The 139,959-nt window shown below is 40.3% G+C and overlaps 3 protein-coding genes across 6 annotated transcripts; 1 reads left to right on the top strand and 2 right to left on the bottom strand.

Annotated features, from left to right (window-relative positions):
* Nucleotides 1-54,072: 54,072 nt before the first annotated feature.
* Nucleotides 54,073-64,369, top strand: tecrl2a (trans-2,3-enoyl-CoA reductase-like 2a). The gene is made up of 13 exons (XM_056364964.1): nucleotides 54,073-54,262; nucleotides 57,410-57,460; nucleotides 57,738-57,789; nucleotides 58,390-58,434; nucleotides 60,617-60,720; nucleotides 60,951-61,066; nucleotides 61,902-62,007; nucleotides 62,202-62,274; nucleotides 62,405-62,448; nucleotides 62,538-62,595; nucleotides 62,776-62,864; nucleotides 62,965-63,010; nucleotides 63,142-64,369. The coding sequence occupies exons 1-13, from the start codon at nucleotides 54,239-54,241 to the stop codon at nucleotides 63,267-63,269; spliced, it is 936 nt and encodes a 311-aa protein (XP_056220939.1). The 5' UTR covers nucleotides 54,073-54,238; the 3' UTR covers nucleotides 63,270-64,369.
* A 141-nt stretch (nucleotides 64,370-64,510) lies between these two features.
* On the bottom strand, nucleotides 64,511-99,979 carry abca4a (ATP-binding cassette, sub-family A (ABC1), member 4a). Its single transcript, XM_056364963.1, has 49 exons — nucleotides 99,914-99,979; nucleotides 98,974-99,067; nucleotides 98,727-98,868; nucleotides 98,359-98,498; nucleotides 96,582-96,709; nucleotides 94,693-94,890; nucleotides 92,077-92,166; nucleotides 89,867-90,101; nucleotides 89,297-89,436; nucleotides 86,890-87,006; nucleotides 85,876-86,073; nucleotides 82,784-82,989; nucleotides 82,525-82,701; nucleotides 82,093-82,315; nucleotides 81,060-81,281; nucleotides 80,686-80,890; nucleotides 80,492-80,566; nucleotides 80,144-80,365; nucleotides 79,502-79,679; nucleotides 79,261-79,392; nucleotides 78,921-79,060; nucleotides 78,624-78,761; nucleotides 77,035-77,213; nucleotides 76,588-76,690; nucleotides 75,408-75,613; nucleotides 75,052-75,106; nucleotides 74,109-74,284; nucleotides 73,661-73,785; nucleotides 73,374-73,472; nucleotides 73,096-73,285; nucleotides 72,849-72,943; nucleotides 72,506-72,538; nucleotides 71,742-71,847; nucleotides 71,547-71,621; nucleotides 71,198-71,367; nucleotides 70,765-70,942; nucleotides 70,456-70,571; nucleotides 69,509-69,656; nucleotides 69,292-69,415; nucleotides 68,414-68,543; nucleotides 68,152-68,272; nucleotides 67,982-68,044; nucleotides 67,776-67,882; nucleotides 67,303-67,444; nucleotides 66,653-66,787; nucleotides 66,414-66,517; nucleotides 65,699-65,791; nucleotides 65,331-65,580; nucleotides 64,511-65,128 (listed from the first exon to the last, which is right to left on the bottom strand). The coding sequence occupies exons 1-49, from the start codon at nucleotides 99,977-99,979 to the stop codon at nucleotides 65,009-65,011; spliced, it is 6,909 nt and encodes a 2,302-aa protein (XP_056220938.1). The 3' UTR covers nucleotides 64,511-65,008.
* Nucleotides 99,980-100,951: 972 nt separating this feature from the next.
* On the bottom strand, nucleotides 100,952-135,514 carry arhgap29a (Rho GTPase activating protein 29a). Of its 4 annotated transcripts, none has more exons than XM_056364551.1 (23): nucleotides 135,329-135,514; nucleotides 133,881-134,244; nucleotides 119,855-119,998; nucleotides 116,671-116,767; nucleotides 115,772-115,844; nucleotides 115,190-115,250; nucleotides 114,518-114,664; nucleotides 113,029-113,093; nucleotides 112,838-112,948; nucleotides 112,624-112,704; nucleotides 111,706-111,888; nucleotides 111,291-111,428; nucleotides 110,916-111,106; nucleotides 108,977-109,146; nucleotides 108,162-108,290; nucleotides 106,555-106,653; nucleotides 106,104-106,267; nucleotides 104,945-105,133; nucleotides 104,294-104,431; nucleotides 103,790-104,025; nucleotides 103,334-103,649; nucleotides 103,118-103,226; nucleotides 100,952-102,933 (listed from the first exon to the last, which is right to left on the bottom strand). In XM_056364551.1, exons 2-23 carry the CDS (start codon nucleotides 134,140-134,142, stop codon nucleotides 101,978-101,980), a joined length of 4,059 nt encoding a protein of 1,352 aa, XP_056220526.1. In that variant the 5' UTR covers nucleotides 134,143-134,244; nucleotides 135,329-135,514; the 3' UTR covers nucleotides 100,952-101,977. The 4 variants fall into 4 exon arrangements, with proteins under 4 accessions (XP_056220526.1, XP_056220527.1, XP_056220528.1 ...); XM_056364552.1 differs by having other exon boundaries at nucleotides 133,881-134,241; XM_056364553.1 differs by lacking the exons at nucleotides 133,881-134,244; nucleotides 135,329-135,514 and adding an exon at nucleotides 130,937-131,159.
* Nucleotides 135,515-139,959: the final 4,445 nt, after the last annotated feature.

The raw sequence follows: 139,959 nt of genomic DNA, 5'->3' as shown, positions 1-139,959 counted from the left end.
ACAGTTAATGCAGGAGAGTTTGTGGTTTTGGCGTGGTTACGGCCGACAGTAACCCATCCTGTTCAGTAATAAACCGTTAAACTGGTTAACGCTTCACTCGTCCTTCCGACACGTCCTGGCGGACGCTGCATTATTTTCATCTTTATGATTATTACACGTTGCATTTACTCTGTAGATAGTAGTTTAGTTAATGAACTTCTTTATTTACACCCAGCTGTTGTCCTGTTGTGTTATTTTGAAGTAGAGACTGGAGATCCATTGAATCAAGAAGTCATGGCTTCTGATATGAGATTGATAACTTTAATCAATGAAATAATTAATTGTTGTCTTCCCAGAAGACTGATGCCGCATTTCACCTAGAGCCAATTCTAAATTGTGGTGATAAGCTACACCATTAATCTTTTCTTTTGTCTTGATGAATGGAAGCAGCAGCATCTAGTTGAAAGGTAACGTGTGGCTCCATTGGGGTTCTTTGCAATACACAGCTGAAGAAATAAAGCAACAAGGTGGGACATGTTTTTACATTTCATCACTTTCTTCCCTTTTCTCAGAGAAGAGAGGAGGTATCCAAGTGTGATTCAACCGCACCTAAACAAAACAAAAGTAAATGAAACCTCATATCAGCACCAAGGTTCCACTTTCATTTCATGTTGCAAAGTCTAGGCCTTCTGCTGATTTCCATATAAATCATAACAATCTTTGTTATTTTGCTTTTATGGTTTTCCTCTACATCAGTTGGCACTGTTATTTGTATTTTCCTTGGTACATCCAATGTATCTTAAGGGCAGAACTTGTTCTTGTGGTGTGATGTTTTCGTCTCGCACTCATGGGGAGAGGAAAACATTTGTAAAGAACTTCCTAAGACTTGAAATGACCTGTACCCTGGGAACGAGTTTGAGGCAATGATTTTGGAAAATGTTCTGAAAAATAAAGCTGTGCATTATTTTGTTGAAGTGTCACAAGTGGTTCACAAATTGTAGTAGTTGCCAGCTGAAAGACAAGTAAGACAGATAAAACAGAAATACATAAAAGCATGTCAGATATTGCAGCAGCAGGTCCAAGCTGAAAACAGGTAACTTTGTCACTTTCCTATGTGTTGACTTGTAGGGTGAGAATGCTGCCCTCTGTGCTTGGGTTAGGGAGATTTTCCTGCCTTTTAAGGACAGGTGTGGGCAGTCGGTGCCTCTTTGTCTGAATCTTGGTAGATGTGTAGTTTTATGAGGTTTTATGAGAGGTGAGATTAATTGTTGAGCAAGAACAAGCTAAACCCTGATGTGGCAGAGAAAGTGGCACCTAAATACTGTTAGCTGCAAAGATATTTAAAAATCACATGCTTTAATACATATGAAAATAGTCTTCTTGCAACAATATTTTGTGTCAGCTCCTCCTGTGAAGGGTCACCACTGTGGACCATCATCCGCCTATTTGGAATAGGTTTGGTCCCCCACCAGTTCTATAAACTGCATATTGTACCTGATCAACAGACTAGTCCAAATTAGTTACACTTGTACACACTCGTCTTGCACACAGATTAAAGGTGTGCACAGAGAAATTGTGTTCAACCAAGAAACTATGGTGAGTTCCACTACAATCAAAGGTATTTTTAATCACCACTTACTTAAGTTTAGCATATAAAGTTATTAAGTTGTTCATACTTACTTGCCATGTTATTTAAAGGCAATTTATAAGTGTTATGTATTTCATTAGCATAATGTGAATATACATTTTTTAAGATGACAACCGTTTAAAAAGCTTTTCCAGTTTTTGTTCTTGTAGTAATTAATTAAGAAATCAATTCATTCAACAACAAGAACGTTATATTGAACTGCAATTGCGTGTCACATAATCTTGAAAAAAACAACACAAACAAATTTAAATTTTAAAATCATTTTGTTAAACTACAGTAACAAAGTTCTAAGCAAGTGATCATTAAATATTAACTTTCAAGGACCACCAGTCTTCTTCTTCTTCTTCTTCTTTTCACACAATATAATAACCTTTTTTGTCAATTTGACAAAGGTCAGATCATCAGAGCACTTCTTTAAGGATTACAAGACAGTACAACAGATTTTTGATACACATCTAAATACATCTTATGTGACCCCCTCAAAACCACCAGAGTGTCCACAGAGATAACAGCCAATGCCAATGAGCAATACTTTTCTGAAGTTCCAGTAAGCTGCATTATGTAATTACATGAATAAATCCACAGCATTCCTTTCCAAAACTGCATTCTTTGTATCTCACACTGTAGCACCCCCTCTGTATTTCTTTAAACATCATCTTTGTTTTGTTAACTGTCGAGACTAGATTTGTTTGACAATTATTGTTATTATTTGACAAGCAACTTGACACAGAATCAATCGCAAATTTTAGTAGTGTCTTCAATGGACTTCAAAAATCTGATTGCGATATGAAACAAGTGGAATCTTCAGAAGACACTGTTTTTGAAACTCATTACTTTTGCACTGGATTTCAGTCCATCAAGTTCAACGAACAACTAAAACACTTCAAAAGTATATTTAAGTTCCTTGCAATAGCTTACATCCAGCTCATATATTATGCCCACCAGCAACACACACCTACTTTGGATATCCTTTACCTCCAGGATTTTGGTTCCATCTACCATGATGGTTGCTGGCTTGTGGTCAGATCCTGGCAGGCAGTTTTCATCAAGGCCTGCCTCAAATTCTTCTGTGACCATGTAAGGCAAACAAAAACATATTTTAGCACATTAGATACAATGAATTGGATGATTACTGACTTTTTAGACAGGCCACTCCTGCTGAATTCAACTGGTCAATGGAGCCATTATTTTATTGTAACCCTTATTAAACCCATTTTTGCAGTTTTGTCCATTATTCCTAATGGTTATAATTACATTCTATTTTTGAAAGCCGTATAACATTAATAAACTAAGTAAGGCTATGAAACTACTTTGGAACAGAAAAAGTTATGAATCAGCTCTAACGTATGTACTAACTACTGCTACTTTTGTTCTAAATTCAGTCTGTCCATAGAGGTCCAAAGAAAGTATCATTTTTAAAGCATCAAGTCAGTTTTATCTATTTTAATGAATATAAGAATTTTCCTGCATATAAGTATTTTACTTCTTGCCTTAATGAGGATTGTTATTAGAAAATCAAATACAAAAAACAACAAGAGGAGTCATACAAGAATGGTGAGAAAAGGATACAGTCAAATTGATAATTTCTTGCTTTGAATGCACCAACAGTTAAAATTAACTATCTGATTAACTATCTGCAGCATGTTAAATAACTGATTTTTTAATAAAGTTCTGAAAGTGTGACCAGTGGGAGCCTGAAGATGGGAAATCAATAAATCAAAAAATGTTGTCACTTGGCTACCAAACAATCAATATCATGACTTTACATTCAAAATATGAGAGAAAAGCTTATCTGTGTCGCATCAAATAAAGCAGAGCAGTGCAGGCCCTTCACATATGATTTCTTGCCTATGAAGAGAGAGCATCTTGGCCATTTTCTCAACAACCACCTTGCAATGATCCCTTTTCCTCACTTCATGTAGGAGGCCCGCTCTCTCTTTCACCATGAGGATGAGGAGGTGGGCAAATTACTTCAGCCTTTTCAGGCTTTAACATTTTTATCAGGAGGCTGTTGATGTGCTAGTTTCATCATTAGGGAGTTCACTACAATTTCTGGACAGAGAACACCTTGAAGTTTGGATGTGAAGTTGTTCACTTTATATTTACGTCGCTGGGCTACGCTGTGTGTCATCAGTCCTGGAGAAACAGGCAATGTGTCATGGGTGAACACAGATAAGCTGGCATCATCAGAAGGCTAAAGAGAACCGTTAGTAATGCTTGACAGGGAAATGTCTACATCTGTTAAGGTCAAAGTTATTGTAGGTTCATGGATATACACAAACTTGGTAGGTTCCTTAGTCGTGGTGTCAGAAATCCCAAATGTATCTGAAACAACTGAATGAAAACATGAAGGCCACATAACCAAAACATGTAAGGTGTTAAACATGTAAGGGAACATGCTCTGCAGGCTCTAGCACTTTCACAGTGTGTGTTTTCTCATGGACATAACCTGAGATGGTCATCTGACCAGGCTTTATGAACAATGAATACTAGGCCCAATCTCAATGTTCACCCTCAAAGACTCACAGACTTGGAGACGTGTTCCCGTTGAGTCCATGAGGGTTTAGGGCTGTCCCACTGCTGAAGTCCACATTTCTGCAGACTTTCCTGAGGGAATTAAGGCTGCTTTCACCAGATCTGATTATCATTTTGTTTACAAACAGGGAGTGAAGGAAGGGAATAAAGAATGGAAAATCAGAAGTCCCAAACCCACAATTGTACACCACATGTTTTATGTGATATCATAGTGTCACAAAGTGCTGCATTCCTCTTTATACCATTTGAGCCCTTGCAGCCTCCCGCACTCAATCACTCACCAGGTGACGTCAATGAAATCTGTAAGGGTTCAGGGCTTTGGCCGTAGGGGGGACGTTGGGATTGGGCCCTAGTGTGCTCTTCACAACCACTGTTTCCATCCATCCATCCATCCATCCATCCATTATCCATGTCACTAATCCTTATAGGGTCGGGGGGGGGGGGGGGGGGTGGAGTCAATCCCAGCTGACACTAGGTGAAGGCAGGGTACATCCTGTGCAGGTCAAGTCTATCACAGTGCTGACATATAGAGACAAGCAACCATTCACGCTCACAATCACACCACCATCCAATTTAGAGTCTGAGTGAATTTACTGCGATGCCCTCAGGTCATCTATTCCAAGTCCTTTATTCCTTCTGCTATCAGGCTACTAAACACAGACATATTTAAATTTTAATTTAAAAATTCAATCATTTATGTATTTATATAATTTATTTACTATAGAAAATGTAACATAATGTGTTATTTTTACATATTTTACTTGTTTTATTGTTATTTATTTTAAATTTTAATTGCCCTTGTTGTTTCTTGTATTGACCCAAGTATGCTGATCTGTTGCCTCTGCCATATAGTAACTACTTTGCCTTTGAGTTTTTAGTTGTGTGTATGGACAGGGTAAGCTGCAAAGGAACTGCCCTTCTTGTGATAAATAAAGTTGTCTGAATCTGAATCTGAATCAGTTTTCAGGGGTGACACTTTTCTTTGCTGCAAAATTCAGAGGGACCTGCTGTGGAGCATCAGTCAGTCTTGTCTGACCATTTGTAGCGGAACTTTTTCATGCATTTGTTGAGTTCATCAAGAGTGAAGTATTTACTTCTCTGTGAAGATGTAGAGCCAGTTCTCAGAGGACTACACCCTCAAACAGATCATGTTATATCCAAAGTTTTTTTTTTTTTTTTCAGTATTATAACCAAATTTTTTCACATCATCAGCCCTGCAGGGAATTGCTAAAAAGATGGAGGACAGTGAAGATATGAGCGGTGCAGAACATCAGCTAACACCCAGTACACAGCTATGACTTTATGCTTTTTCCTTGATGTGCCTAAAGGATTGCATATCTCAAATTCATCAACACATACAATGATAGCAATGGAAAATGGAAAATGCTCTGTACTGAGTTTCACCATTCCTTTGAGCTTCTTCGTCATGCATAATCAAATCGCTGGCTCAAAACCTGAAGCAATGACTTCAGAATAGGAGCATACTCGAATCTTCTATTTTCTTCCCTACTGAGTAAATACTCCACTGGTTCCACCACAGCAAACTGTTCTCTCTCATGTCTGCAGAAGAAAGTGGACCGCCATTACTAAGGGCGGAGGTGAAGGGGTCGGCATCACAAAGCTCTGTCACCGTGTCTGACAACAGATGTATAAATCTCACAATTGTGCTTCCTCAAACAGAACTGTAAAATGTCATTGATGATGGGAGCTTATTCTGAACGAGATATAAGATGTCACTCTTCAAAAACCTTCTCATTTCACCTGTTAGATACATACAAACAACAAAGCCAGATTTTTTTCAGTGACGTTTGGTAGATCTCGCATCATTATCATTATTGTCTCGACCATTATCAATAGACAGTTCCCCATCCTGAACATCCACATTACTGTTATCATCTGTATTTGAAGAACTCACGTACCTCTTTAGCTTTCAGCTTCTGTGGGAGTCAAATCTTTCTTAAATATTAGTGCTGAAATTACATTTCTTAAAAACACAGTTGACAGTCTTATGTTTTTTTTTGTGTGTGTGTTCAGAAAACTCTCTTTCTGTGGAGCTCATACTGGCACTGCACCACTGGCAAGTGAAAGAGAGACTTGCTGCAGATCTGACTCTTTGCTGAGTTTCTTTTGAGAGACTTCTTGATAGATGTGATCTCAGGCTACCCCATGTTTTGAAGGGGGAAAAACAGTCTTAAAGGTGGTAAAGACGTGGCAGAGATTGCCCACCATGACCATGGCATAACCTACCATTTTAGCACCCCTCTTTTTGTGGTTAGTAGAGTAGATACATGTAGGTCAGGTTGATACTGACAGAATACCATTAATGATATTTTACACATCTTGACATCTTAAGAAAAAATTAAATGCAGCATTTAAGACCAGTAAAAATACAATCTTTATGTTTCATCACAATAGTAACTAAAATCCAAAATTATTTACAATACAAATATCACCTAACATCTCTTTCTGCTGGTTTTATAAAATCACTAGATGAACTGAGCAAAACAGACAAAAAAGGAACACTCTGCCTCTGCTGCTTTAATCCCTCTCACAGAACTATCCCCAGTCAAAGGCTGCTGTTTTGGTCAAATGAGAATTTGAAAAACAGTGGAACTACAAGGTTATCTATGTGAACGACAAAAGATTTTTTTTTAAAAATGTGTCTGTATGTATGAGTGAAATTAGATTAAACAATGCACAGTAGTTGAGGGTTACACAAATAAGAAAAAGTGAATGTTATTATATTTTATCATTACATTTTTCCTCCTCGTGGCACAAATGAAAAGCTGAGCAGATTTGTCAAATGAAACTTTATCATTTTCATCCACTGCTATGCTTAACGAAAGGGTCGGATGGCCAAATGAAGAGTACAGATAATTTCTCAACAAAAGGCAGCAAATCAAAATGTGTGTGAGTGAAATTCTTACAAGCCTTGACAGCTCATTTCTGATGCTTACACATGCTGGTTCTATCAAACTAAAATAATGAGGCTTTTTGGGGGGGGGGGGTTGTTCTCATTTATGAAGTTCGGTTTTTCTTTATACTCAGAAAATAACTGCACGGGGTGGGTGGGTGGGGTGTTCTCATTTATGAAGTTCAGTTTGTCTTTATACTCAGAAAATAACTGCATGCACTCTCCTAATTTATTCCTCTGGGCAACTCCAGATATTTCACCTTCATTGCATCACTCATTTGATTTGGGGTTTTGCCACTGGAACACAGATTGACAAATATTAATCTGACCATCCAAACTAATAACACAAATTCATAATTCCTCTGTTGTCATGAAGCATTGCCTGTCCAATCCACAAGCCATAATGCCAATGTGCTGTTTTACTAGTTGTGGCGACCTCACCTGTTGTTGTCTGAGCAGGTGATGAATGGCTTTCAAATCAGGTTAGTGGCAGAGCAAGATATACTGCAGGTGATAGGGTGTACATCATAGCAGAGCCAAAGCAGGGAAGTTAATTAACAAAAACAGGCATGGACACAAATCACAGGACGCACATGGCATATCAATCAGAGAGATTTATCAAAGCTTCTTCGGTTGCTTTCATAGAAGAATGAGTTTCATTTATGTGAAACGTGTCTCACTTGAAGCTAACAGCTTTACAGTTGTCACTGATGGCCCGCTTTAAGCTTAAGTTTAAAGTCAAAGCAATTGGTACGGATTGAAAAGTGAATTACTTAGTACACAAAAGCCATCTGAGTGGCTCTGTGTAAAAACAGAAGAACTAGGAGATTGGCTGAACCATTTAGAGCTCAAAGAAATGTGAAAGATGACGCTTAATGAGATGCACCTAGGGATTCAACGGTCATCATATTATTTTCCAACAATTCATTCTTATATGAAAAATGTTCAGCCATCATCGCCAACATTGATTTATTCCCACAGGTGTGCATTAGTTTCAGAACCGATGCTTCTTCACAGCACGCTGCCAAAGATTAACTACAGCACATCAATATGCTTCGAATGGAGACATCCTCATCGGATGGCTCTTACTTTGCTGTCTCAGCTCTGCTTTTGTTACATTCCTCTCTATCAGATTAATGGAAGGCTAAGCCTGAAGTCAATGTCACTGTCACTTATGTAGCTTAACTTTGTCTGTCACAGAGTTGAAACTTCATCTGTAGACAGAATTACAGTGGAACACGGGTGATAAAGCACTGGAAGATTTCTTCTCTTTTCTATTATTCATTGGCATGGATTTTCTTTGGGCGTGTGAGTGTGTTCTGTGAGTACAGGGTTTTATGGGTTAGTTATAGTTTAGTAATTGAGACATTCACTGATTAATTTAGGTAAAATGTCAAGCTCATTGCCCCAACTTTAACCCACAGATCAAGTCTATGAGTTGTGTGTCTGGGGCCTTTTAAAATGGCTTTGCATAGTAAAGCTAGAAAAATGAAATTAGAGCATGTAATTTAAAAGTTAAAAGGACTTGAAATGAATTAATGCACAACAGTAATAGCTGAGGTTTGGTTATTTATTAAATTACAAAAGCCAGAACAGAGACACTGGTTATAGTGAGTGTCTGATAATATGAAGAAGTTTTCCCAATTTGTCAACACTGCTTACTCTGCATGTAGAGTAGGTTTCATTATGATGACCCATCAAAGCACCTAGGGATCTAACTCTGCTGGAGGACTTTAACGTCACCTTCACTTTAATGGTTCCCATGGCGTAGTACCGCATAGCCAGAGATGGCATCCGAGTAGTTAAATTAGAAAGCGACTGCCCAAACAGCTTTAATGTTAGCCTGTCTTCATTCCCACAGGCAAGATGTTCTTGGGCCGTTAGGAAATGCTGCAGTGTGATTGACACCTAAATCATGTGCAAATGAAATGTAACACAGAGGAGTCTCTGTGGACGGGACTCCGGTTATTGGACCACCTTCAAGAGCACAGAAAAACAACAGGGAATTGGGGCTGAAATCAATGCCAGTGTTGAGATGGAAAAACTACCCAACACAGTTGCTCAGGAGGGGATTAAAAATAACAAATAGTTCTATAATTATTACAGTTACGCTAATTAAAATTTCTCCACATACTCTGGAGAAATTAATCCTGTCTTACTGGGCCCCAGTCTTATGGCTTGAAGTCTGGTTTGAATTGATTTTTAGGACTTGTGTAAAGTTGTGATAGACTGAACTATATAATTATACCCGAATAATGTAAGAGTTGCATGACTTGACAAAAGCGTGACCAAGAGACTGCTTTATTTACAGAAAACATACTGTAAAAATGTTCACCTCTGCTGGAATTCTTCAAGCACACATTTCATAACATTTGGTAAGCATATCGAGAAAATTGGACCATCCCTTATGAGGTGCCATGTTATTCTTTAAATTGTAAATAATCAAATAAAGTTCAAGGGCCGTAGAAGGGCCATTGACTGGCCCTCATGTTCCCCTGACTAATTTCCCCATGCTAATTTAGCATCTATGGGCGTTATGTATTGGTGCATCCGACGCAGCCAACTACCGCCACAGACTGTCCAGGAGCTCACTGATGCCCTGATCCAGGTCTGGGAGGAGATCCCCCAGGTCAACATGAGCTGGATCAGCCTGTAATTTCAATTTTTCACTTTTTTAAATCCAGCCCTTAATGGGTTGATAATTTTGGTTTCCATTGACCGTAATGTCATTTTGTTTTCAACAAATTATACAATGTACATCAGTAAAGATTTTCAACTTGAATAATTCGTTCATCAAGGTCTGATGTGTGATTCAACTGTTCCCTTAATTTTTTGGAGCAGTGTTTAATGTAAGTAAGTAAGCATGCCCCAATTTTAAAGGTCCCATGTTAAAAAGACATTGAAATTGAGATTTCAATGTCTAGGCTCTAATATTAATACTGTGAAAGTATCAAAGTGCTCAGTCCAAGGTCAAATGCACACAGCCTGTATTGAGAAACTGAGTCTTAAAACGAGCCATCAGGACTTCTGTAACTTTGTGTTGTCACAACCAAGCAGTGACCTCTTTTAGCCATGCCCCAGCCCCGCCCACCTGCACTCACCATCCAACCTTGCAGAATTTGGTTTCTCTGAGTGTTTACCTGAAATTTGCTATATTTTTACTTGATCAATCAGAAAACAGTCAGCCAATCATAACCTCTTCTCTGATTGGTTCACCGACCTGTTGTTACTAGAGCTCCAGGGAGAAGCCTGAGAGAGGAGATGTAAAACTACACTGAGATGGTTTTTGCTACTTATACCACAAATATATCTTCTTAAGGATATCAAAACTTCAAATAATCATTTCAGAAGTGTAAAGTATTGGATCTTTACATATATGATACCATAACTATTTTTAATGCAATATTAGTATTGTTACAGCACTTATGACACACAAACTTATTTCCCCAGTAGTTCCTAACCTCTTGTCCTCTTCCCACTAAATATTTTAAAGTATACACTAAATAATTGTTATCATTTGTGGGCTATCTAAAGCTGCACCATTTGTTCTTGTTGTTTTCCTTAATTCCTTAAATTTGATCTGTAGTTTAGTCATGTAATATCCATTATTTAAAAAACTGGAAAAACAGTTTTTGAAAGGATGACAAGATGAAAGCGATGCAACCTGTAATATAATACCTGGTGGCATATGACAACAAAACGAAATAGTAGTAAAATAGAAGGGAAAAAGAACAGAATGTTGGGTTACTAAAAGAAAATAAAAAATTCTTGAGTTTAGTTCATCAGAAAAGTCCTTCGACTATTTGAAACAGTTGAGACACGAATTCTCCTACAGTGTGGCACTGACATGCCTCTACATCTTTGAAAAGATGGTGAGCTATAGGGAGAAGTCTGGAAACTGGGAAAATGAGCATCTGGAGCTGCAAGTCTGAAATTATGATTTAAGACAGACTATTCACTGAGGTGATAGAAAAAGTTTTATTATTTTACACCGAACAGAATAGACAGCTAAAATAAACAAGAAATTAGACTTACATCCAAAATGTCTGAAAATGTTATTTTGGAATTAAATTTAAAGTTATGACTAATTTCCAATTTTCTTATCTAATTATTAACTGTGTTGATGTTTTTGGTCCTTACACAAATACACTGCGACATGTACGCAGAGCTGCAGTGTGGGAGGAGTGGAGTTGTTTCTTGAACTGGATGCCATTAATTAACCACTCCCTACTGTATGAAAGGATTAATTAATTTAAAACTAGAATAGCACTCAGTAGAGCACATAACTCCACCAAGGCCAAACAATTCCACACGTGTGTTTAGCTCTTATACATAAAAGGAAAAATTAAGCAGTTTGATAACTAAATTATTTATTTGTCATAAAACTTAGAAAGTCAAACATTCTTTCCTGAGAAATTGACAGAAATGGAAAGTGTAAGTGGATTGGCACCAGAATTTAATTGGTTCTTCCTTAGCCCACGCCCTATCCTTCCACCAGACACAGAAGAAGGGGAAAACAAGTCCTTTTTATGATACTATTACAGCATCCAATTATTGCAGGATGAATGTAAAAGCACAGTAATAAAGGGGTTTACCAAAGAAACCTCTGATAAAATTTCAAAAGATTTGGAATTCAGTTAAAGGATAAACAACTTCAAACGATGCAAACTGACATTTCAAGAAATTAAAAAACAAAAAAACAACATCTTCATTGTGAATGCTTCTTATCCATCTACACTATACACAGAAGTTTCACAGCAACTAATGTAATTTAGCCATATAATTACAAAGTATGGCTGAGCAAGAGAGTAGTGGATAAATTCAGCAACGGTGTGGCTGGTCCTGGTCACACTCATAATAACAGAGGATAGAGTAATTCCATTGATAATGAAACCTGACTCAACATATTCACTACCCTGCTTGTCATTCTGCACCACTCACGCTCAGTGTGTCATGTTTTGGAGTAAATTAATCATTCCAGCTGTTATTTACATCCAGTGTGTCCACAGTCATATCAGCCAAATTATTGTCATAAATCTCACTAATTCTGGAGACTCTCCAGTTTGGATATGTGATGGATCTGCATGAACTTAACATCATCCAAACTTGAGTCTTGACATATTTTTTTCCTTTTCCTCTTATTTTCAGTGATAAAAGCCAAGTGTATTGAGACTTTACAAGAGCTTAATGAACCCCATCTTCTTACAAAATATCCCTGATGATTAAACACACAGCTAAACAAGCTTACTGAAACACTATAAATGTAAATTTGGGGTGGTTGAAATGCAAGTACTGCTCTATTCGCACAGGAAAAAGTCACATCCTGACTCTTTCTCAACTGAAAGATCTCGATTTGTTTCTCTTCTAATTGACAGAACCAAAAGGTAGAAGTGGTGAACATAACAGAGCATCCCTGACACCTCTACTCCTCTCATGTGCGTCTCATGATAGTTGTTGTTGTTTCCACATGATCATAGACTGTGTTTTTTTTTTTTTTACTAGTTGCTACAGATACTGGACCGGATCACGGATTGTAGTCCAGGCTTCATCTCTGTATGCTTCTGAACAGATCTTACATACACGCATTTGATAAATATTCAGCAACAGATTTACATACATTCAATTTACGCAATTTATGTAATTAGTGGTAGATTTAATATGGCAGCAGCCAGTTTCACAGTCAGTGTCTGGGTCTGTCCTCCAGTCACATTCAAAGAATGAAGGAGAGAGTTCAATGTAGTGATGCTGCATAGAGATACGATAATGAAGTAGGCAAATAACTATAAGCAAAGAAATTAAATATAGAGTGAATTACATAATAAAGGTGCACAAATAAAAATGTAGACAGAAAAAATGTTCTAGCTTATGCAGCTGCAGTGTAAATGAGGCTGATGGGGATGTTAGCTTTTTTGATAGTGGTCACCAAAGTTATTACAGTTTGTCCTCAAATCAAACCAACAGTCATTAGACAAGACATTTCAGCCTTCACTACAAATATCAGTACAACTTCCTGGTGGCGCACGGAGAAAAGCCAGGAGTCTTTGCGCTTCATCAGAACATCTGGACAAAATTTCATAGCAAACCATTCATTAGATTTCGAGTTATTTCACTATAAAACGGATGTATCCTTTTAAGAACAAGAATGTCTTTACTTTACTATAACATATAGTCATTGAGATATTTCATTGAGGACCAAATGTGATGACCCAGAGAACCAAACTGACGGTGTCGCTTCAGAGCTGCCATGGATAGCAGCTATTCCTGTAAGTGTCTATACTTGCCCAGTAGATGGAAACCTTTCAACTTTTCAACTTTCCTATATGCATCATTTGAGAACATTGCACTGTGAACTCAGCACCAGATGCATTGCCTAATATCTTGATTAATTACATTTCCCCAGCAACTGCCAGGAAGGTTTGAATACTGCTGGTGGTGTGTGAACCACTGCAGATCAGGCCAGAACTCACATCTATTAGTTTGGATGTACAGGTGTAACTTCTCACTTTCAGAACTGGATATGGACTGAGTGGCTTGATAGTATCCTGTGCTAATTCCATAAATATCTATATCCCCTTGAATGTCAAGCTGCTTTGACTTCCAGGAAAAACGTGTCAATCACCTGAGAAGCCTGTTGAGACCCCTTTTCTCCAGCAGCCCCATAAGCTGTCATGAGTTTGTAAGGAGATGCTCTATCTTCTTGTGTCTTCTGTCTCCCACAGAAAGCACTTGTCCACAGTTTTAATTTCCATTTGAACAAGCTGAACAGAGTGCATATCAAAGCTATTTGAGTTGTTTGTGTATGTCTCACCCACTATCCGTGATGAATATCACCGTTTAGCATTCAGTACATGACTGAATTGCATTCTAGTGAATCCTCTTGATCAAGAACTCTATCAATTCACGCTGCCAACACTAAGCATCACCCAGAGCTAGGTGATAACAATTTGAGTTGGCAGCACCTGTTATTACGATTCCCGCAGGCATTCCAGTGACACAGAAGTAAGCTCAAAAGGCAACATATTGTACTGGACAACACACAGAATAAACAGTTGCCGCAAAGCATCTGTTGATGCCACCATCAAAAGCTGAACGCTGCCAGTGGAAGAAGTTAAAAGACGCTTCTCTTTATAGTTGCATGTCTGAGCCCAACATCAAAAATCCTACTGGCCTGATTTTACATCTATCTCACAGTGCGTTTAACCTCATTCAAACAGAGGACGATATAAATATATATATCAAATGCACTGATGGCAAATATTCATATATCGTCCAAGGTAAAAGATCAACTCATGAGTATCACAGAAAATCCATGAGCAAAATATGGCAGGATCCACAGAGCTCTAAATTGCTGTGGGTTGGCGACACAATTAAAAACTACCTGTGCCTCAAAGCTAGAATAATTTGGATAAATGAAGTGGTATGTTATATCACAGTCACTGTCGTTACCAAGCTTGGTGACAAACATATTACATTTCTGATTCACAATAAACACCATGCTGTGTTTTTGAATGGAATGCCTTTAATGTGAAGCAGCAGCAGTAACTTAAATACAGCTGCAGAGGTGTGAATGGTAAATGGTGAGGCTGATATCAATGAGATGAAATGCCAATAACAATGGAGCAAATCATTTTCTGTGAATTCCCTACTGTGTGAAGGCAATTTTGAATGGCAGTCTCACGAACAATCAAAATCATATAGGAAGGCAATTACAGGATGTAACTATTTTGAGTGGCTAGTGCTGAAAAAAAACCAACCATGACGAACAGAATCTGACAAAAGTGACAATAACTTTAAAGTTTGCACATCATATGTTTTGATTGAGAATATCAAATAAGACACTGTAATAACACTGATTTGATCCGCTCATCATAGGTGTATGTTTTGCTCTTGTGATGTTTCTCTCAGCTACATGCTGCGTCTCAAAACACAAGCCCCTTCAACAATGTCCTTCTGGTGCTGCATTCGTTCCCCAGCCTGCAGTCCTCAGCCTGCTCCTCCCACATGCAGAGATAGGGAAACTGCAGAAATTCACTTGTTATCTGTAAAATTTGTTCAAAGCCAGAATTTTTCCAAAAACCACTGATACATAGATTCCATTGACCTCTGGTGTAATAGCTTTGGCCTCATTAAATGTTGTGACAACCAGGGTCAGTGCACACCAGCAGAGCTGCTGATAAGTCTGTTCTACAGTATGTAAATACAAGGCCAAACCTTTGTGATGAGGATATAATAAAACAAATATCTGACTATTTGTGCACGATCTGTTTTGTAAAAAAACATTTCCATACAGTGTTAATAAATGAAATGGATAGTTCCAAAGGGCATTTTGTATATTACTGTTTTACACATGTACTATATAGTAATAAAAGATTCTCACATACACAGTGATACTTGCATGCCCAGCTAATCTGCAAGTACATGAAAACATGGATTTAAGGGTCGGTTTGTAACACATGCATGCTTGTATATTTGTACAGAAATATACAATAATCTGCTTTAAGGTGTGTAATTCACATTGTAGCATCAGAAAAGGAGTAAGATGGGAAAATTGTGGTTTCAGAGAGCTGATTTGCATTCATGTGTGCTACAGCAACAAGCAATGGTTTACCAAAGAGCTCAGGCAAGGGAGACACATTGAGGGAGCTCACGAGGCAGAAAATAGAGGGGAATACAGAACAGCAAAGAACCAGTTCAAGAAGGAAATAAGAATATGAGGACATGTTGGAGACACTTCTGTACCTGATTCAGGCCATGGGCTTTACCTGCAGACCTCGCTTTGTGGAGCCAATTAGTCCAGATTTGTCGCCCTAATACTGTCATGTACAGCTGTCCGCATTTTTTAAATACAAATAATGCAGTCATCCTATGAATTCAAACAGTGACATGTATGCATATACACTAATTGTGGCTGCGGGTCAGGGGAGAGCAATGATGTAAGAGAGGTTCTAAACTGGTTCTGAACATCACAGTCACACGGGTCTGTGCTCTGTGGGCTCAGATGCACTGACAGATTGGAAGGCATATTGCATCACACATGAAAACAATGTCACAGATTGTCATTCTTTGTTTTTGTCTCTTAGTAGCACTCATGCACCCCCTTGATTACTAGGCAAGGACGGGGTATCAGTCATTATCACTCATCACACGTCGGTCTACCTCCTGTCACATCACTGATGCTTGAACCTCTACCTCTCAGGAACTTGCAACATCCAAAGTGAAGTCATCTTTATTGATGAGGCACATGTAGGAGGTTCCATTTCACTTGGCTTTTTTTGCTCTGTCTTACACTTGTAGCTTGTGGTGCAAAAATATTTTCACTCATATCTTCAATTTAGATTTTGTGTTCATTTGTTTTCATCAATCAATAGCTCACGGTGGAAAGATCAGTCAAGTGCACAGCGCAGACTCACAGGATGTAGCAACTCACTTTCGGTAATTTTGTAACCACAGGACAGCAGTGCAGCTACAGCTGAAAACACATTCTGGAAATACAATGTATTATCAGCAGATGTAGCGATGGCAACAAACATGACCAGTCAATAGCTATAAAAGTAGTGCACACCGTGCCAGAGCATTGATCTGACTGTCCTGCGATGGAGACAAACAGTTGGGAGGAGCCAGGAGGAAACTGATGTCCTTGTGTGAATAGTGAGAGAATGTTAAGACACTGAGTAGAGAGGACATTTGGTTACTGAGTGACTTGTGCTCTGGAAGAAAGATTACCTATCACAGGAAACAAACTTTTACTGATATTTGGCAGAGACAGTGTGGCAATATGGGAGATCCTGACATCTGCATCCATAGTCCCTCTGTGAGCATCATAGCACATCCTGACTGTTGTATGTTGAATGACAGATCAAAAGGAAGACAGATGCTGCATGAAGCTGGTTTGAATTACCCCTCATTACAATGGATTTTAAGGACTGTGAGTGTGTTAAAAGGAATGCTGATGAATGCTGATAATGTTAAATTTTCATGATCAGTACTGTGAGCAAGCGATATATTCTTAAACAGACTAAATGACTATGGGCTACCAGCAGTGGCGATTCTAGAGTCTGCTGGGGCTCCAGGCAAAAACTTGCCAGAGGGCCCCTCCAATTAGCATTCATCAACATTATTACAAATTTTCACATTAGTAAAATTTTTAAAATATAAACATAAAGAGCATGAAAAACGAAGATATAGATAAAGGGCAGAGAACCTTGTAATTTTCAAAATATAGATTGTAAAGACCAATAAAAACATAACTGAATAGCATCAACGTTGGCACAGTGTAAACAGCCCACATCGTAAGGCCAGTGCTCATCAACACATTAAGCCCCTTTAGGGAGGTTTACTGCTGAGGGCTTTTGGTAAATTAATGATTTTCTCTCTCAATTTGGTAACGCTTAAATCCTTTAGCTACTTTTTTTCCATAAAAGCAGCTAGAAACATATCTAGCAGCTTTTTGGACAGACCTCATCTCCTTTTTTTCTTAGTGAATGAGCTCTGATGTGGTCTCTCTGGACTAACAGTGTTAGGTTGGATAGAGCATCAGCATGTTCAGAGACATTAATGGGCTATGATTGGGGGTACCCAACAACCAATCCCAATTGTTTTTATTCTAAGTGACTTAACTGAGTTTCATTTTGTTTCATAAAAATACTTCCTGTTACACAGCCTGCATAAAACAGTTTTCTTAATATCAGTGTTAAATTTAGATGAACATTGAGCTTTGGGCCTCAATCTGTCACCTGCCTTGCTTTACCTACTAGTTGCATCCACATGGTAGCACATTGCACCTATGGTCTGTATGGCATTGCATATGTGGATACGTACTTACAAAGATACCCTCTCCATGTCTGTTCAAAAGCTGTCTCACATCTGTATAAACACAACAGATTTGTACTGCTGTGGCCCACATCTCTTTGCCACAAAACAACCTAATTGTGATGATAGTAGATCAGAGGACAGGAAGAGACAGAGCTGAATGGGTGGATTCAGTTGACACCACACAGATACCATAACACACAGCTCTTGCTTTCATATTCAAAACAACCAACAACCTTCCAACAACATGAAAAATATATGCTTTGAGACATCCACTGCCCCAGTATCAGTAAATCAGGGACATTCTGACCGGCTAGAGATATTGTGTGAGGATGGACATTGGTGGAGCCATCTACCAGAGAAATGGGACTAGAGGTATCATGACAGACTTTGGCTTACAGGAAAAATTCCCCCTCTAAGTCTCTCTCACTGTTGCACTGTATATCACCAATCTGGGATCTCCAATGCAATCCAGGACTTTTGTGATAAAGTGCTGTAATTTACTTTCTAGGTGTAGCCACATTTTAAATCTACCATCTTCTTCTATTTCAGCTTCAGATATTCTCTCAAATTACTTCTTGGGTCTCTGTGATGGCGAGTGATGGCAAGTTTTTGTCTGTGTTGGGAAAAAAGTGAGTGAAGAAAAAAAATGCAAAGTTGTACCAATTTGTTCAAATCACACAAAGGCTGTCAAGAACTATTTTGTTTCTCACATCATACTGATAACCACAAAGATCCACAAAGCTGCAGTTCTGGCTCCACAGTTTATTCATAGATATTAAACAATCAAGTTTTCTTCCATGTTGAAAAACAAATATTTATTCTGGTGCACAACAGCTACAACAGTGGTGGGAAATGCCATTTTTCTAATCAGACACTAGTTCCAGTAGACGTACCTGCAGTGGTCCGCACTTTAGATTACTGTCGGTGGAGAAAATGGCTTGTCTTGAGAAACTACCTCTTGTATAGATAGATAGATTCATGTGTCCATTAGCTGATTGTTTTTTTGTTTTTTTTTAAGTATATTTTTTTGGGCTTTTTTATGCCTTTATTTGATAGTGCAGTAGAGAGAGACAGGAAATGGGGTGGCAGAGAGAGGGGGAATGACATGCAGCAAAGGCCGTCCGATGCAGGACTTGAACCGGGGCCAACTGCAGCGAGGACTGTAGGCTCTACACATGGGGCGCCTGCTTACACCCCACCATTAGCTCATTGTTGATGATAATAATAATAATAACAGTTGATAATAATTAAACAATAATAATTAGATTAATCCACTTCCTTTGCCTGAGTTGTTGTATAGCCTGATGGCAGTGGGAAAAAAGGATCTCCTGAACCTTTCTGTTCTGCAGCGCAGTGAGATGAGATGTTTGCTGCACCTGTCGCTGCTTCTCTGTCCTGCCAGAATGTTGTGGAGAGGGTGGTTGGTATTGTCCAAGATGGCCTCCATCTTACATTGCATGCATCTCTCCACAGCAGTCCTGAGTGCGTCCAGACTCCTGCCAAGCACAGACCCAGCCTTTTTTACCAGCTTGTCCAGTCTCTTTGTGTTCATGTCGGACATGCTGCCGCCCCAGCAGACTGCAGCATTAAAAAGTACACTGGCCACCACTGACTGATAAAATGTGCAGTGTTTCACTGCAGACATCAAAGGACCTGAGGAAAAAGAGCCGGCTCTGCCCCTCCCGGTAGATGGCATCCGTGTTCAGGGACCAGTCCAGTTTACTGTCCAGGTGCACACCTAGGTATTTATAAGTGTGCACCACCTCAATGTCCTTCCCTCAGATGTTGACTGGCTGAAGGGTGGGCCTAGATCTCCAAAAGTCCATGACCATCTCCTTTGGTCTTGGAGGTCTTCAGAAGGAGGCAGTTCTTGTCACTCCATTTACTGAAGGCCATCGTCAGATCCCTGTACTCCTCTTCCTGCATGTTCCTGATACGCACCACAATAGCTGTGTCATCTGAATACTTCTGGGTGTGGCAGGACTCAGAGTTGTATTTAAAGTCCGCTGTATACAGGGTGAACAGGAACGGTGCCAGAACAGTCCCCTGTGGAGCCCCAGTGCTGCTCATCGCTGTCCCTGAGACACAGTTACCCAGCCTGACGTACTGTGGTCATCTTGTCAGGTAATCCACAATCCAGGACGTGAAGCAGGGATCCACCCCCATCCCTTCCAGCTTGTCTTTAAGGACGGGGGTTGGATGGTATTAAATGCACTTGAGAAATCCAAGAACATAATCCTCATGTAACCACCTGGCTCATCCAAGTAAGAATGGGCATGTAAAAGACAGCATCATCCACTCCAGTATGTTCATTGTAGGCGAACTGTCGGGGGTCTAGTGCATGTTCGACTTGTGTCCTCAGAAGGTGGAGAAGCAGCTGCTCCAGGGTCTTCATGATGTGGGATGTGAGGGCCACCGGTCTGTAGTCATTTATCTCAGCCGGTCGTCCTACTTTAGGTACCGGAACAAGACATGATGTTTTCCACAGGACTGGGACCCTCCCTGTTTGAAGGCTTAAGTTAACGATCCTCTGGAGAGGCTAAGCCAGCTGGGCTGCACAGGCCTTTAACAACCTCGGGCACACACCTTCCGGGCCTATTGCCTTTCCAGGACGTAGCCTCTTGAGCTCCGCCCTCACCTCCTCCACTGTAAAGGACAGAAGACTTGACCCCAGTGTGGAGGGAGTTGCAGCTGCAGTTTCAGGTTGTGGAGGAGATGCTGTAGGATAAGCTGCAGCTGAAGCAGTGGGAGAGAGAACAGGTGAGCCTGTGTCAAACCTGTTGTACAGCAGGTTGAACTCATTGGCCTTGTTCACATCACCTGATGTTCGTCTTTGTCTTCGTCGTCTCCCGCTTATTCGGATCCGGGTCATGGGGGCAGCAGCCTCAGCAAAGAGGTCCAGATGGCCCTCTCCCCAGCCACTTTCACCAGCTCCTCCGGGAGTATCCCGAGGAGTTCCAAGGCCAGCCGAGAGATATAATCCCTCCAGCATGTCCTTGGTCGGCCCCGAGGCCTCCTCCCAGTGGGACATGCCCGAAACACCTCCCCAGGGAGGCATCCAGGAGGCATCCTCACCAGATGCCCGAACCACCTCAACTGGCTCCTCTCGACATGGAGGAGCAGCAGCTCTACTCCGAGTCCCTCCCGGATGACCGAGCTCCTCACCCTATCTCTAAAGCTGAGCCCGGCCACCCTGCGGAGGAAACTCAGTTCGGCCGCTTGTATTTGCAATCTCGTTCTTTCGGTCATTAACAAAGTTCATTACCATAGGTGAGGATTGGAATGTAGATCGACCGGTAAATCGAGAGCTTCGCCTTCCGGCTTAGCTCTCTCTTCCCCACAACGGACCGATTCAGCGCCCGCATCACTGCTGACGCCGCCCCAATCCGCCTGTCGATCTCCTGTTCCATCCTACCCTCACTCATGAACAAGATCCCAAGATACTTAAACTCCTCCACCTGAGGCAGAGCCTCCCCCCCCGACCCGGAGCGGGCAATCCACCCGTTTCTGGCTGAGAACCATGGCCTCAGACTTGGAGGTGCTGATCTTCATCCCAGCCGCTTCACACTCGGCTGCGAACCGCCCAAGCGAGAGCTGAACGTCGGTGACCGATGACACTAAGAGGACCACATTATTCGTAAAAAGCAGAGACGAGATCCTCCCGCCACCAAACCCAAATCCCTCCACCACCCGGCTGCGCCTAAAAATTCTATCCATAAAAGTTATGAACAGAACCGGTGACAAAGGGCAGCCCTGGCGGAGTCCAACGCTCACCGGGAACAGGTCCGACTTACTGCCGGCTATGTGAACTAGACTCACACTCCTTTGGTACAGGGACTTAATGGCCGCTAACAAAGGGCCATCCACCCCATACTCCCGGCGCGCCCCCCACAGGGAGCCCCTGGGAACATGGTCGTAAGCTTTCTCCAAATCCACAAAACACATGTGGACTGGATTGAACTCCCATGCTCCCTCCAGCACCCTAAAGAGGGTGAAGAGCTGGTCCACAGTTCCACGCCCAGGATGAAAACCACATTGCTCCTCCTCGATCTGATGTTCAACTATCGACCGGACCCTCTTTTCCAGTACCCTGGCATAGACCTTACCAGGGAGGCTGAGAAATGTAATTCCCCAGTAGTTGGAACACACCCTCTGGTCACCCTTCTTAAAGATGGGGACCACCACCCCGGTTTGCCACTCCAGAGGCACTGCCCCCAATGTCCACGCAATGTTGCAGAGGCGTGTCAACCAAGACAGTCTTACAACATCCAGAACCTTGAGATATCCAGGGCGGATCTCATCAACCCCCGGGGCTCCGCCACCGCGCAGTTGTTTCACTACCTCGGCGACTTCTGCCCCGGAGATTAGACCATCCATCCCCCGGTCTCTTGACTCAGTTTCCTCCACGGAATACGTCTTGGTGGGATTGAGGAGCTCCTCAAAGTATTCCTTCCACAGTCTGACTATAACCTCAGTTGACGTCAGCAGCTCCCCGCCCCCACTGTAAACAGTTGCCGCCTTCCTACCCTGAGGCGCTGGACGGTTTGCCAGAACCTTTTTGGAGCTGATCGATAGTCTTCCTCCATTGTCTCACCGAATTCCTAACACGCCCGAGTTTTTGCCTCAGCAACTGCCGCGGCTGCGCTCCGCTTGGCCCGCCAGTACCAGTCAGCTGATTCCAGAGACCCACAGGCCAACCATGCCCTGCTATTCGGTGCATAGGCACCGACAACAGTCAGAACCCGATCCCCGACCCGAAGGCGCAGGGACGCAGCTCTTTCGTCCACTGGGGTAAACTCCAACATACAGGCAGAGAGCCTGGGGAACACAAAAAAGCCCACCCCGGCCCTCCGCCTCTCACCCGGAGAAGCTCCAGCAAAGAGGAGAGACCAGCCCCTCTCAAGGACTTGGGTTCCGGAGCCGACGCTATGTGTTCAGGTGAGACTGACTATATCTAGCCGGTATTGCTCAACCTCCTTCACAAGCTCCCGCTCCTTACCCGCCAGAGAGGTGACGTTCCATGTTCCAAAAACCAGTGTCCGTAACCGAGGATCGGACCGCCAAGGCCCCCATCTTGGTCTGCTGCCCAATCCACACTGCACCAGATCCCGCTGACTCTTGCTGCAGGTGGTGAGCTCACTGGGAGACGAACCCATGTAGCCGGTTCGGGCTGGGCCCGGCCAAGGCCTGGCCACCAGGCGCTCGCCCACAGGCCCCAACCCCAGGCCTGGCTCCAGGGCATGGCCCCGGTGTCCCTCCAGGCCAGGTACTCGGGTTCTTGTTATTTCTTTTCATTGGGATCTTTTGAACCGTTCTTCTTCTGGCCCTTCACCTGGGACCAATCTGCCTTAGGAGACCCTACCAGGGGCAAAATGCCCCCGACAACATAGCTCCTAGGGTCATTAGGGCTCTCAAACTCCTCCACCACGGTAAGGTGATGGTTCAAGGAGGAGATGTTGCCTGGCTTTATAGCCAGTGATGGTCCTCATCCCCTTCCACACCTCTTTGGTGTTGTTGTGCTGCAGCTTCCTCTCTACTTTCTTTTTGTAGTCCTCCTTCGCCTGCATTAATCTCCTCTTCACCTCATGTGACACACACCTAAGCTTCTCCCTGTGTCCATCCCTGAAGACCTCCTTTTTCTGGTTGAGGAGGGTCTTGATGTCACTGGTGATCCAGGGTTTGTTGTTTGGAAAGCAGTGTACAGTCCTTGCTGGTATTACAGTGTCCATACAGAGGTTAATGTAGTCTGTGATACATTCAACCATTCTATCAAGGTCAGGGTCCTTGCTGTTTTCCTGTGGCTCCAACAGGATATTCTAATCTGTGCACTCAAAACAATCTTTTAGACACTCACTGGCCTCCGGGGTCCAGTTCCTGAATGAGTGGGTGGTTGCAGCCTATGATCTGATCTGCCAAATGATGGGAGACCTGAAGCAGTGTAGGCCTCCTTCACATTTGCATACAACAGATCAAGTGTCTTATTTTCCATTGTGGGACAGTCAACATACTGAGTGAAGCCAGTCAGGTGAGAGTGACATGGTCAAAATCCCTTGATATTGCAATGAATGCATTAGGGTGCTGGGTCTGTAGTCTCGCAACAGTCTCATGATCCTGTGGTTAGATGCAAAGTTGATCACGTTATTACCATTCACCCTGAAGGGGGCATGAATGTGTGCACCAAATTTCATGCCAAACCATCTAATAGTTGTTGAGAAAACCACAAATGTTAACCTCATGTCACACAAAAGTAAATCAGGGGATCGCCAGTAAGGTTCAACCTCTGGGTACCATGGATATCTGTGGTAAGCTGTTGGGATATTTCAGCCTGGGAAAAAATGACTGACTGACCGACCAACTGTGGCTAACGAGAGCCATTTGCAATTAGCATCAGCTACAGCAGGTCATTATGTCATCCATCAGTAAACATGTTGTCATATCATAGGTGGATATGGCTCAGTATCCTCCTCTATCATTATGATAAGTTTATTCTTAACAGTCCCATGTGCTCATGATGAATGGCAGCCTCTCTGAACTGACCTTTATGGCTTTAATTACGCAGCACTCCCTAGCCCTTGGTTGCCTGCAGCTGACAATAATAAGGCAGAAAGAATTTATGGAATTTAGTCACTTTGTGTGTGTGTGTGTGTGTGTGTTTGTGTGTGTGTGTGTGTTTAAAATTTTCTTTGATCTTCACATGTATTCTGACAACATCTATTAATTTTATACTTTTTTATTCATGACGGTACCACAAAGATCCTTGATGTTCTTTGGTTCCACAGTTCATTCTCTCTCTACTTTTAAATGGTATATCTTTTTCGCACCTGTGCTGTGTAAGTGTCCTTCAGTGTGTCAGCATTCAGTACCAATTAAACAGGTTTATTTGCCAGTGTGCCCATTGTGCTTGGTGAGTAAAAAGTGTTTCTGACTCTGATGCGGACAAGTGGGTTTATCAGCCCTTTGAACATTGTGATGCTACTTTTATCGTTTAAGATCAATGCATGAAATGACTACTTTGACCTCTGTGATAACCACAGGCTTGTGAAGCTTCACACCTCATCTTACCACCCTGTGATTTAGCTGTTGGAGAGTAAGGAAGGTAAGATGCACATTAGTTGTTGGTTAGCTGTCCTTGTTGCTACAGGTTGTAGTATTGGAATATATTCCAATTAATTTACATTTGTATAGTATATAGTATACTGTGTTATACTGGAGTTTTCAAAACCTTTGTAGTTGTCCTCTGCTCAGCAGGGAGGGCATGCTGCTGTGGAGATGCACAGTCACTTTTCAAACTGGGCCTTGGCCCAAGACCAAAGCTAATGAGGTCTTGTAGGTTCTAGTGCTCTGAAACAGCCTGTCTTATCATTTTAGGTAACGTAATGAAAATCATTTCTACAATAAATCATTTAAAGCACATTTTTACAGGCAGGTTTTGATAAAATGCTTCTATAATCTATTTTTTTCTCCACTTACTTTTACTCCTGCTATCCTTTTCTCTGCCTCTAACCCCACACCATTTATTCCGCAGCCTTGTGGGTAGACACACTCTCTTGTAGCCTGAAGGCTCCAGGTCTAATCTCACAACAATCAATGTCCATCGACAGACATGTGTCCTGAGCAATTATCCCTGAGCAAGCAAGTGACCCCATACCTGATCTCTCATTGTAAATCACTGTAGGTAATAGTGTCAGCTAAAGTTTAAGTGCACAGAAGTTCTTAAAGATAACTCTCAGCAGCAGTCAGTGACATTTTAAAGTATGAAACAGCAGCACAGACACGATTTTAAATAATGCATTTCTCTTAAATAATCAACTAGAGGGAATTTATGCCTTTGACAGTCATCAACACGAGAAAAAGTCTTGTATTGCCTTCCATCCAGCCTACACTGAACAAACTTTCTATTGTATGCTCCTTGCAGGACATCATCTCTTATTGATATTCAAAAGTGCAGTGAAGGAGTTGTGCCTGCAGGCAGAGAGAGCAGAGGTCTTAATTAACACAAGTAAAGGGCAGTGACAATAAACAAGTGAGCCCACACACACCAATCTAGGCCATTTATCAAGGCAATACAAATGTAGACATCACATTTTTTCTCTCCTTTTCATTTCTCAGCCTCTTTTCCACACATTCAGACTGTCCTCTCTCTGTTCATTAGTCTCTCTTTGTAAGCATGCATTGGGCATTAGGAGGAGAATGGGGAGAGAAAACAGTGCAGGGGAAATTTGTATTGTACACATTGAACATTTGTGAGAATGATCACACTACTGTACTGTTGACTGAGCACAACGAGCAGGGATGGGTGTGGTCAGAAGCAGGGGACAGGGTTAAATCAAACAGTCAATCGAGTCAGCATGTGCGTTATCTGAAAGCACCACCCGCTTCCTTCAATGGGAATCCACTTCTCCCAGATCATTATGGAGGGCGATGAGGAAGCAGGACTTTTCTCCATAAAATAATCTATATTCAGTGGACTGAAATGACTGAAAGATTCTTGGGCTGCTGCGACATTTTTAAGGGTCAACCATAAAAGACAAGAAACATCTGAGATGGAGAAAAATCATTACTCTCCCGGTTTACTCTTTCTTATCGTGCTGCAGCAGCCCAGGCTTGGAGAGAGGAAGAAACATATGCAGCGGGGGGTGGGGGGTTGGGTGGGTGTTTTTATGCATATCATGTGTTGAGGCTGCAGCTCAAATTTCATCTCATCATTCCCCCAGCTAACATAAATTACACACTCAAACCAAAAACTTAGATGCTGCCAGTAAAGGAAAATAAATCTGATATGTCTGGCTGGAAGGAAGTGAATCACACCATGAGAAATTTAAGTGTTATTAATAAATCAACTCAATGTAGAGCTGAAGAGATTATTTGAATGTTGAGGAATGTGTACCATGAACATTGAGGCTTAGCAATATTGACCATAGAACAGAGACATTTAATTATTACTATTAAATCCTTTATTTAGACAGGTAGTCTCATTGAGATCCGGATCTCTTTTTCAAGAGAGACCTGTGTACAAAAATAAATATATACAGATTATACAAAGAAAGACACAAATTCACAGGCATTAAAAACAGCCACATAGATAATTCACAGACATACATTACACACATTTAAGAAAAGCAAGTGTGATTGGAAATACATACAGTAAGTATAACTTTTTAAACCTTGGTCCAGTTAAATAAGAGCATGTAACTTGGAGCTCATTCTGCAATGTAGTATTTGTAACCTGTTATTCCAGTTCAGTGTGAACAAGATGTACAATTTAGGAATAAACTCCGATTGCCATGTGCAAAATTAGAGAGAGAGAGAGAGAGAAAAATCATGAATGTATGTATTTAAATGTAACCAGCGAGTAGATGTAAGTGCGGCAGTTTTTGCAGCAGAGCCTTATAAATAAATAACATACAATGCTTCTCCCATCTGTTTGGTAAGGAGGACTACCCCACCGTTTCATATCAATGCAATGTTGAGAAAAGTGTCACGTGTAATGAAGCTCAGTACGCTGTGATACAGAGTCAAAAGGCTTCAGTGTGGTGGGAGAAGCATATCACCTTAATCAAGAGCAGATGGGATTGTAGATTTTACAATTGTGTTTCTGTCAGGTTTAGTAGCGTTAACAACGTAAATGCAGAGGGAGTAGTTGGAAAAAGTGATTGATTAAACAAAGAAAACAATCAAAAGGCCTGGGGAAACAAAATTCCAAAAATGGAAACACAAGGAAACACAACAGATGTAAAACAGAGAATCTACTGGAGCAAGAGGGAAACTTGTAAAACTGGGTAAAACAGACCATCTGACAAAGACAGAGTGGAAGACAGAGACTTAAATAATCAAGGGAGACCAGGGTAATTGAACACAGGTGAAATACATTAGGGTGGGGAAATGGGAGAAAGACAGGAAGTAAAATTAACATGAGAAAGGAAGGAATGCTACTACAAAATTAAACAAGAATTAGCAAATGTCCAAACATAAATTAGAACAAAGTCCACACATCCAAACCAAGAGTCAACAGAAATAGACCTGTCATTTCAAACCATGACAGTTTCGACTCTAAGGAAAGAAATTATATTTTTTTCTATACAAAATATTTTAAGGCCTCAGACCCATCAGAGGCCTCAGGGCTTGCTATATCATGGAGTTATGTTGTTGGTCTTCAAAGATCCAGCATCTTGTCTTCCAAGCTAATAAATCAGCCATACCGTGCTCAGCCCATCCACAATATATGCTCCCAAGCTGGGAGCATGAGAAAAATAAGAAAGAGCTTTTTCCAACATTCTCTTCTGAGGTAGGCTTGGCTTTGCCTTTAGGCTACGCTTTGTCTTTGCCTCCTGCTCTCCCACATCTGACAGTCCTCGGGGGCTGGCGCGCATGAAAAAGTAAGGGACTGATTGAATTTATAGCATATTGCTATGCTGACAATCTCACTGACAGACACTCACATACAACCGCCTTGTGAGAGCAGCAGGCTACCTCTATTTAGAGTAAAACATAAAAAAGGATACAGTTATAATGGCATGCCACAACAGAGAGTTGCATAGTTATAGATTCAGTGTGCTCCATTCCCTATCAGCGGCAACTCCAAGCAGAATGGAAGATTGGTCGTGAGCTACTTCTCACTTCACCTTTCTCGTTTGTTGCCCATAGTACTGCAGGGCTTTATGCTTAAAAACACCAGGGAAAAGTTTTCATTTGTACGTCCCATGTTCTCTGCTTAGTGGCTCAGTTTGGAAATTCATGTGACATAATGGTGCAACTCTCTCAGTTGAATTAAACTGCGTAGATGGACCCTGTTGGATAACAATCACTTTGGGGATGCACACAGATCATTTAGCCCCAGGTTAGGTCACCTCCATCCTGTGTATAAAGCTTTAATCTGACTTCAGTGGGAGAACAATAGTCTCCAGGTCACCTTTACTGTCAGACTCTCTGTATTGCTGGAATAATGTTGAGAGGAAGTTGGTTTGATGAGACATCAAAGCACACAATGTTTAAATCATTCCTAAGTATCTCATAATTATATTTAAAACTTGAGCACAAACCCAAAAAATCTGTGGTAAACATCAGCTGTTTTGGGTTTCCAATAATGTTAGATGGATGAGGCTTACATTTTTAATGACCCCTACAAGTCTGCCATTATCTGAGGCAAGAGTTTCAGAGACAGATTTCAGTCAGTTTTCGAAAGAAATTCAGCTCGAGCTCTGGCTGGCAGTGTTCTTAGAGATGGAATCACAAATCAATTACTAATTAGTAAAAAGATTGTAAATCACTGCCTTTGTGGTGTTATGGTTCCACAGATAATATTTTTTAAGCTTGTGAAGACACTTGTGACAGCACCTGCCTAGCCTGTTATGTGGTAGAGTGGATTAGTTGCTGTGCTTTACTGTGTTCTTGAAGGTAAGTGAAGAGCACAGTTGCAGCAGCCAGACAGATTTGGAGCAAATGGGCTAAGTGCTCCCAGAGGATAAAAAGCTCAGTCCAACACTGCTCTGGTCCTCCGTGTGTCACCTGGAGTCATCCCTTCCAGCATTTGCATGTTTTCATTTGTTTTCTTTTTGTTTGACAACACTCCACAAGCCATTACACAAATAAATAAATTAAATAATAGCAGACAGCAGTAAAAGAGTAATTGTTGTAGGTTGATATTCAGAATGAATCACAACTTTTTAAAGTTCCACATTTGTCTTGTTGATCAAAGTAACATGTCGTCTGTAACGTGTTGAGCAATATCCATTTAGCTTTTCACTTGATCCTTCAAGCTATCAAGGGAAAAACAGCTACAAGCATCTGAATCTTCCCAACCCATTTCCTCCCTCAGAGGTCCGATTCTTTTAACGCCTAGACTTTCATGTGTGGTGCTGTTATTTTAGACAGATAGTTTACAACATCCCTGATAGCTGCTTTGATTTCTTCCATGTGTCAGGATTCTGGCAATAATTGGCTTGGTTGTTTTTATGCCGCTGCGCGAGGGATAGCCAGGGGTGGACGCATTATGTTTACAGGTTGTCCACCCGTCAATATGTACGTATTGTCTGGCACATTCTTGTGAAAGCGATATCTCAATAAAGCCTTGAAATAATTTTTTCAAATTTGGTATCATTCATTTGGACTGAACTGATTAGATTTTGGCGGTCAAAGGTCATGGTCACAGTGACCTCACAAAACACGGTTTTGGCCTTATAAACACAATATCTAAGGTCCCGGTGACCTCACATTCTTGTGAATGCAATATATCAGGAATGCCTGGAGGGAATTTCATTTCGTCTGGCACAAACATTCACATGGACTTGAGAATGAACTTGGAACTTGGTCAAACGTGTTTTGTCAGGTCACAGTAACCTTTACTGTGATCTGAAAAAACACGTTTTTAGCCGTGACTCACAAATTCATACACTAATTATGGCACAATTTAACTGAAATGTCTATAAGGATAAAATGAAGTGATGAGATTTCTTGTCCAAAAGGTCAGAGGTCAACTTCACAATTATAATATTTTGAAAAAGCACATCCTGGCAGAGGGATACAACTGCAAGGTGGTAATTCTAGTTCTATTTATAAGAAGCAACACTGGACCATTAAATTGTGAGACAAAATTAAAGAAGTTCATCCATTGCTGAAATAAAAAATATCGATTATAGCTGCTTTAAGTATACTGCATTTTAGTGATGAAACGCAGAAGAGGTCTTAGTATGTCCTCATGTCGACTATTGTGGCTGCAATGCTATTGAGGCACATCTATTATCTTCACTGCACCAGTCTGCTGAGTTTAATATTCATTCCCATATCCTGACCGGAAGATGAGTGTCAAACACTTTGAAAGTATGTCAAGTAGAAGAACCTAATATGATGAACTCCCTCATCCCACAGAGATATCATTGTCCTTTCATCTGCTGGAAAAAATCAACAGTGTGCCTCTGCTGTGAGGTAGCAGCTTGCTGAATGAAACAGGGATGAGTCTAAATGTGTGGACAAATTTTCTGTCATGGCTAGGCACAGCAGTGCTGAATCAATCCCCCCGAGGCATGGAACAGCCTCAGGCTATTATATGGGGAGCTGTTTCTGTCAAACCCAGAGGAGTAACAATGTTGACAATGGCACTCAAGCAATGTGAATCAGATGCCCAGATGAGCCTTTAAACTGGTGTGTATGTCTAGATTTAGCTGAACCGTTTAAATGCAGGGGGAAGGGCTAACAATTAGCATGCTAATCAGTGCTGTTACTTTTTAAATACTCATGTTCTCACAGCTCATCAGAGCTCAAAGACCTTCCTGTTGGTCAGCACCCCCAAGCATTTTTGTAGCTGCAGTGCAGCAGTGAACATACCCCAAGCAAGATATATAGATTTTCCAAAGATTTAATAGTGCCTTAATTGTATGTTGACATTTCGGAAAAAGTGTGATGAAATCAAGAGCAATCTTAAGAGCAGTCTTATGCATGTTCACAAAGTGTGGTGGATAGTTTGTCAGTTTTTTTTTTTCAATCAAAAGTATTTTTGAAGTTTATAATGAGGGCGCCAGGGATTTTAATGAAGCAATAGAAATCAAATGAGAAACAGGGAAAAACCAGCAAGGAACTAAGCATCATCAAAAAAGCTTTATTTAGTGCCACTGCAGGACACAGCTGCGAGGCTCTGTCGCAGAAAGAGCAACTAACTGTTAACTCTGTCAAATCTTTCAACCAAATCCAACTTTTATTTGAAACTAATGGCTGCCTCGCAGGTAGGAAATCAGTCTAGAAACTTGATGTAGCCTGTGCTTTGGAAAACGGTTGACAGTGATGTAAAGTAAATGCAATTTGTAGTTAATGGGCTGAAACATGTAAAAGCACTGGTGAAGTTTTTCAAATCCAACCATTATAAGTAGAAGTAACTCTACCACAGTAGCAAGATTTGTTGACATTCCCATAAAGCCTTTGGTCAGCAGTTTGTACTTATTGCCTCAGGATATGATGCAAATTCTGGATAAAAACATAAATAAATGAAAAATGTTGACCACAGGGCGGGCTAGATAGCCTGAAACATTTTTTTTAATGAACAGATAAGGATACATTTCTCCATTACAACATAATCATACAATCATGAAAAAAAAAAAACACCAAAGACATCCATAAACACTATGTGACCACAGGAAAAGGGTATAAGATGTACTTTCAAAGAGTCAGCTTTAAATTAATAAAATCAGAAATCCACTACATAATTAGAAAAGAAAAGATAATTTTACCACTTCAGATTATAGAAAGAGAACTCTGTAATCCAGCTTTCATCCCCTCCAGCATTCTTTTAGACGATTTCAGAAGGCAGCAGGGGATATGTGATTCAGGGGAAGACTGAAAAACAGCTGTTGGGTATGCATTCAAGATTTCAACAAAGGGATTACAAAAATTATGTACTCAGGGGAGTCTATAGAGAAGCAATATCACATTTCTGCAGTTACTTGTTCATAAAGAGCACAAGAGTATCTAAATCCATATGGCTTTACTGTGTGAGCCTGTGGTGTTCAATTGTTTTGAAAATCAGACATTGTAAAAGAAGAAATGGGTGACCCTACAATATGACCAGTCTCTGCACAGCACACATCTACTTATTTCCCTTCTGATGTGCTCTGGTATACAAGGACTAATTGGTACACAGCCTTCAGTGTGCTGAAATTAACATAACCTTAAAATGGCCATCTCAAATGTAAATGTGTGTTAAGTCACTATTTATCAATGAATGAGGTAAGGTAAGGTATGGCCTACTAATGAATGTTTTGCATTATATGAACTGGGTGTCTGTGGCAACATTCCAGGAAAAAATGCTGTATTATGTTACTGTTAAAACAAACCAAACATTTCCTCCTGTTGAAGCTTCACATTAAAAGCATTTAACTGGTATAATGTGTTTACTTTATGTTTTGAAGTAGTAACTGCATTTACTGTTATTGTTCTTCAGAAATGTGTTCATAAAACAAGACAACTGCTATTTTCCAAATTTACTTACAGCAGATCAGTTTGAAATATTGCAGGGAGTCGTGGAACAAGAACGAGCAGCCAAAGTAGCCTCGTGCCTACGTCACATGATCTAGAGATTCAGCATCTCTTGCCCTGCAAAAATAGACAGAGAAAAGACGTGTTGATAGTGATATTGACATCATATCCAGCAATACTAGGCTGAATCTCAATAGCAGCAATGCGGCAGAGGCGTGCCCCTCTGATGTGCTGCCTCAAGCTGAAACCGGTGAAGTCGACCACAGCACAGCCATATGGTCCTGTAGCTGTCCAAGGACCTCCACTATTGTATCAGGTTCTGATGACAAGATGCTCAAGGAAGCTGCTGCTGCTGACTGTGTGAAAAACATCGGACTCCTGGCTCTGGCTAACATGATTGTTTAATTGATCCCTAGAAATTTAGTAGGGACTGCACAGAATGCCTGGCGTGCAAGACCCTCCCCAACGTTATTGATATCTATGTTTGGACCCTCCCGTTTGACTTAGCACCATTACCCATAAAAGTTCAAAAGTTCAAGGTGAAATGTGTATGAGAATGTATGTTGTATCTGAGAAAGGCTTCAAATGAAATGTTTTGCCTTAAAAAAAAAGAATAAAAAAAGAATACAGAAAAAAATGACAATTTACAGTTATGACAAAATACATTTGTGCATTTTCCTTTTTTGAGGCACAACACTGGCTTCCTGCTGTGACATTACTTATCAACATTGTGTGGTAGCAAACAACTAGGTAGCCTAGAATGCTGAACTAAAAATGGGCACCGGAAAATTTTGTGTCGACCTTTAACACAAGGGTCATACTGTATGACCAACTGCAGTAGCACTTTATAAATAAAGAAATATTTTTCCAACTGTACTGTACTGTTTCTGACTCTTATTATTCCACACAGTGTGTTACTTCCCGACATTTGTTTCCCCTGACACTTTGTTTTGTCTTAGATGTTTTATATGTTTATATTTTATCAAACGAAGATTTGATTGTTTTCAATTAAGTTTTTTTTAATGATAGTTTTTTATGTCAATAATTGTATTGTGTGGGAACTTGGTAATCAATGACCTGATAGATAGAACCTCTTCCTGCTGACTCTGACAATATTTGTCTTCCCTCTTTGAAGCTCACAAAGGAAGGAATAAAGGAATAAAGGAATTGATCCAGACTGAAACATATGGTTGCCCTGCTATTCATGTGGATTTCTTAAATGTATTATCTGTGTTTTTTCACCAATAATGACAACTCTCCACTTACTTCACTGTAATCACATAATATTTAATCTCTGCAACCAGCACAATGTCATCAGCAGAACAAAAGAATAAAATTCTTACTGTTTATCAATATGCCTAGATCAGTCTAAAAAAAAGTTGAAGCATATCTCCCTGCTTCAACCAAAATGGAGAAGGAAACCAACAAGTCCTGAGATGACTGAACTGCCAACATACAGCTAGGGCTTTGTACAAGGATTACAAAATTCACCATCAATTAATTAGAACTTTAGTGACCAAACAGCAATGTTTGTGTTGTGAGACACAAAGTCTGAGGTCAATTAAAATGAAACTCAAGACAGTTGAAATAATAGCTTCTTCTCTTACAGGTGAGAAGTTGAGCTTCACAATGGAAATGGTAAGGCTGTCAGAAACCAGTCAAACAAATGTTACCATGTGGCATATCCGAGGCACCCTCAGAAAAAACTTGGACAAAAATGTGACACAATTCTAATGAAGTCTGTAATTGGAAAAAATGGGAAAGAATTCCTCTATCCCAAAAAATAGTTTTGTTACTGGAATTAAATCAGCTCTGTTAGCAACATGTTTGGTAGACCAGGTTTCAAGGAATCATGTGAAAAGTGGAAGCAAAGAAATGTTTAAGGAGTGTATGCAGATGTGTATGATGGAGCAGTGTGGAAGGACTTCAGGCGTTTTGATAGCAGACTGATTTTGCAGAAGACAATCTAGGTTTAATGTTAAATGTTGTGTAATTCCAGCCATACAAGAATATAAATGATTCTGTAAGTGTAATGTATATAGTTATCATAAATCTTCCCACAGAGGGATGTTTAAGGAAGAGAACAGAAGCTTTTTACAATGATGAGACCAGCAGTACCACAGACACTCTGAAGCTATTGTCCACATTTAAAACCTTACTGGATCCTCCACCACCCCCGCCAGACACAAACCTCCCAGCTGATATCTTTGCGTCCTTCTCCACTGAAAAGGTGGTGGCCATCAGCTGTCAATTCTCTGAACCTCCCAGAAACAACCAGTCTCTGCTGATTAAGGGCATACCACTCTCCAGATCGCTCTCATTCCCTCCTCTGCCTCCTCTAGTCAGTATTTCACCACCCTCCTCACTCAGCCCTCTAGCTGAGTGCAAGGCTCCAAAATTGCAATATGTGGTAGTCCTACCACATGTCCAAGTCTGACCAGTAGCCATCCTACTACATGAACACTGGATCCCATTCCCACAAACCTTTTTCAAAACCTTTCTCCCTCAGTTGTGCCAGCAGTCACACACGTGACAAATGCTTCACTGGTTTCGGGAACATTTCGACCTGCTTTCAAACTGGTTTAGGTAACCCCTCTGCTAAAAAAAAAACTTACTTAACCCTGCTCAAGTAGAGAATTATAGGCCTGTCTCACTACTTCCATTCTTATCTAAGTGTATAGAAAGTGCTGCTTTTAAGCAGGTCTCAGAATTCTTGTCACGGATCAATCTCCTCGATCCAAATCAGTCAGGCTTTCAGAGTGGCCACTCCATTTAAACAACCCTGTTGTCTATGATAGAAGCCCTAAGGGCAGCAAGAGCTGCAGTTCAGTCCTTACTAATCATCTTGCTGGATCTCTCAGCAGCCTTTGATACAGTGAACCACCACATCCTGCTATCTGTCCTCTCCAACATGGGCATGTTGGGCAAAGCCCTTTCTTGATTTGAATCCTACCTCACTGGGTGCTACTTCACTGTGTCATGGCAAGGGAAAATGTCCTTATTCCCTCCCCTCCCCACTGGAGTGACCCAGAGATCAGATCTGGGACCCCTCCTCTTTACAATATACACCACTTCCTTGGGTCTAATTATCCGCTCACATGGCTTCTCATATCACTTCTTTGCTGATGACACCCAGCTATACCTGCTGTTCCTACTAGACTGCCAGCGTATCAGTTAAACTTCTCTGCACCAAAAGCCCCTCGTTAACAGCCGAATGGAGGGTGTGAGTGACACACGGCAGGATAGGGAGTCTAGCATCATTCATGGCCTTGATCATGTTTTTGGCATTGTACCAGGGCACAACGTGAGCCAAACTTTTTTTTAATGCCCCATGTCTGAAGCATAACATCAAACATACCTGCTATCGCGTGGTTGGTATGCGAACCCTGAGACTGCTTAACTTGTAGAACAACTCTCTGCAGAGTAAAATCCTATAAAATAATGTTGTTGGTGAAGCTGGAGGCCAAAATATCCTGGAAAAGGCTGTGGATACGCTCTTTCACAAGGTCATGCAGCTTTGGTAATAAGGTGTCAATGATGTGGTGATGGCTGGGAATTTCATACCTCAGTTCAATAAACTGAGGAGACAGCAAAATCCCGTATTGTCCACAACTGACAACAGCTGGACATCAAGACCATGTATTGGGTAAGAACATGTGTTATTTTTGCTACCCTTGGGTTGTCTCTGGACATTTTCTCCCACTTCTCCAGTGTTTGCTGCAGTGTTGGTTGTCGCTGTTTCGTGCTGCTAGCATTAGCAAACTTCTTGTACTGTGCGTCGTGTTGGTTCTTTTGATGCTTTATCAAATTGCCTATGTTGAAGCAGCTACTTTTCACCCCCTCCTTATCTTATCTCCTTACCCCTGCTTATCTTAAAATATCTTCACACTGCTGACATTCCTCCGCCTCGGTTTATTACCGCACATCTGCTCAACTGTGGATGCTACGCTTCCGTAAAGTGGTATCATGTGCCATAGCATCGGAGTAGCTTTTATGAATACAAGTACATGAGCACAGTATCAGACCCGATACCTGATACTTGATACTGGTATCGGTATCAATGCATCACTAGATAAAAGAATCTCCCAAATGACTAAATGTAAAATGTAATGTAAAATAATAGTCACAGGAATTATACCAGGTCCAAAAGAATGAAAACTTCACATAAATGGTTTTTGAAAATGCCATGAACATACAGAACGCAAATTGTTGATAATGATAACTGATATATGATTTTCATGAATCTAGCAGATGTGATGGCCAGACCAGGGGTGGCATCCAGCTATTGGAACATGATCAGGTGCCATGTGTTTGTCTCTGAATGGGTGATCAATTCACCCAATGGTCCAAATTTCCAGGATGACACATTTGGAGACCGTCATTTCATTTTGAATGAAATAGAGGACATTATAGATATGCTGTGTATTAGAGCTTAAAGTTTTACCTAGTAAGGGAATTTAACAAATACATTAGCTGAGTCCCAATTCTGGGGCCACAGTGTTCAGAGACTGCATTTGAAGAACGATTGCGTCACAGTAGCTCGACTAGGCTGTCCCATATTGAAGGCTCCTTCAAATGTGGCAGAGAAATGCATCCTTTTTTCCTGGGCAATGAAGGATCCAATGGGTGGATCCTTTGTGGCTCAACCTATCCCAAGATTCATTGCGCCGGTAATGAAAGCAAACAACAATGACAGCGAGCCTGAGCATTACACTTTTAAATGGAAGTGTTGCGTTTCAGGTCAGTTCAACAGCTAATGGTACAACTGTTATAATCCAGGGCCTTAAAACCTCAAGTTTTTGTGAAAGAGTTACATGTCGTCCAGGTTGCTAGGCGACCATGTCCTCCAAAGGATGTGGCCCCTAAAATGGGATACAGCTATTGATTTAATCTAAAATCATGGAATTTCACGTTTTGGTAACTTATGTATGACTTTTTTACATTCATCACCTAAGCAGTACTAATTGAATATTTGGCACTGATGAAACCCCATCTGTAGACTCTTAACTTTGCGGCTACCATGGGCATGGGAAGTGGTGTGCTGAGGGTGCTTCAGTACTCCCTATTGACAAGGGGTGGAACACACATTATGTTAATAGTAGCTATCTGAACTTTTGTATTACGTTTTGGAGCGTTTACACCTTCCTAAAAACCTAGGAGCCTTCAGAACCAGGTCGGCAGCGCCCCCCAGTCCTATATATTAACCTCTCCACCGGGGTTGGGAGATGTGATTATACAGGGTTAAGATATATACATCTAGACACAAGGTTTTTAAAAGTAGTAAAAGTAGTAGTAAAGTTCACATGTACATCACCTAGGGTTATATCTGTTCAGTATATTCCACCATATATGTATATCTCAATGACAAAGAATAAAGATATGCAAAAGATTTGGTCATATTGTAGCCATGTTTAATGTGTATGCAACATTAGATGTATCTGGATAAAGTATACTATATTAGGCAAATGCTGACTCAGAATTTGGCCTGGCATAAAGTATTTTAAAAAATCTCCAAATATGATCCATATTCTTGCAAGAATCTAAAAAGGATATCTTCGGATTCTTGGGGTTTTGGGCTCAGTGTCAGCCTGTCAAACAACTCCTTTCAGCATAAAATTTGATGATTGTTGCTCATAGAATGATGGGAAAAGGTCAATTGTTGCCTCGCTTTTTATTAAAACAATAGCAGTCTGTTTTGCCACCAGATTTCTGTGGTGGATGGATCACTCAGGTCTGGTTCTATGTCACAGGCTTAATGTTAAGCTAAGTTTACCAGGTGCTGAAGCTTCATATTTACCGTTCAGACATAAGATTGATATCAGTCTTCTCAACTCTCAGCAAGAAAGTGAAAAAGCAGATTTCCCTGAATTATTCTTTGAAATAAAAAAAAAAGATAATGTGAAGTTGTTAGCTTCCTCCATCAAAAGGTTTCTTCTAACAGTTGGAGGGTCCACCACAATGCACCACGGCACAATAACAAATGTGAGCTCCACATGGAGAGCATCCAGCAGCTCACTTCTTTTTTTTCCCCATTGAACGGGATAACGCATGGTAAACATTGTTATAAATGACGTATGAGTGAAGAAGAGGAAATCCGGAACTCACCATCCTGGAGCCAACAGCTCAGATAGAGAAGGAGGTGATAGCCTAAATATTATATGTCAGTCGGATGTTTCTTCTATTCTTGCATTAAAAAAAAAACCTCATGTGTTTCTCATACTTCTTATATTGTATTTGAAGTATCAGGTGTATTTGTATTTTGGCTCACCCCTGTTGGACTGGGTTACTTGCATGTTATCCTGCTTGAAGAAAAGAAAGGTCAGCTCATATGGCCTCTGCAGACTAAACTGAATAAAAGAGTTACTTCAGTACAGTAAAATTGCTGCAGCAAAGACACATTTATCGCAGCAGTAGAAATGTCACAACTGAAAAGGGACCAGCATTATGAGGTTGCAGAGGGAGCCATCTGCTCAGACTGCATCTTTCCCCCAAAATTTTAGCTGGGACATGTGGGTGGTAGCTTCTTGACAAAGCATCACCATGTGCCACTGTGTTTTTTTTTGTTCACTTTAGGATTACAACTCAAAACACACTGGGGAGCTTCCAAATAATCACAATAATAACAAGCATTATTATAATAATAATTATTATAGGTATTGTGCTTTAAGGATAAAACTTAATTTTCATCAACCAATTTATTTGTTCTCTTCCTTTTGTCCTTTACAATAACTGACAATATTTCTGGGAGGCTGAGTGCAGAGAAGATATAATGTCATTTATAATATCACATACAAAAATAATTGTCTGTTAACAATTAATAATGCAAGAAGCATTAGAAATGTGATGGTAACAGTTTTGTAGTTTCACCATCTTTACCCAGATGTTCCTCCAACCTCTTTGCCGTTTGTACTCCCCACTGTAATCTCCTCTGCACATAGTTATCGATTTTTATCTGTAATTTGCCTTTTTCTTCAAAAACTTTGTCCTTGTCCTGTCTCTTATCCCCTCAGCATCATTGCGTTTCTTCCTTGATAGAATTCTGAAACTATCTATTAAGGTGCTCTTGTTTTTCCGGTTCTTATCTGATGTCTCTAGCTGCCTCTTCCGCTTCACATGTGCTTCAGTCTTTCCAAACCTGCTTCAATGAGTGACTCATCATTGTCTCTCAGCTATCAATTACCTTTCTCATTGTTTGACTAAATCCATTGTTTTCAGTTTCTGCTTTCCTGTGTGAACGTCCCATGTCAGAGGCTTTCACTTTCTCTCTCTCTGCTGTTCCACTTTCCTGCTCTTCTGACTCTGACCTCTAACATCCACTGCTGGTTTCCACCCAGAAGGTCATTTCTATTTCCTCATTTTGACTCAAGGGTCTTTACTTGCAGTTTAACACCTAGATTTTTTCTTTGTGGATCTTACTTAATCAGGCAGTCAGTGAAGTGCAACATCTCATTGCCTGTTAACTTGCACAGTAAGCCCACCTGGGTCAGGTTCTTGGATCGGGTGTTACAGCAAAGCCCCACTGCGTATTCAGAGGCAATTTATTAGATGTTGTTAACTGTGAAAAAATGCCGCTGTGGCTGAAAGAAATATACATTTAATGCACATAATGAACGTACTGTAGCGACTTCTTAAATATAGTTTCAGTTAGTGCTCGTGTATTTGCATAAAATTGTATTTTATGATACTGTACAGCTTATTGAAAAATAACCATTAGCAGTAGCAGCCAACCAACTAACTGTGACCTGACTACCATCTCCTCCGATCTCCAGACCATTAGCAGCATTCACTAATCACAATTCTTCTTGTTGCCATTTTTATCTGAGATGTATGTTCTGTGATCTCTCTGTTCTGTCTATGTCCTGCTGCATCTTGGGGCACACCTGTAATACACACTGTAAAACTCTGCAAGGTTCTTTCCTGGTAAAATAAGGTTAAACATTATGATCTGTTGAAAATCCTCTGGCAGACTCAACGAGGATGTGGAGTTTATGACTGGATATGAGCCCTCATCTAGCAGGTTTCATAGATGTTCATCAGTCCTCCAGTCATCCTGGTTTTCTACCTGGTGACCCATGCTCAAGAAGGGCTAACCCTATTCAGCCTGGGACTTCCCTTAACAAGCTAGTGGAAATAATTTGTGTATATTATAATATTCCACTGTATCAGATCTGATCTCAGCATCAGCACCCATCCTTCTGTTGCCTTTTTATTAAATCATGCCTCATTGGAAAATAGACAGATTCTTGATATATCAAACATTTCCATGGTAAATGTTGTCAATAGTACAGCATGTAATAGTACTGTGTCAGTACTAATTATTGTTTACAAGAGGAGCTTCTATCTCTCCCATCGGTACCGTATCCTTCATGGATGAATGTGATCATTTTTGTTTTGGCAGGAGTCTCCAGTCTGGCTCTGCCTGTGTATGCACTGTGTAGGCTGCAAGCAAAGATGGAGTGCATTGGAATAAAATAGCCAAATATCTTGGATTTATTAAAAGTTACATTTGAGACTCTGAATGCAAGATTATTTAATTAGTTGTGTTGCTTCATAAAAAATTCTACTGCATTATATATAAATTACTAATATGTCGAAGATCTGTTTGTCGAGATCATGGTCTTGAGCACAACCTTTAACCGGGAGAGAGCTCAGGCTCAGACCTGAAACAGCACTGAGCCTTCAGACGTGCTGGTCCGACTCCACTCTCAAAGATTATATTTCTCAGTTCCCGCCCCCCTGCTACAGTCACTATCAGAAGTGACCTGGTGTAGAATCTGTTTGTCCAGCTGATGCCGAGACTCAACCCATGGAAGAGCACCACTGGTGCACAGCTGCTGTGAACAACTGTCTTAATATGAACCCTGTAAGTCTGGAGAAGTCAAGGAAGGTCTCAGGTGTTTCTGTTGAAAACCTCCTCTTCCTCCCTGTGCTGTTCCAGAGCAGCTTCATGAAAAGATTTGTCACATTAATTTAGGTGAGGAAGCAGATTGTGAGAAAGGACCCTGCACTCCTAAGCTTCATCCCTCATCCAGTGGCGATTGCTCTAAGACTGCAAGGGAAGCTCAGCTTCCCCTAAAATGTCAACAAAATAAGTGGTCAAATATGTACTGTCGTGTGTACATTTCATTGACTAAATATGCGCTAGAACACGTTCATCTTTTGTTCAGAATCAGCTACTTATCACAGGTAACTGACACGACTTCTTCTCATTCATCCCTGCAGCGCCACAGTGCTTTACACAGTGTAGACGCCGAGCGTCTACTGGCTTCAATGGGGAAGCAGAGAGTGGGTTGTTCCACTGCAGCGAAACTAGACGGTCATTGGATAAATGCTGGGTTTTGTCCCGCCCATCGGACGCTCAGCGTCTCTGGGGGTCTATGGGACAGTGGGCTGGCCCGGACGCTCGGCTTCTGCATGTTGATTGGATGATCTGTCTGAGGCTGAGTCCCTTTTTGATTGACAGCGAAATGAGCGAATCAGCGATCTTGAAGTATAAGCATCCACCGGAGAATTTTTCAGGTCTTTCATTCCGTTGTTCGGAGTTGATCTGGAGACTTTACTGATCCTCAGCGACTTTGTCTTTGTTAAAAACGACTAGCGTTGTGTTTGGCGACTCTCTTCTGTCACTCTGCGAATTTACATATAAATAAACGGACACATTTTATGATGTAGGCCGAAAATGAGCTTCCCCTCCTTATAAGACCAGCAGCCGCCACTGCCCTCATCATATCATCTAGGTTCACAACATAAAAGACCAAGTCTGCAGGCGAGTCCACTCCCACCTGGTATCATAGTAGAGACCAGGTTTTGTCACCAGCTCTAAGTAAAAACTATTTAAATTTGGAACTCTCCTCAAAACCTCAGGTTTGTCCTCTCCAGCTTATGGCTGAGATACTACTAGATACTATGAAAGCAGATCAGATCACAGACAGAGCTTCAAAAAATCTATTATCAGAAATTTCCTGTTGGAGCTTCTTAAAGGTCATGGGTCGTGGGTTCAACCTGAGGAGTGTCTAGTGCTGATTGGCTTTCAAAGTGTCCAGGTTTTCAACAGCTGGACTCGGCTTCCAAACCATTTGAAGGTTAGTCAGCACATTTTGAGTCAATAGATTATTTTCTTTGTTATTTTGGCCTTGGTTCACCCTGAATTGTGTTTCTTCATTTCACTTTAATCACAGTCCAAGGTTCAGATTTTGGTCTGGGGCACAGGGAAGAAACCATCAGTGGGAGCCTGACAACACACAGGAGCATTTAAAAGCCAAAGAGTCAAGATCAAACTGGAGTGAAAGGGAGAGGGAATATTGGACTTATATGCACCACAGGGCCATAAAAACAACTCCAATTGAATTCATCATACTGACTTTGTGAGGTGATAATATGTCAGTGTTGTGTTTACAGATTGTTCCACTGCCCCAAAGGGGGAAAAAAAATCAATTACTGCTGGTTTAAGAAATCCTTTTATCGTGTCTTCAGTTTGCGTCACGTTACTCGTCATCATTCCAAGCGTGTCTCACTATACTGATTCATTCAACTCGCACAGAGACAGGAGTCAACCACAATGCTCTTTTGATATTCAGCAAAATAAGCTTTATCAGAACCTACAATATAATTAATAATTAATCTAGAAGACTTGAGTTAACATAAAAGAAGAATTGTAAAAGAAAAACAACACCAACAACAAAACAATATCAACTTAACTCTTTGTGCATTAATCTCTGGTGAATACATTCTACCACTGGGGATCGGATCATCAAGTGTTATTGTTACTATGAATTGTATTGTTATTGTATCATGGACTGTCCCTGATTGGGTCTTATCAATCACAACTACCAGTTGTGAATGCAAGATGAATAACGAAAAGTGCTACCGACCTTGTTGTCTTTGCTAGCAACTGTTGTGCACTTTGATTTTCCTCATTCATGGTATTTTCTGCAACAAACCAACTGCAGAGTAGACAACCTGCTTCTTGTTTACACTTGCACATGCATGCCCAGAGTACGTGAATGGTCATGTGACTTGCGTTTTCAGGTGTCATAGATCGTTTCTGATATGGAAAGCGGTCGTCTGGATGGATATTGGTTTAGTTTTAAAACGCCATTTTAAAATGAAAATGTAGTAGTGTGAACAAAGTCAGCCTGTAAAGTTAACACTTGATGTGATAGAGGAGTCAAAACAATTGATGAACAGTTGAAACTGTTAGCTTCAATAAGTGATTGAAATAGTTAGCTAATGCTAAATGGTTGAAACATCCAGCTTCATCCACTTTAGGTCGTAGTAGCCTACAGTGACACTGACAGTTCAACTGTATACATAAATAAAAGGTGGATATTGGATCCACTTTGAATTGTGTTATATGGTATATGGCAGACATGAATCCATGATTTTAGACTGTCAGTCAGCCAAGTGAGCAAGTTAGAGTTCCATGAAAATGTCAAAGTGGTAATTAGTCTCTGCGCTGGTAGTGAAAATGTTTTACAACACCAACAGAGGACAGGTCAGAAAGTGAGTCTTGAAAGTCAAAACAGCACTCAGCCATGTGATCACTGAGTCACTGGTATTGATTGACGACTCTACCAAATCTGCACAGATATGATATGATCACCTCGTACTTTGGTACAGAAAAAAATCTTATTGACTGCACCTTTACTGGAACTTTGAAGGAATTTTCAAGGGTAAATGTGAGAGAAGGTTAGAAAGTTTAGATAGTGCCACTGCAGCTTCTGTTTGACATGAAGTGCTATGTGCTACAGTCACATTACAGAATCACAGTCCAGATTTTTGTATCCTGGGCACTGACTCATTACCTCAGTTTTTTTTTTTTTTTTTTTTACCGCCATTCTAGAGGTCATGCTAGCACCAACTCAAGTTCAAAACCTGGTTAAAGGAATGATAAGGTAAGAATCAATAGAGAAATTTCTCTTGAATATCAAGAAGTTGTAGGGTACAAAGAGGAACAGAGGCTGTTTGGTTCCTTGTTCCAGATCTTTCAGCACCCAATAAATCAACACATACTTGAATAGAGGTGAACTAAAATCCAAGCCCAGACACCACTGAAAAAGAGAGAGGTCAAAGATGCACAGGTACGTTTCTCATTGGTGCTTGTGTTAAAGTGAACCCTTTCATTAAATGTCACACTTTACTTGCTGAACTACTTGAGGGAAAGAAAAAAGAGATTCACAGCTAACAAAAATACTGTTAAGGAGTCTGGCAACTACTTGAGACCCTTGTCTTAATAATAGTCATGGAAGAATCTGCTGCAGTGAAGTTTAATTCATCATGAATGACACTATGTAGCACGCAGCTGGTAGCTGAGTTTGTGTGTATACACAGCAAAGCTACACACAAATCACAGACAAAACTGCATGATCTTAAAAAAAATCAGACACTAAATGACAGTGATGGACTTTACTGCAGGGTTTGTGATGGGGGGGGTTAAACTGGTGGTTGTTTCTGGGATCTTGGAGGCTGGGATACAACTTTTATAATGGCTGCCACTGCAACTGAGTCCTTTACCATCTGTCTGGACAATGAAGATTGCATTATGTGTGCAAAACTAATGAAAACGATGTGTGTGGTTGCAGCGACACGTCGTAATATGTTGACTGATTACTTGGGATCTCTTCCGCAGCAACGGTAATATCTTTTCCCTGTAGCAGTGACAGCACAACAAAAAGCAGGAATGGCATTGCTCCTTATGAGAGCCTCATATCTGCAGTTAATGTGGCGAAACATTTTCTTTGTCTTTGTTGTGATGCAGACTTCAGTGTTGTTAGCAACAGACATTACTGTCACAGTCTCGATTGTTTACACACTGCAAACTCATAGATGTGGCCAACTGATACTGTCATAAAAATAAAAAGAAAGTGAACTTTGTTTTAAAAAAATGCTGCATTCAAAGTTTGGTTCTTATTATCAGAAGGAGTAATGTTAGCAGATATAGTTGCAAAATGTCACTCAATTGACCTTTTTCTCTGCATCATCCTCCAGTGTTATTATTGGATCAGGTTAAGGTTAATTCAGATTCGTCATGTTAGTGTTCTACAAGGAGCAGTAATTGGGTTTTTTATGCCACTGTTTGACTTACTATAGAATGGATTTTGTCTGAATTAGATGGTGTTGAATCAGTCATGTTCATCAGCGTTATATTCTGCAGCCTGGGCAAAAAAATCAATCCATCTGACATAGAAATGTGGTAGACGACTTACCTGGCAGTCTTCTTTTCCCTGCAAATGGATTTTGATTAAGGTCATTTCACAGAATTCTCATTATTTCTTTTTTACAACCCATTAGTTTTCTCAAAATTAAAGTGAAAGGTTGTTTTTGCCTTGGAAGGAACATTAGTAGTCCTTTGTAGTATCCGCTCACTTCATTGGGTTAGTCACTGATAAAGTGTGTGAGAAAAATTCTGAACCGAAGTATCACGCTATGCTGTGGAGACAAAACAAATGAATAATCTGTCTATTATATTTGATTCTACCTATAATCCAAACTCATTTGGTGATAGAAATTCTTGGTACACTCATAGCTGATGACTTCAACTCTCCTTTTTCAGTTACTGGTATTTATGTATTACTGCATTACTACTATGTATTAATGGATTCACGTCACATTTCTTGTCATGGTCATGATGGTAAAAACTTTCATCATGTCTGTCTCTAATGACCCTAGCAATAATAATTTTCCTTCACAATAATAAAATCTGATCAAATTCTATTTGACCTGCTGCAAAACTTCAGACAGTTTATTTTCAGTTCACTTTACTCCGCATCTACACATCAAGAAGAACAATAGGTAGGCTGAAACGTCTCCCTCGTGTGCTGGAATCTATGAAAGATGATCAAATAGAGATACATGAAAGAAAGCAGTTTAAGAATTTAAAAGATCCCTTGTTTAATAACTGATTCTGCAGGATACTATACCTGTACCACCCAGTGCTAGGTCACCATCTCCCCCTACTGGAGAGACGCTACCTGTACTGGGGCGCACGATCAAATAATGTGCAGCAGACCATATTAGACTAATATACTGAGTAGTCTCTACCGCAGATTACTCTATAGATTGCACTTGAAAAGGTTGTTACGGGAGTGTAATTGTTTAATTGTAAGATTAATAAATAGATGACTTTAAGCATGCACCAGTTTTTCTACATCCGGCATGCTAACTGCCAGGTTTATTTGTATTCCTGTCCAAAGCTCTGTGACCCTTCAAGCACTGGCATGAGATGTTCACAAGGGGAACCAGGTGGAATAAGCCACAGGGCTCCCAGCCTTTAGGTCACAAATGGGTGGAGTGCAGTTCAGTTTAGGGGTTGGCTATTGATTTTTATAGATGAATATTTCCTGAGAACAAAAATTTTTAATATAGTCTGGGAATAGAGGGTAAGAAAAGGGGAAGATTATTGTATTTTTTTCTTTTTTCTTTGGTTGAAGGGAGGGTCTTTAATTTTTCCTCATCCTAAATTTAATTCCACCCTTCCTTTGTGATGTATTAAATAGTTACACAAGTAGTTCAGACAGATAGCTTTAACTTGTGCCATTGTTCATAAAGGTGGCGCACTTTGCCATATGCAGAACACAGCAGTTCTTTATCTTGCTTTTATCATGGGTAAACTGGTCCTATACATATATGAGATACATGCACGGTACATATACTGAATTAATATGTAATAAATATGTACATATAAAATAAAAGTACATATGTAAAAAATATGTTTGAAACCTATTAGAAATTGGAACAATTTCATATATTGACATATGTCTAGCCCAAACAAATATGTATGTGTATGCTCATATTGTAGTTACATAAATATATATCCACCCCAAAGTCTGTCAATATATGCTGATATTATATACAATAGACAACCTTCCTAGAATGTGAAGATTGACTTTTTAATAAATTAGATATATATGACATGTTGTGAGCATAACATATATGCTCACAACATGTCATATATATTATACAACATACAACATATTATACCATGTAAAAAATCATCATACAGATATTTTAATATATATGTACATACACAACTTTTACTGTGGGTATTTCATATATGTTATAAACTTATATCCTCATGTATTCAGAGGATGTATTTATGTTATAGTAATATAAGTGGGTACCCACACTTTCAGATGTAAACATCAACACACACGACTCTCACACACAGTGCATTTTCTTAAATTTTCTTTTTCTTCAAGTGTCTCCAGCACTTCAACATCAAACAGAGGCTCATTGAATGTAATGTATGTGGGCTTCACGCAGTCGTCTTGCGCAGGGCCGCAGCCTGAGGAAAGTGGAGGCAGACTTCCTGCCAGCCGCCATCACACCCCCTCACCCTGCAGTGTGCCAATTCCATTTAGCTGTAGCCTCCAGCCCCTTTCCATCCAAACTCCACATTTCGACACCAGACTGAGGTTTGCTCATTTAGAGAACCAACAGCGAGTACAAGGAAGAAAGAAAGCCCCCAAACTACAATGAGCTGGCATCCTCAGAGGTTAGACGGATAGAAAAGTCAATAATGACCACTTCAGACCAGCAGGTGAAAGGCCCTCCCTGCGATGTAGTCTCAAACTCTCAAACTGACTAAGCTTTAAAATACTTTTTAAAAAATGCATTATGGCTGTTCCAGAAACTTCTTTCCCAAAAGTTTTCATTTTCAAAATAAACACAAAGTTATACTTCTGAAGTATAAAAATATAGAACTATAAAAAAGACCACAAAAATATTTAAGATCACTGCTTATTAAATTTCATCCTTGTTGAGATTCATATAAACAACATCCCAAAAAGGCATGAACCTAGACACCTTTATTGTAAACTTAAATTATGTATTTGTCTTTAAAGTAATCAAAGAATCCATTAATCTATTACTTGGTCATTATGGTCATCATGTGGCCAAAGCTCAGTACCCAGAGGGAGTGGACACACTGACCAGCAGAGGACAGTCTTGGCCCATATGGAAGATGCCTGTGGGGACCTTTTATATACAGTCTCTGGTGGGGACAATCGAGGGTGGAAGATGAATCCAATATCTGTTGTATCATGATACGAAACACTCAGCTTTTAATGCTGATCATCAACCGGCTGTTCCATGAATAACTCATATTAATAATAATAAATAATTTAAGCCTGTGAAGCCTGACACATGAAATAATAGTCAGAAAATTCAAATTTTTTAGAAAATGAAGTCTTCATTGGACCTTTTGACAAAATCAAAAAAATGTTTTTTTGTATCATATTTGATTCGTCAGGAATTAATGGCAATTTATTGACGACACAATCATTTATTTTAGAAACAAAATCAAATATTGCTCATTGCATTTGGAACATTTCAATTGTGCTGATTCTGTTTTTTTCAAACTGGAACCTTTTACAACCTTTTTATTTTGCCTTAAGGTAGGAAAAAAAGAAAAAATTCTGTCATCACGTAAACAAAGATAGATTTTACATTTCCAACATTTGTGGTACAACGTATTAGTACGCTTAATGTCCAAAATGCTACAGTATTCTGCAGCAAGCCATAAAGCTGTTCATGTAAACTTATCCTGTAAACTTATTGTAGGAACTATGCATTCAAAGAAACGTTAGACCTCATTTAAATTGCTCCAGAAGCTATGCAACCTTTTGTTCATTTTGAGAAGAAAAAATTACTGAACAAAATAATACATGCTATAACAAGCCTAAAAGTACTCAAGTCAAGTTATTCATTTTGAGATATTTCAAACAGAAGAGCAATGCGGATGACCACTGCAGAAGTACTTCCTGCATACAGTATACGAGTCCTTCCGGACAATGCTTTTAGTTTTGCTGCATGGCACAGCACGGTGCACAACTTATATAACAGGACAGTCTTATCTGTTTAAGAAGAGATCAAGGTTTTTGTCCTGAAAGTGAATCAGTGTCAGCAATTTCAGAAATCGGTCTCGAGATATTACATCACAAACTGTGGAATGCTTTGTTTCCATCTCCCAGTAGACTCGTACATTGGGCATCTGTACTAACCCCACGTGCATGTACATACACAGAACCTGCTCAATTTCTTAAGCAGTTGTGTTTAATGACTTTCCATCTTTCTGTACACTGTACAAATTTGTTTGTTCTGCAATTTCCTGTAGCATTTCATCAGTAACAAACTGTTTGAAATGTATGGTGTCCATTCACACGTCTTCCGAGGCCTCCTCAATACACTCTTCAAATTCAACAGCTGGAGGTTCATATTCTACTTTTCTCCATCTGTATTCTTTCCTTTTGTCTTTGCACCTTGCTGACTGCTTTGTTGTGCTCTGTGTTGTTATTGTTGTTGTTGTTGTTGTTGTTGTTGTTGTTGTTGTTGTTGTTGTTGTTGTTGTTGGGCCCTCTAATTCTGCGCTAGTCTGTTTGACAGTTTCATCTCTGAAGTCTTCCGCATCACTACTTTCTGAGCTTCCCTCAGTAAGCATTGCATTAGGAGTCCATTCCTCCTCTTCACCACCATCCTCATCTTCACCTAACTGCTCAATGTCGCTTGTATTGCCATCCATAATCATGCTGATGACATTTTGAACATTGTACCTTCTTGTCATCTTAAAATAAACACAAAAAATTAATTATTGTGTACTCTGACTTTCTTCCCTGAATAGGCTAAATAAATAAATATAACATACAGATTGGTAGCCTGGGAATTTTTGGTTTTATTGAAAAAGACAATTGTGAGCAGGTGAGCCATTGCAACATCCATGTGACTATCATGAGTCCAGATAGCATGTATAAAAATTACATATAAATATCTCAGATTTCACTCTAAATATGCCATGTCTTAAAATGACATTTCAAGATTTTACCATGAAATAAGGTGTTTCAATACAGTAAATATTCATTTTGAAAAATCAGTAACAATATAAATGTTATTCTTAGCCTACTGGAACTTTTTCAGAATTTGCCAAAGTGTCCCTGCCAAAACCGATTGACTCGCAACTTGAAGGCGGCCATTTTGGAATTGGCATTCAAAAGCCCGCCACGGCTTGTAGTGCACAGATAATCCACCAGAGGACAGAAAGCATGTGTCAGACTGTATACAAAGGGGTTTTCAGGAAAGGATTGATCATGCTGATTAGGTACAGGTCTCAGAAACCCATGAACCAAATATGATACACCTGGCGTTATAAAATAGATTAATAATAATAGGACACGATAAACGTACATGAATCAAAACCCACTAATTAACAGCTTGTTAACATATACAACTGTAGACATGATCAATCAAAACTTTTATGACTGACTTGGAGGCTTATAAGAAAGTGAGAGTCCCATGAGCAATTATGAACGGATTTCATCTGTAACAGAAAGGATAAACACCTGCCATATGTGTTTCATAACCTGGCACCCATTTATTGTTCTCATTAATGACTCATGACTGATCTATAAAGCATTAGTAAATTATTATAAAGCAATTAGTTACACCTTATAAACCTCAACCTGATATGGAGTCCTTTCGAGCAGGCATTTCTTTAGTTAACCTCAATTTCACCTCAACATTGAAGTCAGTTCAGTTCAATTTCATTTGTACAGCTCTAAATCACAACAAACATTATCCCAAGCAAGCACTGTACAGAGTCAGGTCAAGACCTTACAGTATTGTAGAGCGAAAGTGTTGGAAGACAAAAGATTAAATAGAGGCTGCAGTTCATTGCATTGACTGAATCAGAAATCAATACTCCTTTGGCAGTTGTTCAGAGTCAACAAACAGTAGCTGAATTCAGTGTCATTACGTCCCTTTAACTAACTTGTTTAAAAGCAAATATGTAGCCAACTAAAGTATGAAAAAAAACATTCCACTTCCTTTGAGTTCTTCAAATTTTCGAGATTTTTTTTTTTTTTTTTTTTTTTTGGCCTTTTATGCCTTTATTGACAGTGCAGTAGAGAGTGACAGGAAATGGGGAGGCAGAGAGAGGGGGAATGACATGCAGCAAAGGGCTGTCCCATGCGGGACTCAAACCGGGGCCAACTGCAGCGAGGACCTTCACCTCTGCACATGGGGCAGATGCTCAACCAACTGAGCTACTCGACACCCCAATTTTCGAGATTTTATGGATCATTATAATTATCATTTATAGAAATGCTATAATTACAATGAAGCTTAACATCATATTACCCTAAAATACAGATAGCTGCTGTACTATTGAAATTTTAAAGACACTTTCCATTTATTGAAGCACCTCAGTAATGTGGTAAAAATATCTTTTGACCTCTTTCTCTAGGTGTACCAGTTACCTGCCGTTACTCTATTTTCAGACACTGGTCTTATGTCGAAGGCCATAGTCTCTCATTTACAACCACTCTTGAATTACACACTTGAATTATTCATTTGCTGGAGTGAGAAAGTTTTAAAGCTGTTCTTTTTTTCCTTTTTTTGCTGCATATTGCAGCAGTTGTTTGGAAATATAAAGGCTGCAGTCTGTTTGCGTGATGCTGCATGAGGAGATGAAATTTGTGCACGTTTTTCATGCATTTCTCTCACATAAATCACACATAAGTCACACAGTCTTATCCAAACGCCTCTGCACAACACCTCACCAGCCGCTGGTGTCAGCTGTATCCTGACTTAGTAAATAACAGACTTTAGTGTTAACAATGTCTAGCATGTATGTCTGCTTGCTGTCTGTTCTCCATCTCATCCTCCTCTAAATTCTACCTGGTTTAAATTTGCCTGAAGCCTTCAGGATCTGGTCCAGCTCTGTATCTGAGAGACTTCTTTTCTTCACAAACTGAATCCCCTCGGGCAGGACATCTGCTACATGAATACGTACCCAACTAGATTTACATTGTCTGAATCCATTTTTGAGGGGGACAAGTATGGAAAAACAAGATTTAGCAAGAGCATGTGCAAGTAGAGGGCAAAGCAGGCTGAAGAAAACCTCACTAAGGAGTTGAAGAACTCACCAAGGCTGTGCATGAGAGAGAAACTGTAATCTGTCTCTTAGACAAAACAGTGCAAGTCATTCATAATTCAGCAACGTATTTGTGCTTACTCATATTGTATGTTTAAATCTATATAATATAAAACAGGTCAAAACAGGTTCAACTGACTTGTTTTATTGGTATAAATACAAAGCATGTTCAGAACAGACACTCAAACGTTCATCAGTTATGTAACCATCCAAAGCTCTTCTTCATTAAATACAAGTGAAAAACTGAAATACGTATAAATATTCTATCAAGCAGCAAGTTAAATAAGTTATCTTCAAACAGCTTCCTGCTGTTCATTATACCATAAAAATAAAACCACAAAACCTGCTGAAAACAGGACTCACAATCCATCAGTAAACACTTTGTTTTCAAGGTAAAAATAGCAACACTCCACTATACATGAAAATTCAGTACATGCGCAAAGAAGTAAAAACAGCGCAGACGATATCACTGAAAAGGTACAGGGTTTCACAACGATACTTTACAAGAAACCATAAACTGGGAACTCTCAAAATATATAGCTGAGCTAGAGACACTGTTGTAAGATTCCACTGAGAGAAGATTATTACAATCTAACACAAAGGCATCCTTTTACTTTGAAATCTTTTTACTTTATTCCAAAAACTACACACTGTAACTTAAAATAAAAAAAAAATGGATCTTTAACCTTCATACATGTGGAGTACAGTTTGACCCCATAGATATTTTGGTGCTCAGTTCACGGCTGGTGGGTTCATCTTCTGCTGACACAACTAAGCGCTGCAGCTGAAGACGAAGGTGGTTCGAGTCATAACTCTCTCGCTGGCATTTGGTGGAGCACATCCCATAGAATGGTATTTTGTTCTGTGTTTCATATGTGTCATGTATTTTTAGCATTTTTTCAAAAGTGAATTTCACTATGAAGCATTTGCTGTTTGCTGACTCTGCAACTTTTTATTTGGGTTAGTGTTATTTCTTCCTCTGTTGTCCCTGTTATCGTTAGCTACTGCAATGGTCCACTTTCTCAGCTGTTTTTCAGCTGTTTCAGTCTCAGGTGTCTCAAGTTGGACTCCACCAAGTGCTTTCCTCCAACGATACCTCAGCAAACAGAAAAAAAGAGAAAGAGGGGAAAGCAGGAGAAAGAAGCAGGAAGGAGAGGCAGGGAGGGAGAGCATGTGCAGGGTTTCTGGAGTGCCTCTAGTGAATGTGTGTCCCAGCACTATCTCAGATGAAGAAGGAGAGCAAGAGAGAGAGTGTATGTGAGAGAGAGAGAGGGAGGGAGAGAAGGAGGCTGGGAAGAATAAGGGGTCAGTCCAGGAGTTGTCCTCGAAAGGAGAGGAACTAACTCTGCGTGTGTGTGTGTGTGTGTGTGAGAAATGAGTGTGTGTGTTCTGTTTGCTTATAATGATTTTTAAGGTCATTTTTTCATCCTGTACACAGAGGACATAATAATAATAATCCACAGCCATGAGCCGGACCACCTTCTTTGAGGTAAGTTTGCTGTATTTAGGCCACAGAATGCAATAGTTAGCTGAGATTTTAAATCTTCACATTGTGATAGAGGATTTTATGTATTAGATTACTTTGTTTCAGAATGTCTCACTTGAGCAAGAGACTCTTTAATAAAGGAGAAGCAGAATTAGAGAAATTCTTGCATTAATAATGTCTTCCTCTCCATTGTTTTAATCATTTTGTTTATATGGAAACATCTTCAGAAACTTTTTTTTGCTTTTTGCCATCAGGCCTACTGTGCTGTCAACTAAACTCAAGTAAAACAAGGACAAGTATGTTAGTGAATAACTATCCAGCTAACAAACTACATCACTTTTTCTGAAGACAACACATGGAGGGATAATTTAAGTAATCGAAATCAAAACTTTTAAAGTCAGTGTCAGTCTGATGTTGGAGCAATCATTCTCCTCAGTGTCACAGTGTGTTAGAGAAAGACACAATTATGGCTTAGTGAACTCCAACAATACAAATGAGGTTTAAAGTTTTTAAAGTCCAGGTTTATGAGTCAGAGTAAAAACTGAGTGTGAGCCCTTTTCATGATTTTTCTCTTGTCCTCAGTCTCGTCTCACAGGGCCTTATGAGCACTAATGAAAGGGCAGACAAGTAATTCTCTGTAAGTGCAGCGGGCCTGGGAACGTCAGCTGATTTAAAACAGGCTCTGGGATGTATGCCATCCACTCAGTAGCTGTCACATAAAGGCTGCAACCCCCCATTAGCAAATATTTAGTTGGTTCATGAGAGAACCTGGTCTCATGGGGAACTTGCAACCTATTTGTAAAAAAAATTCAGTTCTCACAACCTAAAGATCAGTTAAGATTTATTTTACTTTAAATTGACTTTAATATAATAGTTTGACATTTTGGTAACTGCACTTATCTGCTCTCTTGCCGAGAGTTACATAAGAAGATAGACACCATTCTCATGTCTGTACACTAAATATGCAGCTACTGCCAGAAAGAAGTTAGCTTAGCTTAGCACAAAGACTGGGCACAGCGAGCCTGCTTCTGTCCAAAGCTAACAAACTCCTCATAGCACCATCTCTAAAGCTCAAGCACAGTTGTATATGGTACAATCTTTTTTTATGTACAGGGACAGATGAGTCTACTGGGACAGTTGAGGGTACTGGGACAGATGCTTGTGGAAAATTTAGGGCTGACTGTCAATTTGCAGCACGCAGAGAGACAGCTGAGTGCTTAGTTGATTACTTTGCCTTGACTGAAAAAGGAAATTTTGTCCAGTTTGGTACAATGGTAAACACTGGGAAGCCATATGCAGCTAATTGGCTTCAATTATATTATGCTCAGAGTTTGAAGTAATGATCCTGCAGTTCAATATCAGCCATTACACTCGTCATCTTACGCATTAAGATGTTGTGGCTGAGAGACTTCATCAGTTCACAGCCATTACTTGGATTATTATGCAGAAAAAAATGGATCACCTTCCATGTCAAACTCAGACATCAAAAAAATACAACACGCATACAAAGAATGAGAGTTCATTACAAGCACGTACTATATATGTTCTGTGTGACCTGTGCTGTCAGCAGTACCCTGTATACCCATGAGAGGAACGGGCGTCTGATAATCAGATTTACAAGGGCATGGCACAACAGAGTACATAGCACTTTACAACACAACCCTTGATGCTCTTCACCAGCATGTAAATGCATCATCATGCATGTGCCCTGAGAATGCAGCTGGGAAGGTTAGCAGATGGAAAGCAAAATAAACCCACCTCCCAGGATGCTCTCTACTGAAACACTACAAGGAGTGCCAAGATGAGATAGTCTTTTTAGTGTATAGTGGGGTGTTTTCGATGCAAATCTCACTGTTGTGTGGGGGTGGGCAGGTGGGAGGGTATAACTTCAGAAGGGTGTAATTTTTTTTTTTTTTTAAAAGATAAGAATGCAAACTCAGTTTCTTGTTTGGAGATGTTATTGATCTTGTGAAAGTGAAAAAACCCATGACTAAAATAACATCTGAACACAAAACTAAATGACATACCAAACTTGTATTTTTTATAATGCAAACAAGATACAATAGAGATATAATATGTGCAGAGCGCTCTCTCTCATTCTCATTCCCTCATTCTCAACTGTGCACTCAGCATATCTTTAGGTATCCATTAGCCGGTTATTACACTGTCCAGTAAGGCAGCCAATTTAGTCCGGACAGCTCTGCTGAGCAGCACAGTATGGAATGCTTTCAGGGCAAATTGTGCGCCGCCACCCACCATCCTCCTTGCATATGCTGTACATCACTACTGACATGCTCTAATTAAGATGAAAAAGATGTGTGCAAGAGAGCAGCAGGACAACATGATTCCTTTCTTTCTACCAGATTCTCCCAGCCTCTTTATTCAGACTGAGATTATTGTACTTGATCAGGAAGACAGCAGAGCAGAGCACTGGGGAGACTGTCAGCTGTGTTTAGCCATACAGGTCAATTTTCATTGTTTTATTCCTACAAGAAAACTAAATGCGAATCTGAATGTGTAGATATATTGTAGACCAGGTAACATGTACAGTTTCAAGTAAACAGGTAAATATGTGGAACATGAACTTAACTTTCCTGTTCTAAAGCAGAAAATTGGACTGGGGTCCAAAAGTCTTTTGAATATATGAATGCTTTGTCATGTCAATATTTAAAGGCTTTATTGAGGTTGATGAAGTGCTAGCTGGAATTTAAGAAAACTTGATCAAAACAGTCATGAAGGATGAATAGAGATATCCTGTGACAGAGATATGGATAAAGTTGACTTCTTATCAAATTTACATCTACATCTACTACGTTATATTCCAGGCATTACTGATATCCATGAAATTAAAAAAATTTATAAATCAGTTCATCTGCTTGCCTTTTCTCTGTCCATTAAGTGTAATAGTTCTGGGTTTTATACAGTTCTGGTTAAACACACTCTGTCCACCTCCCTACATTCGTATTTGAGTCTAATTCATTTGCCAAAAAAAGAGACAAATCACACAATAAACAAAGTTAAAGATGAATTTGACTGATAGCCGCGTTATTTATTTATTTTCGAATTTTTCGGTATAGCAATAAAATCATTATTGCGAATTCTTGTGTGTGTAACTCACTGCCTGAGTCTTATTCTTTGTGCTTTCTTCAGGTGGAGGTCCTGGATGCCAAGACAAGAGAGCAGCTTTGTTTTTTAGATAAGGTATGATGACATGTTCGCACGATTTGGAGGATTTAAGGCTGAGGCTTAAATAAATACTGCGAAGAAATTCGATTATACATAACATACCGTTTCACCGTTTGGTTTGTAGCCTTAATTCATCCTGGCCCACTGAGTATTTTTTTACATTATTTTCAAATTATATTTGAACAATGTTTGGCTGCACAGCATTAGCTTGTAATGACTGTGTTTTTATATGGTTTAAACACAAGAAGCACTATCATCAAGGTTACATACTTTATGTTTTTACTCCATTCAGGTGGAGCCCTGCTCAACAATAGGAGACATCAAGAGCCTTTTTCACAAATCATGTGAGTGTTTGTTGAGCCTGAGTGTTCATCTTGTTTGCAGTGTTTTTATTTTATATTATTTTTTAATTATTTGCTGGCCTTTATGTTTTATCTTGATCCCTGACAGAAAATAAAATGTCTGGTATAATACTCTGATCCACTTACAGACTGCAGGATTTGTAGCTCATTAGCCAAGATATCCATTGACTTTGTATCTTCTGTTGCACATTTACTGCAAACTAAAGCTTCAATTCACGTGATTCCAGTTATGAATAATCATGCTAACACTATTTAGTGAATCATCTTACAGTATGTCATGCCGCATCACTTCACCCAAGAGATGTTCCATTATAAACAATTTCTTGTTTACTCCTCTGAAGTCTGCATTGCTTCTGTGGGTGTCTGGTCAGAGATGTTACCAAATTTGTGCCAAGCCTGAGGCTGTCAGCATCCATCAGACCAGCAGAGCTCAACCTTATTCCATTGTGATCAATTATTATTGGGCCTGAAGCCAATATCTGTGTGCGCAGAGCCAGGTTCATTCAACTCTGTGTATGTGTGTGTGTGTGTGTGTGTGTGTGTGTGTGTGTGTGTGTGTGTGTGTGTGTATTATCTACAAAGATCCTCACTGGTATCCAGCAAGACAGGCCCTGAAGCTTGATCCCAGTAAGTAGCCATGTTGAAAAAATTAGATGATGATCAGGATGATCAAAATTGGGTGGCAACTATTCACTGTTTAATAAAAATTGGAAATCTTTACTCACAAATAGCAAACAGCATTCTTCTATTTCCATCTAGCCAGATAGTGTGGTAGAAGAGAAAAGGGGGCTGCTCAGCTGTGGACTGGAGCTGGAGCTGTTGAAGGACAATCTATGTTTAGTCTTTAAGCTTTGACCTGTCCCACCAAAAGAACACAGTCTCACAGTGTCTTTCTCACCTACTGGAAATGTGATGCTTTTGTCTCTTAGAGCCCCAGAATGAGGTTTAGGCTAAAGAGGAGTGATTCCAAGACCCTGTCTGGTGTGTTTATTATAATCACAAAAGGTTTTCTGCCACTATAAACATCATTTTTGGCAGGATCGCAACAGCAGGGCCAGCCCTGTAATCATGACTGACCCTGACTGGTTGACCGACTGACTGATTGATCACATTCCCACCACTGGTCAGCCGAAGTTTCCCCATTCAACATAGCTCTTTCAAAATGATTATGCACAAACAGTTTCTATGAGGGAGTGTTTACAGGCTACAGTATTGCCAATGTAGCACATTTGTCACTAGATTAAGAGAGGTTTATTTTTTCAAACAAAACTAGGTATAAACCTGGTATACGCCTGGACCTTAGGGCTACACCTCTTATTAGAGGCAGTCACCCAGCCACCCTGGTTTTTCCAGCTGCATGGAAGCTGCAGGGAAGCTGAGTAGCATTTCCAGTTCATGGAGCCTTGCCCATGAACTGGCATTCTGGCAAATAAATTACTTTCAAGGAGGCAGAGGAATAACTAAACATGAGACACACCGAGCAGAGAGAGCAGGAGAGAGAGCGGGAGGGAGAGAGGAAAGTCAGTGTTAACTGCTAAAGAAACTAGCAAATCTGAATAACATCTAAACAACATAAAAGCTAGTAACTGGAGACGATGTCAGTTCACAGCAGTTCCACAACAGTTTTCAAATGCTTCCTCAATTTTGCACATTGACCATAGGCAGTCCAGTCATATAATAGGTTTTAGCCCAGTCTTGTTAACAGAGAAATAAAGGGTTGCTGTGATGTAGCCGTTATCATCATTAGGTGGGTAACCTGAGGTAAAAGCAGGCATAAAGCTGTTTGAAGTTGTCTGGAATGAAAATGGGTTACGGATGAGCCATAGCTTTGATTGTGTATAAAGGGTCCACTCCACAGAAGGGTGTGCAGTAATGGAACGTCACATATTTAGAAATGTACAGTCTATGTCCCCCCAAGCTGCTGTTATATCATTTGACATTGATGCAAATTGGAGTATGACGTAATTTACATACACACATATTGAGAGGAGAAATGCATCTCCCGCAAAGCCACTGGAAAATTATGGAGGAACATTTAAAATGTTCTCTGATCTTAGGCGTAAGGTTTCTAATATTAATGATAGACATATTGCAAAACCTAGATGTTAGCAATGGGTAAATTTAATTAAATCATTTCCATTACATTTGGTAACACAGAACGTCGCTAACATTCGTAATGACCTCGACTCTGGAGGAGAATGGACGACATAAATAGCACCTCACATTTCTACAGAGTCGCCATCACTGTGGAAACCATCATCTTTGTTTTCCCCATGATAGAGAGAATATTTCATGAGCATCATTTATCCATTTGTTTTCACTTAAATTAAAACAGGAAAAGCAAATTCAACACATAAAGTACACGAGAAAAAACCTATGAGGTCTGATGGTGCAGGGCTTTCGTCTGGAACGGACTATGAGGTCTATCTTGTCGCAGAAAAGCACAGAATAGAGATTTGGTTTAAAGCTATCTGGGCCAGTTTCCCCTGAGGATATTCTAAAAATTTCATCCAATTAGCACAGTATCTTATCTGTGGCTCCAGGTACAGAGAACGTGTACTGAAAAACTGATTGGGCATTCATTAAAAAACATTCTGAAACATCAGTCTTAATACAATGGTTTGCTGAATACTTCCAAATAATCCAAAGCAGCATGATTGTCATAGTAGGCTACTGTCAGCATTGTATTTCTCAACTCTAGGAAGTTTGATATTCTAAAGACAATGTAGATAGTATAATTATTTTATACTACCATGTCAGATGAAGCTGAATATCAAACATTTACCCAGGTTTTTTTCTCCTTTTTCAGAGGGAAAATTACTCAGAGATGATGAAATCTTACAGAATTTACCAGTTGGGACCACTGCCACCATGTACTTCAGAGATCTTGGTCCACAGTTAGGTTGGACTATGGTAAGAAGAGCAGAAAAGTACCAATATACTGTTATGTGTACAGCACTGCATTTACATATAATTAATCTTAGCTGACATAATTTTGGGAATATAAAGGATATAAAACAAAGGATCTCAACTAGTTTCAGGAAATCTCGGATTTCGCTTATTCTGCTTTTTGATGTTTAGTTTGCATCAAATAGTAAAGTGATGGTATAAGGTGTTTGCTTTTTCTGTTCTTCTGTTTCCAGGTGTTTCTGGCCGAGTATATCGGGCCCCTTCTCACCTACCTCCTCTTCTATTTTCGAGTACCGTACATTTACTCACACAGACATGCCTTTACCTCCAGTCCCCATCCTGTTGTCACGTAAGTGGAAAAAAAGAGAGTCAACTACAGCACAGTTCATGACACCCTATGGCGATTACAAGCCTATGATAAGCTTTAAGTTAGTTAGCTAGATAGAAACTACCAAACAAGCTCACTGAAAGCCCCGTGGCTGACCTTGACATGCTGGATAACTCTCTTTACTGGCAGGAGACTGATTTCTTGGTCCAGAAAAATATACATTTTTGAGTATTCATTGAAGTCTCAAATTTGTTATTTATAGAGGCTTAATATGGAGCAAAAGTCTCAGTAAAATTAAATGAGGAAAAGTAACTGTGTTATCTCGTCAATGTAGCATCTACAAAATCTATATTATTGGCAGTTATGACAAGATGGTGTTCAAAGTCTCTTTTACTCATGTTAATTTACTTGTATCATCCACATTCTGTTGCTGGGTTGGTGTCATGACTGCAACACAATTTATTAATGCAGCTATGAAGATATTTTCAGCTAAGTGATATATTTAATTATTTTTCTTTATATTAAACATTATCCAAACTCAATCATACCTCATTTATTTATGCTATTGTTCCTGATACTCTAGTGTTGCATCTAGTTGCGTATGTGTTTCATTTTGGTTTGTTGTTATTTACTGTATCTTGCACCTTCTTCGCTGAATCCCAAAAGTTTTGTTGCAGCAGTGACACAGTTTGGCCAAAAGGAATCATTAAAATGTCATCTTTTTTTTATCTCAAATCTGAAATCTGAAATCTGCCATGATAAAGATGCGAACTACAACGAGAAGACTGTTACACACTCAGTTATTCACGTAAATGTATTTGTATTTGTGACCTCTTCCCTCCCCTCTGTCTCTCAGACTAGCCTGTGCCTGTCACACCTTCCACTATATGAAGAGGTTGATAGAGACTATCTTTGTCCATCGTTTCTCTCATGGGACAATGCCTCTCAGGATAATAGTCAGGGTGAGGACATGACTACCCTTAAAAGGAAGAGCTTCACCTGTGCGCTAACCTGTGTGTGTGTGTGTGTGTGTGTGTGTGTGTGTGTGTGTGCATGTGTATATGTATGTATGTGTATATATATATAATATTACATATATAATGTATATATAATTTCCATATATTCATATATCTGTATTGTTTGTTTCTTCTCTTAGAATTGTGCCTATTACTGGGGTTTCTCTGCTTGGTTGGCCTATTATATTAACCACCCTCTTTATACACCTCCATGTAAGTTCACACACACACACACACACACACACACACACACACACACATACACATATACACACATATACACACAAAATGTGGCTTATCTATTTTCTGCAGCTTATCAATGCCAGACAATCTCTCTTCACAGCTTACGGAGACCTACAAGTCAGTTATGCACTAATCATATTTGTGGTGCGTACACTCTTATCATAAATTCATGTGTTCATGCTTCATGTGACACATAGTGATAGTAAGAGGTGAATTGCATATTTCTGCTCCAGGTGTGTGAACTGGGAAACTTCTCCATTCACTTGACTCTGAATAATCTCAGAGGAGATGGTGAGTTGTTGAGCTTGTGATCATGTTGATCATCTGCTTAGTATTCTGTGTTAACACTAATGATCCACCATATGGTGATAACATGGTTGTCTATAGTTCCATCAGTATGAGAAATGCTACATACAACTGCATTTAAATGTTATCTAAAGTCAGTCCTTTCTCCACAAACCAATTTCTCAGGACCCAGGGGGAGAAGGTACCCTGTTCCAACTAAGAACCCCTTCACATGGCTGTTTTTCTTTGTATCCTGTCCAAATTATACGTATGAGGTAATACAAATCATATAAAGTAAATTATCATGGTAGTGAATATCACCCACACTTGTGTATTCACCTCTTTGTCTACCTGAATATTTGACATATAATGCAGGTTGGAGCTTGGCTGAGCTTTTCCGTCATGACGCAGTGTCTTCCAGGTATTTACGGTGCATTACCCTTTGTTGACATAAATTGACATCACTTACTGCACCAGTGTAGCATGTATATACAGACGTATACAGACGATGTTGTGCTCTCTTCTGTTATTGTATGTATTTTTTTCTTCCAGTGGCATTTTACACATTATTGGGGTTCATTCAGATGACGATCTGGGCCAGAGGGAAGCACAAAGCCTACAGCAGGGAGTTCAAGGACTATCCCAGCCTCCGGATGGCCATTGTCCCGCTTATTCTGTGATCGTGGCTTAAACTGGGCCATATATTCACTCCTTACAAGTGTGTCATGAAAATAAGAAGCTGCTACTGCTGAGTCGAGCACTATGCAATTTTTTTTTTTTTTTACTAATGAATGAACTAAAAGGAGTGGGAATAGGAGCAATAATATTATGGCATTATACCGTAAATCTTTAATAAGCTGTTCAGTTTCAAAAATTGGTTTTAGTTTTGATTTGGCATTGTGATATGAAGTTAAAAATTAGATTAGATAAATCTTCATTGCTGTGACATTTTCTATGCTGTGTTGACAATGACTACACATATTTATTTATTTATTTTGGTGTCCGAATGCTTACACTATATCAAAGGTTTCAGGATAAGTGAAAGAAATAAAACGTATTCTCATAATGAAGTGCCTCTGGCAGCAAACTATCAAATTAAAAAATGTCATAGCATCCAACATTACTTTGAAGCTCTCAGGAGGAATGCTGATGAAGCAGACAATTAATTATACTAATATTATGCTTCTCCAGTGTATATCTCAGATTGTTTTCTTCAGAGAAAAGGTAATTGTGCTGTAGAGAAGTATCTTGTGGCATTAATGTGTAGAGGGCTTATCAGGTAGTCAGTGATAACTGCTGAGGTTCTCTAGCCCTCACTGTCTAATCTCAGGTTTTATTAAAATGTTAAAAACTGTTTTCTATAGAAGTGAATGTAAGGCATCTGAGGTCAAACAGCGTGTCTGAAAAAAGGTCCATATCCTAAGGAAAAATTCAACTTTATTTGACATGATGCTCCTTTTAAAAAACATCACTTCTAATGACACCAGGAACTGGTTTCCATCTGACAGTTTAGCAAAGTCGCACATGTATATGTTAGTTAGTGAGTTAGTTGGTTTATTGTCCACAAGGGGAAATTCATGAAGCGCAAAAATTAAACAAGACATTAGTGGCATAAAAATATCGAATGACATCGAAATGATTTTCATAGCAGCAAGGAAATTTTGTAAAAATTATGAGCTATATTGCACTACTAGCAGATTTTATTTTAGCAGATTGCCAAAATTCTTGGTCAAAATTGTTATGCTTCAACTAAAGCTGCATTAATAAAGTGCTAAGGCTATGCTTCTCTGAGTGCTTATTTCACATGTCTAAAGAAGGCAAAAAAGATAATCTTGCTTGGCATCAGAAGCAAAAAACACAGGATCTATGCTTTCTTTACAATGCACATCAAGCTCCAATTACAACCACATATTGACCTTTTTTTGACGTTTCATCTCTCAAAGTCCTGGTCCTTGTCATACATCTAAAGCTCAGTTTCATTGAGTTTGCAAGGCCTACAAGGTGAGCAGGAAGTGGAACATGTAGCAGGCACACAAATGCTCCACACTTTCAAATTCAAAGCCCACTAACCCTGTTTACTGGAGAGCAAAGGAGAGCATGTGCAGTGTTGTCACATGTCAAACCATCAGTCAAGCATGACATGTCCTTCACAGACTGTGTTTCAAGGCCTAATACAACACAGCAGATTAGCGTGGGCTGCTCCATTCCAAACGAGTGTCCAATTGTGGATGAGAAACACAGCCTACTTTCACCCAAAGATGGAGGACAAATCAAATTCATCCTTCATGACTTTCAGTATCCCAACCAGATTCATGCATCAGTTGCTCGTGTCTATGAGGCCAGGGCTGGGACTTTGAGATGACGCTACAGTGAAATGAAAACCAACGACTCTCTTCCAGTTGAGCTCAATGAGGTAAGTTCACTTCCCCAAACACTTGATGGGTGTGTTGTCAATGTATCGTTGTGCCCCAGCTGCTTTTGGATGCAACACAATAGTGTCATCTTCTCTTGACTGTTGCTTGGCGAAATTCACAAACACCTGCAGTGATGTCAAAAAATCAAAATGAATGATGTAGGAAAAAAAGGGTTGTTTGAAGCAGCAGATTGACATATAGTGAGGAGAAAAACAAGGATATAGTGTTTAAAAAAGAAAATAGAGATATGGCAAAGTAAAAATTGTGCACCCCTGTTAAATTCCAATTTCACAGTAGATTATGTTGTGTTTTCTTAAACTCATTTACCTGGTCAAGAGTGGTCTGTGACACTGAGTAGTCCTCTATGTTTAGCTTGTCTTTGTTAGCCAGGACCATTTGAAAGATCCTAGCCAGTGAGGAGGAGGAGATCTTATACTGCAGAGTGTTGTAGTGTTTCTCTCTCTGGATGCAGCCAGGGAAGGTGCTCTCCATGAACGCTTCAGCAGGGTTCAGGTCCGGGGCGCAACCGGGTTTAGCCGCCCTGATCTTCATGGTCACCACGTAGCCATCACCAAATCTACGCAAAATCAAAATATTAGTAATTTCAGAGAATGCTAATTTGATTTTGTATCCACTTGAAAATTAGAATATTTCATGTATTGATCAGCAGCATAGGATGAAGTAGAAAGACCAACTTGTATTTGAGATGCTGAATGGTTCCCAAACACTTGAAGGATCCATTAACCATAATGGCTAAACGAGTGCACAGTGCCTCACATTCCTCCATGCTGTGAAGATGAATATATATATATATACGAATTATGTTCTGTACCTGAAGCAGTGGTGGAAGAAGTATTCAGCTTATTTACTTAATTTAAAGTAGCAATAAATCAATGCAAAATCATTCTGTAATAAATGAAAGTACAGACGTTTAACCAGCTAAATGTACTGAAAGAATCAAAAGTATAAGTACGCCTTCCATGTTGAAATGGCCCCTGTGATTATAATATATAACAATTTATGACATGGATAGGTTGTTAATGTCAATGTGTGAGTATTTTAGTGTCGTAGCTGCTCGAGGCGGAGCTAGCTTGAACTACTTAACACAGCATACATTTAGGTAGTTAAGCTCAGTGGTCCAGGCTGAGGGGTTGTTAGATGATTAATGAGAGAGGAAAAAAGAAAACCAATAACCTACTCTTTTGTTAATGGTTTAACATTGGGATAATTATAATTTTACCTCTGAGCCTAAAACAATCTGAAATCATGTAAAGAGTTCGGATGAGATATTATTTTTAAGTGTGTAAATATACTTAGTTACTTTCCACCACTGGCTCACAAATACACACACGTGCATACACACACACACACACACACACACACACACACACACACAACCATACAGCCTACCTGTGTGAGGTGAGAACCACAGCTCGTCTGTCCTGAATAATGCTCATAATGGAGTTCCAGAGGAAGCGTCTGGAGAGAGGGTCCATACCTGTGGTGGGCTCATCCTGATGTACAGTAAGAGTGACAACAAACACATTAAAACACACACACAGAAACAGCATCTGCCATGCTCATGTAACTGTGATCCCTATCCTAAGCCTCTGATCCAAACCCAGAAATGTCACTAGTGTTGGCCTCACCAGCAGCACCAGAGCAGGGCAGCCAATCATGGCAATGGCCGTGGAGAGTTTCCTCTTGTTTCCTCCACTGTAGGTCCCAGCGCTCTGACCTGCATATTCTGAGAGACCCAGCTTCTGGATGGCCCACTCTGCAACCTGAGCATGAGGAGGGTGAGGGACTTGCAATACAACTTTGATTTGGCAGGTGTGTAGATCATACTATGTACACTTTGGAGTTTCCAGTTACACTGGGTTCCCGACTGTTCACTTCATTTTCTAGCTGATTGCTGGTATTTACTTCTCTCTCCAAACAAGTTTGTATTTGGTAAAGGAAGAAGCTGGCCAACCATTTGTACCTAGTAATGTCTTAAGCTGTTCAGATTTGGTGAAATGATATTGCCACTTTAATGCCCCACTGCGTTGCTTTCTTCATCATACTGGCATTTTTTTTATCAGTGCTTATAGTGACAGGATGTTCTGCTGTATTCAGCTTGAAGAAAAAATATCATCTTTTTTGGTATAACATCCAGAGGAGGTGTCCAGTGGACATGGGGGTTATTAAGTTGAGGGGATCAAGTCTTGGGGATTGTGTTCATTTAAGAGCCAAACATCATGTATACATTTCATCATATTTCTCATTTTACACTTTTCACACTTAAGCTCCAGCTCACCCTGCTGATCTCAGACTCTGGGACTCCACGGAGGCGAGCGTAAAGGTGTAGATGTTCTCTACCTGTCAGCAACTCATCTATGGCGTCAAACTGCGGGCAATATCCCATGTTCTGGTGAACGTCCAGGATGTTGGTTAAAATGCTGCCACGACAACAATAATGGAAACAAGTAAGCAATAAATAGTTCACCAATATACACCACCTCTTACATGATACAGTACAAATTCAATACAGATTCGTTATCGATTCTTTTGTCATAGAACAAATTTTGTCATCAACCGGCTATTTATTGGAAGCTAATGACCTGGAGTGACTGGGTGCCTATGGAGATTCTTAGTGCCTAAAATAACAAATACAACTCAATGAGTATTAAGAATTTTTATTCATTTAGAGACTGCTGGTTATCAGCCTCAGTGTTGATATTGAAGCCCATATTGATTGCTTCTTATTTATAATAACATTGTATGACTAACCTGTGACCAGAAACTGAGGCTTCTCCTGAGGTGACGTCAATGTCGCCTGTCAACATCTTGAATGTGGTGGTCTTTCCTGCTCCGTTTACCCCCAGGAGACCAAAGCACTGCAATGGATCAGAAAAAAAAATCATGATAAATGGACTATAATGTGCCCAAAAGACTTTCCTCTGTGCTGCAAATCGTATCAGTTTAAGCGTACCAACCTCTCCAGGTGATACTCCAACACAGATTCGGTCCACTGCAGGGGTGACTGTTCCTATGTACGTCTTATGAAGAAAGATGAGAGCAAAAAATTAAGGATGAAAGTGGAAGTACTTTTTTTTTTTGTTTATTGTCAATGATTGAACATATTTTGAAAAGAAACCTGTCTCACTTTGGACAGGTCTCTAATGCGTAAAATATCATTTGTTTTTCCACTCCGGTAGATGTGCTCTCTTTCTTTAGCCACATCTGCATCTTCATCTAAAATAGAAGGCTTTGGGCAATCTGATATCCTGCCGAGAGAAAACCAGTCAGCCAATGATCCTTCCATCAGTCTGTGCACCAATAACATCATATTTTTAAGCTGCGTTATCAGGAACAAATCCTTTAAGTTTCTCTGCATCTCATTACACACTAATTTAATTCAAACCCACCACTGATTCAAGAAGAAGCGATACTGGAAGAGAATGTTAAGGAGGAAATAGATGAATCCTTCAACAGCCATGCAGAACAGGTTCTTCCCAATAAAATCCCAGTTATAGGGGTCTGGACTGTAATCCTCACCTGAACAAACAACATAACACACATGTTAATGACATTAAACCTTTCAAGTGGATGTTTTTCCTCAACGTGGGAGTTTTCATGTAAAGCAAATGATTTGATATATGAAATATATGTACATGTAAAAATCATATATTTAAAGATTGTATATGAATATATTTCATATATTGACATATATGTCTAGCTCATACAGATATGTATGTTTGCTTCTATTGCTTTTACATAAATATATTCCATTCCACTATTCTACTATGTGTATTTCATATATATCCAGAAGATGTATATATGTGATAATAATATATCCCCTTATAGGTGACATATATGGCAACAGCACTCTTGATATAGGGACAGTTATGTCATATATTACGTTTCTGCATGGGATTAATATTTAGAAATGATACAATATCAGAAGGAAAGCAACTGAAGTTTAGTTTTTTTCCTGATTATACATTATCCTCAATACATATATTTCATATTTTGCCATTTCAAACTCTCAGACATATTCTTGAACATCACAGGAGAATTTGTCACAGAGTATCTGTTGTACAAGTGACTTGTAGAGTGTCTAACAACTCTGCAGCTGACCTGAGTGTTGATGGCACATGTAAGGCATCAGATTTCTGATGCAGGCAATGACCCAACATTCAGTCAGAGTGATGACATAGTGGCTGACAGTTGAAGGCTTTTGTTGCTACAAGTGTTTGCCTGCTGGGATGTGAGGGATAAACAAGTCTGTGTGTTTTGTCATTACCAAAGCGAGCGTAGATGTCAGTCACAGCCTGGTTCATGGCCATGTCTATGAGACCTCGTCCCAGGCAGTAATGGGGGAAGATGAGCATTACGGTCTTTAAAAGCTGATTGAACTTGTACAGAGCCTAGAAAACAGTGCAACACATATGCATGGGGATGAGATGGGAGATGGATAGATGGATGATAGCCATTTAAAGAAAGGAGAACCCTGTTCTTACTGTGGTTCCCTCAAAAAGGTCCAGGATGAAGGTGATGGCGCTGCTGTTGATGCCAATGAAGAGGTTAATACATGACAGAGAGACGTAGGCTGTGCTGGGAATGCTGAATATGTAGGACATGGGGTACATCATGGGTGTCACAGACCAGCTGAGAGAGAAAGAGCAGAGCGTGCGTAAGTTAAGCACAGAGATTGTCACAAACTCTACATTTTATAGACTGCAGAAATGCAAAGTGTTAGCATGAATAAATTACCCCCGCCTTTAACAGCAGACAGTAAAACTACCATAAACAAATAATAAGAGACTGACAGCCTCAAATCATCTCTACCCTGTGTTTTACTAACATACTGTGTATGAAACTATTTACTAGATACAGAATATAAGATATAAGCTATGTCTTAGTCTAAGTTTGAAAAAGCAAATTTATGAGGGGTTGTAAAACAGCTGCAATAGTGGAACTGATAAAGCTAAAAAAAGAACTAATGAAAATGTTTATGCCAAATAAGAATATGAAGCAAGGCAAGACATAACATCAGAGTAAAACCACAGGATGCAAATATTGTAATATATACTATACATATGCACATAAATTGATGAGTTTGATGTGCAGTGTAAAACAGAACATAAACCAATGACTGTCACAGTGTGAGCTGTGGAGTAAACTTGACCCACAGGAGTGTAACAAGGATCTGGTGATGACAGTGGCTGACATACAGACTGGATGGTGAAAAACATCTGCTAAGGGAGGGCATCTGAAAATCTACCCATTTGTCCTGTGTTAGACGAAGAATCGAAACCAAATGTTGGGGTTAAATTATGTCTAAGCTCGCTACAGGACACAAATGTATTATTTTCAAAAGTAAAACCCACTTTCAATCAGTCTAAATGTAGCAGTGTTCTGCTGCTTTTGCTTATTTTGTTTCCCCTAATCTTACCCATTTTCTTACCCATAAAGCATAAGTAGGGCAATAAGTGGTTGAAGGTTGGTTGGTGAGGTGTAGCATTTCTTATCGAAAAAGATGAAAATTTCCACCACCATCGCTGCACTGATGGAGTAATTCACCTTGAGAAAGAACACAGTCACACATAATACCAGCGATTACAAAAGCTATGTCATGAGTAAAGAAAAGACAATCCACAGTAGTTACACTCTTTGGTCTTCTGAATGCAATTATCCTTATTTTTACATCCCCTTGGTTACAGCAACATAACCCAGGCATTGATGCACATTTCAGATGGAAACAGGGTCACTGTACCATGTCCCAGAGGAAGTTGGCCATCCAGTAGACCAGTGGACTGACACCACTGACAAACTGCAGGTGCTTGGCCTGGGTGACCCTCTCCTGGATGAGATAGAGGACGAAGCTTGCCGGGACGAAGGACATGGCGAAGATGACGCAGATGGCCACCACTGCATCCACTGAGGTGGTCAGACTGGGGAAGGGACACAGAAATGACTGAGCTTCCAGGAGCTAGTGTCTCTGAAAAATATCATACTATTCAGCAGCGACCTCTATGAACAATGTTTATGTTACAAATCTTTTGTTTGAGAATCTTAGATAAAACTGACTGGATCACACGTGTCACACCTGGGTTCTACTCCTCTTTACTTTTCCCCTCCAACACCAGAACAAGATTCAGACCTTAAAATGTAATTGGATGGGGACTATGTGGCTGCTGGTCACTCACACAGTGATCTCAGAGAGTTGTTCTTTGGTGAGGTTCAGGGGATGGTTAATGGCAGTGATTCCATATTCATCCAGGTTTGCTTCTTTGGCCAGGTTTGCACGGAGGATGGCGTTGTTGGCCACGTTCATGAAAGATACCATAGCATGCCAGCCCTTATTGTTGTACCACACCTGTGGAAAGACAGTGCAGGATATACTGACCACAGCTTATGTGTAGTATTGGTAACATAGTGATGTAATGCATAAACGGCAGTATTTACTTGGTTTGTACAAAGTTATGTACAGCCTATTATACTGTGTTATACAATGAGGAAAGTGATGCAGCTTTCATCTGGCTGCTGTGGACTTACCTTGACATTGTTAGGAGTCTCCATGTACCTGAGGAACGTCCCTATGTCCTTCAGCGTTTGTTCAGAGTATTTGCCCTATTACCAAAAAAGAGCCCATTACAAAAGAAATCACAGAAGAGCAAGGAGATGAACAAACTAAGATACAAGTGCACACAAATACAAGCAAACACATCATTTAAATGTTTAAAGTCATACCCCAGTGACATTGAGCAGTCGTCCCAGCTGCGCTGCTACATCTTGGATGGTCTTTGGCTGCAGCCCTAAAACAGGAAGTTGCCCTCCTACTGATATACCTCCATACCTGGACACCACAGAGAAAAGTCTGTTGGTATTTGTAAAAATAACGCCAGTAAATGCAGATTGTACTACATCCTTACAACCACTGGAGGGAAAACAGCTCTTTTCCACTTTTCCAGTGTTTATATATGTAGTTTTAAGAACCAAAAACCATCTCAATATAGTTTTACATCTCCTCTCTCAGGGTTCTCTCTAGAGCAAGACTGTTTTCAAAATGACACAGGGGAAGGCCAATCAAAGATGACAGACTGTAGCCTACAGCCGTAGCTAGGTAAAAGTCACCAGCAAATGGTGATGGTCAATATTGGCTTGACATCCAATGATTGTGGAGTGTTTCCTCAACATTTTTCTGACTTGTAGCTGTTAGCTCAGCAACAGAATGACTGCTTTCATGTTGTGGTTAAAATAAAGGGGTTTTAATAAAGTTAAAACTACAACAAAAAAGCTTGGATGTTGGCCCTGGGTGGGCTGGGCTTGGGGCATTGCCTAGGGTGGTGACTGTTTTGCTGTGACATCAAAAAGTTACAGTTACTGACGGCTCGTTTTAAGGCTGAATACGGGCTGTGAGCATTTCTCAGTGGATTGAGCGCTTTGATACTTCCATAGCACCTAGACCTGTTTTATAATCAAAAACATGGAGATGGATGCAAATTTGAATTTACCTTTGTTCATTCACCCAATATTTGCTCTTCAAGCTGGAAAGAGATCATACACACAGATACATAATTATTCTTTCTCATATCAGAATATATTTCAATTAAAGACATTTTATCACCACACATTTGATGTAAGAGAAATACAGATTTTGCACAACTACAGTAAATTTCAACATTGCAATGAAAATGCCTACAGAGTCTTTATGTGTAGATCAATGTAAAATAAAGAATCTATAGCAAATTGATGCCATAATGTACAGGAATGAAATATATTTGTTTGCATGCACTTTTTGCTTTTTGAACAATAAGTTAAGTTCTCCATTTTTAGTTGGTACAAAGGATCAAATACCTGGTTCTGATGAGGGTGGGGTAGGTTTTCACCAGGTAGTCGGAGATGTTCCTGCCTGTTAGGTCCATGAGAACATCTCCTGTTGACTGAATCCTCTGATGCACAAAATAACACACAGTGCACTTGTTATTTAAGATACTCATCTGCAGTGGTTGACCTACGAATATATGTGGATTTTAGTTGAATACATGGAAGTGATATACAACACACTGTGGTCATTTTCAGTGTCAGTGACCAAACCACCTACCTGTGGAGGTGGCAGGCCTCCAGCTCCCTCAGGGCACACAGGCAGCATAGTGAGTTTTGTGGGTGTGCTGCACTGACAGACTGGAGACGGTCTGAGAGAGTTCCACTCTGGACCAGCCAGCATATCTATCAGAGCGGGGTTAACCAGGGGCATCTCCCACTCCGTGGTGATGTTGTTACATGGGAAATCTCTGCCAGTGGGAGAAAGTGACCTATGTGGTCAACAAAACAGCACAGAAAACAGAAATACAAAAAAACAGATCTTAAAGTGTTACTCACTCCAGTGGTTCATCCACCATGCAGCGGGTCCCAAAGCCAGGCTTGTCCAGCAACACCTCACCAAAGTATCTCATCTGAGCATCCATAGGACGTTCATTACTGCAGTGGACAAAATATTCAAAAACAAGATCAGCAAATCACATTATTCTGTCCCATTTATAAATGTAATCTTTTTTAGGCAAATTCAATTGAAATATTGTACTGATCTCATTCAATTAAGTAAGAGCTCATTAAGATTAAGTAAGACTCCTGACTGCTAAATGTCATGAAGAATCCTTTATAATCACCTGAAGAAGGTGTACTGTCGTCCATACATCCAGGGACTGAGGGTCAAACTCGGATACTCTCCAAAGGGTGGAACTATCAGAGTGAATGTCAGTGCCAGGAAAACAAAACTGGCCGGCAGCACAATCTACACGAAACAGAGATGTGACGGTGATTATTTTCCACCAAGCAAGAAACAGTCCAATGGTGGCCTATGTGGGACAAAATGTCCAGGCTGTTTGCTGTTTCGGTTGCTAGATAAAAGCCTTGCTATTGTTTGAAAAAATCTATAAGTCAGACTGCCAAAGTCAACCTTGATCTCAAATGTATATTTTAGACTGTATCAAATAAATTCAAAACATATCAAAACTTCAACAACACAACTCATAACATAAAATGCTATAAGGATTACAGTGGTTTAGTGTGTAGTGGATGCAAGGATTATGGTATAGTGAATTATAGTAAGGTTACCTGGGCGAAGAAGTCTTTGTAGGAGCGGGTGGCGTGATGCAGCCTCTTGATCAGCAGAGCGAAGAACTGTTTGACTGTCAGACACAGGCCTCTCACCTGGTAGGATCCCCTGCCTGCACCACCTTCTAGGACATCACATGGACCCTGGCCATTGGCGTGAAAAGCTCCGTCTGTCTCTGGAATACAGAGTTCAAGTTCAGTGCCACAGCCTGACTTGCACAGACGGCGGGTGTCAGCTAGAGCAAAGAGGCCAGACAGCAAGCCAAGCATGCTTAGTCTTCTGTGGACAGAGACCAGAAAGTTATACACCTGTGCCTACCTGTAGGCATGTACCTATGCATTGGCAGCATTGCTCTACTTGCCTATAGGCATATAGTTCAGCATCTTTTGCATATTGTCGGTGCATCAATGACAGCTCCAGATCTAAATGTATGTTTATAATAAATCATACAGTTGGTCACATGTCACTAGTAAAATTCCCCAAGCTGAAGCTCTCTAAATTACACTGTTGTTGGGAAAAAACACTATTGCCAAAATGTGTTGTCAGTAATGGATAAAATAATGTTTAGAATGTTTTTATTGGACAAAGGAAGCTTGACTATGTTTCAGCACATAAAAGACTGGAAACCCTCTTAGATTACTGTTATTATTAATAGTTGTTTTTTCCACAACAGCAGCATTTGTCCTGAGCTTTAAGCTGAAAGTCACTGTCACCTTTTAGTGGCTCCATATCAACAACAGCCACTCTGTTGAGTCCACAGAGGCTAGCTCGAGAAATCTGCTTCAGTGATTTCTTGTCTGGGAGGGTTAGAGAGTGGAATACAAAGGATACAACTCACATGATGAGAAGTAGATGGAGAAAACAGGGATAGCTACATACATACAACCACATACGTAAATACAACTACACAACAAATCAATAGGAAGAGAAAAAAAGTGCTACCTTGTATACACTTTCTGTTGGTTGCATTCCCATCAGCAGTGACCTTTAGGAAGATCTACACAAAATAGTCAAGATTAACAGATGCTTTTTATAAACAAAGCCTAATGACTGTGAAGGTGAAGCTGAGGCAGTGACTATATGACAGATTGCCCCAATGATTTCTTTTCAAATTGCTGTTTAGCATTTGTACTTTAATGACTAAGAATCTGTCTTGTACAGAGGGCATTCACTGTCAATTTGATATATTGTCTCATTTCTTCAAGTGCTGGCACCACAGTGCAAATTTGTAAATGTATATTCCTTTTACTATGATTACTACAACTGCTAACATTTCTTTTGCTATTAATTCCATGTACCTCTTCCAGCGATGTGTCGGACACACCGAAGCTGCTGAGGCCGATGTCCACCAGGGTTTCCTCCAGCTCTCTGAAGAGGCTGGCATAGGCCCTGGGCTGGAAGTTACGGTTGGGAAGCAGATAGGTCAACTCCTGGCCAATGGCCTCGATCAGACGAGCCTGCGGCACGTGATGATGGACCAGGGCACTGATGCTTTCCATGTTACCTGGAGATGATTTTCACACATTTCTACTTAACATGCCACCTGGTTCATTATCATCACTGTTGGTGCTGCAACAGTTCACTTATTTAAAGGCTTTAGAGTCTTATCTCCCTGACTGACTGTAGAACCTGTAGAATACAGAAAAGAAAATTCATCCCACAGACTAAAAGCTCTGCTTCAAACTAAAAAGTCAAAGGTAAAAAGTAAAGAGTCAAAAGTACAATATTTGTCTTTAAGTGTAGCGGAGTAAAAGTCAGAGGTTTCCAAAAAAATAATACTCAAGTAAAGAATTCAGATTCTAGAAAAATATATGTACAGTACTCAAGTAAATGTACTTTGTTATCGCCCACTCCTGGCCCAGAACCATCCCTTAGTTATACTGCTATAGGCCTAGACTGCTGGGGGAACTCCCATGATGCACTGAGCACTTATTTTCTCTCTCGCTCTCACTCTCCCCTTGCATTTATATCATGCTACTGAATGTCATTAACTTGGTATTTGCTAATTGTGGGAAGGTTTATCGCCATAATATTGTAAGCTCTTGGCCTTACCCTGAAAAGTGAGATCATCTATGTTGTGGTTTGGTGCTATACAAATAAAATTGAATTGAATTGAATCTTTACTACATATAGTATGAGAGGTAAAGAATAGTCAGTGATAAGATATTAAATTTAACTGTAGCATATAGACAGGGGGAGTTTCCCCTGTGTTTGACTGTTTATACAGAGGGCACACAGAAGTTGACAAAGTATAGTGATTACAGGGTGTTTCTAGGTTTGTTGACAGCAGGTATTTACATAGACTGACTACAATCCAATGCAAAGGCACTATTCATCAGCATGACAAAGAGATATTGTCACATTGTATTCATGATTTTGAAGATGAATAGAATCAAAACGGGTCTGATGAGATTGAACAATGAACTTGGCATAACACACCACACTCTCTGAGACTAATGTAACAAATTGTGGCCTTACCGTCCATCTGCCTGTCCGCAGCCTGGCTCTCCTCCGTGTTCGCTTTAAACTTTGAGCATGTGGAGCATTTACAGGAGCAATCCTCTTTACAGTCGCAGCTAGCCTGGAGGACAAAATGTTACCAGAAACCATAATTGAATTTTTTTTTTAATATCACCTGCACTTTTTCAACCTCTTAGTCTTACAAGGACTCGTTTACATAAATACTTCAATAGGGACATACTAGACTGTATGCTTTCTTTGCTTATTTATTCATTATAAATAACCAGGGTTCAGACCAGAATTTTAGTGTGTTATGGTCTAAATGTTTTTCTGCCTAGATGACAATCTGAATCTGACTAAAAATGAATCCACATTCAGCAAATATTTATCATTCGTTGTCAAAACTACCACTCTCTAACATTTTAACGCAAATGCACACAAACATTCGCTGCTCCATTTTCTCACCTTGGGAGTGTCATGTTTCATTCGTCGTACAAGAGTGAGGTAGAAACCAGCACCAAAGCAGTTCTTGAGGAAGATTGGGGAGCCGCAGCAGTAGAGGCGACCCTGTGAAATGATAGCCACCCGGTCACTCAGCAGGTCGGCCTCGTCCATGTGGTGGGTGGACATTATCACTGTTCGCCCTGCAAACCGGACACAGAGTGAAACAATGAAGAAGGGATGAAGACAGAGGAATGAAAGAAGGAAGATGTTTGATGGTTCTGATTTTTTCTTTCTGTCTTGGCTCAAGATCTAATAATACTGTTGTGCTGTGAAGCTATACAGCAGGAAAAATCTCACATTCATTTTTAAATGTCCCATATTGTATAAAGTAAAATTTCCATAAAACAGGTCTTTTGGCTAAATCATTAAATGGTGTTTGATTGTATGTTTTATTATCCATAAGAACATATTTCTGTGGTTTTAAATACCAAAAACCATCTCAATGTTGTTATACCTCTCCTCCCTCAGGCTTCTCTCTGGAGCTCAAAAGGTTGGTGAGCCAATCAGAAGAGAGGCTATGAGCCTGTTTTCTGAGTGACCAAATAAGAATATAGGAGCGTTCAGGTAACCACTTAGCGCAAGCAAATCCTGATCACAAAGTTACGTTAGTCCTGACGGCTCATTTTAAGGCTCAGTTTCTGAATACGGGCTACGGGTAATGTAAAACTACATTGAGATGTTATTTAAAACCACAAATATATCTTTTTATGGATATCAACACTTCAAATAAAACACTGTTAATATGTAAAATATGGAACCTCTAATATAAAGGTTTCAGTTCAGCTTGTCTGTGGTAGGCCCAAGAATACATGACATCTTTGTCAGAGTTAAACTGGAAGCATCTACGCTTCGAACTTTGTCACAAAGGGAGTCAATTATTGTTTTATTGTGTACATAACAGCTTTTCTTAAGCAAGTTTTTTGGATATCAGATTTACTTGAAAGACTATGAGACCTGCTGTCAATAGATGCTTCAGTGATGAAATGTTTTTTGCAGGAGGCAGATTGAATTATTAACATTTCAGGCTTGTTCATCGTCTAACCTCTACATATTATGTAATATAGCTATAAATTACCATACTACTTTTCGATGTCAGATATCCTCAAATCGTGTGATATGCAGGGCATGTAATGGAAACAATTTAGGGAAACCTGATATTGAAATGTGTTAATGTCATATAATATTTGTTATATGAAGACTGGAACATTAAGCATTATGGTCTAATGAATTATACTCAGCTTGACTGTCAACAGAAATTTGGAATTTGTCACAAATACACCATGTTAAATGGTTAGTTAATGTGACGGAAACAAATTGAAAAAAATGGTAATTTAGTCAACAAACACTGAAATAAAACCAGTTAATGTGGTGCTCATAACACAAGCTTCATTAATGCATGATGTTACATTACATTAAATGCATAATGATAACAATTACATCATAATAATAACAGTGTGTAAAAGTTGCCAGTCTTAAGGGACAACTGTGCAACAAGTGCACGCAGTGTTAGGACTCGATACCCTCCTTTAACCAGCAGGTGTCATTGTTACCTGAACGGTATTTCAGCAACAGGTCCCAAATGGAGCGTCTGGAGTAGGGGTCCACCCCTGAAGTGGGCTCATCCAGGATCACCACCTTAGCCCCACCAACAAACGCCAAGGCGACCGACAGCTTCCTCTGCATGCCTCCTGAATTAGAACACCATAAGATGCACATGTTAGAGTGTGTGTGTGTGTGTGTGTGTGTGTGTGTGTGTGTGTGTGTGTGTGTGTATGTGTGTGTGTGTGCGCAGTTTACACGACACTGAGCTTTGATCTATTTGTGCATACACCTGCTTCCTGACAGACCTGAAAGGTTCTGGGTCAGTTCATCTCTCTTGTGAGGCAGACCCAGATCCTGCAGCATGTTCTCCACCTCTTCCTCAGCCTCCGCTATCGGACGGCCTTTCATCAGTGAGTAGAACAGGATATGTTCGGCCACAGTCATACTGACAGAAAACAAGAGAATGAGAAGGACGCAATCACCCATATCATACACTGCTAGCATGTTTATTTATCACACTGTTTGATGAATATTCAATTGTGGTGCAATGTAAGATTCAGTATACAGGCTCCAAAACTATTCATTCTTGTAATTTTGGAGCATCTTTTATACATGTTTTAACTAAATGTGAGCAGGGTTACATACTGCTGAAAAAGGATGTTGTGTTGAGGGCACATTCCCAGAGACAGGCGGATGGTATCCATGTCTGTGCGGATGTCCTTGCCATAAATGGCTGCTGTTCCCGAGGTGGGAGGGAACATACCAGTCAAAATAGACCTGGGAGAGAGAGAGAGAAAGAGAGAGAGAGAGATGAGCAGCAGACAGTTTTCTACATGTTCACATGTTCAGATTATTGGCGTACATGTACAGCATCTGTGTGACATACATGGTGGTGGTCTTCCCAGCCCCATTGTGGCCCAGAAAGGCAGTAATCTGGCTCTCGTAAAAACTGATGCTGAGGCCGTCCACTGCCGGTCTGAGGCTGTTGCTGAACACCTTGACCAGGTCCTGGATACAAACACCCTTCACCAGGTCAGCTGGTTCTGCCTCAAAGAATGCCTGGCCTGCACACAGCAAAGACAACCGCATACTGTATATACAATATAGTGCATTTAAAAAGCAAAGTAAAATACATCACAGCAGTCGTACCTTTCAAGTAAACAAAACAGCAGAGCGATTATTAATAAAAGAGTTCAACCAAATTACAAAAAGTCATATCACCATTTCATTTTTTCGGAAAGTAACAAAAGTCTAATTTTATTTATGTGTATGAAGGAGACAGGACACACGTATGAAGTCAGGGGGTTGGAATGCAAGTTTCCATCACTTATTAACTAAGCAAACTGAGAAGTTAGCACTGTGTGCATTCACATATGCAAGCAAGTGCAAATACACACAAGGACAATGAGTTCCCACACACAGTGAAACTGACTGGCAGAGAGAGAAAGTGAGAACACTGGTCTTGATAAAAGACTGAAGTTTTTTTTTTAATATATATTAAAAAGCAAACAATATGCAGCTATTATACCATCTTTCTCCTGGTTCTCCTGACCCTCAGCCTGGTTCCCCTTCCCCAGCCTTTCCCGCTGATCCTGGTGTTCACATGAGGCGGTCTCCTCCAGGGTCTTGGGTTTCTCCTGGTTTTTCTCCTGTTCTTCGTTTTCTTCCTCCTCTTTTTTCTGCTGCTCTCCTTGCTCCTTGTTTGCCAGGTTATCAAAGCCTTTTTTCTCCAACTCAAGTGTGTTGTTGCCTTTCAGAAAAATAACAGAATGCAGATTCAATCATGTCACAGACACTTTACAGTCCAGATCCTCTGTATTTTAGACAAAAATTAGACATATTCATTTTAGGATAGGTTTGTAAATGATATGCTTACAAGCTGGAGTCACAGTGTTGAGCCAATAACAGGGGAGGAGGGGGAAGTAAAATGGTCGACCAATTCCATACTGTCCTGTGATCAAAAGAAAAAAAATATTTAACACCTGAGCTACTGTAATGTAGATCAATCAATCATCCTGTGTCCCAGAAATGATCTGTAATATAATAAAGTAATATGACATATACACTGACCAGGGAAGACATTGTCCAGGTACCAGGCCAGCACAGCATACAGTACAGTGTCCAGGCTCATCATGCAGATGGAGGTGAGGAAGGAGAACTCGTCCCCCTCCAGAGGGCTAGTCTGGATATTGTCCCACTGCAGACCCAGACCCTGCTCTTCGTACCTCGACAGGTACTCTGTCCCAAAGCCAAACGCCACTTGGGACAGCAGACTCTGAGGAAAGAGGCATGAGAACTTTCCTGGACTGATACCATAGATGAGGCTAGACTTACATTATGTGGCAAAGTTTACTCACTTTAATGATTCGCTAGATCTTTAATATATATATATTTATTATAGCTTGTTTATAATGTATTTTATTCTCAAGCCATGTGACACCCACCACCAGGATCTTCATGTCTTTGGTGATGTGGTCCTGCCAGGCGAAGAAGAAGATGTGTGGAAGGTAAAGGGTAAAGTAAACAATGCCGCAGCAGGCTGCTGCCAGGTTGGCGTGGTTGAAAAAGACGCTGAGGAGGAAGCATTGCATAATGGTAGCCACAGTGAAGGTGAGAAGAAAGAGGAAGAGGATGATGGGATTGCTGTAGTTCAGTACCCTCCCTCCCTGTAGGCCAGAGAGAAACACATAGATTAACACAGATTTTCCTTGTGAAATGTTTAAGTAGCATTAAAACTAACATTTTTTGTAGTTTATATTGTATTTGATATTCAACAGATCATATTTTGCATAATCATTTCAATGCATCAAACTAATTTCCCTAAACCCTGGAATTTAAAAATAGTTTTAAGTAATCTTACTAAATGAAAACAGGGCAAAAACAATAAATGACTACTGACTCTTTGTTGAGGTAACCTCAGTATAACACGTTGGTTTATACAAATTAACCACTAGAGGTCAGAACAGCCTATCTTACTATAATGAGAGGACTTGTCACTTTTACAAGGTAGAAGTGTTAATCATTGACCATCATTCCTGCAAAGCCAATGACATAATTCCCATGATGTCATGGTATTCATCGTTCTTTCATTAATGATTAATAGTGTAAGTATGCTATCGGTGAGCCGTTATCATTAATGAATTATTTCAAGGAAAAAGATCTGATAATGATTCGCAGTAAAACTGGGTGGTATCATGACATTTACAGCCAGGCTCATTAACATGATCAGAGACACATTGTATTAATCATTAAGAGTGAATAGTATCTCATGTGTATTAAGTGTCTCTGGTAAAATATGAATTATAGCATGAAATCTAATGGTAACAATGGCAACTGAATGCCATAAAAGTGAAAATCCAAAATGAAGTACCTCAGAAATGTACTGGAACGTAGGGGACAAAAAGTCTACACACACTGTAAGAGCTGGTATATATAGACAAAGAGACAAAGAGAGGAACGTTGGTAAATTTTCCTCACCATGATGATGGCGGTGAGGAGAGCGGTGCTAGTGCCCATCATGATGAAGCTGTCAATAAACCACGTGGACCAGATGACACCATTGGTGACGCCCATGGCCTTCAGGGTCTCCTTCAGACGGAGTTCCTTCTCTAGAACTATACTCTTGACTATCATGGACACAGAGTAGACCCAGGCCAGTACCATGAAGATGGGGAAACAGCGGTTCAGTGTCAGCATGAATCTGTATAGAGGAGAATAAAATGAAGGAGAAGAATGTTTTGATTGATGCAGGAAACCTTAACTGTGCGATTCCAAGTACTGTAACACTAAATTGTGACTGAAAATGATACCTTGAAAAATCAAAAGCTAAAATTAAGTCAATGATGAATTCTGTTGTAAATGTGATTGAACTTTGTGTAAAGTTACTATAAGATCATGGTTTCTACTCACAGATCATCCACATAACAAGGGTAGGGCATCTGCTGAAGGTAAACACCCAGGGGCCACTCCTTTCTTGTGTGAGTCTTGATGATCCCATGCTCTATTATGTCCTGAAGGTAAGCAAAGCCGCCCCAAACATAGCGGAGGTCATCCATAGGATCAGCTCTGGGGCCAGGATCCCAGTACCTGAGCAACACGTACATAATTAGTGTCCAAGTTTATCATTGTTATGCTAAACCCATTATTTAAACTTGCTTTTGATTCTAACCTGTCTTTGACCTTATTGGTGCGTTCCACTGCATCAATATCCATACGGATCTTGAACTTCACATGAGGCGGCACCTTGGTGGTCCAAGGGTACATATTCACAAAGACAAGACCTGCCCAGAACTTGCTGTCCTCCAAAAGGTCCAAAGCCTGATGAGTGATGGCATCTTCATCAGGCAGAGCCACAAACTTATCCAGGATGACACACTGGATGAGGGAGGACGAGCAAGACAGAGACCAACATATAAATGGACTGATCTCAGACCTGCGATTTAGAGGAGGATCAGCAAAACAGCATTAAAAAAGCAGTGCTTTAAGCAAAATATTAATGTCAGCATGCTAACATACTCATGGTGACAATGCTAATGGTAACATTTACCAGGTTTATTTATCATATTCACCATAAACAAAAGGGGGAATGTCATTAGTTTTGCTTCCAAAGTATTTGTAACCAAAGTATTAGTCAAACTGAAATTTTGACCCAATGATGTTGCAAGATGACAAGTTAATAGATCACCAGAGTTATTAGAAATTATCCTGAGGGGGGCATGAACGTCTGAACTAAATGTCACAACTCGAAACCACAAATCTGAAGCTTATACTGGACCTAGATGAAGAGTCAGGGGATCACCAAAGTCATAATAGAGTTCATCCTCTTGGGACCATGAATGTGTTTACAAAACATTGTGTCAATCTGTCCTGTCAATGTTGAGATCTTCCACCAGATCAGACACAGAACACTTCCATTCCAAGAGTGGCTAAAATCTTATTACTTTCAAAATGAAGATCAGATGTCTGAATTTAGTCAACAAAGGCCTTCTTTTTTAATCTTTTGGTCTTAACATTTAGCTAGGTGAGTATATATTTTTTTTAATGTTGAAAAACACCAGAGGTTCAAGTGTTGAGTGACGTCTCTGATCTACACTCTACATGCGCATTTGCAGTTACATTTGAGCAGTGGTTGTCTATTCCCTGTAAAACATGTCTGATATAGCCATTCACTGTAGGCTAATGCAAATAGGGAGGGCCTTGATCCAAGAGGAAAGACTCCAAAACAACTATTTACCAGTGAGATCTCACCCAAAGCCAAAGCACACACGTACAATTTGCCTTGGAAACAGAGACATGCAGTGAAAATACATGCTAATATGGTATGGTATACATACATAGTGTATTCTAGACATGCACAACAAATGGTCCAAATCTCAAAGGCCGTCCCTTAATTCACCCAAGCATTCATCGACTAACACTGCAGCCCCACTGTGTGGTGTGATACGCATGCATGCCACCAACATGCAGCCAAGCAGCCATCAAGCCCATGGTCATTGTTGCTGCTTTATAAAGGATGGTGGATGGAGTGACAGCTGTATCTAATCGGCCTCAATCGTTCCCACTCTCCCTGTCACACTCAAGTGCTGTAAGCTTCAACTTGCACAAAAACAGTGAGCACCAACCATCCACCCAGCCATGCCCCCAGGTGCCCCCCATGTCACCCCCCAGGGCGATAGGCCTCTCATCCACATTAGCTCCCGCAAGAAGAAGGGTGATTTCAACTTTGTTTCAAATAAACTGGCCCACTTTAAATGTGGAGGGCCTTCACGAGAAGGTATGTGATGTGTTTTCTTCTGTTTTTTTTCTTTCCCTCCACTGCATCAGCAGTAAACAAAAGAGACTTGACAGCTAGTTTGTTTCTCTGGCTCTCGCCCACCTGGGTAGATTTCCATGTCTCTGGACAGGGAGACAAATTGCAGAGTGTAAAGACAGCTTATCTAAACTCTCACATCACGTCAAGAGTGGTATTCAGCACACAGCGGTCAGGCAACTGAGGTATTGAAATCAACAAATGACAAGACCTGTGCCTAATTTGATTATTTCATGAATAGGCTTGTCCTAGAACTTGACATTTCAGGTGAAGTGAAATGTGGAAAAACAATCCACATTCTTACTATTACAGTCCAACGGGGGAAAAGATAAAAAAGATAGCAAATGATCTTGACACCTTATTTTCATCCGGAAATTTAGAGCTCTCTTTGACTAGTCAGTATAATTATGTACGCTGGTAAATGTACTAAGCAAGCACTTTATTAAAAACACCATACTAATACTGGATAGAGCTTCCCTTTGCTCTCAAAACAGCCTCAGTTCTGCCTTCCACAAGATGTTGGAAACTTTCCTTTGAGATTCTGCTCAATGTTGAAATGATCGCATCACATCAGTTCTGCAGATTTGTCAGCGGCACATACTTGCTGCCAATCTGCTGTTCAACCACATCCCAAAGGTGTTCTACTGGATTCAGATCTGGAGACTGGGGAGGCCATTGAAGTTCACGCTGAACTCACTGTCATGTTCATGAAACCAGTTTGAGACGACTTTTGCTTTTTGACATGGGGCATTATCCTGCTGGAAGTAGACATTAGAAGATGGTAACTGTGGCCATAAAGGGATGAATATGGTCAACAACAATACTCAGATAGACTGTGAAATTCAAACCATGATTGATCGGTATTAATGGCCCAAAGTGTGTCAAGAAAATATTCCCCACACCATCACACCACCACCACCAGCCTAGACTGTTAACACAAGGCAGCTTGGGTCTATGGATTCATTATGTAGAGGCCAAACTCTGACCTAACATCTGTGTGCCTCAGCAGAAATCCGAATTCATATCTGACAAGGCTACGTTTTTCCAGTCATTAACTGTCCAGTGTTGTTGAGGGGTGGAACCTGACATGTTCTTCTGCTGTTGTAGTCCATCCACCTTAGATGTGTTGTGCATTCTGAGATGCTTTTCTGTTCACCACAGTTTCTCCTCTGACCTCTCTCATCAACAAGGTGTCTACGTCCACAGAACTACTGCTCTCATGAACTGAAGCTCCTCACCTGTATATGCAGGATTTTATACACTGCGCTGCTGTCATATGAGTGGCTGATTGGATAGCTGTATGAATGAACAGGTGTACAGGTGTTCCTAATAAAGTGCACATTGACAGTATTTCCCAGCCAGATGTATTTGAGCGGCACATGCATTTTGCCAACAAGTCTATTCTATTCTACACAAACAAAACCGCAACGTTTTTAGTAATGCCCACTCACATCCCCATATTGGTTGAGCATCCGAATGACACGGTCAGTGAGGTTGAAGATGTCTCGCCAGTCAAAATCAGGCACGTCATCTGGACGGTCCTCTGGTGGGCCATTGTACAGGAAGTTGAGGATGTGTTTGGAGGAGAACGGCGCCTCCTCTAGACTCCTGTCAATGAAATCCATCACTGATGGATTACAGATGGTGTCCTGAAACAAAAGGAAGGAGGGGAATAACCTTTCTTTACCCTGTTTTTTCCATTTAGAGCAAGAACCTTTTTTTTCCAAGGAAGACATTGCTGAGACACCAGCAGGAACACAATAACATTTCATAACAAAGAACTAAGAAGAAAAAAGACAGGGGAAGCAATAGTGGGGAATTCAGAAAGAAAAATTCAAAGTTATGTTATTAAAATTGTTTAGCTTCCTCATCATTTATTCATCATTCACTATTTATTTGTCTTTTGTCTTGTTTTTTCCATCAGTGAAAGGGAAGCAAACAGGGCCAAAAATATAATAGTCACAGCTTATAGAGAGGTAGGAAAGAGACAGATAAATGGAAAAGGGAAAGAGATGGCATATTTTGGTAAGATAAGGTTCTATATTCAAGGAGGAAACTTTTAACTCCTGAGACCTAAGCAGTTATCAGTGAGTAAAAGATCAGGATAAAAGAACAACAGCATCATTAATCATCTCATTCAAAGAGACAGTTGTTAAGGATTGGATGTTAGCTGAACAGCAACGCAAAGGAAGATCCTGATCATATCTGCTGTATTAGGCACAGTAGGGCTGGTATGTAGATGTAATTTTGAACCACAACTGAAGTTAATTGTTAGTTTAAAGTGATTTAAATGCTGCATGCAATCTTTATTCACTGACTCTTCCAATATTTGGTTCAATGTTCAAGGAGTTTCTACGGTGAAGACATAATTTGATAAACTTAATTTATCCCTGTCTTCATTATTTATGGTGTTCTGGTGTACTATTTACACCTAATTATTCAGTAACACCATATTGTTGTCCTACCCGGATCATCTTGACTTGGATTCCATCTTGGAAAAAAGCCCAGATCTGAGGAGCCACTTCCTCCCAGGCCTTCCCCATGGTCCTCAGCCTCTCCAGCTCCTCAAATGTAGTGTTAGCCTGCAAGAGAGATGGGCACATGTATAGAAATATATGGACACATGTAAATACCCACATTTTGCTCCCATAGAAGACATCAACAATGTTGGGGTGAATGTCAAATCCACACATGTGTACACGCGCACATGTGTACACAACACTCACAGACTCAAATACACACACTGTCACAGTTCTCCTAATCTCCTGCTACATACCATTCCCACATTAAACTCTCTGTGAAAACAGGCTTTTGAAAAGACAACACACACATTCTCACACAAAGAATTCCCCCAGGCCTGTTCAGATAACCAGCAACTGTGCAACAAATGCACTCAGTGCCAAATCGTCAAATATTTACTGCACGCTTATCGTTAAAACCCTGGATGTGTGTTGGTACAGTGCTTTGTGTGACAAATACCAAACACTGGCTATTTCAGTATTCAGTCATGTGCATTGGGGGATGAAAGCGCTCAAGAGTACACCCAATTAAACGCCTCTTGTGTGTGTCTGATTTTGGGTGACAATGAGGACAATGGAGCTGGGGTGACAATGGAGGCCGTTGGTGACAACTGGCCGAATGTATTCACCCTGCCCAGTGAATCTCAGTCAGGTTCCCACAAGTGAGCACTTCCTCACTCCCCAGGGCAGTTTAAAATAGCAGGGAAAAGAAAGAGGGGGGTTTGGGGGGGTGGGGTGGCGGTGGGGTCTTTAAGGTGATTTCTTCAACAGCGCTGTTGAAGGACCTTGTAGCTAGCCAAGATGTTGGGAGTTCTTTGCCCATGCATACATACAGAATAGTAAATATAATGTTGCAACAAAGTAGTGAGTATTCAGCGCCACAATTATCTAGACTCAATAAAAAAAAATACAAAGCCCTTACACACACTACTTATTCATCTTTGTCAAGGAGGTGACAAACACATCAGGTGGCTGAAAGAGTAAATATATATGGTATTCTATGATTGTCATACTATGTTTCATAGCCAGTGAGAACATTTGTCAATTATACTCCCCAAATGAACACAAGGTAAATTCAATATTGTAGATAAATAATCTCAGATTCAGTCTGTTCATGAATGCCTATGACTGGTTCCAACTTCCCGGGTAATTCTTCTGTTAAAACATTCATGGTAGAGGACTTCCATATGGCTATATTTGGATAACAGCAGGAGGAGTTGAAGATGCTCAGTTTAAATATTGTCTTCTATTATTGAACATGTTGGGTGTATACCATTTTGAGCCAAAAATAGCAAAGCAATCAGTTCTTCTAAGTATTTTAAAGTAAAATAACCAAATTGACTCTAGTTTTATGAAGGAAATGTTTAACTTCCTTGTCCCTCCAGTGTTTGCAAAGAGTAAGAAAATACAGCAAAGAGCAGCGATGACAGGATCAGAGCAGTCACATAGAGAATAACAACATATGTTTGAAGGCATGGCGCTTGACGTGGCATTTCCTGTGAAATACACTGATGCCTGACAGAGTTAAGATGAAGACAAAGAGCCTATAGAGGTCATATTTTTTGTCTTGTAAAGTAATGGATGGACCCCTTGGTCATTAGTGTCTTAGTGCAATTAAGATCCCGATCTAAGGGAAGAGGGAAACAAAGAGGGCACTAAAGGTCGGGAAAGAGGAAACACAGCTATGTGTGTGTTATCACACGTCTTGAAGGACAGATTCTTGCTGCTTACATAACACTGACAAAGCCATGGCGCCACTAGACTGCCTGGTAGTCACCACAGCCGATCAGCTTGTGCTCGTCCATTGCAACCAAGCCATCCATGACTGCTGCCCCCCTGAGGGGCTTTGACCAACACGTACCTACATCTAGAAACAAAGGGCTGGACATGACATGAGGAGAGATGATCCTCTTTTGAGGGCAAATGCATTGTTCACTGCAGTATAGGCTCGCCTGCTCTGAAGCAAACCAAAGATATGGATGTCCTGGACTAATAGAAAAAATCTAGAGGTGCTAATCTGGGAAATCTTCTTTATTTATTTTCATGAAGTTTCCATTATCTCTCCATCTTTGAGTTTCTGTACCTGCTACTTCTTATAACCCAACCACACAATTCTCTTGTAAAAGCAAAAAAAAGCAAAAAGTAAAATGAACCACATCTTGTCTAATAGAAAAGTTTTTTGCCAGAGTACTACCAGGCCTGAGGGGTTTACAAGTTCTTCCACTTACATGCTAAATGCCACAATTGTGTCATATCAATCAACGATAGGTTTTCAGTGTAAATGGCCGAATCACAACCTGTAAAATGTATTAAACCATGGTACTATATAAGATTCAGCAAGTGTGCTGCTTACATTTCGTATAATCTGCCTGACAGCTGGGGAGTCGGGGGCGTAGAGGATCTGTCCCATCAGCATGGGCTTGACAGAGTTCCACACAATCCTGGTGGCAGGGTTGGACTCCAGTTCTCTCATCAGATCATTGCAGAAAGGAGCTGGAGGGAAAGATTATGTGCAAACACTGTCAATATCACTGTCAGGCAGAACATGTTGACAAGAAGTTGGCAGCCAATTATAGGAAAACAGTCGCACGTCATGAAATATAGTTGCAATGTTTATCCAAAAATGCAAAGTACCAAATTGGGTGCAGTCTGGATGAAATATATAGGAGAAAAAGAGCCCAAAATGTTTTGTAAAAAAACAGAGACCCATGTGAGGAGTTATGAATACAAACAGGATTTAGAAATGTTTCAAAAGTTTAACTTAATTTCATTCAAAACCCAAGTGTCACTGTACACACCAACATATATATACACATATATATATATATATATATATATATATATATAGATGTATGCATATATGCATATGTATACATACAATGACTTATCTTATATCTGTCATACTAATATATGGTCCACTCACTGGTGCTGTTGTCGTACGTGTAGTGGCCCTGTGCACTGCCACTGCTGATTCCAAGGAAGGCTTTGTAGTTATTGTCCTCGTACCAATTAAAGGAAGTGACTCGAGAGAAAGCCCCCTCGGTGTAGCCACAGACCAGGCGGGAGGCAGCTGCCATCACCTGCCTGAAGGACAGATTGTTCTGGAAGAGAGGAGTCACAACCTGGAGAAGCTCCCTGGAGCTATTTCTCTGGAACAACTGTAGAAAGATAATGCAAGAAAAGCGAGGATGATATCATCATATCATGATATGTCCAGTGCAAATTTATAAATGAGTGGGCAATGAGACTGTTAGGATGTCCAGTTTTGTGACGGAAAGTCCCATAAATTTTTTTCACTGGTCATTGTACGCTGTTGGGTTACTGGAAGTTAAAGTTCTTCTGAGGCTTGGATAGGCATAAATATCACAACAAATAAGACTGCATTTGAAAATATCTGGTGAATTGGTAAAAAGTCAGAAGTATTAGATCATATATATTCAAACTTTAGTCACCTACATCTCCCAAGGAGCCAAGTTGCAAACATAAAATCTGGTAGCCTGTGCCACTTTGTACGGTTGAATGTAGGGTTTTGTGGAACTCTTACATTCAACAGTTTAAATCATTCACTTTCAATTTCTTGATCAATTAATGTAGATCATCAGCTGTGGATCAATGTCATGCTCACAACAGCAATAATTCAACGATCTGAATTTGCAGCACCTCTGACTAGCATCTCCTCCACAGCAATGACATCTACTCCTCATGGCTACTGTGATATTTAGAGTTGATTACTACATCAAACTGTCTAGAAGCTGACCCATTTTTAAGTGAAGGTCACAGCCCTATTATGTGTAAATCATGGAGGAGACTCCAATACTTGAAGATTGAGGAATAGGCCTAATAATGGTATTGTATGCATAAACCTAATGTGGATTTACAGTGGGAAAATCACTTCCAGACCCTGCAGCAGTTATTAGATCATTGCTCTATAAGACATAATTTGACAGACTGTTAGCCATGAAATACATAAAAATGAGAAAAACTAGGGTGATACCAAGTAAATGTGAAATTACAGGACATTTACAGGTCATTGTACCAAGATAACCTTCACAGAGGACCATATAAAATAGTATACTGTACACATGATAACCATACAGTATCACCAGAAATTTGAAATGCCATTATGCCATTTTTGTAAAATAAAGTCATCACATACCTAAAGTCTTTTTGTAAATTTTCATAAGAGACAGTCTACCTATCTATCACTGCTGTCCAGAGAAAACAATATATCTCCAGATCTGGATTTTGAATTTTTGTAGTAAACTAAAGAATTATGTTCCTTTAGGGGTTCAGAAATAAGGCAAATAAACCACTTATCTGAAAAATGCATTGCCACAGAGCTGAAAACAAGACTGGTCGTCAAAGAAAATTGCCATTTTCTGGATACATGGTTTTGACAGGACAGCAATGCTATGCTACCTTAAAAATAAAAATATGTTCAAATAGCAACAATTCATTTTTCTTTTTTTTTTTCTTTTTGGCTTTGTTATCTTCTGAAGGGCACATCTGATTTTATACTGTGTATTGGCGGGGAATGACCGAGAGTGGTTTCACGTCACCTATCGTCGAGACAGAGACGATTGTCTCGCCAACAGGATGTCAGATCGTCAGCTACACTAAATATCCCATGGAAACCTCCACAACAAACAAAGCAAGTATTTCCACTCATCCATTTACACTCAATAAAGGTACAACACAAATTACACTGATACAATTGCGCAAACACAACATCTTACACTAAACTGCAAAACACTTGACAGAAGGGAAGATATGGTTGCATTGATGTGGATAAGTTCAAACAAAATAATGGGCACACAGAGAGACACATAAACAGATCTTTCATTCACCACTGGTGTTTTTGTTTCATCAACTTTAATGTCTGGAGGTTTCACCTGTTCCTGCAGCTTCAGTGTTGTTTCCATTGCGATGGTCCCGTACTGATGATGTATCTGTTTTTGAGGCTAAATGGGCCTGTTCTGGATTTAGCCTTCCTCATACGCACTAAATGATGTCCCCCTACTGTCTGTGTTTGCGTAAAAACTCAGGCAAGAGGAAGCAACTGTTTCCTGATGGCTAAAAATAGTAGACAGTGAACTTTTGAATAGAATTGGACTGGGGCTGCATGGGCCTTACCTCGCGCAGTTTGTCTGAGGAGGCAGAGACGACCCGTACCCAGAAGTGAATGTCAATGCCTCCAGAGTGATTATCCAGAACAAGAGGAAGCTACAGAGAAACACAAAAAAAATATTATTATATGAATCCTATAATGTGTTTTCCTTTAATTAGTGAAAACTTTTATTCAATCAATCAATCAATCAATCTCTAAACTGTAAATGTGCAGTATATTTTTCTCAACATTAACACCACACTTCCACCCACCCAATTTCTTCCTGACACAAAGGATGTTAAAGATGTCTCCTCTCTGGTGTCACTTTCTCTGTTTTGAAGAGCAACAAGGATAAGAGTCGCTACCAGCCCTTGATAACGCCCAATATGCAGCCTGACCAGGTAACATGATAAAGTTAAAGGTCTCATACTTTCAATTTTTCCAGTGCTTTATTTGAGGTTTTGATATCCATAAGAAGAATTATTTCAGGTTTCAAGTACCAAAAGCCACTTGATATAGTTTTACATCTCCTTTCTCAGGCTTCCCTCTAGAGTTCTGTGAGCCAATAAGAAGAGAGGCCACAAAGCAGTATCTGTTTGCGCTGTAAAACATCTGAAACTGATGTCTAGCCCACTACCACATGTCTCTTACAGTATGACTGCAGTGCAGAGACCTCATCATCTCCGTGATAATCTTGTTGCCTTTTTTTTTTTTTTTTACAAACATTATTGAAAGCTCAATGTCAAAACAATTTTAAATCTAAACAACTTTATAAATGAAAAAATTTATTAATATAGGGATAAAATGTGTGGCGTTAACGTGTTTTAATGGACCAAAGAGAAAAAACAGAAATACTGTAAGTTTCCCTTATATCTGCTGAGTACTGCTTTCTCTTGATCTGCTGGTTTTGCCCAGAGATCTTCCAGCCAGCTCACAACACAATAGGCTAAAGGTTCAGGAAGCAGCACGAGGCCAAGACACAGAACTGCCAGAGGAGACATCCTTCCTCTTTGACATTTCTTCCTATCCCAGTGTGTGAGAGAGAGCGATACGGAGACTAAAGTTTAAGCATTTTCCTGCTACAGTACAGACAGACAGATAACTAAATACACTTGGCATAGTTGCATGTGATTGTGCCTGGATGAAGACAAGGCAGAGGGCAGCCATTGTTGCCGTCTGTTTCCAGTCCATTTTTACTCTCAGTGCCCTGTGATTACTAAAGAGAGGATCCTCCCTAAGCTAATTACAGAAAGAGGCCAAGTCCGTCTGCTCCGCTAATGCTCATGGCTGTTTCACAAGTCTTCACGCCTCCCTATTTGAAGAAGCAGGTTGGCAGAGTTGGAACACAAACTGAATCATTTTCAAAGTCATTTGCACATAAATAAGGCCTTGCTAAAATGTAATAAGGTCAACCAGTTTCCTCAAATAAGTGATTTCAGTTCATTCATTTTTGGAGGTCGTTTTGTTCTGTTTGCGCTTGCAATTACAATTTCTCTCAATTTTGCTTTCAACCTAGGAAGTGAAAATAATTAAAACTAATTAAAACTAACTAACTAACTAAAATTGTACAAAATGCTGCAGGAATTATTAATATATGTTTTTTCAGCCATAATTTATACATATTGATTACTAGTATTTTCTTATTTGTACTAACAGATCATGGTTGTGTATAATGATATTATTATAACTTATCTTTTTTCTACAACACTGGGTGATATTTACACTTTGAATATTCCACTTTTTTGAAATGTAAAATACTACCACCTGAAAATGATCTTTCATGGTTATCTGTAATATACACATTTATCTGAATGGAAAATGATGTCTTTGTATTGAAGAAAAATACTAACAGCTGTTTATCCGTTGTGTCTCCTGACTTTAAACATGCTGTTTGTCAGACAATAGGCCTGTGTCAGCTTGTTGTTTTGATCCAGATGTGATCCGAGCACAAACCCCTGAAGTCAGACATAAGGTGCAACCAGAGATAATTCTCTGAGTGTTAAAGTATGAGGGACATCTTCCTGATATTACTGACGACTTTCACCTGGAGCCACCCTGTCAATGTTATTCTATGATATATAATATAATATATTAATATTTTTGTACAGACAGAGTATAATAAACACAGCTGTTGAAATGTCTCCTAATATTCATGAGCCATTTTCAATTAGCTAAAGGAGGTCTTATTTGGCAGTCAGGTATATCATTAAATCAACTTGTCAACCAGATTAATGCATTCATTAGACACGTGCAGTGCATAAAGTTAACACTTAAATGACACTGCTGGATAACTATTCCGATAACTATTCAGCCAGAACTTGGCTCAGCCTTATCTGAGTGACCCTTTGAAAATCTTTGCAAACAACTTAATAAACATGGCAACATCCCAATTTGGACTCATTCAGTTACAGCCGCATACAGGCCTCTATTCATGAAGTGAATGGATAACTCTGTCAAGGCGAATGGTGCATCTATAAGCTGCATACTGTCAGACATCAATAGATGGCTTTAAAGACTCTTGGCATGTTTATGAGCAGTATGTAAATGCGGAGACAGGGCTGAGAATGGACAGATATTGATTGGGCAGAAAAGTAACAAGTAACTTATCAGCCTTCTAAATCCCAGGATATACAAGCACTGACCAGCCGGAAGAGCTTGAAGAAGTCGACATTGGCGTAGAATTTGTCCTCGATGATCTGCAGCCGTTGTGGGGTAAGGATACACATGGCATTGCGAACAGCATAGAGTCCACGACGGCTGGGGAAAATAAGGAATCGCTCCAGCAAGTTCAGGTTGCAGGCGATGTCTTTTAAATGCAAGTCTGGGACCCCAAAGGCAAACTGCAAAAAAGAAGGACAGGAGATATAGGTTACTGCACTTCAACTCAGGGAATGCAGTAAAAGCTGCTTTGGGTAACTGACGGACAATCAGTCAGGAAGAAGTTCCAGTGTTGTCTTGACTGTATGTTTCAGGTTATTGTTATGCTAAAGGGTGAACCATTGCCCCAGTCTCAGGTCATATGGACTCTGGAGCAGGTTTTTCTTCAAGGACTTCGCTGTAATTGGATGCATTCATCCCGCCCTCAGTTCTGGGCAGTCACCTTGGCCCTGCTGCTGAGAAGCCCCGCAACCGCCCCCACAGCATAATGCTGCCACCACCATGCTTCTCTATAGGGGTTATATAGGGATGGTATTAACCAGGTGAGGAGCAGTGCCTGGTGTTCGCCAGACATAGTGTTTTGATTCTTGCTCAAAGTTTCTGTCTCATTGGACCAGAACATTTTTTTCTCATGCTCTCAGAGTCCTTTAAATGCTGTCTGACAAACTTCGAGCAGGTTGTCATTTACTCAAAGTGGCTTCTGCTCCAGCCACTCAACCATGGAGGGAGGCCTGATTGATGGAGAGCTGCTGAGATGGTTGACCTTCCAGCAGGTTCTGCATCTCCACAGAGGACCTCTGAAGCTCCATTAGAGTTAATGTTGGGTTTCGGTCACCTCCCTGACCAAGGCACGTCTTGCCGAGTTACTCGGTTTGGTCAGATGGCCAGCTCTAAGAAGAGTCCTGGTTCCAAGCGTCTTCCATTTTTCACAGTTACTGAGGTCTTTATGCTCCTGGGAAGACTCAAAGCTTTAGAGACGGTTTTATACCCTAACCCCACCCTTGCTCTGATCTATGCATAACCACAGTTTCATCACAGAGGTCTACAGAGAGTTCAGAGAGTTGACTTCATTGTTTTTTCCCTGACATGCAGTGTGAATTAAGGGACCCTATATACACAGGAATAAGCTTTTCTAAACTATGTCCAATCAGTGCAATTTATCACTGGTGGACTTAATCACACATCTCAAGGATAATTAAAGCAAACAGGATGCACCTGACCACAGTGTGGAGTGAGATATTAAAGGCTCTGAATACCTCTGTAAATGAAAGATTTCAGTTTTTGATTTTTAATAAATGAAAATTTTGTTTTTGAGGTTAGTGGTTGGTGCAGTTAGTGCAGATAAATGGGTAAAAGTGTGAAAAAGTGAGGGGGCTTAAATACTTTCTTAAGCCACTGTATATAATCCAGTAATGGTGTTGTTGGATGCTGGTCAGCCTAACTTCAAATATGAAGTACTAACTAGTCATCCTGTCTGAATTACCTTTCCTTTAATTTGGATATAGCAGGTGTGCACATCTGCACTGATTTTAAAATTAACTTTCATCATGTCCCTGCCACAGTTGCACAAGAATGAACAAGTTGGAAAGTTCAATTCATACACAGACACATACATTCACACCTACAGTCACACCTGGGAACATGACCTGTTCATCTGAAACCACTGCACAATTACTCAAACACCAAAACGGATTAACTACTGCCTTCCTGAAACACTACAGAGTGAACAAATCAGTCATTTCTGGTCCTTAGATATATAAGAATTGTTGTTAACATTTACAGTGTGACAGCCCTGGTGCCATGCAAGGTAAAATGTAGAGTCAAGACTGGCAGACAGGTGTGTGTTTATGCATGCGTATTAGTGTGCGTGTACCTGTTCGGGCCTGATTTGAGCATTGACTAAATGATTCACCACAGACTCTGTCAGAGGAACGTCTCTCAGCAGGAATGATGTCAGAGTTTCATCGTCCTTCAGGATAGTCTCCACTTTTACCCCTCGGCCTAAACAGAAACACAGAAGCAGTTCAAGTGAATGAAAAGGCATGTGAATGACAGCTCTTTAATTTTACATTCACATGCAGCTGGGTTCAATGACCATATGCTGTCTACCAACACATATTTATTAAAGCTCCTTTTGATCTTGATATTTAGTGGCACATATTTTGGGCAAGTTGTGACAAATCTGCAGGATTAAAAGGACAGGAACACAGGATTAAGACACTCCAGCTCTGCACTGTCTCATTGTTTCAGGGGCCTGTCTGTGCATGAATAAAGTTTGTTTTGGAAGCTACAGTATACAGAACATGAAATCAAGAAAGGGAGTGGAAACGGAGATATTGATTTTAGATGAAAGAATGTATTAATGGACATGGAATAGAAAAGTTTTTAAGTCTTAAACGTGTGTTTCTAGCCAAAAGGGGCGAAATGTCGCAGAGAAACGTGATATATTATTGGGCTTTTAGGCGTATTTGTTATCAGCAGCAGCATCAGATAAGTGTCTTCAATCTTCACAGAAAACTTCCACTCCACTGTGTCAAGTGGTGAGAAAAAAGGTGTCATCTCTGTTGAATGTAGCCATTTGTTTTTGTGGCGAGGTTACTCACACTGCCTGAAAGTTTACGAGGCACTGACTGCTGACATGAATGTCCCCGGGGGTATTACGCATCTGGGTAAAGCAACACACAACTGTCAAAACAGATGCTTCATCACAGTGTTTCTTTTGTACAACCAACATTGTGCTTGAATGTGCAAGTTGGGCATCCAATCATAACATGTGGAACTAAAGATATCCGAGGTACACATGAAGGCAACATGTGTACCTCGGAGGCAGCAGAGGCTACATTTGTATGGAGCACATACACCTGGCTGTACTTGTTCATAACCAGGGCCTTGAAATGTGAATATTAAATCCATTCAAACATTTTCTGTCTCCTATGACCATGATGAGTCAAATTCATCAGTTACATAACTTGGCTCTCAACATGATTCATTTTTCTTTCTTTCATGGGAACTTGTGTGGAATGTGGACTCATATCTTTGTTAGTCCATCTACATATTTCTCCATGAGAGTGGCAGCATAGAGAGCTGCCAGACATAATCATTCACAGGCTGGAATGCACTCAGCCTTATCCCACTTCCATCATAAAGATTTATTTTGCCAGCAGGGAAACATGCTGTACATACAGCATTGAGTTACATACATTGACAGTGGATTGCTAGCATGGTGTCCCTTGATATAGGATCAGCGTTTCTGTGTTTTGTCATGGGGAGAGAAGAGAGGCATGGATGGGGGGGGCAAGTGAATAGCTCTCCCACCAAATAAACAACACGCTGGCGGTGAAAGTAAGCAGCTTACATTACGGGCCTTTCTTAAAACCATGTGATGTAATCCTGTTACGCTGTACGAATACACACGGACTCATGGGAATAGAGGTGTGAGATATGATGTAGACTGTGACATTGTTTTTCAATCAGATGGTGACTCCGAGCTTTCATCTATCAGTATGTATTCATAATAACAAAAAGATATCTTGCCTGGTTTGTTTACTTGCAGGTTGTGTTTCCAAGTTCTATTAAATCTGCAGATGTGTTTTACAAAAAGTCATGACTCTCTAAAACACAGTATGTTGATGAAAGCCTGGAATACTGACCTGAGATGTGTTCAGGATGGATGCGCAGAGTATCCATGAAGTTACTCATGGCATTCAGTTCCCTCCAGAGGCGACCGAGCTGGATAAACTGCGGATCGCTAAAAAGAAGCTCCTGGGCATCTGAGTAGAACCGAGCCAATCTGAGAAGTGAGATCAATAGCAGATCACACACATTTAGTCTTGACGGAAGATTCATACATGACTGTAATGTATGACGGTAAGTAAAACATAATCCAGAGACTTTTGAACACATTCTCTTTGACTCCATTAAATAAGTCTGCCTTTTCATCTCAGGTCAAATGTTTCATAGGAATTCAACATCTCTGGCTTAGATCCATCTCCCTCTACCAGCGCAGCATGATACTCACATGGAGTTGTTGTAGTTGGACACAAGGCCAGGAGATTCACCACGGGTGGGGTACTGGAAACAAGGGTTGTTGGCATTACAGAAGATTCCCTGGATCCATGGCAGGACCCCTGTGGAGGGCATGGCCTTGTTGGGGAAGTGGCCTGAGGGAGAGGAGACACTGTTCGCTTTCAGGGCTCTACACAAGTCATTTATCAACATTCATGAATAGGATGCCATGGACCACAGAGGACAGAGTTGCTGCTTACATTCATGTTGACGGTAGAGTGGATTCACCCTTCTTAGCCACACCAGTCCCATAAACAGTATAACAGGCCACATGATCTCCATAAAGAAGCGTATCTGGTGGAACAGAACAACGTAAACTTTCTAAAAATGAACATGACTGCTTTGGAAGCAGTGAGTGACTCATTAATTTAATACATGAGCAGACATTAGTGTGTGAGTGTTTTATGTATGAAAAAATCCAAAAAAGTTAACTTGGAGACAGTTCATATAGCAAACTGGTGCAATAGGCCAAGAATGCCTCAGCACTTTTTTACTATTATTATTATTATTATTATTATTATTACTCAATCAATTAGTCTCACATGGGTGTGGCAGTCCTAGACTTGAAGTCAGTAGGATGCTAACAGCCCATCAAATATTATGCTGACGAATTAATATATAATATATATGTACATACAGTATACTATTTCATATGAAGAAAAAAAAAAGTTAATTTACCAGATATAAATACAATACTGAATAATACACAAATAATCCAGACATTAACTGGTGGTAACATTATAACTTTCAAAACTTTCAAAATGTTATGACCAAGTCTCCTGATCAGTTTTACCAGAACATGCTGCAGGCTTAGGAGATATTTTCATGAAATCTGATTTAAGTGCTTATGTGCTTCAAACCTGGAAATGCTTTAATACTTTTTTTAGTTTAATCATATGTTGTACAGACTGTAAAACCCTCTAATGCAAATTTGAGCTACATAAATAAACCTGACTCTGACACAAGTATAGTGGGGTATTTTCATAATTTATCCTTAAGCATGGACTGTATAGATGATCATGATCAGGCTCCATTTTTGGAAAAAAAATTAGATGGTATCATCAGCAAAGAATCAGACCTGAAAGCATTTTAGCTAACTTGACAAATATAGTTTGTAGTTAATGACTGAGAGGATTTTACCCTCTGCCTCCTGCGGACGGTCCAGTTCTTCCACAGCAGGAGTTTGACCTGTCTTCCTGCCCCCATGGCTGGCTCCTCCTTTTCACCCCCGCAGGGGCTGGCACCAGCCAACAAACCTGTATTCAACCATCCCACAGTGCTACTATAATCCAAATGAAGCCTCCTTAGGCATTGCAAAAAAATCAACAACTTTAAAAGTTTGCATTGTGAAAGCTATACTTTGTGGATGAACTGCTATGCACGTCATAGAGCTGTCCCTTCATTCACCCAGCTCCATGTGAAAGCTAGCAATAGCTCTGCAATGAGGTTAATGAGCTGTACACTTCACATGGCTAGCGTAACAATTATAGACCTTCCCACAGTCTAACAATATGCTCTGGTTACTATTCATGGTTAATGTCCCCACCAAACAGCAACGGATCATGCACATTGCAGTTGCAAATCACAATCACAATCACTTTATCTTTAATCTAGGTTAGTTACAACTATTATGTAATTTTATGGCTCCAAAATCACTAATTAAATATATATAATATGGCTACATTTTAAAGCATAAAGTACAGAATAGCATAGTATCACTTACCTCAGAAGAACAGTGTAGACTGACAGCCAGTAAATAAAGCATAACACGGCATATTCTACCGAGTGTTCCTTGAGGTTGCTAACACAGCTTGTTTCCAGACCTTGTGAATAGTTAAGCAGATTGATTTAATCTCCTTTCTCAGTGTTGGGACACTGTGAATGCCTCTCATCCATTTGTAGAGGCCTTCATGACCTAACCACCTGGCACTCATACTGTATAATCCTATAGTCTTACCACTGTTTAATAAATATCCCCATTTTGAATTACAACTGAAGAATCTTTTCGCAGGTCATCACGCTGTTTGGTTCACTGTACAACATGGATCAAGCTCTTCTTGCTAAACAAGAGCTCAACATTGCAAAACTACTGATAATCATGGAAATTATTCTTCTTTGTTCAATAAAGGTGTTGCAAATTTTAATCATTTGAAAAATAAAAAAATCAAACCATCATGATTGGAAGTTGTCAGATATATTTTAATAAGTTACAAAAGGGTGTTTGTTTTCATGTACCTGTTTTTTTTTTTTTTTTTTTTTACACTGAACTTTTCAACAACATTCTGTCAACCTTGTACATTACCATGAAAAACAGATACCATTTAAATAAATGATGTGTTTCCTATTACTTACAAAGATACTGTAAGATTTAGGTTAACGATAAAAAATACTTCAGTTAAAAAAAAAAAAAAAAAGAAAAGAAAAACACTTTGGCTATTATGAAATGTAGATGTTATCTTAAAATAAGAAAGATAATGCCATGGCATTTCTAAAAGCTTTTCAGAACAGTTTGAGTTGACACCATACAAGTTCAACAGTATAAAACAAGTGGATGTACACCCTTTGCAACCGCTGCTTCATAACATTAGCAGATGCCAATACAAATATTCAGTACAGCAAGTAACAAGGGTCATTATATTGCTTTATACACAAGTTATTAGCAAAATGATTAATTATAACCTAAATGTAACGGTTTGAAACATTATGACTCACAGTAGAAACATGATTTGTGGAAGAGTATTCATGTCAGGTAAGTGCACCAAACTTTTTTTTTTTTCAAAGTCATGGCTACATGCACTATTGTAAAGATTCAAACATAGTTTTTGGTATATAAACATACATAGATAGTGAGCGTGTAAGAACTTTATACAAAATATTCAAATAAAATGTAATTGCACAGTTTCAAAAGAAAGATTTATAAATATTCTGACCAGGTGCCAGAGTGTACTGAGTAGGTGATTGGTAAATGAAATATTGGTGAATCATGTTAAAAAATATACAGCAGTTTAAGTGCATCATGTTTGTCTTTTGAGGACAAAGGTACATTTAATTCTCCACACAATGCCCACAATGATAGCACATCTGGAAATCGTCTTTGCACTGCCAACGCAGATGTTTTTTATTCTTTCACCAACAGAATATGGCACACAGTGTTCACATTCCACCACTGTTTCTTAGATCTGTGATAGCCCCTGACTAAGAGAATCACACAAAATGAGCCTCTCGATGTTCCACCTCTTGGAGGCGTCTGGGCCTTAGTCTCTGGTACACTGGTTTGGCCTGGTTTTGGCCCAGTTCCTCAGGGCTAGAACTGGGAGACTGAGACATGGCCACCTGCTCAGCCTCTGTGACCTCTTCAAGAGGCTCATCTACAGACACTTCTATCTCAATCCCCAACTCCTCCTCCTCATCATCCTCCTCCTCCTCCTCCTCCTCATCATCTTCTTCCTCAGCACTGTTAGTTAACACACAGTTCTGCAGCGCTTTAGCTTTGCTCCCTGATGGGGGCTTGTAGAAGGTTCCAGGGGGAGGCTGGAGAGTCCTGGGAGCCCTGAAAGCTGTTGTGATGGGGCTATACTTGATTACATTGTCCTCTCTTCTTAAAGTCCTGCTAGGTCGCACTGCGACGGTGTAAGGTCTGTTGGGGTAGATGGTGCTAATAGTGTCCCCTGTAGTTCCAAGGGAGAGGGTTGATGGCACAGAAGTTGATAAGTTGCTGGCATCCGCTGCTGTGCTCTCTGTGGACGAACTGGCCACAATTCTGACAGACCTAGAAGCAACATCGTGCTTGTACTGTTTGTCCCAAGTTCTGCGTAATGTCTGGGTGTCAATAAATGTACTCCGGTAATGCGTGGCCACTCGCAATTTTGTATTCTCTGTTTCGTCCACCTCCTCGATGGACTGGTCACAGCTGCCTCCTTTCCTGACGTCTTGGTCAGCGCTGTTCCAGCTGTTGTTCTCGTCGACTTGGCCTCGGCTTAGAATCTGTTCAGCTGGCATGCTGACCGGCCGGGAGGAGAGTTTGTTGCGAGGTTGTCGAAGCTGGACCCTGGTGACTGTGATATGCTGTGAACGACAGAGCCCTCTCTCGCCAGGTTTCGGGACTTCAGGGACACCTGATGATAAAACCCCATTGAGGGTCTCTGAATCCACTTCATCAACTTTAAACACAGAGAATAAAAAATGATTAGACATTAACATAGCAATTAAAATGACGTGGACTTCAGAAATTCATAGACAATATCCTGCAGAGAGCTTTAAGAAAATATTCTGTAGTAATAATAATAATAATAATGACAGTAATAATGTTCTCTATTGTTTATCTAGGTTTGAAACAACACTGACCAGGTTCAAAGTCACTTCCATCGAGGCTCGGCGTGGTCTCCTCAACCTCAGCCAGTAAGTGGGAAGAAGGAATAATGGAGGAATGCCTTTTATACACCTTAGAGGTTTGCTGTATGGTAGGGCAGAAAACATAGCGTCAATGTATGTTTTATGTTAAATGAGAAATGGACAACCCTGCTGTGCATGATCCCATTTTTAGCATGAAAAACACATTACCTCCTTAATATCTCCCAGCGACTTGGAGTGCCTGCTCAGCCGCCTCTCCTTCTCCTGGTGGGTGAGGCGGGTGTCGGGGCTAGGGTGGGCATCAACCTCTGTAGGCGAGGAGATGCTTAGTGGACTGAGGGGGGTGTCAAAGACCATCTCATAGTGTCTGATCAGGAGCTCCACAATGAGTGCTTGATAGGGGTAATCCACCAGAGAGGAGAGAGAAACTTCTGCGTCTGCCTGCCTTGGCTTGATCAGCGTTGGGCCAAAGATGATACCCAGGTTGCTTGCCGTCATCTTATTCTCCTCTGACCGCTCTGTGACCCTGGAGAGGAAAGAAGAGGAGAGGATGAATAATCAATTAGTAATTATCAGATCACTATTTGTAAACTTTTCGCAAGTAGGAACAGTTTAATAATGCACTCAACAGAAATCTGTGTTGTGTGTGATGTGATTGAGGCCTACCGGTGCAGATGCTCTATTAGGAACTGCAGCGTCTTGTAATGAGCTGGTGGCAGCTGCCTCAGCAGGTCCTTGATCTTGAAGAGGACCCGGTTGAGATCCACGCTGACCTGAGCCGAGGCCACCGGGGTGGGACTGAGACGTAACGCCTCCAGTTCCTCCACAATGACACTCTGGCTTTCTTTGGCCAAACCGATGAAGTCGTTATAGAAGCGGAACAGGATGAGTGGCTCTGGAAGCTGCCAGCGAAAACATGGAGGAAATGAGATCAAGTAAAACAAATGAAACAAGGAAGTTAATGATAAACAGAAACAACTGAAATATATAAGCAAATACACAAGTGGAGATTAGGGGATGAGAAGTGGAGAACATGTGCTAAAAATAAACAAAGACAAATAAACACCACTGCAGTGGTTTTGTTCAGCAGAGTCACTTTTAACTATCTCGTGTCCATATTTAACCTTTGCAGGTTATTATGTTATAGGTAAGGTTTCATAAGCAGCGCACCTGTCTCAAGTAGAGTTTGAGTACGTTGCTAATGTCGTGGGGATAAAGGTCGGAGAGTTCCACCAGGTCCTTGCCGTTCTCAAACGCCTGGCACAACTTCTCCACCCGAGACTTGGCACCATTCACACGGTAGATACCCTTCACAGCACAAAAACAAAATGCATTCAAACTCGGGAAAATTAGATGCAATTTTCTGGCTCACCATGGTGACACTGGGTGATCACAGCTGCCAAATATTAACAGGATTAGAAACATAAGCGTTGCACAGTATATGCATTTACAGAAAGTTCGTCCAGGCTTTAAATTAAAGAATGTGGGTTAAAGATTTATGCAATCTAATCTGGTGCCAGGACAGTGTTTGCAAATGTAACTTGTGCATTGCTGTTATTTCCCAGAAATCACTTTTCATGTTGATACTTAAGAATAATTCCTGAAAACCATTATGAATGACAACCTCTACCGGCCAAACCACTGCATTTTATATTTTGAGTCATAGTTAGATCCTCTTAAGCGAAGCCAAAAAGAAAATGTTTGAGGAAGCTTTTCAATACCTCTTTTCTAATTGTGAGTAACATTGTCATGAATAATACAACTCAACCCTCTATTGATGTGACAAGAATCATTTTATCTTTCATATCTGACTGGAAATACCTTCATGTTGAGCGCTCTGTTCTCGATCTCTGACGTACACTTCCGTATGATGAAGGGAATGCAGTCCTGACTGTTCTTCGCTGCCTGTGTGAAGTCGATGCCAAAGAGGTGAAGCCTCCCCTGGAGCTTCTTATGGCCACACTGGATGGCCAGGGTTTCCAGACACTTCTTGTGGCAGGCCAAAGAACACTGCACACAAGTCGACATGTATCTCAGTCACTCAAAAAAAGGCAGTTGCAACAAACAGCTTAAAAGGTGGAGAATAAAATGGATGAGGCTGAACTGTATTTGTCCCTGCTGACCATCTTAATGGTTAGTATAAGAAAAGTAAAGCAAGTGCAGAAAAGCATACGATCCTACAAACACGCACTTCCTGGGACTTTTGGGACGTCCCACTCTAGGAGACCAACAGACACCCTGTCTCTATACCTCAAAGCCATTTTAAAGCATCAAATCCAGCTGGTTCAGTGTTTAAAATTTGGGAACAAAAATAAGTCCTCACAAAGTCACTTTTGGGAACTACACAGTGAATTAAGACAAAAAAAACAAACACAGAAAGCTGCATGACATGTAACCCATTGAACCAATACCATGGAAAGATTCCAATACACTGCAGAGTTGTGTTCTTATGCTTATGCTCCTGTCAGTGTGTTTACCAGCATTACATAACCAATCTTTAAAAAAAAATGTCCAGCAACCCCTTTGTTATTGCCTTGTTCATTGTTTGTAATAAATATGGAAAGAAACTGGATCTAAAATAAACAGGGGGGGGGGGTGGCACGGGGTCGATGGAGGGGACTCCTCGGAAGACAAACAAAAGGTCTTCAGTTTCCACTGCCCGCTCCCCCGACTGAGACCAGTTGGTGGATTTGGTCTCTGAGGAGAGCTTGTGGCCAGATTCAACTCTCTCCTTTATTCAAGTGTTTTGATGAGGGCAGAGGTGGTCTTTCTCTTTTGTTTTAGTTTGATTTTTTGCATTCCATGAATGATAAAGAAGCCATTGTGAAACTTTGGCAATGTTCATCCTGAACTTGTACTTTGACTCACTACATTTAATAAAAGGTCCAAAGAGAGTCGTGGTTGGTTCTATTCATTCTAAAAAAAAAAAAAAAAAAAAGGAAAAAAAAAAGAATGAAAAGAAAGAAGAAACCAAGGTTACCTCCTCACACTCTGCTCCATGAAACACCACCAGGCCATCGCACTCTCGACACTTGGAGGGTGCTCTGAGCTTCCTCAGCTTGTGGGTTTGAGCTGCCTTGGACATCTGGGTATTTCTAAAGGGACCTGGGGAGCTGGCTGTCTCTATTACAATCTCACTTAAACCTGCAGAGTGAAAGGGGAGAGGGCATTAGAAGCCATCATCTTCCTGTGCCTTATGTACTGTAAGAAGATACTGAGAATAAGGTCATTCTCATACATAAGAGATTATACATATTAACAAATATACAATATATAGAAATATATAAGAAAACACAATAACAAGCTAAATATATGCAATGTAGGAAAAAAAGGATAACTTAAGAACTAACTAACAGACAAGACATGTTGGAAACATGAGGAAAAAGGGGAATGATGTGGTGCAACATTTGTGAGTGTTCAGTTTGACTCACCGTTATCAGAGGGCGAGGGAGGCTCTCTCTCATCCAGATCATCAGCAGAAGACATGGTGCCAGTGGAGGGGGTTCTGGGTAATCTCCTCTTGAAGTCTCCTGAACAGTAAGGCAGGACACACCAGTGAGTCCACATCTTCACAGTCACTTCAAGTCAGTTTCTTTCCTTTTCTGCTCCCTGTTTTTTCTACATCACAGTGGTGGCAATGAGATGTACTGAGCCCCGGACTGTGACAACTTTCTCAATTTAATGCATCAATGAAGAGGTGTGGTCGACTACATGTTGTTGATAACCAAGACAATCCAGGTAGGGATTGTTGGGTGATTCACAAGTCCATTGACTGATTAATGATTTCCAATAGACCTAATTTTAATAATGTTGTTGAGCCAATCAGGAGGCTCAGCCCTTATTGTCTCATCAGGGATAAACTCCTACACCGTTAACACCTTGGTTGTTGGTGGGTGGAAGTGGGGATTGCATTGTAGGCACTTTGGTACAACTAAAAATGGCATACTACCCCTCCATATTTTGATATACATTATTACTAATAGTTGACTGACAAACTACCATCCTCCCCCAGCCAAGGACAAATAGTAAATTATAAATTCTTATATAGAAATTAATTCAAGAAAGAAGGAAACAGGATACTGTGTTAATATCTACTGTGCAATGGCGAAACCAGTAAATATAATTTAATAATAATAGAAGGTCTTGCATGGACAGACACACATTTTTCAAAAACATGTTTTCACCTGCAAACACTTGCAGGAGTCATGCTAGATCCTGATTTGTTCTTCTAAGGACATTACACTGTGACACATATGTACTGTTGCACAGCAACAGAGGAAACACAGAGAGTAACCCAAACACCAAAGCTACTTTTTTATGTTTGTGTACATTGTAGACTGATACAGTTGCATAATGTTAAAACCAAGAGGCCCTGTCAGGGGTGGCTAAGACCCTGGATTCTCAGATAACATGCCAACAAAGTTGGGTGAACATCACGTTCATAGGGGAAAAAGTACATGGAGGCCCCGGGGGCATTTAAGACAGTCAGCGCTGAGGAATGCCCATCCTGTCTATCATTTGCAAGGTGTTGTTGCTTTATCAATGACCTAAGCCTGACCCATCTGATACTTAAAGCTGCGTGCTATATGACGAGTGTGGGAAACCTGATGATTTAGCTTTCTTGGCTGTACGGTAAACACAAAAGCTTCAGAGGTGGAGAATGTGTTTTGACTTCCTTGATAGAAAATGTGACAGCAGGCAAAGATTTATGCAGGGGAACAAAAGAACACATGAAGCTGTTAGAATGCTATCCTAATTAATTAACAAGCAGCCTGACCATTAACACAACCTAAAAAAAACAGTAAGCCATGCATGTTTGGTTTTTGTTTGTTTTTATCCTGTTACAACAATTTCTTACTATGTGACCACACACTCACACACAACTGTTATGCAGTACACAATGCTTGATCTTGCCACATGTTGTTCATTAAGAATAATCTGTCTTGTAAAGAGCTAATTTAAGCTAAACTAAATTCAATTTAAAAGCTAAGAAAATGATGAAATTAATTTAGGCACACTGTGTCTCCCATGGTCCTACCTGGACTCGCAGTGGGTGAGTCCATGGAGCGGGACTCACTGCTCCCTCCGGCACTTTCTGAGTCGCTGCACATCCCTCCACCTTGGCCGGCCGTGGCCCAGGGACGAAATGGGGTCTGAATCCGAAGTGCTGGATAAAAACAAAATTGAGCATTGAAAGGCATTAAATAATATCTCAGTCATGTGTTGTAAAAATGCAACTCCAACACTTCACTATTACTTAAATATCTATGTTAACTTAGTGAGCTTTGAGATTAATCTCAGTTAAAAATGAACTTGTTTAAATGAGTATGTGTGTTTGTGCATATCTGTCTTTAATAAATGGGCCTAGAAAAATAGGGTTAGTGTATTAACCACTGATGGACCTATTAGCACAATGGTGCCTGAAAAGATCTGGGTGGATCCAACTTGCATACATAAATAAAAGAAAACAAAGGGAGACAACAACACAAGGAAATCGGCTGCACTTTAAAGCCTCTGTACCTGGCTCTATGACCTTTTGGACTACTGAGGAATGTAGAATTGTAAAATGTGCCATTTCTGTCTGTTATATAATGAAATTTACCCAGTTAGTTTGGTAAACAATGCACATGGCAGCTCTAGAAAACAGCTTTTGCTGTAAGGATCCAGTCAGGCTTACACAAGGACGTCATGTTTACCGATAATGATTTCTACATGACGTCATGTCGACTGCATTTGACCAGTAATTACATGTTTGTCTGGCTGCTTGGATAACCATCATGACAGTTACTTGCTCAAACATTTTAAGACACTATCTAAGAGAAGCAGTTACTATGCAAAGGTAAACATGCATACCTTGGATGTCTATGCTACTGTTGGAGCGCCGTTCTGCAATCTTGGTATGCTGGGCATTGATGGGACTGTCTACGTCATCTCCACCAAGGAGGTCAGAAGTCACGGATGCCTGCGACAGGTTACTGTGGGACGAGTGGTAGCCACTTAGCGAGCGCTTGTTGAAAGGCAACCTGGGGAGGAAAATGATGGAATAAATATAATGGTATTGTTTATAATAAACCTACAGTGCCTCAAAGCAACATGCGCTTTTGAAGGCTGAAACTCAGACACTCATGATGTTCAGCATTTTGTGACTTATATTCAATATCTATTCAGAAAATCCACTAAAAAACTGTGTGTGGTTATAATGGGACACTGAAAAACCCCACAGTAATAAAATATATTTGATTGCAGGAGAAAAGAGGTTTTACAGACTGACATTAGTGTTACTCTTAAGTAAAATTCCAGTGTGTTTCTTCATAGATACCAAATTCAAGAGACTTTTTCTTTAAATGACAATGTTGTGCTGATTGATCAATTTCTGATCAAGATTTTATTTGCCTCACTAGACTTTATAATCTATATGACACACAGTATATTCCATCCTTAGAGCCTCAAATTGGTTAAAAAAAAAATTCAAAGAACAGCAAAACACTTTCATGTCATTCAATCTAAATTTCTCCTTTTTTGGCCATGATTAACTGTGAAAATGCTCCTGAAATTTAAGAGTTGTCTCTATTATAGTGTGATTAGTCTCATGTCAAGCAATAACATAGGCCAGACAATTTTAAATTAGATCAGTATCTGTAATTCCTACACTGCAGAATCAAATTATATTCAAGATGTTCCCTGAATGATCCTGATATTATGAGATCAGTCCCACTTTATCATCAAAGACAGCAGTTAATTAGAGAACAATGATGATTAACTGACTTATATAGGCTTGGCTGATGTGCAAACCATGCCAGCCATTGTTAATGAAAGTATCCCACTTTATCTCACAATATACAGTATGTAGGTCAGCGGTCTATATTTAACCTTTTGAGGACCAGCGTTGAGGATGCATATGAGCATGTGTGTGTTTCATTTCCCCTCTCCCAAGCTGAATTCTTTTGATCAGTGGGATCAGAGTTGGGGGGGGTTGGGGGTGTGGAGGGAGAAAACTAAGTGAGAACAAAGCACTGTCTTATTTCCATCTGCCTGGGGTGTGTGTGTCCACAAACCTGTGTCAACAAAACTCTCCCAAAAGGAAACTAACTTTTTTGGCTTTCTGAGTGCTAAAGTTGCCCAAATATAGAATAAGCACCATGTTTTAGTTTAGTCAGACAATGTGTATACGGTTCGAAAACTACTGAAACCTTTCAAAGAGGTTCAGTGACACTGCCCCTGCTCCTCTCTCCCGTGACCGCAGTCATTTCCGCAGGAAGCCCCAGCCAACCTGATTGTTTTATGCTTTCCAAAACAAGCTCTCTCACTGAATCACTGCACCTCTGCAGTGAGGTCTACAGCACCACTGTATTTACAACCACTTGTTTACCACAAGTAAATGTTCATCTTCCCACAGAATCCTGTGACGTGACATTTAAGCTTCAGATACAGTATAAAAATAATATATATCATAACCACTACATGTAAAGACTGGGACTTTTTTTACTGAACATTTCAATGAACTAAAAGAGAGTGAAAGTAAACTCACTTTGTGACTATTAACCCTCCTGAGAGCTTGTTATCTGTCTTAGAAAAATAACTCAGTCATTTCTTTGATCAAATCTGACATAGTAAACATAAACACTGATAACGGAGGGGATTGACATAGTTAAATTTAGGTACAAAACCCTAAGCATCAGATATCTAGGAGGAGGATATTCCGGTATGGTTCATGATCTATAATAGGAAACCTGCTGTTTAAAAGCAAATCAGATCAGATTAGGATGACAACCACAGAGTCTTGATGTCTCACCCTGTGCTTTGTGTAACAGCTGAATCAAACGAGTGGGACTCCAGGCGAGGCCCATCAGTGGGCAAACTCCTGACAAAGTCGATGTAGCGCTGGCCAGGCTCGTACAGCTTGGCATTTTCACACAGACTCTGGTGGTTGACAGGGAGGGATACAACCTGGGCCTGTTGGAGCTGGAACCAATTGACTGTCACCTACAAAAAGTAAACAAACATTTTTATCCTTTATACTGCTTCCATATATTTCTGAAACTGTAGTAAAATGTCATTAAAATCCTAGTGCCTCCTCTTCAGTCTGTCCTGGATAGTCCACTGCTTCCATCATTCCAAGTAGTCAAAACTTCAAATAAACTTTTATAGCACCAAAATCTAAACTTACAGCCTTGAGGGTGAGGTCGCACTGAGAGACCATCTCTCGGATCTGAGTGATGATCTCACTCTTGGTGTTGGCAAGATCCACTCTCTTCTCTCCAACATCAATCTGACAGGCTTTGCAGTGCTCCCTGGCCTCCTCAGCCTGCAAACACAAGGTAGATCAGTTGTTGTTGTTATTATCATTATCATTATCATTATTATTATTATTATTACTATATGTTTTATGTTTGGTAAATGGTAAATTGAGAGCCAATAACAGCGGAAAGAGGCTGGTATTCTATTCCATAACGGTCATATTTGTTTACTATTAATATATATATAATCCTATGAGATGAGTTCAGGACCCATACAAATCTACAATATACCACATTTGTGCACGTTTGTGCTGAGCTACCAGCCCAGCAGAGGAGGTGCTGTACCTTCTGTAGGGCATCCTCCTCCAGCCGGCGCCTCTTCTCTAGCTGTTTGGCCGCCGCTGCTCCCCCTCCTCCTCCCATCTGCTCCTCCTCCAGGCGGCTGGTGGACACTTTGGCCTTCTCATATTCCTCCTGCCGCTGGACCTGCAGCAGCCGAGCCTTCCTCAGAGCACTGTCTGCCTCATGCTGTGGAGATGTACACGTATTAAGTTAAAGCACAGACCACACACATGCAGCACCTACATGCAAAAACAGACATGCCACGTACAACATAAGCGCAACATTGCAGTATAGACTAAGAGCGTCTGCTCTCGCCACTTTTCCTTTGTCTTTCTTCCCCTGAAATGAAAATTACTACTTCATCACCATCTTAACTCAGTGACACACAGGGAGCTTAAAGAATTTGTGCAAATTTCTACATTCAAACCAAAAGCAGGTTTGTTTTACTCCAACAACACTAACCAAAGCCAACACAAAAACATAGCATTTAAGGTTATATCCACTTTTATCTTAATAGTAAATGAGACCAAAGTAATTTATACAATATTACAGAAATAATTTATGTTTAATGATTGATTTATCTTCAAGTGTGGGTCCTTAACGAGTGCCACTTGACATTAAAAACTACTTTAATGTTAAAAGGCAATTAATCTACAAATGACTGATCATGAGCAATTACAGTGGTAAGTGTTATTAGCTAAATAAATTATGCTCTTTCTATCATAAGTGGAGCAGAATGATTGTCCTGGTAGGCTGCATTACTACCTGACAAAAGCATTTGCATGCATGTGTATACTGGGCTGAGGCCCTTCAAGAGCATTTCTTGGACCACGTCCACAGGTCAGCCAAATAAGCTTTAGAATCTGGATGCATTTGTGCGGGGCCCTCTTCAGAGTGCAGCCTTTATGGTTGTCAACTCACCATCTTCTTTTGCTCTCTCTGCCACTGCTCCTTGACCTCTTTTCGTAGTTTGTCCAGCTCATTCTTTCTGGCCAGGAGAGGCTGGGGAGAAACACATAACCCCCACCACACACACACACACACACACACACACACACACACACACAGTCAGTAAGTCCTCCTGTTTCTATTAAACAACCCAAGTTGTTCAAAGTACCAAGCAGTGGCTGATTACCTGCATGAATTTGTTGCTTTGGAGTACTGCTGCAGTGTGAAGTACCAACTGGCTGTATTCACTGTCATTTTTGAAAGCAGTCATGTAGATCTCACGGAAAGGCATGAATTCCTTCAGTGAAGAGGAGAAAGTCTTAAAGGCGGCAGCAAAACTTATGAATGCAAGTCAAGTTAGCATCAATATGTACTCACCTGCTGACTTGCGAGCGTCTTGGCAGATTCTGCCATTTTGGCGTAACTCTTCGCACACTCGATATCTAAAAATAGACCACACCAAGGTTCACATATAATTACTTGAATTTAACATCACTCTCTACTGGCCTGCAGATTGTCATTTCCCTGTGTACAAACATTTGCATTGTGCTGCAGTACCTTTCTGTATTAACCATTTTTTTTTTTTTTTTAAATACACAACTGACTGAAAATCATTTAAGTACATTCTGATTAAATCATACAATGTCCTTGAGTCATCCGCCACTTCTATAAAACTAATCACTAAATAAAGCATTTGGATGTGTTAAACAAACAAGCCGTCTGTTCACCTGATAACAAACGTACTGTACGACCTGACTGAGTCCTTTGTGTCACTGTGTTGACCGGCCAAATGACTGAGTATTAGACTGAAACCATTCATTAACCAGTGGACTGAACAAAAGCTCTCACACTGCACATTCAACCTTGAGCCCAGATAAGGTGCCGTTGTTTTAAGTCCAGTTCAGGTGATTGAGTGAAATAATTAATTAATACCCAAATTTGTTCCAGAGCTGAATTCTGTGCTACAATACGTAGAATAATTTAAAACATTTTCATCTACCATGTGCTGCATGGAGCTATGTTTAAGACCAACTGAACGTATGAACCAAAATAAAATTAAAAAATGTAAAAATATTATACTATTTCCCATTGAACAGAGCTAATGAAAAATCTGAAACTATACGAAGACATCAGGACCCCGTTTGCTCATGAACATTATTTCCAATAGGTTTTTCCCAGATAAGAGTAGGCATTCAAGTGGATGTAAAGTAAGTACCACTGAAAACTGCCTGCCAGCGTGTTTTGCTTATTGTTTCATGACTTGGATGTTTGACCTTTACTGCGCAGAATGATGTCTGAAGTGTTCAACACTAGAGGGCTGTTTTCACATCCAAAAAGGATGTGATGTCCTCATCTTAAATCTGAGTTTGACAGGTGAACATAGGAACAGGAGTCTGTTAACCAACAGAAACTAGTTTGGAAACACTTACGCAAGTGTGATGTGATTTTTTGTATATAATCTGATTTTTAGATTTTTCAGTGACAAAGAAGATATAGATGCTATTTTTTTCTTTGACTATGTAACAGAACTTTTGTGTGGAAAAACTATATCAAAGTCATATTCAAACAGAGTAGTTTTATATGTCTTATAACCTACCTTGAAGGATCTTTAACTTGATACCATTGTTTTAAATAGGCACAGAAATTAGTGTTGTTGCTTTTTAAAACCCTAAATGTACATGACAACATCTCATAAAGATGTCCTGACATGACTACACACACATGTCATGTGTACTTAAGTTAAGTACATAGTCCATGACACTAGCTAACTTTTGTACTTTAGCGTGATAGGTGCTACTCCGCTGCTGCCTCCCTACATGTCAGAAATATTCTATGTATTTATCCTTCCACCTGTGCAATAACTCACCCATGTTGAGACGTTTTTCCACCCATGCCAGCAGCTCTTTGGTGTACTTGGACCAGGCCTTGGCGTAGAGCAGCGCGGACTCCACCCCGCTGTCCTGCCGCTGCAGCGTCCTGTCCACCTCTTCCACCCGAACCGGCAGACACAGCCCTGTGACAAACACAGGGATCCCACGAGGGAGCTTGTAAAAGATGGGCTTAAAAATGACCGGCAGTGGCAAACCCCCACGTATCATACCGCTCACCGCTGCTGGACATATGTGTTTAGCTAACAACATCTGTGATTGAGTCATGGAGAAAAGCCCACACTGACCTTGTGTGAGTGTGATATGGGCTAATACCATTTGAAGGTAAGTAATGCTGACAGAGGACTGACTGCTGGATGTATTAATAAGGGGTTAAGGAGACTGGTCATCAAGACGTGAAAGCTACTAGTGCTCTTACCCCCGATAACCCTACAGACACTGCTCTAATATACCTGCAATGGCAGTGATGCAGCACAAACAAAAGGCCATAACGCAGAACGATCAAGCAGAAACAGCAGCAGTAGCTCGGCTTAAGACTGATTTATGAATAAGCTTTTTTCCAACAAATTAGAAGGATTAGTTCCCTCTTCCACACTTTCACATAGCAGCACCAGAGTACAGTAGCTATGTGTTACAGGGATCTGTCTTACCTGGCGGATCATCTTTCTCAGGACCGGATCCTCCAGATTCCACGGAAAGGTTCTCAAAAGACTGAAAAACAGACAGATGGGGAAAAGAAAATATACCAAGGGGGTGGATGAATTTCCGACTCAAAGCACGTTAGGCTCTGCATTCTTAAAACAAGGCTTATCAGAACCATGACTTCCTTTTTAGAGCACTTATAAAACCAACTGCAGGAAAACAACAAAGCATAGATTAATTCATCTTTTGCAGAGACCATTTTAGGAACATGCGTCAATCTGCAAGCACTCGCTTAACCCCTGGACTCTGCAGGCTAATTTTTTTTTTAGTTGACAATTCAGGGGCAGTAGACCACATCCTGGTGTTAACAGGTCGGTGAATGAACTAAGGATAAGTGTGTATGTACAAGAATGGGGGCATATGAATATACTAATGTCAGTCTTTTATTTTTGATGCCAAGCACAGCTACGGAACATGTTAAATATCAATTTGATATATATATATATATATATATATATATATATATATATATATATATATATATATATATATATATATATATATATTTATAAATATGGTAGTTTTCTTACCCTGCTTCTCTTAGTTAGGGGGAGCCCCAACACTGATCCATTCTCTACATCTCCCATAAGGAAGTCAGACACTCTGAAGGAAAAAAGACAGGGAAATCAACAGACTGGGTTGACAAAGGGTGAAATTGATCAGATACAACATATGCAAGAGGAGTCTGTTTAAAACATTACTCAAAACATCATTGTGTTTTAGATTATTGGGTTTTAAAGGGGTACTCCAGCTCTTTAGTATTGTACTTCCATAAAGTTAAAGAAACCGATTTTTAAAAAGAATGGCCAAAACAGATGCACCAAAGGCTACAATATCCTGTCTCTAGCATGGGTTAAACTACAAAAACATCAGATTCTGCAGTACCCATAATGCAGCTCTGTAGTATCTTTCATCAGTAGTAGTAGTGGTGATAGTATCTTTCGCTGTCCTCCTGCCTCCTAAATGCCCACTTTTCACATTCTCCACTTTGTAAGGCAAAACTTCTATTTAAGAATGTAACATTTTAAAAAAAATAACTCTGATGATGTCATCAGGGTTATTTTTTCAAACTTTGAAAATCAGCAAGTCAGTGGAGTGCCCCTTTAATGTTCAAGACGAAATATCTTATCCAATGTATTTGTCAGCTTGGTATTTACACAGACATATTTTTAATGATTCATTTATTATTATTAAGCTGTATTCTCATTTTTTATTTACTTGAAGGCTGTCTCCATAGCATCCCTATCGCTTTTTGTGATTGTTTATTTTTGCTCTTATGTTAGCCGATTTATTGACTTACATTAATTATTTACTCTCAAGAACAACAACAAGCAAATACAGTTGCTCTTTCAAAAACCTGGGCTTGATTAAGAATCTGCAATTTAATGGAATAACAATGGGCAATCAATAGTGATGACATCATACTTACACATTGCCAAATGTGAATGCCAATGTGTCGATAGCGGTGTAGATCTCTCCAAAAAGCTTCTGTTTGTTCTCTTCGTTCACCTCCTTAAAGTTCACTCCTGTTAAATTGTGATGAAGCAGGATAGAGTCAAGCCTTGGTAGCAAACCTAAACCCTGCATTCTGAAGACATCCTGTGATTAAGGCAAGAAACCCATGGCATGATTCATCATCCTGTGCATGACGTCAAGTATGGAGTCAATGAAAGTCTCTTCTGAGTCATGTTGTACTCCTCAAATCACACTGAGAGCTAAGGAAGTGTTCACTTCATATCTCAAATGTGCAGACATTTTAAAATTGAAAAGTCCCTCAGAGACATCCAAAAACAACTGTGTACCTAAAAGTCGGAAAAGATAAGCAAAAGCTGCAAGTGTGTATATTTGGCTGTAATCTGGAAAAGCAGTAGCTTCCTGCTGTAAGTCTAAACACAGTGATGACTGAGGACAGAGTGGGGGGAAAAAACACCAGTATAAATACGACTGTAATCAGTCTTCACAATAAACTTCCTGTCCTGACTGAGCAGAGAGAAAATAAATGAGGAGAGAGATGTTCAGAAAATGAAACCAAACACCAAGAAATATATTTGTGAATCACTGCACCACTCGGCTGCCTCCATGATTTCCTCAACCGTCTCTGCATCTTTTCTCCAGAGGCAGAAAGGAACATTCATGGATGAACCACAAGCTCGAAAGAGTCCAAATTTCAACTAATCCTGAATGGGTTTTCAAATCTTAGACGAACATTGGTTCAAATTGTATCTTCACTTACTTTTAGTTAGGCCCTTCAATATCTATGCCATATAATGAAAATTGGAGAGCACACAACCTCGAATGCCAAACAAATACTAAGATGTTTCCTCGTAGCTATTACACATTGCATCCAGGTTTTCGCTGTCAAACAAGTAACCTATACTGTACAACATTTGGCACAACTACCAATTACCCACCTCAAAACAAGCTTTCTTCTTCTCCTGTCAAACAGAAGTAAGACTTCTTGATCATAACTAGAAACGACTACTTCTGAGTGACTGAAACGCAAACTTTCTGTCCAAACACCCTAAGTACGCCACTGAAAAACTAACTTTTCTTTATGGGGTACAGCAATATGTTTATCTATCCAGAAAAAGTAAAAAAAAATGTACAGAAACAAATCCAACGGAAAAATTTGTCTCTCTGACTTGGCACCGGAAGCGTTAAGGCTTTTATCAGAAAGGTGCAAAAAAAAAAAAAAAAGAATTTTGATGGGTCCAATGTCCATGGGGCCGTTGGAGCCTCTTGTCAACCCCAGACCAGCTACTGTAGCCACCACCATTCAAAGCACGCAATTCTCTTGTGCTGTTACATCTCCTCCTCTTCTGTCCAGCCCCTACCCCCAACAGGACATCCTGAGGCTTGCTGGAATACAATGCCAGTACTCGCTCAGGCCCCAACCAGTGGTCCAAACATGGAAGTTACATCATCGGGGAAAAATGGTATTGTTTCACTGGAAAAGCACAACACTCTCGAAACACTCGTCAGCTGCTAAGTCCTACGCAGAATTCAGATCTACGAGGAACTTTTCTTCCAATAAAGAGTAACACGAGGATGTAGCAAGGCATGCGTTTGGATATGACGCACCATAGGAGGGAGAAAGTGATACAACTCTAATAACTATTTTGATCTAGTCTATGTCTTAGTGTGATGAAGTAGACAGACACAATTTCCACTAGAAAAATTCCCAGTACTATTTCATTCTTGCAGTCAAACTGTATTTTTTTAATCTTTTTTCTAACTGCCTGGTGACATGACACACCTCCATATATAGTAGTATAATAAAATTTTACACCTTAATGTTGTGTAACATAAAAAGCTTTGAGATTTAGTAGTGAAAAATACTGATGCCAGTATACAGCTGATAACCCCTTGTTACTGTGTGGGGATCAAGAAGTGAGCGATTCTGGCCACCTAGTGGCAGAAAAGGGGTTATAGCATACTTCTCTGCACATTTGTAAGACTATAGAATTGCAGCTACTGTAAATGCTCAGCCTGTTACATTATTTGCAATACAACACAGGTGCTTGCTTAGAGATATCACTAACAGTGGTGTCGATAAACCAGCCAACATTAATGATACAGGTTTAAAAAACAGCTACACGTTTTTTTAGTCTATATTCTTCCAAATCTCATTAATGCAATATCATTAAGACCCTAAATTCAAAAGCTTTTATTGAATGACTATTGAGCTGTCAAATCAAATCTGGGGCCTCCTCTGTGTGCCTCTACTCTGCATCAACATGTTTGAATGACACATCAGTTCCTGCACAAAAGACAGGACTTGCATGCATCTCATAACCGTTTATGGCGCACACACCCACATGTATGTGGACTTGTTGCATTCATATGCCGAGCATCCTGAGACTTTGCTCAGTTCCGCATGTTAACATTCCTTATAAAATAAAAGCTTTTCAAAAAACTTTGCAGCTCTTTCCAATGCAAATTGAGACTAGGTATACTCAGGGGATTCTTGTGTGGCAGCCAAGTTAAGAATTGACCTGCATGCCAGATCATAATCTCAGAGAATGAGAGACTGAAAAGGATTCCTCAGTGAAGTTCCCTCTGGACTGGCAGACCAAGCACAAAGGACAACCGTTTCTCCCTGCCTGTTGAATCAGGTATTTGACTCCCAAATATTATTTTCCTACTCTCTGTATGGGGTTTGAAACACATGCTGATGCATTTCTAAGCACTTGAGTGACTTCTGAAGAGCTGCATTGCTTTGAAGCTTAAGAAAACTCCTCAGAAACATTCCCCAGGAAGCTCTTTTTAAGACTTGGGGAGACAGAGAGAGAGGACGTAGTAATAGTGAATGTCCAGGAGGGAAAACTGTCAAGGGAGAAGGGGGGATTAGATAAGCAGAGACAGAAAACAGACCAAAGGAAGAGTGGAGGAGTAGCTGCTATGTTTTGCAGGAAAGCTCTGACTTATATATGTGTGTGTACGCGCGCGTGTGTGTGCGCGCGTGTGTGTGCGCGCGTGTGTGCGCGCGTGTGTGTGTGTGTGTGCGTGTGTGTGTGTGCGCGCGCGTGTGTGCGCGCGTGTGTGTGTGTGTGTGTGTGCGTGTGTGTGCGTGTGTGTGTGTGTTTAAGGGAGAGCTGGTCATCATGGCTCACCTTTGACCGTGGCGATGACGGTTCCAGCTGTACTGAGGATGTCTACTGAGTTGAGGCTCTGGTGTTTGCTGATAATGGCCTTTAGGACTCGCAGCAGCTCCCCGAGTCGCTCATGGACTGCCTGATGGAGGCAATCCTGGTGCTCTGGAAAGTGATAAAGATAGTTTTATTATGCCACTTCATATAAAACCACAACCATTTAAGTTACATTCAATTTATCTTGTAATAGTTAATAGCAATAAGAGACAGTTTTAGTGAAGCCTCATGGTTTTGACTTAAAAAATGATTTACTACTTAGGCTAAACCAATGCAAATATCAATAACAGATGTTGCTTATGGGCTATAACTGCACTTGAATACGCATATCTGATCTGCGTCTCAAGAGATCAATATATAAAAACTACAATATTAACAACAATTCAAGGAAGAACTTTTAGAAAAAGGCAATTAAAGTAGTTTTAGAGCTTCTAGGCCTTACCTACCATCCACAATCAATCAAGCATTTCAAATAATAATATTGGTAAGGACTGTCAAAGCATCAAACATCTTGGATAGGTCAATACAGTATTTCGAACCTTAACAATTAATTTATCGTGTGCTATAAATCCTGAACACATTGGACCTAGAACCCAGCTATTTTGAAAATCTCCCTGCTTTAAATGAATGGTGCAACCTCACTGGCAACAGGATTACTACATGACATTCCACCTTTGTTGGTTGAAAGGGTGACCATGGCAGCCATGTCAGAGTACTGCCATCCATTCACAGCAGTTCTAGTCAACACTGTAGCAGCTAATGGTCCATCCAGGAAACTAGTGCAGAGATAGCAGAGGGGACTGCACACAACTCGGCAAACCTACACAGAGAACTAGAATTGTGCTAACCTGAGAGCCAAGTGCATGAACAAACATGACCTACTGTTGTCAATTGTGCAATTAACGGTTAGCTAGTCAGTTAACCAAAGACAACATGGCATCTCAGGTATGTGGTTTTATGTACTAAATGGAACTTTACCAGCAGTGATTCGCCAGCATTTACAAAGGACAACAGGCACTTGGGTATCAAGTAACCTTGATAATGTGCTTTTGGCATGGTTGAGGAATGAGGTCACGAATGAGACAATATGAGTGAGTACATGACCCAAGGTTAAGGTGTTTTTACTACTTATTGGAAAATACACTGAGTACTACGGGATAATGCAAATGAGTTCTGACGGTTGGCATAGGTGGGAACTGAAGAGGCACAGGGACACATATCCCCCTCCCCCTCTCCTGTCTCAGATAAACATAATATACACACACACACACACACACACACACACACACACACACACACACACACACACACACACACACACACACACACACAACTGCCATTGTGACTAAAATATGTCCCGGTCCTCCTCTGTAAACACACAAAATATACAGGATGCTTATTTTCATGTCATGTTTTAAATATTTCACGTGTTGTAATATGTATAAACTGATTAATTTTAACAACTATTTCTTGGTGAAATTTCCTTGCTTACAATTTCTTAGTAAAGTAAAAGTTTGATTGAAAAAATGCACACACAGACACAAACACACACAAACACACACAGAATGGATACAGGCAGTCAAAGCCACATTTTGTGCTGACGATCACCCCTGGATTACCCCTTCATGGAAGAGGGGATCAGAAAGACTTTAGCTGTCTCCCATTTTTGCTTTTATTCGTTAGCCCTCTTTTTTGGAGTGGGACAAATAGTGCCGCCAGTGGGGCTAATAATGCTTGGCCTGTGTGGCCGCCATGACAATGCTAGCTGAGGCCTGACCCGGAAATCCAGCCAACTGACCAGCAGGTGACAAGTTCACATTGACCAACAGGTCACGACATCACAACAATAATCAAACAACCAGTATGAAGTGTGAAAAAATGACTAAATATGAGTCATTTTCCCCCACTACTGACAACAAAAGCCCTAACGACCACATTTGTGTGTGTGTGTCAAGCTTTCTTATAGTTTTTCCCTCAATTATTGAAACATGGCTGTAAAACTGTGCCAAACAACCATACCTGCTGCTGCTTTACTGACAACTTCAATGCAGCAAATCAACAATGGGCCACTTAACATAAATGCAAAGACCTGGAGTGACTGGGTAAGGTGCTATAACTCCACAAGGAGGTCAAGAAATAATTCAAGGTGAACAACAAGCACTTGCAAGATATCCACACACAAACAAATCAATTCAGCAAACAGACCGCTTAAAAACCAGCGCACACCAAAATGATTATATAAGACAAGCACCAATTGCAGACTGTTCGACCACCACTTGAACTACTCCATGCCAACATGCCCTGTTGCTTCTAGCAAGCCAAAAGTTTCTCCACAGGACCTGAAGAGTCTTATCCTTCTCCATAGCAACCATCTTCATCCATCTTCATCAGATGTCAAGCACAGCCCTTTCCAGTGCCGAGGACCTGGTGGTTTTTGATGATGAAGGCCTCTTGTCCTTTTGTTTCAGCTGCTCAACTCCCCACAAGGCAGGAAAAGGGCCAGTGGTGTGCTTCTGGCACAACCACACATCAAACTGAGACTCTATACAATCAATGCAAATGGGTGCCTGGATTATTTTGTCATTTTAAAAGTGACTGAAAAGAGTTATAGAGAAAAACAGTGTGATTCGTGATTTTGTAGTAGTACGGCATGTTCTCCTGTAATCACTTTCCACCACAGTCCACAGCATGGGCTGCATATAAAGAAAACACACATATCATGTAGATTTATGTGTTATGATTTCAATAAAAAAAACTAAATACATACCTTTAAAAATCCAACAACAACAACATTATTCTCAAGTATTTTTGCAATTTATCCTTTACTGTCAAGAGAACCCAGTCTTCCCAAAGACCTTGTCTCACACAAGCCCACATGGGGACCACAGTCGACAAAGATTTGATAAGGGTCAAAGTTTACAACGAGCCGCTTCACCCCTTAAGCCTTTAATTGGTCCTGGTCAGTTTAGATCCCATTTATGGACATTATACGCTGAATGACAAAGTACACACAATGGCCTAAATCATCCCCACACAGGCTATACACCCCATTCACTGACTGAGTAACTGAATCCTGAGTCCTGGAGGCATCAAGCCTGGGCAAGCTAGAGGTTTATTAAGGATGAGCCCGAACGATGAATGCCCACGAGACAGAGGGTCTTTCCTTTGCAAAGCTCCATGGGCTTCAGTCTTCAATGGGGGCTGTGTGGCCTATTGGACCATCCTAAATGGAGGCTAATTAGCAAGACATTATGGTTGCGTCCACCAGCCCAGCAGGATACAGGATAATGTACAGAGACTGATTATTTAACCCCTCAACTACCATTCTGGGAGAGAGACAAAGGGAAGAAGACTCTTTCCCACCAGGAAGGGCCGATTAAGGGAACGTCTGAGAAGTGCTTTTTTTTCCAGTTGGGGTATTGTCATTTTTAGGACGGGAAATAAAGTTCAGAAAGGACTTTTTTTGTGGAAAAAGCTGTTTTAGTTTGCAAATATTAGTTCAAGGCCATCTGAAAACCAGCGAAAACAAGCAAGCTGCTGGGAAGATCATTCTGTTTTCCCCAGGGAGGACCACATAGTTTTGATTGAGGACTTGTTTGAGTGCTGAAAACTCACCATTGTCCCTGGGGCCACTAGCAAACAGTGGGACTGGTCGCCTCATGGGCCTGCCACATGAAGCATTTATGGAACAATAAATCAAACAGCAGCTTTTCACTTTTTACGGGAAAGGGTTTGAGTATGTGTGTATATGTGTGTGATAGGGGAGGGGTTTTAATGAGTATGGGAGTGTTAAAGAAAAAAAAAAAAAAAAAGAGGAAGGGGTTTGTGTGTGATTTGGGGTAGTACCCTCCCTTGGGATTTGTCCCAAATTTACCCCTGTACCCCACATCCCTGCCTCAGTGCGGGTTATGAGAGAAGGAGAGAGTGAGAGACATTCCTGGGCATAATAAGCCCTGGTGAATGAAGGCTACAGGGGGATCAGACTCTGATCCTGATGAGAAGGAGGCCGCGGATCAGGAGCTGCTCAGAGGCTGCCAGCAACACATTGCCAGGTTTTTACTTCATTAGCGTCATGGAAACCCAACATTCCAGCCTCTTGTTTGGGAGCGGGGACGGGAGTTGAAGGAGTCAGGGGTGGAGGGGGATCCATAATGAAAACATTGTCAGATCATTCACCATCGAGATGACACCTCAATACCAAAACATTCTGATGCTGCTGTGGAACAGAGACTCTCCATGTCACTCACCTATAAACATGCAGACATACGGCTATAGAACCCCTTTGATAACATTTTTTCCAGAAGATCTCATACAGAGAGAACATCACAGTTATTACATATACAGTTTTTTTTTTTTTTTTTTTTTTATGTGAAATCATTTCTTTGGTACCCGACCAAAGTAAAAGCCCCTACGTAGGTCCAGTGTTAACCTGCAGAGTTTATACAATGGTCAAGCTTGGTTATTTGACCAGTTTTAACACACACAACAATAGAGTTGGATCTACTAATGTCACCCAACACAGATTCTAACAGAATCAACAAAAGGTAGTTTCATTCTGACTTGGAATATATGCAATACCCAAATATTGCGCGAGGAAAATGTAGCGCAGTTGTAAAAAGAGCCACATCTGGAATATACAGACTGCTTACCAAAGGGTTAGGTTTTTTTGCATTAGATCTTTATATTATTGGTCAGTTTACTAAATGGTTCAAGTATAGTTGCACAAAATGAAGGGACAGATTGAAATGTATGTTTTATAAATATATATATATATATATATATATATATATATATATATATATATATATATATATATATATATATATATGTGTGTATGTGTGTGTGTGTGTGTGTGTGTGTGTGTGTGTGTAGAGTCAAACAATTTTAAACTCAATCATTTGAAAAGGTTTATAATACTACATTTGCCCACAATGTATGGACTACCATAAATGTTTTCTTGTTACTATCAGCACTAAAAAGATGCTGACACTTTTTGTTGATGTGTACCATAAGGCTCGACTCTCCGATGCTCAAAACTTCCACTAGGGCCTGACACAATATGACTTGGCAACATTCCTTTCGCTGTGACCTTGGTATGCTCAGTCATGCATTGCAAATCATGGGAGCAATGTATTATCTATGCTTCAAAACATTCTAGAGAACGGAGGGGTGCTTATTGCCACAAAGCAAGTGTGAAATCACTAAACATGTCACAACTGGGTCTGCAGAGGTCCGATCAAATAGAAGCAGCTCATGGCAGAGGGGGCCAAATAGGATGTTGGACAGGCTAGCCATGACTAATGTCAATCAAAATCTCACAATGTGTCCTTTTGAGTCAGACCACAGCTGGACATTCCAGCTACTCACCCCCTAAATAACCAACTAGGACTCTGTAGTAGTTTAAAAAAAAATTGTGCATTCATCAAAAGCTATGGTAAAGCTACGTTTCAAGAGGTTCCTTTGAGGCGAGCCCCCGTCTTCAAAAGACATGCTACCAAATGTGGGTCTAACAATCAATCACTGTGTGACTCAATAACCTTTGTTTTGTCAAATAGATTCCTCTTTAATTGGCAAGGGTGAAATGCCACATTCTTTCACATTTCCCTCTCACTAGTATGACATCTCACGGCTACAAGCGAGCCTGTCGTTTCAATCCACATTTCAAAGTATTTGTCCAAATATAAGGGGGGTCATGCAAAATGGGTCCACTTAACCTTTAACACTTGGGCAGGGTCACTGCAATGGGTGGCCCAATACACCCTTGATATGCCCCTCCTCATACTTCCTGTGGTCAGTGGCCCTGGTCCACCTCTGTCGACAGACCACCGGCAGTCCACTCTACGGATTAGCAGATTACATGCAGCTGGTAAAAGGCAGGGGAACTTTGCCTTCCCAGACTTCTATTTTCATACCGAGGCATTCCCTGTTGATTCACCTTTGAAGCTCTTTTTCCCATGACTGCATGCACAAAGACCTGGTGTTTAAAAAAGAGCCCTAGGCTAGACACACAGCACCTTCCACCTAGGTGGGGGGCTTTTATGTTCCCACTCCGCAGGCTACTGCCTTTGTCAGGCTTGTTAGCCGTTAGCTCAGGAAACCAAAAGCCAATCAATGAATGAAGGCTGAAGACAGAAAATACCTGACATTAAGTTTGACTAATAGAGAGGACCAAATGATATAACCACATATTCCAAACTTTAGAAATAAAAATAACACCCAATAAGACATTGACAATCACCCTAAAATCCAAGGGTGAACTGGTAAAATGTTCCAACATCTCTTTCTAGTCAACAAACATGTCTACCCATGGATATTTCTCTCTTTAATCATTCGCATATAAATGAGATTCCCGGTGAGGAATGAAGAATTTGTTTTTCCCCCTCTTTCATTTCTCTTTGGAGCTGTCTGTCACAGTGAGGAAAGACAGGCAACCTTTCTCTCTAGACCCCCCCCCCCCCATCACCACCACCATCACCGCCTACTGTTGATGCAAAGCTCTGAAGGCTGGCATTTCAACTATGCTTTCTTTAAGAGAAACTGCAAATCCCCCCACCGTGCAACCTCTAGTTGGCAGCAGAACTGGTCAGGCATTAGCCTGAAGAGACTTCAGTTGCTCCCCACGCTGTGTAATGTAGGCAAAGAAACATCAGCAGGCCAGGGAGTTGGGAGATCTGTCCAACAAGCGCAAAGACGGGCCCATTTAGTACACCTGTCAAGGGGCAGAACTGGGATTTGAGGGGGCTGAGGTTGGGGGACAAACATTGAGAACAAGAGGACACTGTTCAGCTTTACTAGCATCCTAATCCTGAGAGAATGGTCTTTGTGTTCTTGAGACCTTGCAAAGAGACCTTCAAAACACAATTATTCTCATAACTGTCAAGGCATTTAATTGACTCAAATGCAATAAATACAACAACTTTTTCTAATTCCAAGTATCTCTGAGCTTTGGATAACATCAAGGGTTTGAGGGAGATACATTGTTTTTAATGCATGCAACTGCAACTATGCAGATTATAAAAAGGTACTGAGACAAATATACCTAGCATTTCAAGAACATGTTCAGATGGAAGATGTTTTTTACCATGGTTACAATTGGCAGCTTGAGTAGGCATAGGCCTTGCATGGGAGTGGAGCTATTCAGGGCTGTGGAGGCAACGCTCATCTACACCCTACCAAAGATACAACATTTTAATTAACATTTTAATGCCAATAGGCCTCCTGCATTGATGGGCCCCATTATCAAATATGCTGATTTAGAGACTCCTGATTTCTGTCTGACAACAGGTGAGAAGTATCTGTTCTACAAAGCCATTATCAGTTTCAAAAAGCAAACTGAAAAGAGAGATACGGGTATTTTTGCTCTTGTGCCGTATGCTTTGGAAAGTTCAATCCCACCTCAATAGCTCCACTTTCCTCCTTTGCCCTTTCTACAAACCAATGAGACCTAATTTGAGTCCCACAAGACAGGCCATGCTTCACGCTCAGTCTGTTTACCTCCACATCAAACAGAGACTCACTTCATTTCACTGAGCACAGCATCTGAGAGCCTAAACACGGAGAGTGTTGCAGACAAAGACAACAGCTGGTTATCATACTCTCTCCCATCAGCGGCATCGGCCTTTAACAAGTTATGAGCTGTGCCCAGCATGGGGCTGACCCAGTCACATGCGAGCATGCCCTAAAGTTGGCTCTGGCAGAAAAACAAGGCCAATTATGCTGAATACAGCTCTTGCTACACCGGGAATTACAACAATAAGTGATGTAGACATGAAATTGACAAGAGCTTGTGAAGAACATTTAAAGTAATGACTGGTGAACAATGAGGCCAGCATACATGCACTGTGCTATGAGTAGCCACAATCAGTGCTTTAGATAAGACAACTGGTCGAGTGGGTTTTTCTAGGTGACAAGAACAGCATTGTAAAAGACATTACTTACCTTGATGCCGTAATTGTTCACATTTGCTTTTAAATAAAAAGCACAAAATGTTGTTGGCCAGTTGTTGAGTAAAAAACAAAAGCAAAAGCAATTTTGAATTATTTTGTTTTATTTAAAATTCAAATGATTTGGTTGAATTTATTTTAATTTGAAAACCTAATCTACTTGTCTTGTTGCAAAAATTCCCCTTGGCATGTTTTCAGAACAAGCTTTTAACCACAAAAAACATATATATTCAGTTTTATGAGTTACTGATAATAAATGGATATTAATAACAAACATGCCCAAAAATTAACTGATGATAATTTCATACATTTCGCAGACCTGCTAGTGGATAAATCTAAATCAAATGACTGTGTTAGTGGATGAATAATTTGCACCAAAAAGTGCAGGATTTCAATTGAGTGCTGCTTTGCCTAATTCTATATTATTTTAATCCAATGCAGGGATAGAGGCCACAGATTCAGGGGGTACTTAAGCTTATACAGAGGATAAATTTGCTATCTTTGTTGCAAAGCTTTAATCCAAGAAGGACAAAGGGAGGTCCCCTGATCACAAAAAGAGGGGGGTTAAATCTGGTATCTTTCTTCTGAGGAATACATGTAAGAAAACAATGTGATATTTTTATGGTTTGCCAAGTTCCCTGTTAAATGCATGCAAATACAAGACACTGCAGTCTTCAGTATACTTTACGGTTGGACAAAAAAAAACTGTGTATTCAAGAAGCCTTCAGTACAGTGTGTCTCAAGTCCAGCCCTTCTTTGGAGCCCGCAATCTTAAAGCTTCTCATGTGTAGTGTGGGAATCCTGGAGTTCTATCTTAGTGTGTGGCAAACATCGACAGCCTCCTAGAACAAAGCTTCCCCAGCAAAAACAGTGCCTATAACCATAAATCTTAGCAGGGGGAAGGAAGGAGAGACACACACAGAGAGGGAGCTCCCTTGGGTTCCAACATGAAAACAACTTACAAATCTTCAAGTGCACTTAGGCTATTAAACTCGACAAGTCGGCATCGTTTTGCCACCTGTACACAGCCTGCCATCACTGCACACATTGTGGCTTTCTAAAAGACGGATTTTCAGCTGATGGTGCTCGGTACAATATATCAGTTCATGTTTTGTTTCCTCGGGCAGAGGATATAAAAGGACCTACCATATGTCACAATACTCTGCCCTTTAATCCTGGAGGGTAGCAATCCAAAGATCTAACCCTTGCATGTCCACTAATGCTAAAACAATGCCTGTGCTATTAAACAAGGATCAGCGTAAACAATTAAGGTAATGTAATAAATCCTGTGAGGCAGATTAGTTGGTAAGATAACTACACAGTATTAAATCAAGATCTTTGGAAAATGTAATTTAGGGACCAGGCTCCCAAACCATTGATGTAACCTGATCTACAAGAGACAACTTTAAAGTAAGGAAGGTTAGTTGTCTGGTGCTCGGGATAATTTACAGTGGCTTTAAATATGGGCACATTAAAAAGAACCATAAAAGGAACTTTTTGGAGGCAAGAAGAAGCTTGCAATGCTTTACAGTGGATCCCAGACCCAGTGGGACAGACTGTCTAAACAGAGCACAGTTACAGCTATTAAGGAAGTCTGGAATGGTTAGTGAAAAGCCCAAGTAGGGCTAATTTTAGGCTGGTATTTCACAAGGGGTGATTTAGAATACAAATCACTAAAATAGCATTTAGGCTTTCTCTGAGGACCCAGACCAAAATCACTTTCCCACAAAGCTTTACCATCATACTCAACAGACTTTCACAAAGAGAAAGAAAGCAATTATTCTCCCACATCTTTACAGCATATTTCAACTAAAGGCACAACAACAAAGCCAAAAGGCAACGTGGTAAAGTGAAGTGTAGCATCACTGCAACAACTTTACCAGTTTGCTTTTCCAAAAGAAAAATTGTCTCTCTAAAAACATGTTTGGCTCCCTGCCATAAAATTGTGATTCACTGAGTGGTCAAGTGTATTACAGTGTATCATTGTGCATTACACAACACCTGTGGAACATTTTTAGTAGGCACCTGTTAATCATTAAAAACCCACCACACGTTCACTGTGAGGAGAGATCCTCCACATATGACTCAAAGCACAACATAGAACTGACTGAAGGAGCTGGGGGCATGTGAGTCATACATTAACAATGACAAATTAAAACTGTGACTAATGCTGATGGAGTTGTAGTAAAACTTTGCTTTTACACACGTTGAACACACAGGAATCCTTCCTAGAAAGACTGACTGAAATTGCGCAATATTTGAGAGTGGGTCAGGTTTCACTGGCAGAATGAACTACAGGGTAAGGGTATGTACAGGAGGGCACAGAATTAGGGTGGACCCATTTGCAGCAACCAGGCTAGTGTTGTTTGAAATTCATGTGCTGCTTTGCTATGGGTTAGGGTCATTAAAAGCAAAAAAAAAAAAAAAAAACACTCAAATAATGATGAGTGACGACATGATTTTAAACTAATTATGGCACACATTGTCAGCTGTGAATGAAGATTTGGCTTCATTTTAAGATTTTAAGGTGTAGCTTTATAGTGGTGACAACATATCAGTGCAACAACAATCAACACACAAGAGAAAAACAGTCTGTCTGGCAAGTGCAAATTAACAAGGTGCTGATACATCAACACGTAGGCAGCTCCAGGTCTACTGAAAAGGAAATAGCAACCCAACAAGACTCCCATACATCTGTCGTCCTTAAACATAAGATCGACCTCCTGTAGCTACAGAGGAGAGATCCAGATGCTACAGATTTAGATAATTGCTCACTGTAAACATGAAGTGTAGCATTCAATTTAAAAAGCTTTCCTGTAACACCCTGTTCCGCTCAGCTTCACACAGTGAATTGCTTGCTGGTGCAGTTTTCATTCTTAAGCAGCTGACACACAAAATTGGCAGATGATTCTGCTTGGCAGAGCCGGAGCATGAAACACTGATGACACACCTGTCCTAGTCAGAAAGGCAGCCACAGTAATACACCAAAATAGATGATGAAAAGCACAACTATCTACCGCAGAGTTTGCTGAATAAAGACAGGCTGGGGCCAAATGTTTGTTACGTTAATCTTATGATGGCGAGTTCCAGAGGCCCTACTCACCGTCCAACACAAAAGCCAGGGGGACCACCTCCACGGCTCATCTGGTCTCCAAACGTCCTCAGTGACCCCAGTTGAGACCAACCTTCAAGAAATAATCCCCTCCAATTACTTACATCTCCTTCACAAGTGGCTACTGGACGAGGTCACGACCTTAAGAAAGAATGTCAATATCTGTGGAGATGCTGTGACAGGTCCTCAACACGGGCCTGACAACAACGAAGACACGCAGCCAGTTTCTTCTGAGGCACTAGTAAAAACCAAAATGCAGTCATGCGTCATGAATGTGACCACAGCTGAAGAGCCCCCACGTAATAATTACCATTTAAGGTTGATGTGCATCACTAGAAAAATAAACTTTTTTTTATAAATAAAACTTTTTTAAAAAGGAATTGGCCCAAGAAATCCCCCGGGGACCAATCCCACAGGCCACAGCTATTCTTGACTTGGGAAAGTATAGTTTCTCTAAAAGCTGCCAGTTAGCAGCAGCATGCTAGTCCGGAGATGCCTCCTGGGAACAATGGGTGTCAGACTCACATCGTTGATTGTGAATGTAGGCCATGTTGAGAGGGGCACAGAGCTTTAAACTGAATATTGCCCCTGACTATGGGAAAAAAAGACGAGGCTGTCCTGTGGCTTCAGTGAGTGGCTAGGGTAATGAGAGGTCTGAACTATTGTGAACCAGCACTGCAGAGACAATATGGCCATAAATTAGAAGGGGGGGGGGGGGTGTTAAATCCCATCCAATCACAGCACAAGTCAGTGCCTCCCAACAATCTGTTAGCATGATCTGCTAAAGTCCTAGAGTGCTAAACCTCAATAAAGATACATTGAAGATAAATTACTGACAACAGGTACAAACCACCCAGGTATGACCAACAAGATAAAAGCTGATTTCACACACGTGTTAGCCGTATCATATTTGAATGAGCAGTGGAAATAACAAGTCAGAAAAACAGTCACAAGACTTTTCCTGGTGTTTGAAAGTACTTTGAGACACAATGGTCTCTTTGCTGCTTTTTATCTGTTTTCCACATCGTATTTAGCCTAGTTTCCCAAATCTGCCCTTTCCTGTATTTAGCCAAAATAAGCCATCTAACGGGAATACTCTGCTTTACAATCACGTGTTGGCATCTCAGTGACTGTATTTGCATATCTGAGCCTGTGCTTACTGGACCTGTAAATTATGTGATGTGCAGCAGAGTGGGCTGACAGTCACTGAATAATTTTCTTTCTGATTTTGTTTTTTTAAGTCCATTTAAAGTATGACGTTTCTTCTATATAAAGATTATAAACCAGTATCTTATTGACAAATGACAACGGCAAAACATTTCGCATTACAGAAATGTAACTTCGTTACATAGCAAAAACCTGTATGTTTTATTTAACAGGCCATTAAAGAGACCAAAATCACTTCTGAATTTGTTTGATCCCACAATGAAAATGTGGAACTACACAAAAGCTTCTAAGTGTATGTCTTATTTAAATCATGCCTTCTTCTCCTCCATGAAGTTTCAGATATCAATCTCATGCACATGATGATTCCCTGCTTTGATCCATGGCATGTTGACAGGTCACTGAAAAGTCTCTCAAGCTTAAAAAGGTGCCTGGCGCGAGTCCTGCTCTCTATATTGCCGCCCTGTCCAGCCGGGTCAAGCACCTTTACCGACCTCTCCAGACACAAAAAAAAAAAAAAAGCCTGGAATTCCTTGGGTGGGTGGGTGTCATGTCACAGTGCTAATGGGGAGGGAAAGGGTACCATCACCACCACCACATGGCCGACCACATGCACCTTCAGCTCATCTTATTTAGACCGTCCTTACCAGCTCTGGGTGATTAATAAATATGGATGTGATCCAAAAGCCAACGCCAAACATACCAAGTCAGGAATGTAATAAACACCCATACACATATTCACAGTTACACAGCCCTGTCTCTACACACCCCTATGGTTTGGAAATTATCCATTTCACCACTGACGAAGTAAAGCCTATTAATTAGTGGCTTAGTGAGGGTTTTATTCTGTCTACGAAGCCTGGGCGTCAAACTTTCCTGCTGGAATGCTGCTGCTGCTGCTGCTGCTGCTGCGTATTTTTTGAAGATTTAGAGGAGAAAGCAGTAAGACGGAGATGAATGCTTCCTTTTGACCAGATTATTTCTGCAAAATGCTCCATTTGTATTCGTTTGTCAAATGTGTCATCAATTCTTCATTAATAGATGGTTAAAGAGACCAGTGAATTCACATTGTTTTGTACTTTACAAAAGGAAACACGGAGTTCAGGAACCCAACTAGAGATAGAGAGATAAGGCTGGTTGACTGACCGTGCAGCCAAGGCTATAGCTGGACAAAACAGGTACATATCTCTGGGACTGTGTACATTGTGGTGAAAGCAACAGTGTGTGCACAAGAGTTGACTGGCAGCTACATTCCGTTACAAATCCCTTCAACCGTGCTTATACTATTCCACGTTTTTTCTACTTTACATAGTTTGGATTTTAAGTAAGTACACATCTTGTTTATGAGCCAAGAGCAAATTATAAAGCAGGGAGGGCAGAGTTTAACCACACTGATGTAACATCTCATCACAAGAAGCAGGGAGACAAGATGACATTGCTAATACGTGGAGGCACTCACGTGTAATTCATTGAAAAGCCCACATCCACAGTGGGCAGTTGTTGTGTCAACAGATCATTGACAGGTTACCTCCAAAAGCAGCAGATATAACTTAAGTTTCTATTTGAATATTTTAGTGTGAATATGTGATAGGATTTATCAAGTCAAGTGTGAGACCTCAGCACCTCAAAAAAATATATTGTTTTGTAAGAAGACTGTGTTTTCATCATCAGCAGAAAAAGCAACCGACGCAGCAGAAAAGTTACAAAAACAACTGTGTGTATTTTTGCCACAGTTTCTCTTAATGCAAATGTTGACTCTTTCCATACATACCTTTGGAGTTGAAAACTTCTTTGAGTTGTAGAAGCACATCAGCAAACTTGCGGACATCACTGACCAGCTGCATAATGTAGTTTGGGTCTGAGGCGGGGATATCCGGGCTGTCCAAGCTCACCGAGCCACTCTTGGAGACCCGTGCAGGACCTGCTGAACCCAAGCTGGAGCTAGACAGGCGGGAGATGCCAAGAGAGAGTTTGGTTCCACCACCGCCACCTGACCCTCCACCAGTACTCTGGCGCAGCATGGCAGCCAACATGTCTTATTGGTCTAGCGGCCCTTGGGCCTGGCAAATGTTATCCCACTGTTCAGCTCCGTTCTCAGACCCAGCACTGCATCACAACAGGGATGGAGGAGGCTGCTAGGGAGAGAGAAAAGCCTTAATTCTAAGAAGAAACAACTGCAATAACATGACATTACTGATTGTTTCACAAGTATGACAGTGTTTTCAACAGGTGAGATTGAGACAATAATAACTGCGTTTATCAGAAGAAAATATGGTCTGTAATTGGACAGCTCCTGAACAGTGCTGAAGTGTAAGCACAGCCCTGTTATTAAAGTGTATGAGATCATTTAATCAAGTAGCCGTTGCAGTCTTAAATAAGTCTAAGTAGTGATACAGAACACAACCAAAAACCATAATTAGCTGCTACACATGTGATAACATCTCACACATCATCAGTTACCTTTCTATAATAACCTATGCCATGTGTCTGATGTTACAACTGATGTAAATGCACTATGATGAAATGGTATTTGAATTTAAGGCAGCATTCACTGACAAAATCAAGTGTCCACAGAGGTAGACGGAAAAGAAAAAAGATAAGAATACAACTGTTCATTGATTTCTCATCTACTACCTTCTGACCGTATCGCCCCGTGTACAGGTTATTAAATACCTACACCCCCCCTCCTCAATAAGAATCCCATAGTGGGATGACCTCTTACTTATCCTGAATAAAATAAGATGAGTTTAATCTACTTTAACGCCGTCGGATCATGAAGGTCGTTTATTTAGTTCGGCTTTCATAAAATCTACTAAGCAACACCCTTTTTCTTAAAATCTCGATTTACGGTGACTAATTTGCTCCTGGACTGCGGCCACCATTAGCGTTTTGTTCGGGAGAGTAACTCGAAGAAAAGTTTGAATTTTATGGAAATCAGACAACCTACGTTTACTGGATATATGCCGAATTACATGGTTTAAGTGTGGTTTGAGGAAGGAAGGTACCAAGAACAGGTATTAGCAGCAGCACAGTAGTAATCTAAATGTGAACGGAATTCGCACGTGAAATTCATTGTAAAAAAAAAAAAAAAAAAAAAAAAAAAAAAAGGACGAAGACCACTCTCTTTAAATGTTAGGTCAAACTATTTTTGAGCACGAGTTTGCCGGTGGCTAACGTTACCCAAACAAAGGTGAAAACTTATCAGATAAAACTACACACCTGCCGCTGGGTCCTGAAACATCGCAGCCGAAGGAAATCCTTAAACGGAGAAGTGACGGAAAGACAAATTAATCCACAGAAACACGCAGCGCGGCGCTTTTCTCACACAGCTGTATCCCAAACCCAGCTCCGCTCCTCTGTGTTCAATCGCCTCCTCTCTCCATGTGATGTTGGCTGTAGCTTGTGATTAGTGTGTGTGCGTGCGCGCGTGTGTGTGTACGTGTGCGTATGTGTGTGGAGTCCTCCCTTAACAACAGGTGTCTGGATTTTTAAACTTGCAAGTTTGCCACAATAAAACGACGAACTTCCTGTTATTCCTTTCAAAATACATTTCCTGGGTAAGCAATCACGACAACCTGATATGTCAAACTGTTGGTATAACTTTGAAAGACTTAAAATAAAATAAAATGCTAACACATAAATAGTAGAATTTCCCTAATTTTCTCAAAAATTAGGATACAATGTGTGTCCTCACACCATGCTTCATATCCTAAATTAAAATGGACGATTTATAAACGAGGCCAGATAAAGTAGCCTACAAGCTTATATGTTTAGATTTTAACCCCTGATCCTTAGACATACAACTAGTACTAATGTAAAACCTTTCATGAACCACCTGGATGAAAAGTGCATTTTCGAGTGACACGTGTTAAACTTTTATTCTGAACTCAAAATCTCTCTACTTCCGGCAATATTCTGATGGACTTGAGCCTTTAACCAACCTTAACTGATGCAGAGGTTCATTGCGTTTGCCTGGGTTGTAAATCTCTGCAGTTTATATAAAGGCCTTCTTGACTGTGTTGTTGACACATTCAGTGTGATCTGCACTTTGTTTTTCTTGGAGCAGGAAACCTTTGGACGTGGAGACGTCCCTCTGAGAAAGATACACCACTGTCTGTCCTTCTAAAGAATAAAGAGGAGTGGTTTATCTGGGAACTGCACCGATATGACCTGATGCTTTCAGACTTATGTTATCATCAAAACTCAAAACACCGATATGTTTCCAAAGATGAGTAACAGTGTAAAGTAAGCATGGCGGAAATTTGATTTTTTTTTTTTTTTTTAAATCCATGATGTCATTTTTTACTGACACCAAGAAGTTGTTAGCCATTTAGATCTATGTCAGGAAAACTCTCACTCCTAGCAGGAATAGACATGGAGTGATGGAGGCAGCTTTTTACCTTTAGAGTGGATTGTAATTGAATATTCATATATCTGTAACTGATTTTCCACAGGGGCTAATGATCAGGAAAGCTACATCCAAGTGTAAACCAGTGCTCCACCCTTTAAAATCAAGAGACTGGACTGGAAGTGTCTCAAACAGGAGTCTTTTTACAATAGAGCCAGTGTTTATGTCATGGTGTAAAAGTTTAATTTACATCTGCACTGTCTGCCTAATACAACACAAAATACTGACTTTTTATCTATGACCAAACCTTTTATTTTGGAAGGTGAAAATAACTGGTAAGGTAAAGAAGACCCTATAGGTACTTTATCCTCTGAGGCTTCTCCAGTGCTGGAGAGTTTTTATATATAGTCTATGGCTGGAGACCTCAAGTAACACAGTGCACACTATTGGCATCTGCTGGTAAAATTAATGTTGTGCAGCCTAATAAATCAGTTGTCGGTCCAGGTCAAATGCATGGTTGTACTTGGGATACATGGCAGAGAAATTGCCTGTTTAACCAGAGTGAATTTGAATGATATTTTACTGCCATTGTTCTTTCTTGGAAAATGTTAGAAAACAAAATGTTCCACATTTATGGTATCAGACAGTTCATAAAAACACATTACTTGCAAGCACATGTGTAATCACAAAAAAATACAACAACCAAAGCATGAATGACATGTTTATCAATGAAAAATGAAAAATAATAAGTAATATAAGTGATAAATGAGAAGTTGATTGGTTGATGATTTTAAATATAAAGGCAGGAGGAAAAAAACCCTTTTGATTGTCTTGAAAAAGCTTTTGATACATCCCTCTGTCGTGCTGTCATCTGTTACAAGGACATCTAATAATCGAAAGATGTGTTGTTAGTTCTAAACACAAGAACCAGCAAAAAAATATTTTCCCTATAATTCCATCCATAAGTAACACAATGACAGAATTTATAGCTATTTTGGTCATGCATTTCAAACACTTTCTGTGGGTCCTTGATGAGAAAAAGTTTGAGAACCACTGCCTTAGAGATATAGCTTTCTCTCCCTCCAGGCTTACACAAATAGCACATGGCTGGGTAATAACAGTTTCTTCAGCAAGGGTGGATTCAACACCATCTTCGGCAGTCTCTGGTGAGGAACTCTGCTGCCTGATCTGTGGCTCGTTCACCACAGGGCTTAGTGTCTTCATGCTCAAGCAGGTGTCAACACTGGAAGACAATCAAGTCTGTGAATCTGTGATGCTCACAGACAGCTGCACACATGGACACATTGCACATGAAGACACAACTTACCCGCCATCACTGAGCTGGTCTGCAGAGACAAATGAGCACCCACATGCTCAATGTCATCCAAAGAGCTGAGTGTAGATTCTAGTGTCTTCACTCTGATACCCTGTGGCAGCGGCAAACTCCTCCGAAGACTACAAAGACGAAGCATTGACATTAGCATAGATAGAATGATTGATAGAGTGACAGACAAACAGACAGACAGACACATCAGATACTGCAGATGTGGTGGAGTGATGGCACCTTAAGTCTCCAGAGATTCTTATATAGTTGCTCAGAGTCTATGTGGAAGAATTGTGTGCTTTCTGATCCATGGTTAAGCAGATAATCTGCTGGTTGACCTTGCATCTCAACAATGAATTTCATCTGGGCAACACAAAAAACAACATGTCACATTTTAAAAGAGACATTTTTAAACAATTCTTTCACTTGGTCTAAGAACACTATCGGTTAAGGATAAATTCCAGTGTCAAGAGACCTTTTGCAGTCTGCAAGGGGGCTGCAGCCAACAGTCCACAATCATAATGTTTTCTGGCTTTACATCAGCATATATAATGCCAACTGACTCCAGATGAGTTACTGCGGTGGTTAACTGAACACTGTCACAGCCTGGCTCTTACAGCCATGACAAAGAGGGAAACTCACCATTTTAAAGGTCAACATTAACAGAAATCAATGAAAATATATTTTTAACAAATAATCACAAATCATGGGGTGTGAATGTCAGTAAGATCAGTGTGAAGTGCATGATGTGCGAGTGGTAAGCATGGATGTGTGTAAGTGTTGTAGAGTGCGTAAAATAAACAAACAGAAACTAAAAGAAAATGAGGCTGTCACATCACCACCAGGGATTCCTACAAAGAGAAGGAGAGAGAGAGAGTGAGTGAGTGACAGGACCTTGATTTTAGAGGCACAACACAGGGCCCAGGTGCCACCAGAAAGCGCCGATGACCATGCTGCAAAACAAATCGGACACTGCCGCACAAACAGCAAGGCTCGCCACAACACACACAAATACATATTCTCATTAGAAAGCAGAATTAGAAATTTCAGCACAGCAAACATGAATTAAAAACTAGGACCTCACCTGCATATTTTAACTGCCACTCATTTTTTGGTTCGAGTGTCCTCACATTTGTAGCCAAAGCCACCGTCACCAAGGAAAGTTTGGATCCTGTGTCTGGACTCAAGGAGGGAGCCTGTGAATATCTGGAAGTCATCTTTGGGAGAGACAGGGAGCAGAAAGGAGGATTTCAAAAGAACATTAATTCACATCTTCCCGCAGGAGTCAGTCAACAATAACCCATAAAACCAAGGAAGGCACCAAGGTTTTTTTTTGCTTGTTTCCAATTTTGTTGTGTTCTTGAATGCATCCCTGCACATGTTAAAGGCCTTGAGAATAAAAGTTGGCAGTTTGAGATGTGAGCTGTGTCTCTAATAGTCTGCCCTCCACAAGTTTGTAAATGGTGGTAGATAAAATATGATAATTTAGTCCAATGCAATGCAACAAATAGCAACAGCCTCAAAATAACCTCACAGTTCATTCAGCTCCTTTCCTGTTTCAACATAAACTGATTATAATAGGCTTCACGAAGACAAAAGTTACACCAGGGGCCAAGGGCAGTAGCTTGTAAATCATAGACTGAATCTGCTTATTTTATCCTCTATCCTTTTGCTGACATGATAACTTATGATAAATAAACACTAATTCAGCACAATAACTCAACTTGCCTGAAATGTCACTTGCCAGTGACATCCTTCATGCTAATTGACAGCTGACGTTGAATTGTTGAAAATGAAATATGTTGACAAAGTTTCTCTCTGAGATGCTTCAGAAGTGATTTGTAGACTAAAATATTAAGTACTAATGTAAGTGAGACTAGGTGGCTCCGGTGTGAAAGCCATCGCCACAGTGTGCTGATCAGACACAGAGGAGGCAGGAGTGGGTGGGTTTGTGTTTGGTCTACAGGAAGCAAACATATGCAAGAGCCGCAGAGAACAATAATCTTACCCATAATATCAACATAACACTGTTGTGTATAATGTACTGTATCTGACCATAAAATAAAATGACAAATTAAAGGTAAGTAATAAGCTATGTATTGTTAAAGCAATGACTAGATAGATAGATAGATACTTACTTATCTCTATAGAGGAAATTCAGGATGTTTTAGTTTGATG

The sequence above is a fragment of the Seriola aureovittata genome, chromosome 20 (genome assembly GCF_021018895.1).
Source record: "Seriola aureovittata isolate HTS-2021-v1 ecotype China chromosome 20, ASM2101889v1, whole genome shotgun sequence".
Classification (NCBI taxonomy): Eukaryota; Metazoa; Chordata; class Actinopteri; order Carangiformes; family Carangidae; genus Seriola; species Seriola aureovittata.
This window is presented reverse-complemented; position numbering and strand designations above follow the sequence as displayed.

What these genes read in the sequence shown, in the direction of transcription:
- tecrl2a (XM_056364964.1), top strand. Translation starts at nt 54,239, where the DNA reads ATGAGCCGGACCACCTTCTTTGAG. An exon ending in GAGCCTTTTTCACAAATCAT is followed by an intron (nt 57,790 to 58,389) that starts GTGAGTGTTTGT and finishes TTATCTACAAAG; the next exon opens with ATCCTCACTGGTATCCAGCA. An exon ending in CATGACGCAGTGTCTTCCAG is followed by an intron (nt 63,011 to 63,141) that starts GTATTTACGGTG and finishes TTTTTCTTCCAG; the next exon opens with TGGCATTTTACACATTATTG.
- abca4a (XM_056364963.1), bottom strand. Translation starts at nt 99,979, where the DNA reads ATGGGGGCAGGAAGACAGGTCAAACTCCTGCTGTGGAAGAACTGGACC. An exon ending in CACGTACGACAACAGCACCA is followed by an intron (nt 89,437 to 89,866) that starts GTGAGTGGACCA and finishes CTTTCCCTCCAG; the next exon opens with CTCCTTTCTGCAATGATCTG. An exon ending in ATGGTGGATGAACCACTGGA is followed by an intron (nt 73,286 to 73,373) that starts GTGAGTAACACT and finishes TCCCACTGGCAG; the next exon opens with AGATTTCCCATGTAACAACA.
- arhgap29a (XM_056364551.1), bottom strand. Translation starts at nt 134,142, where the DNA reads ATGTTGGCTGCCATGCTGCGCCAGAGTACTGGTGGAGGGTCAGGTGGC. An exon ending in TCAAACTCTACTTGAGACAG is followed by an intron (nt 104,026 to 104,293) that starts GTGCGCTGCTTA and finishes TTTCGCTGGCAG; the next exon opens with CTTCCAGAGCCACTCATCCT. An exon ending in TGGAAGTGACTTTGAACCTG is followed by an intron (nt 102,934 to 103,117) that starts GTCAGTGTTGTT and finishes CTGTGTTTAAAG; the next exon opens with TTGATGAAGTGGATTCAGAG.